Source organism: Camellia sinensis, chromosome 12 (genome assembly GCF_055761805.1).
Source record: "Camellia sinensis isolate YWXY chromosome 12, ASM5576180v1, whole genome shotgun sequence".
NCBI classification, from domain to species: Eukaryota; Viridiplantae; Streptophyta; class Magnoliopsida; order Ericales; family Theaceae; genus Camellia; species Camellia sinensis.
Window position 1 is genome coordinate 60,320,280 of NC_138972.1, and position 144,179 is coordinate 60,464,458.

Sequence of the window (144,179 nt, forward strand, 5' to 3'; positions counted from 1 at the left end):
AACGTTATAAACAATTTTGATAAGCTCCATTACCAAATAATGGATTTATTTGGTATAGTTTATTATAAGTTAAAAAATTAATAAATCAGAAAACAAAATCTCCCCATTAGTTTCTAGATAATATGTTTATTTAAGCAAAAGCTTATTATAAGATATAAGAAGAAGTTGCACTAATTAGTTTGACACAAAATCCTTAATTAAGGCTTGGTTTGGAGAAATTACAAAAATAAAAAATAAAAAAATCATGCAAGTTATCACATCACTTTTTTTATTTTTTTATACATTTTTTTAAATAAAAAGTCAAAAAAATTTATGAAAAAAAAAACAAACAAACAAACGACTTGTAGAGGGTTAGAAATTAAGCCCCAAAACTAAATATGGGTCTAAGCACCGAGGTCACCCCAAAGAGGCGACCAGGGATGAAAAAGAAACATGGGCCAAAGCCCAAAGGAAGTGGGTCAATAGTGGGCCGAAGCAGGTCCGACCCGCCAATGGTCCAAGCAGACTCCACGAAAGAAAATGTCCAAGTCAAGTTGTAGAAGCAACACCTGTAGCGGTGAAGTTGCAGAGAGAACATGTGCAACGGTAAAGTTGCGGAGGTACTTTGTCGGCGCCACCATCTCTAATATCTTCAGTCTTGTTGTCTGAACTTGCCGTGGGAAATGACTACCACAGCAACTAAGGTGCAGAGGGGATACCCTGCCAAGGTGATAGTAGCTTTTGAAAGAGGCTTCCCTCTGCAAGTAGAGGCTAATGTTTGGCGCTAATAGTAGGTCCCAAGGCATTACTAGCTTAGGGCTGCTAGCAGATCCTCCTCCCCAAAGTTCATTTAACTTGGCGCTAATGACAGGCCCCAAAATTTACTGGTTGGAGCTAATAACAGACCCAGAAATACCAGTTTACCGCGACAATTCCGCGAAGATGGAAGCAGGTAGCCCGAACATAATGTACTCCATTTCTATTACCCAAGTCATGGACCTGCCTTAGTTGCACAAGCAGGACTAAGGAAGCCCCCTTGGGCTAGGTACTAAGGCACAGCATGGCTGATAACAGGCTTGGCTGTGGCCTTCGCCCTGGGAAGCTGGAGAGTTTGTGGTTAGGTGGCTAAGGGTAGAGGCTTCGCTGAGGTGGGCACGAGCATAGTCAATAGCAGACTAATGGAGTCCTGAAAATGCATGTACTGGCCAAATAGAACTGAGAAGGTAAGTGTAGCAGCAAGGTTCACTGCTGCAAGCGCACTTGCTGAGGTTCAAGTTGAAACGGCAAGTGCAGAGACAAGCACGCCTACTGTAACTGCACTTGCTGAAGCTTAAAAGAAAGTTGCAGTACAAACACTCCCGTCGCAACTACACTTGCTGAGGCTCAAAGAGGTAGTTGCGGAGGCAAACAGATAGTACACAGTACATGCAGAGGGACACATAGCACTTTCAGTCTGGTGGCTCAAGGCAGAATATTCCATGTGATCCTCTGGGATACATGTCTTCTCTCTATTTGGTCACTTGGTATCTTCTTGGTGCTAAGGAAAAACCTATAATTATGGCCCATTTCCCAAGGTTCAACAAAAAGAATTTTGGAGATTTAGGAGAGATGCTGCACATTTTGACACTACCATTGTCTTCTTCTTGAGCTATTCGCTTCACCCTCACCTAGCTATACATTCTTCAACTCCTAGATAGTTGTTGCTACTCATTCTTCAGCCACTTCCACCATTAGTGGACCATTAGTATAGTTTTGTCTCTCTAATCACCTCTCTAACCTTGAACCCCTCTACAAGACTACTAAGGTCTCGTTTGGAAACATGCTATTTTAGTAATTATTTGCTTTTTTTGCTAAAATATGAGATAAAAAAAAGTAGTATAATTGTAATGACTTTTTAATATTTTATGAAAAATATGTAAAAAGTAGAGAGAAAATAAATTTTTTAATTTTTTTATATAATTTGTTAACTTATTAAATTTTTTAATATCTTTTTAATTTTTAAACTAAAAGGTAATGTTTCCAAGCGAGATTTATAGTAAATTATAGATTAAATTACAAATACATCCCTTAAGATTTGTTTAAAGTACAGATTGTTCTCTGTAGTTTGAAAAATTACAAACACCCATTTGTTAAAATTTTTTATTTAATAGAATTAACTAAAAAAAGTAAAATTCATAATTATTCTCCTTATAATAATAAAATTATCTAAATTGTTAATTTAAACATATTTATAATATTATTAAAAATTATTAATTGATTTGATAATTATTATAAAATTAAAAATCTTAAAAATGAAATATAATTTTTAAAATTTTAGAGAGAATTTATATTTTAATTAAATCTGAACGTAAATTATAAGACCATCTCTAACGTTGAATCAAACTTGACATCAAATTTAAATTTTGGTGAAAAAAATACTTTTTGGTACTCCAACCGTTTCACCAAATTGATATCAAAATGAGAATTCAACAAAAAAATATCAAACTGAGAAAAAGCTCCAGATTTCAGCAAATTACTATTTGTGACCGTTGGAGGAGAGGAACCGGTCAACCAGCCGGTTGCCCGGCCGGTTGACCACTAAAAGGTTCAAACAGTTCGAATGGATTGGTTCAAACAATTCAAAAAAAATATATATATATATATATATTTGCCTTACCAGTGACCACTAAAAAGTTTAAACAGTTCAAATAAGTAGGTTCAAACAATTTTAAAAAAAAAAAATTTGTCTTACCGGTCGACCAACCGATCAATTAATCAATTGTCTCTAGAGTAGATTTGATAAAAATTAATCATTGAAATATTCTATATCAAATTGAGAAAATAATTATTTTTTTATTTAAATTTAATAAAAATTTTAATTCATCCTTGGAAATGCTCTAATCTGTTCGATTAAACGGCAACAAACAGCTCCAATCTCTATAAATGCTGTGAGATGAGTGAGAGAGAGAGAGAGAGAGAGGGAGAGAGAGAGAGAACTGTTCTTTAACGTGAGGACTGTATGCATTTGACTGTCTGTCTTTTGACTTGTTGTTTTGTAATTTGTGTGGGGTAGTCATTGTCAAAAAAGTAATCTATAGTTTTTCAAAAGAGTTGAATGGGTGAATTTTGTCTTTATTATTAGAGCAACGATAACAAATCCAACACAGAAAAGGTGACCTCACGCTTGCGTATGCATCTCGTCATTATTATTAACCCCCAAAAAATCGAGTCTGGGGATACTGCTGCCCGCTCAGCAGCAACGGCTGCGAGTCAAAACGACGACGATTGGACGTTCTAGATGCATTACTCGTGTATTAAAATAATGATTGTTAAGAGGACTACTAAAAAAATGATTGTTAAGAGGACTAAACTCAAACCATGTGCGGAGAAGAAGTCTCGTAAATCACTATTTTTATTAAGGGATATTTTAAAAAGATGATTAAAAATTGATTAAAAGTTTTTTTTTTTTTTTTTTTTTTTTTTTTTTGTAAGAAAGGGAAATGGGTTATAATTTGAAAAGTGAATTATAACTCACTTTCGAAAAGATTCCTGAGAGGTGTTTTAGAAAGGTAATTAAAAGTTAATTTTTTTAATTTTTTAAAAAATATATAAAAAAAATGTGAGAGATGATGACTCAAAATGATTTAAAGGTTGAAAAACGACTTTTAAGCTTGTGTTTGGCAAGTGGGTTTGCAGGTTTTTTTGGTTATTTTAGCCACAAAAAATAAAATAGGCTATTTTAGCCATAACAAACAAACCATCACATCCAACCCATAATCATTACATTCTTCTCTCACAAAAAAACTCAAAAAAACCAAAAAGCTAAAAAGCCCTTCCCAAACCAAGCTTTTAAGCCCAGGCTAAAATAGCCAAAAAAGTCAAAAAGCCAAAAAGCCAACCCACTTTCCAAACGGAGGCTAAGTTACTCTCCAAAGAGGCCTAAGCCGTTCGAGAAGTGGATTGGCTTTTTGACTTTTTGACTTTTTGACTTTTTTAGCTATTTTAGTTTGGGCTAAAAAGTTTGGTTTGTGAAGGATTTTTTGGCCTTTTGATTTTTTTGACTTTTTTTGTGAGAGAAGAATGTAATGATTATGGGTTGGATGTGATATTTTATTTTTTGTGACTAAAATAACTTATTTTATATTTTGTGATTAAAATAGCCAAAAAAATCTCGTTTAACTCTTGCCAAACGAAGCCTAAGTCGACTTGTTAGCATTTGGGACATACGTTTTATTTATTACTTTATAAAAACATCTTTGAAACCAACATAATTGTATTCAACAATGATTTAGACCACTAAAAAATGCATCACTAATGGCACTAATACATTGGAAATGACAAAAAAAATAATAAAAAAATAAAAACAAGGCATAGAAAGTGGCGGGACCCACTATCAAATCATTAATGCTCCCTTTAGTGATCTCCTTTTAGTGCTCCCAAGCATTTTTCAATTATATTTTATGCGAACAACTTATGTACATTTTTATATACCTAAATTAAGAATAAATATTACGTATACCACTCCCAAAAGAGACCTAAAGTCTACCTGTTAGTATTTGGGACATATATTTTATTTATTACTTTATGATAATATATCTTTGAAACTAACATAATTGTATTTTTATGCAAACAATTTATATATATTTTTATATATCTAAATTAAGAATAAATATTACGTATATCAATTATTTTAAATGGTGTCATTAACCAAAAAAATATATGTATATAAATCAAATTAGGTGGATGTCATTTAATGTTACTTTACCATGTAGTTCTTAATTTTATAGTGAGAAAGAAAATAATGTCCACCTTATTCAGTTTTTTTTTTTTTTTTTTTTTTGATTTGAACCTATTCATCTAAACAATAAAAGAAATGAGAAAAAAAAAAAAGGTTTTTCATTTGAGAATAAACAATATAATTTGTCAAACCAATAATAAAAAATATAAAATAAAAAAAAAAATGTCTAACTTATGCCAAAAACTACAACATGTCCATCCAAAACAACAATAAAAAAATTCCAAGTTTTAAACAAAATTTTATGAAACTACTTTGAAATATATAAAATATGTCTTTAAAAATAAAGTACCATTATCTAAGAATTATGGTAAAAAATAGAAATAAAATAAATAAAAAGAACTACATTTCAAAGGAGTTTCATAGATTTTTGTTTGTTGTATACAGTTTCAAAGATTCAATAAGATAATAAACAATATATATATATGTCCCTAACCTTCACAAGTAGACTTGGTAGCGCAGTGGTTCAAGACATTTCTCTTTAGGTGGCCTTGGGTTTGAGCCCTCTTACTACCGCGCGGCCGTATCCCCAGACCCGCAAAGGAATACTAACAAATCAATTCTGAACATTTCGAAATGAATTTTGTTAACTATTTTCTCTAAATAGATTGGACTGTCTCCGGTCCACATTAGACAGGACTGTTTATGCTGTGTTTGGTTGAGGAATTTGAGGAGGGATTTGGAAAGAGAAATAGAAAAGATAGGTGAAATGTGAAAAAAAATATGCCTACATTTCACATAGTTTCACATACCTTTTCCTTTTCCCATTCCAAATTCCTTCACAAATCCCCCAACCAAACACACCGTTAGTGAATTGATTTGAATTTTGTTTCAATAATTCGAATTTTTTACATTTTAAGATTTGTCGAGTACGTTATTCTTGTAAAAAATAAGTCATTCAGATAACGAAAATCATATAATTTTCTCATTATCCAAAAAGTGAACGGTTGCCGAACACGCGTTTGTCATAATCCGATCAATTTAATTTAATTTTTTTTTGTAAGAATGATATATTTAAGAAATCCTAAAATATAAAGGATTCAAATCATCAAATTAAGACCTAACACTACCTCTCCAATCCGATGGAGGATTAGAGAGAAGCCTTACTCTTCTCTAAAAATATTGATAACAAATTTTAAATTATTTTATATTTTTCATAAAACAACATTTCCTATACAAACATTTCAAGTTTTTTGTTTCAAAATTTTATTAATCAATTTCTTTAAAGTATTCTCCCTTTTTTTGTTGTAAATATAAAGATGTAATCCAACTCACACATTAGAAAAATATTCAATAGAACTCACCACATAAATTCAAGAGGACTAGCTTAACATTTGCAAAGGCAAAAGGTTAATAATCATGAAGTAAAACTAAAAAATACAACTCCCAACTTGTAGATAATTATTTTTTTAATTTATTTAAATTATTTATACCTAATAAACTGTAAACAGAAATTACATCAAGCATTATAACACATGTTCCCAAATTAAAATAGGCAATAATCATCTCCTATAAACTGTTACAAACAACTCTGTTATTTACTCCACGAATATGTTTGATTGAAGATTTTAAAAAAAATAATTGGAATAGTAATTTGTAGACCTCACGGAAATCAAGTTTGTGAACAAATAGCATAATGAATCCCCACAATAATAGGTTGGTGTTCCCATTGAGAGGTTGGAATTGATAATCTAACCCTATACAATTTGCGATAAATTCTTTTTTATTATCCTCACTTTACAAAAAAGACAAAGTAACGTTTTATATAATGAATTTTGTACGTAATTTTATAAATTTAATATTTATCAACGAATGACACCACACTGTACACAAACAAACCACTTACGACCACATAATGCTTGTAGACTCCTATTAATTGTTGATTGGTTTGAAAATCAAACAAGGACCCAAATTCCTTACCACGTCGGTATGTAAAATTGGGAATCATGTTGCAGGGTCTCCAACATTACTTTATCATCACATTAGTAATTTTATCATTTCTTCTTAATGTACTTATACTTCTTAGTCAACTTAATTTAGAAATCAAACAAGTCTAATCGCGGCTAATTTTTTTAAAAAATTGAATAAGTGAAAATATACTTTTACTTAACAGGCGAATACTTAGGAGTCGTTTCATAATATGTTAAAATAGTCATACACACACAAAAAAAGAGAGTAAATTATAAATACATTCTTTGAGATTAGTTTTAAATACAAATGGTTCACTGTGATTCTCAAAATTACATCCCGTCTCCTGAAATTTTTAATTTCATAGTAAATAGTCTATTTTATTAATAAATCATCAAGTTAATTAATAATTTTTAATGATATCCTAAATTTATTTTAATTAATAATTTAATTAATTTTATTATTGTATAGGAGAGCAATTAGGAATTTTATTTTTTCTGTTAATTTTATTTAATAAAAAATTCTTACGATAAGGTATTTGTAATTTTTCAAATTATAGGAAGAAATTTGTATTTTAAGCCAACATCAAGGGTGAATTTGTAATCTACACAAAAATAAAAAAATAAAATAAAAAAAAAAAATCCAAAAAGCTAAAAAAAAATTAAAAATTAAAGATTATTTTTCATTCTCACCACCTTTTGCACTTTTTTTTGTAAAAAAATTAAAAAATTATTTCCAAACACTTCAAATTTGTTTACCTCATATTTTAATAAAAAAAAAAATAAAAAAATTACTTTCCAAACCAACTCTCAATAGAAGTTTGATAAAGGTCAACCCAATAACCCAACCAAAAAAAAAAAAAAAAAATTAGTCTAACATTTTTGAAATGTAATAATGTTCAATAGTGTTACATACAGGCCAATTAATATATTAATTAGTATATTAATATATGTTATGATATTGTCATTTTAAAATTATGAATCTCACATATTATATGAATTACAAAGATTAAAATTTTTTTAAATTATACCATATCATCTATTAATATACTAATTGATATATTAATTAGTACGTGTAGTTTTATTTAATAATGATTGTTGAATGCCCCTTAACTTTGGGGTTGGATATGGGCCCAACGGGCTGTAGAGTTTGTATTGTTGGATCCATAAATCACAAGGTTTGGGATTGTTAATGCGGGGCTAGTAAGATTACAGTGGTCTGAACATATTGGTTAATCCAATTCTACCGTGGACTGGGCTAAAGAGTGTTTGAGAGCCAACCCAGACAAGCCCACAAGTATTATATACATTTTCAAAAAGAATCAAACAAGCTGCTAATCAAAACCAACCCATTATAAAAATGAAAATAAATCTTACAATCTGCAGATTTTTATTGAGAATTAAGAAATTGTTTGCGCTTTAGAGGTTTTAATCTTGAGACGTTGGAATAAGTATACCCTTACCCCAAGTCTTGACCACCATGTTAACCCTTTAGCTAACCCTTTATTTAGAATTTAATAAATAATTTAAAGTTTTATAGTACGGATTGGAGTATTTCCAATGGGTTCCCAATGAGTACCATTAGAGTCGGGTTTAAATGGTTTGGTTTGTCAATATTAAGGAAAAATTTTGCATGAACCAAACATTTCGATTTTAATGGTTAAGGAAACGACACAAATCATATGTTATGGTTCAGTTTCACCGGTTTTGTCAATTTGGTTTAAATGATGGATTTACATGAGGTTTTGAAGGTGTCAAAAACATTGAAAATAGATGAAGAAAAAATATAAAAATTAGTCTATAAATGTCTTCCTCCCTAATTTTTATCACAAAAAATACATTAAAATATTTACTTACCTTATAATAATCTAAAAATTAAAATATAAAGGTACTAAAATATAGTTTTTTGATGGGTTCAATTTGTATCAATATAATAAATTTTAAAAACAAAACAGACTATAAGTTATGAAAAATCAACCGAAAATTAAAATTTCGGTTGATTTTGAGCTGTCGGTTTTGTTCTATCAATTTTTCTTACATTTGTAATCACACATTACTTACTTAGCTAACTTATTGTTTTGTTTTTGCCTCCGATACTTCAGTTCTAATGCTTGTTAACTTTGCTGAGTTTGTTGTTAACTGTAGCTACACAGTTAGCAACAGAGAGTGAGAAGGGCTAAGCTCAGTGGTACACCCAATGTATTTTCTTTTTAATCAAATTATTTTATGTAATATAAATATATATATTTAACTCACACATTGTTACATAACACACCTTCGATATATCATTAGAATACCCACTCATTCTTTAAACTAACAAATAATGAACGCACAAAATTAAATCTTACTTTGATCTCCTTTTAATATATAACACACTTTTTGATGCACATTTTTAATTATCACGTTGTAAATGCTCTTATATATGCAAGCCCCGCTTCAACCAACCTCAATTTGTGTGTGAGTTTTATGTTATTTAACATTACTTTTAATTAAAGAAAGGGATTGGATTATTTCCAATCCAAATCTGGACTCGATAGGCACTTTATAGATTTTTTTTTTTTTTGGTGACAAACTCATCTTTAAGTTTTAAACTTTGCAGATTTGCTTAAGAAAAATGATTGAGACCCCCAGCTGGGGGTGCTGGGGGTCAGCTCCCATTGGACAAAAAAAAACTGTTTTTTTTTTTTTTTTTTTTTTTGGATTTTCGGCCAACCCCAGTGCGACACGTCACTGGGGGTCGTCAGTGGGGGTCACCCCACTGGGGGTCTGTAGCATGGCCCATTTGCTTAATCCTCAGGGGGAATTTAAAGCAAACACACATGATCTTCTTCTCTCTTTTTTTTCAAAAAATACTACTATTTAGTACCAAAAAATTACTTTTCAATTGTTTTTTTTTGGAAAATTATTATATATAAAATGACTTTATGTTTAAAATTTTTTAATGAAGCAAGGTCATATGAATTTTAAGGAAATTGGCTTGTTTCTGAAAATTATTATATGACTTTATGTTTAAAATGTTTTAATGAAGCAAGGTCATATGATTTGTGAGGAAATGTTTTAATGAAGCCTTAGGTCATATGAATTTTGAGGATTCAACTATCATGTATGTGACGTATTGTTGAGCTCCACTGGTGCCTCGATAGTGGGTTCTTCCTATGAATTGGGTTAAATCAGGCTGGTAACCGACTTCCTCGGGAACTCGGCTCACGGATGCCGTGATGACACCTCAGAGTATCCTTTCTTTTTGCTCAAAAAAAAAAAAACTACCATGCATGTTGATGACTTGAATTATCCTCTAAAAATGTGTCTAAAAGTCTTGGCTAGGATTTTTTTTATTTTTTTTATTTTTATCTTTAACCAAAAATATATAGAGAGAGAATTCATTTTCCTTGTGGCCATGTCTATTCCCACTACCCCACTACTTAAAATTTTGTAGGATAATTAATATAAGAGTGATTCTACTTATACCACTATTTTATCTTTTTACACTTTCCATCTCATTATATTATTAAAAAAAAATATGATTCTCATTACACCTATTATATTATAAAAACTAATCCTAAAGTAAGACTTTTCAAAACCCTTTCATCTCTTTATACCAATAGTTTTTGGAAGGAAAATAAGGGAACAGAGAAAGGCGCAGGAAAGACAGTGAGTGGAGCCTACAACGAAGTGCCTGTTTGGTCACACAGTGCTAAATAATTTACCTTCCTTTGGTGTTATGTTGTCGGAAAAAATAGATTTCTCCAGCATTTTGTTGCTATAAATTCACAGAGCCACTTTCTTCTAAACAATGATTTTTAAATTTGTACCGAGTTTGTTCAGTAATACAATGTTAATGAAATTGAATTAATCCAGTGCCATGTTACCGAACAAATTTTTTTTTCCAGCAATATGTTACCGTTCGATTGGATGATAAGAAGAAATTAATTCGGGCCACTTGTGGAGTGCCTATTCGGTGACACATTGCTATACAAATTAGATTACTCTAGTGTCATGTTGCCAAACTATAATAGATTTGTCTAGCCACTTATCGCTGTACGTTGAAAGATTTACTTTTTCCTTTAAGGATCCATAAAAAACATCCATAAATTAAACACACATTCATAAAATCATACATAAAAAGTATCCATAAAAATATTCATAAAAAAATCAAGCGTACAAACATCCATAAAAGCATCCATAAAATCTATTATTGTTTACATCCATCAATCAAACATGTTATCACAATTCGTCTATATCGATAGTTTCGATAGTTACTATATCAGGGTTGACAAGCATACAAAATTGATGGATATAGGTAGTATATGCTTTCTTTCATCTACTAGTACACGGGTGATGTAAACGAATCCAATTATTTGCTATCAGAGGTACTAGATAACCAGGTTGCGGATAAACCTATAATAAAGATATCAATAAGTAGAATTACAAAATAAGACATGGTAATAATCTAAGTAGGCTTAGTAGTTTATACCTGCACGAAATGGTTTCCATTTACAAATTCTATGCAGATATCTCTTCGATCAAGTGTTGCAATCGGTACTGATCTAGGTGGTAGTAATGTCAAGCACTATTGCATGGATAAATGATAAAGAACGACTCGGTAGTATGATGCTATCAAATGACCCATGTCGGGCATAGTCATCCAATGATTAAATCCATGGCCAAGTTCGAAGTAGGATAAGATAGAGGTAATGTCATCAACCCCTTCCTCTGAACCAAATAGTTGCACGTAGTGCACTACATTCAAATGCAGTCAACAAGTTTCTTCTAACTTGTTGCCAATCATCTTCATGTAAACTAATTGATCTAGATAATAGTTGCACGTAGATTGTCTTCATTGTTGTCCCATTAAAGGCATCCATTTATTTCAATGTAACCAATATCTCTTTTGGTCGCACCATACTCTTTGACATATTACCTAACAAGGATGTTTCCTCCTTAGATAATCTGCCAGTAAATGAGTGCTCTTCAAGATGTTCAGCAAGCGGATGATTGTGCACTCCACATAAGACATGTAACATCCACTCATCATTTGTAGATAATTTTTCCCACTTAATAGAAATAGACATCCATACTTTTCAGAACCTGCCAACTTTAATCGTTCCCCCTTGATCTTCTTGTTGTCTCTATAGTAACCACTTATTTCACAAGCAAATGTAAGCCTTAGTTTTTTGCTATTACCTCCAACATCTGATGTCTTTATAAAAATGACAAATCCAATCTTCTTCCTAACGTCAGAAGCCCTTTTAATTAATGTTTGACGACTACTAAAAATCTAAAGATAATAAATACATTTATACGTCAAATACAAATTAAAAATAAGAAAAAAATCGTATAAAAAAATTTAACGAACATCGACTATAATGAATTTATGACTGGAGTTCACTAATAATGCAGTACTTGCATTGTTGCAATGAGTAGAAGCATAATCATTTCAAGCAAAAAAAAAAAAAAAAAGAAACTGAAAATACATGGTAATGAGTAACCGAACAAATTTTAAAAAAATCGGCCTTGGGTTATCGAAAATGTATAATTTATTCGGTAGTTGGTTACCAAACATATATTTTTTATTCGGCAATGTGATACTGGACTATTTTATTTTATTCGATTTCGAAACACTGAACAAAAGTTAAAGAATAGTCAAAGAAAACGAAACAAAAACTACCAAACAATTTTTTTTTAAAAAAACTCACAATTTCACTTTTTGATGGTTCTTCACCACCGTTTTTTCATCTATTGCTTTCTTCTATGTTCAAAATACTACGATTCTCACTTTTTGAAAATAGATGTGTAAGACAGAAGAAAAATTGAGAAAGAAAGATGATGAGTAGGGATTGAAGGCTAAAGAGTGTAAGGAGATAATAAAATATATTTAATTTTAGCGTTTTGTCCTTAAAGGTAATTTCACACATGGGTAAAATTGAAAAATATATATACATGAGAGGGAGATTTATGATCTGGAATTGGGCCGAAGTAACGGTCGAGCAAGTTGAGAGTCTAATGGTGCATGGGGCCGAGATGACCGGCGATCCGTCCGCTGACAGGCCGCCAGGAATTGGGCCGGGCAGAAATTGGGCCAAGCATGTGCCGACCAGACCGTAAAGAAGCTGCTCGGCAGGAAGTGCTCGGTTGGACCGAGCTCCTTGATCAGGCAAAGGTGGAGCCAGTCAAGCTGAATGACCGGCGCCCGGAAAGGCGTGGTTAGCCGAGGTAATTATTTGATCGGCAGTAAGGCCGACCACAGGAGGTGCCTCGGGCTAGGCTTTGTCGAGATGCAGCCTAGCCCGGTCCTCCTTGGGCTTAGCCAGTGAAGTGCTTGGGTATGAAGCACGGCACGGCAGTGGATAGAGCTGCTCGGCTACCGAGCTCCAGCTGTGAAGGCAGGCAGTTGAGATTAGGTGATGTTCAGCAAGGTTTATGCTGACAGATGGGATAGCGGAGCCACGTGTCAGGAGATGACTGGGAGTAGATATGGGGCGCAGAGGGTATATATGCATGTCGACGCCCCCCGTACGCGGACACACGAACATTTTGGTAAAGAAATTCTTACACTCAAACACTCCTCTCTCTCTCTCTATCCTAAGGTGTGTGCTAACTTGATCGTCGGAGGGTTTTTCCGGCCACACACCGCCGGGTAGCTCACCCTTATTGGCTCGCAGGTGATCGGACAGAGACGGAGCTCGGAAGAAAGGAGTACGGGCTTGCCGGAATATTTGCTCCCCGTACATACATATATACATCTCATATGGAGGATGTAAAGAGATAAAGTAATGGTATAAGTAAAATCACTCTTAATATAAAAGGCCAAAGTAAAATTTGAACTGTTGTGATAAAAGTAAAATCATTTTCCCTCTAAGACCACTTACATTCATTTTAATCGTGATAATGATCTATTATGTATGCTACAATGTCAAATGTTATATTTTGACAAACTCGTTCAACAATGCATATTATATTATTTGGCATGATTTATATATAATTAAGTTTTTATCACGTATAATTTATAGGAAGAATTATAGGCAGGTGAGAGAACGAAAAAATAATTACCAATACATGGGGGTGTAAGTGACACTTGCACCCGTACAGCCTTTCATTTGTACCCCACCACAGACACATTTACACCCCTATATGTTTGTAATTTTTTTTTGTCTATTTTCCACCTTTCCACTAACTTATAAGCTCATGTTACTTAAATTATATATTGATCATCCTAAATTCAAAATTATAAATGAAACATAATTTTATTAATTTAATTCAAAGTAACCATTGTATTTTTTTAAAATTTTATTTTATAATGAACACTTCATAAACATAAGATGCTAAATAAGGTTGAAAGCCCTTTCAAAAATAAAATAACAAAATAATAATAATAATTAGGCCATGCGTAACACTTCAAAAATATGATACTCGAACTACCCATTAAGTCCATTAGACATGCGGAAGCTTAAAAGTAATTCCAAACATTCGATATGTACAAACATTTCCAAGATAGTATATCATAAATAGATGTCCCTTAAAGTTTTACAAAATCATATCATATGCATTAATACATTCATTGATCTTAAAACATGAATCTATAACATAAGATTGATCCGAAATCACAGTTAAACTAAACACAAGTTCATGCCTTGTAGGTTGCAAATTTCCAAGACGTTGCCTGGTTATAACAAAAGTGGGTCATAAGCTCAATTCATCAAAGCCCTGGGTTATACAAAAGAAAACAAACAAAACGAGCCTTAAGTTTCAAGATCCTTCCAAGAAATTACCTTGGCGGAGCTATGCCGTCAAACCTAGAAGTTGTTTTCATATAGGGTGAGTAAAAAGTCCAGTAGAGATAAACTTATTAACATGTATGATGTTTGACAATATCATATATTGAATGCATATGAAATGACATAACAAAACAAAAGTTTTTTCCTTTTTGAAAACAATGTTATGCAAAAGTTCCAAAACCATGTTCCAAACACTTTTTTTTAAATAGAAAATAGGGTAGTAAATACAACCCTGATAATTCCCAAGTTGGTGTCTACAAGTAGACTCTTAAGCACTACCCAATAACCACTTTATTGGCTCCTAACCACAAGGAACTTGGTACCAACACTGCACATGTTTTCGAACTTTCACCATGAATATAAAGCCAAATTAATTATCCATAATCACACCCCCTAACTGGATTCAGCACGGTATTCACTCATTTTTCTCAAAACAAAATTATTTCCAAGATACAAATAAGTTCACAAATCTATGATATGATCAATGAGATGCATGATTTGTAAATTGTTCGATTGACTAAATCCCATACAATTTCTATCACACGGCAATCATATCCTCCACTGATAACCAAAACAGTTATCTATAATACGATAATTAAAAGACAACCATAGTATAAAACTCAAGTCTTTCTCAAACTTCTGAAATCGATATGATTTTTCCAACAATCTCAACATTACAAAAAGAATATTTAGCCTTCATTTGAGATGTGGGTTAGTTTTTTGTCTTTTTTAGCCTGGGGCTAAAAAGCCTCTTTTGGGATAGAATTTTTGGCTTTTTTTGACTTTTGTGAAGAAAAAAAATGAAATAATTATGGTATGAATATAACATTTTGTCCTATTTGGCTAAAATAGCCAATTTTGTCCTATGTGACCATTTTAGCCCAAATGGGCATGTGAAACATATCTTTTCCAAGGATTTCATGAATATCTCCAATCAAATCATTTTTTCAATAATTTTCACACCTCTTAGGTTTTATGAAAAATTTGAAGATTTTCTTTCAAAACCCAATTTTTTTCCAAAAACCAAGTCACAAAGTAACCATGTAAGATTTGAGTGAACAATAAGCAAAGCTAAAAAGATAACCCCATTTTATGTACTAACATATACATAAAATCAAACCCTAACCTTCACAAACCCTTTAGCCATCAAAAATAACAAATAACAACGCTAAATAACATGCACACCATTAAGAAAAATCCATACCTCAAAGCAAAGAGGAACAAAGGAGAAACCCCAAAAAGTTGATGGTAGTGAAATAGTGATTTGCTCCGATTAAAACAAAATCCTCTACGAGCTTTACAAACTATATCAAAGGAGCAAAGAGAGAAGATGATCTGAAATAGTTAGATCTGAAGATTTTGTGTGAAAAAACTAGAGTTTAGAGAGAGAAATGGTGGGTACAAACTAGAGAAGGAAAAGAGAAAGAAAGAGATAACGAAAAAATGAGAAAATAGAGTGTTGAGGGTCTATTTATAGTACTAGGACAATTGTGTGAAATATTAATCACAAAGTCAACTAAAAAAATAAGTCAAATATCCCAAAAAGTAAGGGCCAAAAAGCAAAAAGAAAATCTAAATTTTCTGTCAAGTGTCAACACCTCCAGAGTGTTGACACTTAGCAACTATAGTGCTTCACTAAGGATGGCAACAGGTAAGGTATGGGTCGGGGGGCCCCTACCTCACCGCCACTCTCATTTTTGCCACTTGTCTCCACCCTCTCCCCTCCCCTTCCCTTCCCTTCCCTTCCCTTCCCTTATGGAACTCTCCCCTACCTCCACCAAAACCTGCAAATATAACCCCTACCCTCAACCCTACCCAATCCGGAATATAAAAAGAAATTTAACAATAATATTAAAATTCAATAATTAAAACTAGAAAATAATTAAAAATATATTTATATTGTACATATATTAAAATTATATTATATATACAACATAATAAAAACTCAACAGATATTATATATATATGTATTCCATAAAAATTCAACAATATATTATGCACATATTATATATGTATGTAACATTATTATCTATTTATTACTATATTTGCAGGTTGGGAAGGGTTCGGGTAAAAAAATACTCTCTATTGCCTTTGACCTAAAGCTAGTCGAGTTTTTCAAAAGTTTCCCTAAATTCGACCCTACCCTATTCAACCACCCCCAAACCTATCCCATTAGGGTTGGGGGGGAGCCGAGGACCCGGTGGTTTGGGGTATTTTGCTATCCATATGCTTCATGCTTGTTTACACCAGACAAGGTTTCGATACTAGAAACTCGTATTCTACCAATGACAAACAGGTTAGGTGGTGTCGGCACCCATAAGAGGTGGTGTCGACACTAGAAACCAAAAACAAAAGAGAGAAAAAGAAATGAAGGCGGGTGTCGACCCCAGAAACCTGAATGTCAACACCGTGGCAAGATTTTCAAGATTCAAAACACCTATTTTGACAAAGCCAAATGCAAAAGAACAATCCAATCAAGTTTAGATAAGATTTTTCTCTCCCGATACAATGGTACACTAACCCAAAGATCCCAAAACAAAAGTAATAAAATTAATTACACCTTACAATAACTTATAGAATGCAAGTGTTACACCATGTGTTGGATGCACATTTACCTCAATGAAAATGACTTTCAAAATAGCCACGTGTCAAAAAAAAAAAAAAAGGATTAAAAATAGAAAAGAGAGATAAAGAACTTGAAATTTGATTACAATGAAATAAAAAAAAAAGGTACTCGGTCCAAAAGTCCAATTCTGAATTTTCTTTGGTCAAAGATCCACACTCTAAATTACTTTGCCCATAAAGACAAATCCATACAAAATGACCAAACTACCCCCAGGTATATATATTCAATTATATGTGGTAAGCGTCAAACACTCTTCAATACACACACACATACACTCTTTCTCTTTCTTTTCATTGCGATCGCTTTTTGCTCGCGCCGTCACGCCGTTGTGGCCGTTGTGCCGTCACTAACGCTATCTTGCTGTCACCATGTGGTCAAATCTGGTTTCTTTCTCTCTCATCATCTTATCTCTCTACGTCTCTCTCTCTTTTTATTTTTTATTATTTTTATTTTAAGTTCTTTTTATTGATCTAGATTTGGAACTAGATTTTCTTCTCTTTCTCTCTTAAGATCTTGTTGATCCAGAACTGGAACCTTTGTTCAAAAAAAAAAAAAAAAAGATCTAGAACAAGATCTTGATCGGTGATTGATGCAATGTTACTTGTATAATTGGTATTTTTTTTTTCTTTTACTTTTTTTTGTTGTTGATGTTGATGTTTATGAAGTTGTTGTTGATGATGGTGTTGATGTTGATGTTGATGAAAATGAAAGAGATTGCATCATTTTTTATTGTTTGTGTGTTGAACAGATGAGAGAGAGATATTTGAACAGATAGGAAAAATAATAATTTTTTAATAGATAGGTTTAGTTTGGCTTGGTATTGCAACAGATAATTCTCTCATCTTTTCAAATTAAGAACTTTTTTTTTTTTTTTTTATACTTATTTTTGTTGTATGATTGGTATTTTTTTTTATTATTATTACTTATTGTAGAAGATCTTGATGAGTTTTATTGTTGTTGTTGATAAATAGATTGCAATGAACAGATAAAAAAAGCAGATCTCATTGGAGCTTTGTTGTTATTGTTGTTGTTGAGAAATTGATTGTAAATGAATAAATAAAAAAACAGATCTCATCGCCTGGAAGAGAAAGATAGTGAGAAAGATTTTAACAGATAGAACAACTGTACAGATAAAATTTCAATAGATAAGATTTGGTTTGCTTGGTATTTCAACAAATAGAAAAAAAACTAAATAAAATTTGAACAGATAATAAAATTTAAACACATATTGGAACGGATAAAGGGAAAAAATTGAATAGATAGTCAAAAATTTGAACAGATAGATAAAAAATATGAACATATAGGTACAAATTTGAACAGATAGTCAGTGAAAAGTCAACAGATAAAAAAAAGTCAAGAGGTAAAATTAGAAACAAAATATCTTACAGGACTTCTCATCAAACTATTTCACAAAACGTATATTTTTACCAATAAAAAATATCTCTAACATCTTAGACACTCTTTAAATTGGATGTATCACTAATTTTCTCATAAGCCTTACAAAATGTATAATTTTCTAATTTTTGAAGCCACTCTTAGAAACTACTTCTAATCCCTATAAAGGCACATCTAAGTTAACCTAAAAGAATACAGAATTTGATGAAGTTACCTCTTTGATGTTAGGTTTACAATGTAATAATCCCTATAAACGCACATCTAAGTTAACCTAAAAGAATACAGAATTTGATGAAGTTACTCTTTGATGTTAGGTTTACAATGTAATTATTGAAGACTTTTTATATAAGAAATTGACTTCTCTCCAATTTAGCACAAAACTAGACTGTCTAATTTATATAATGAGATTGTGCCACATCATTATTTTGTCAAATCAATGATCCCTACAACAGCTCCTCCACCTCCATCTTTCTCTTCCACCATTTGTATTATTATTATTTTGTGTGTGTTCTTCCAGTGTGCACTCCATTTTCTACCATCTAAAATCACTTATTTTATAAATTATTATAACTTCTGATTTATAAAGAGAGTGTCAACTGTTTTTCAATAATAATAATTTATGGTGCAAACACCTCAAAAAAAAAAAAAAATTATTTTTTTTTATTGAAAGTTACGGTCCTAACTTTTTCTTTAAAGTACTTTAGTATTACTACTAAATATTGTAAACTAATGTACCCCTAAATTCTAATTTTAACATTTTTTGTTTCACATCTTCAAGATAGATATTAGACCTATAATTTGGTTTTGATGATAGCTATTATTCATTGGTTAGTCATACTTTATTATGATTTATGTTTCACATTCTATAACATAAGATTAGTGTTTTGCATATGATAAACTTGTATTTTGAGTTGTAAATGTTTTTTGATTTTAACTAAAAAATAATGTTATGATGTGTAAAGATTTAATAAATATTTATCATTTGTATTTCATGAATATTTCATTAGAGGTAGTTGCCTACCTTGAGAGTTGATAGTCAAAGGAGGTGTTTGCTGGCGGTGGATGGCGGTGGTTTAAGATAGAGAGTGGCCAAATGTGATGACTGCTGGTGGTGATGATGGGTGTTTAATGATAATTGGAGAAAATGTGAGATGAAATAAAGAATTAAATTTGGTAATCCAAAATAAACAAACAACAACTATCTTTTAGTTATACAAATTTAGTTAATTTTTATGAATTATTTACAAATAGCGATGGGCGCACACGATGTGTGTGTAATTTTAGATTTAAATTTTTAACTAATTAAATATAAATTTTTAACCAATTTGCTTGATGAGAAATATGGATTGACGTTAAAACTGATTAACAATATGCACTTGATATGGATGTACTTCTATAGGCATTTTGGAAGATAAAAAATTGTATGTCATAGCTTTAAAAAGTGAGTTGTGTAATAATATACTTTTTTAGAAATGACAATAGACATATGAATTTGTGTTTATAATATTCAAAATTTTACATTGATAGAGAAAAAAAAATAAAAAAATTCTAAACATAAACTTAGCAAATAGACCCTTGGCTCATTTGATTAAAAAGAAAATTTGGTAGAAAGTGAATGTAAAAGAAAATGAAGTGAAAGAAAAGAAATAAAAAAGAAAATATATTTTCTTGCAAGCATTTAATTAAGATAAAAATTTTGTAAGAAAAAGATAAAAAAATTTAGAAGTTTAGTTATAGATAACTCATAAATTCAAATTTTCTTGTGTTTTCTTGCAAGAAATAAAAAATTAGTTACATTGCTAATATAAGTTGTACAATAAAATTAATTTTCTTATACTTTTCACAACTTTCAATGTCCCTTTATCACCCCGAAGAGGTACATATAAGACTTCCTTTTAAAAGTTATAGTGCTTTAATCATTTAAGAAACTACTGAGGTATAAATGAAAAGATTATAAGTAAAATGTTTGTGGCTGGTATATAGGAAAGGAGATTTGTTAATTTAGTGAACCAAATTAATTCCTTGAAGATTTGTTGAGATATTTGGAATTAATTTTGTATGAAATGAATTTAGTGCATAAGTTTCTACCTTCAAACTTAATGTTGGTATGATGGAGCTTTCTACCATCATGATAGTGGAATGGCTCAGTTTATTTCCCATAGGCCTTCATAGACAATCTAGTTCACATTTCGGCTTGCAAATCCATGTGAAATGTCCAGTTAGAATTAATAGTCTACAAGAATTTTCCAAAAAAGTAAACTGCTGTTAATTGTGGATGATGTTTAAAATCAAGTCATTTGCTTCTTTTTTTTTTTTTTTTCTTTTACATAATAAGAAAACTGGGTTCATTATGCTTATGATTATATTGAGGTGAGCTAAATTAGTGTTGCTTCTCTTTTTTCTTATGATATTTATAACATAGTAGAAATTCATAGAGTGTAATTGCCACAATTAAAGAAATACATAATTAATTGTAATCAAAAGACCAACAGCTAATCAATAAACTAATTATTTTATTCATAATTTTTTTTTTTTAATAAAAAGAGACTTTGTAAACAAACAAGTGGATTTCTGTGTATTCTATATTTAATTTTCGTTTTGAGACTGAATAGTTATTGTTTGTCTTTTATTTGTAAATATTTTAGATTCATCATGATATGACAGCTCATTTATCTCACTATTTTGTATATACGGGCCATAATTTGTATCTAACGGGAAATCAACTAAGGAGTGACTGCAGTGATGTCCCGATCATACAAGCATTGCAGAGAGGTGTTAGAGTATTTGAACTGGATATCTAGCCGAGTTCCACAAAAGATAATGTCAATGTTCTTCATGGAAGGTAATGGTGCTAATTTGCAAATGGTAGTCAATTCTAATATGGGAATTTTGAACCCCCCAAGTTATACTTTAGGATTATATCTCTATGTGACTTTGTATATGATGGTATCTAGAACATTTTTTTACAAATGTGCAATTACTAGTATGTGTATACCCAAGGAGCTGAGTTTTTTTTCTTCTTTCTAAGGAAACTCTGGCCAACCTCCCAAGCGTTTAGAAGAGTTTCTAGGAGCTCAAATGGAGAAGATGATGAAGAATGGTCGCTGATATTTGAAATGCACTCAAGGTATTTGCACAATTAACATTCAATTGCATTTCTTTTGTAGAACATTAAATATTTGAGATTGGTAGAGCCTCTTAAACTAAGTCGTTGGTTATAGTAAAATTTCTGTTGAATTTGCAATTTATGTGGGTAAAGTGACATTTTATTTTTACACGCTTCATGTCATGCTAGAGGTATTTAATGTTAAGACATTTGAAGGGGTGTGATCAGTCGGACTTTATCTTTTGTGAGACTAGAACAATCTCTACAAGTAGTTAGTTTATTCATATGTTTCTAGCGGTTTCTGAATTAATTTGTGTTTTCATTTTTCAGGTTAGAAATTTCTTGGAGAGATGCAAAATATGGTCAAAGAATTCAAGAACTTAATTTTTCAAGTTTTTTCATTTTTTAATATATGTAAGCACAATGTAAAACTTTTTATTTAATCCCTCTGTATATAATTTTGAACATATTTAACTTTCATTTATGAAATATATGACGTTATTCCATTCAATATGTGATTGTGATTCAAAGTTTAGTATATAGTGTGTATTACATTCTTGAAATGCGCATATAAAAATAATATTGATTATTCTTCAAATATGTCAATTTCTTTTTTTTATTGCAGATTTTATTAGTTATTAATCACACTTAAAAGATGTGATCTAAATATTATTAATCACACTTAAAAGATGTGATGAAATCATTTTTAATGACACTTAAAAAGTGTGATTAAAAATGACCCCCTTTTAATCACACTCCCAAAGACCACACTTAAAAGATGTGATTTAAATGTTTTTAATCACACTTAAAAGGTGTGATCTAAATATTTTTAATCACACTTAAAAGATGTGATCTAAATGTTTTTAATCACACTTAAAAAATGTGATGTAAATATTATTAATCACACTTAAAAGATGTGATGTAAATATTATTAATCACACTTAAAAGATGTGATGAAATCATTTTTAATGACACTTAAAAAGTGTGATTAAAAATGATCCCTTTTAATCACACTCCCAAAGACCACACTTTAATAAAACTTAAAAGGTGTGATTAAAACACATTCATCACACAAAAAAAGTGTGATCTTTATCTGTATTTGTAGTAGTGGCACTTGATATGGATGTACTTCTATAGGCATTTTGGAAGATAAAAAATTGTATGTCATAGCTTTAAAAAGTGAGTTGTGTAATAATATACTTTTTTAGAAATGACAATAGACATATGAATTTGTGTTTATAATATTCAAAATTTTACATTGATAGAGAAAAAAAAATAAAAAAATTCTAAACATAAACTTAGCAAATAGACCCTTGGCTCATTTGATTAAAAAGAAAATTTGGTAGGAAGTGAATGTAAAAGAAAATGAAGTGAAAGAAAAGAAATAAAAAAGAAAATATATTTTCTTGCAAGCATTTAATTAAGATAAAAATTTTGTAAGAAAAAGATAAAAAAATTTAGAAGTTTAGTTATAGATAACTCATAAATTCAATTTTTCTTGTGTTTTCTTGCAAGAAATAAAAAATTAGTTACATTGCTAATATAAGTTGTACAATAAAATTAATTTTCTTATACTTTTCACAACTTTCAAGCTAAACAAACTTATAGAAGTTAAATTTTTTCTATTTCTTTCACTTTCTACCTATTTCATTATAAACAAATGGTGCCCAAAGTAATGTTTAGTTGATTGGAATGACCATTCCATTAGAACATCCATTCTTACATTTGATTTTACTAAAAATAAGGGTAAATTACAAACACATCCCTGAGATTTACTTAAATTATAAATTATTCCCTGTGGTTTTAGAAATTACATTGTGTCTCTTAAGATTTCTAATTTTATAATAAATAGGTTCTTTTATTAATAAATCATCAGGTTAATTAACAGTTTTTAATAATGTTAAAATTTTATTTCAATTAATAATTTAGATAATTTTGTTATTGTATATGTGAACAGTTAGAAATTTTATTTTTTCAATTAATTATGTTAAATAAAAAATTCTGAAATGGAGGTATTTGTAATTTTTCAAACCACAGGGGACACAATTCGTATTTTAAGCAAATCTCAAAGGGTGTATTTATAATTTATCCTTAAAAAATGATTTAAAATACATTATAAATAAAATTATTATTCATATGATAAATAATCATTTTATAAGAAAAATTTTCATTCTAACCACTAACCTTCTTCACCATACTTTATTTTATGGGTCTCATTTTAGGCCCACAACAATAATTTAAACCGTTCATCTTATAATAAAATTCGTCTATATAAAAAAATCACTTTCATCATATCGATAAATACATAAACAAATGACATTTTGCTTTATAAAACGAGTGGTTTAAGTTTAAGCTCATAATTATTGTTAATTTTAAAAAATAAAATATATTTTGTTCATGTATCTAGTGATATTTGATGAAACTGATTTTTTTGTACAAATGATTTTTTATTCTGAGATTTATCATATAAATGATTTGAATTATCATTGTGAGTTCGGAGTAAGATCATAAAATAAAATACGGTGAAATATAAACCATAATGGTATGGAAAGGATTCGTTTATTAGACCATCTCTAATGGTTACTCAAATCTTTCATCAAATTTAAATTTGATGAAAAATGAGTCCTTTTTCTGCTCTAACGGTTGTATCAAATAGGTATCACATTGAGAATTTAACTTTTTCTTTCATCAAACTGAGGATTAATGTGTCTTTCATCAAATCACTATTCATTGTCGTTGTCGGATGTCCTCCAGATGTCCTTCCAGTCGTCTTTCGAATGACGATCTCAAGGCAAAAATTTGTAAAAACATTACCTTGACCGGTTGATCGGTGATTTGATGAAAAACTAAATCCCTCACTTGGAATACTTGATATCAAAAGAAACTTTTACTTAAATTTGATAAAAAAATTAATACGCCATTGAAAATGCACTTACCAAACATAGCATAAGAGTGGAAATTTTCTAACAGACCGGAATGAGTCGACTCCGGTCCACGTATTGGTTTTCAAGAACCCGTTAGCCGTTCTGGATCAGATATAAATTAAGAGCAATATTTTGAACCGGAGGCTGGTGCGAGGCAGTACGGTTTAGTGGTGAACCGGATTGCTCATCCCTGTATATATACGCATGCACAGTGCTAGGGATTGGAAATCCAGTTGAAAAATTCCTGAATTAAGAATACCAGTTTCAATTGCTCGAAAGATTACTCTCCTCTTCATCAGGTCTCCTCTCTCTCTCTCTCTCTCTCTCTCTCTAAAAATATATGTAGATATCCTTCTGTACTGTACTGATAATCCCAATGTTGGCTCAGATTCAATGTTTTATCGTTTTTTGCTGGCATTTCTATTTTGAATCTGTGTCTATATGTATGTATATGTGTATAAATATGTTTGATGTGAGAGATAATAGGTTTAGATTTTCAATTTAATTTGTTGTTGTGGAAGAATTACACATCATTGCTTGCTTGTGATTTCTGGCTTTTGTAATATTGAAGGAGAGAGAGAGAGTAGCAATTGTGGATTAATTTTGAGTGTAGGGTTCTAGCCTTTGTTAATTTTAGGGACATTCTTTTTTTGGTATATGTTGCACTAGAGATGAGCTCAACTGTTGAGCTTTGGTGGTGGGATGGAGGGTGGTTTGGACTGGGAGCAAAAAAAAGATTGCATATGCTGGTTTGGCACCTTTATATGGTGATGAATTAGGTATTGGTGCGATTTGGAGAGAGAGAGAGAGAGAGAGAGAGAGAGAGAGAGAGAGAGAGAGAGAGAGATTTGGTGGCAGTTGCCCTGTTAATTTTGTGATTGTTTGGGCTATTACATAGGTTGTATGATGTGATTAAGGTGGTGTTGTTAGAATCTTATGGTTTGCTGTTCGATTCATGACTCAATACGAGTTTCAAGCAAAATGATTTGATTCACTATGCGGGTGTTTGGGAAGTGAGTTTTTATGTAGGTTTTTTTAGTTGTACGATATTATTGGATAAAATTTTTTTGGTGTTTGGGAAGATAGTTGGGTTTTTTTGTGGTTGGATGTGATGTTTGTGAGAGAAAAAGTGAAATGATTATGGGGTTGGATGTGATATTTTGTTTGGATTTGTTTTTTTTTGGTTTTGCAAAAAGTTTGTCTTTTGTCTTTTAGTATAAAAAATAAAAAAAAAACCCAACACACAAACTTCCCAAACACCACCACAAGTGATTCAGTTCTGTTTGCATAATGTATGAAACAACATTGTTTTTGTAAAATAAAAAAGAGATCAACTAATTGTATTGATATACGTAATTTTATATGTATATATATACAATTTTGTTGTATTGATATTTATTTCATTTTAAACGTTGATGTTTATTTTTTATATGTATATACATATATAAAATTATATTGTACTGTAGAAAGTGAATCTTATTATTCATGATTTGACAACAATGGTGAGTGAGTGAGTGAGAAGAAGCTTTGAACTGTAAGCTTTTTCATTTTTGGTATTTTGCGATCTTTGTAAAATCTTATATTAGGAAGTGTGGTTCTTGGTGAAAAAGCATCAGATTGAGAAATAATAAAGGAAGTTGCTAGTTGGGAATATTTTTCAAAAATAAGATTATTTTGGCAAATATTCTTGTTGCTTAGTTATAAGTTATGATAGTTGTCAAGCATACGTGTAAATGTATATTGGCATGTATTATGAACTAATTTCTTTTAATTTGTTATTATTTTAATAGACATCATTGTAATACTGGATTACTGACTGGTTGTTGAAAAGTTTTAGTTAATATATAGTTAAACATGTTGTGTGCTGCTGAGCTGCACTGCACTAATAGTGCGTCTCCGGCTACAGTCCTCTCCTACACAGTTCTTAAAAGCATAAAAAACAATTTGTAATAGACTTATGAATGAACATTGTTATAATAACGGCTAAATATTTAACAATTATTGCTTCTCTATGCTTATTGTTGTATTTCTATGTTCCCCTCATACTACAACTATCTTGCATGTATGTATGTATGTATACTGATAGATATCAGTCTCTGAGTGTCTTGTATGCATCATATTTACAGGACTTGAAACTACCCACACTGGTTTTATTAATGTCTATTGCAATATCATCAATAATGTTTACATTTTCTTATAATATTCTACGCTTCTTTTTCCTAAATGATATTGATGTTGTGAAAATTTACTGATACCTCCATATTTTGGGGAACCTTGTAATGGTAGTCGATATTAATAATTTATTACTTGTGCTATTTTTATCATAATCTGTTGATAAACTATGATTATTGGAAAGAGAAGTGAACTGACTAGTGAAGGTGCAAATACATAGTGCCAACTTCATTAAATTTGTTTGGTAGGCCAGAATTGACTAATTGAAGCCTAATGCATTAATAGGCAATATGGTACTTCAGCTAGAGTTGTTGAATTTCCTATTGTATTTTTAGTTTTTAGTTTAGATGTTTTTCATGTCTCATTTGCATGAACAACACTATTTATCGAAAAAAAAAAAGGTGCATGAACAGCACTCATGGTTTTATGATTGTTTTATTTATTTATTTATAAATTGTCACACTTAATGGTAGTATCCTTTTTATCTGTATCTTTGTAGTGTACTGGCCCTTATGCTCGTCTATTTCCTTGTATGAGTGTTAGCATTTTATTTTATTTGTAACTATTATTTACATGGAAGTTTTATTTCTGCTCTTTTGGTAAACTTTTTTAGTTAAAAAATCTGTAGTACATGAATATCAATTTCCTTTGTTATTTTGTTCTGATTTATTGCATCTATATGTGCTATTACAATTTCAATGGATTTCCTTCCAAACACTTGAAGACAGATATTTATTCTGATGGTATTTTTTGCTGCATGTCTGATTCTATATGTGATACTGGCATGCCAATAAGTTGTTGGCAAGATTATTCTTATGCATGCCTATCTGTGTACTGTTTAACCATTGATATGCTTTCACCTTTCCTTTTTGGGTTTCAGGACTGATGCCAAGCTGGACCAGAGATATTGTGGCTGAGATCTGCTGATTACAAGTTTCAGACTTTTATATCAAGTTTACATTTTGACTTTTGAGCATAGTTTGTAACAAGATACAATTCCAGATTGAAAAATTGTCCTGTAATTTTGTAAATAACGCAACATTCTGGTATTAGTATATTGATTTCATCAACTTTGGCTGCCATTTGATGTTCTGAATTGAATTGAGACTTGTTTTGCATTTCTCCTCTTGTTTCCTCCTTTAAATATATAATTGCACTTTGTGGGGAATTTGTAGATTTCAGTCGGTTATATTTGGGGAAAGAGAAAGACTTGAACTTTTTGATTCTGGTTGCTTGATCACCTGAATTCTGGGAAACTCTGCCTGCGCTGTCAACATGGAGAGCTTAGCACAACTGGAAGCGTTGTGCGAAAGGCTTTACAATTCACAGGACTCTGCTGAACGAGCTAGTGCAGAAAATACTTTGAAATGCTTTTCAGTGAACACTGATTACATTTCGCAATGTCAATACATTCTGGACAATGCTTTGACTCCATATGCTTTGATGCTGGCTAGTTCAAGCTTGTTGAAGCAAGTGACAGAGCAGCGCCTCCCTTTGCAGCTACGACTTGATATTCGTAATATTCTTGTTTGCTTGCAGATAATTATGGCTATGAATGTTATAGGTGGAACTTTGTATGATTGCCTTTAATCCTCTGACAAACTCACTTTTTTTGTTGTTGTTGTGCTGTGTTGTTTGCTTCACTGACAATCTGCTTCAAATTTCTGTATCATTTTGTGCACAACCAGCTATGTACTCATATTTGTCTACAGGTTGATATTCATAATATTCTTGTTTGCTTAAATTTTGAGTGATTGCCTATGATCCTCTGACGGTTTTTTTTTTTTTAATTTTTAATTTTTGCTTTCTTTATGTTTTTCTGCGCTTCATTGACAATCTACTTTACATTTCTGTATCTTTTTGTGCGCAACTACCTATGTACTTGTATTTGTTTTCAGTTTGTCAATATTCAGAGTCATATCTCGTCCTCACTTATTTTCATCTAGCTTCCGTGGTTTATGAGATGGTATCATTGTTAAATTTTTGTTAATCAAGGGATGGGAAATCCCTAAAGCTTATATCATAAACATTTTTAGGATGGACAATTAGTGAAACCTCAAGTCACCTTTTCATTGCTTTAGTGTGTCTGATAGGTCATTTATTATATATGAATAGATGCAATTTACATTGTGTTTGACAATTTCCAAATTGATTTATATGCACTTTTTCTGAAGGAAACTATCTCACAAACTATCTGGCCACCAGAGGACCTGACTTGGAGCCTTTTGTAATTGGATCCTTAATTCAACTCTTTTGTCGAGTTATAAAGTTTGGGTGGTTTGATGATGACAGCTTCAGGGAGGTGGTCAAAGAGTCAATGAACTTCTTGAATCAGGTAAGAACTTGTGTATGCTTGGGTAGGTTTAGATTTCATTATATCCAATATAATTTTTTATTGTCCTAGATATCAAATTTGAGTTTTAATGATGCTTTTCTAACATCAATTTAGTGACATGTTGAATTGGCTAGCTTTGCTATGTGTCTTTGTGTCATAATTAGGGCTGCAAATGAACCGAGTTATTTATGAACAACTCGAGGTTGGCTCGTTTATTAAATGAACGAGCTCGAGCTCGATTTTTAGGCTCGTTTATTAATCGAGCCGATATCAAATAGTCCCAAGCTTGACTCGATGAGGCTTGCGAACATAAAGAAAATAAATTAATGTTGCCTTTAATAATATATCAAATAATTTTTCAATAATTATTTTATTTTTCTATGTGTGCTTGTTTTTGTGTAAATTTACATATTTGATTGATGGAATTTATTATTAATATAAGCATTTTTGTATATTTTGCCCATAATTTTCTATTTTTTTAAAAATATTATCTTAATAAATAAATTAATTTAAGTTTAATCTTTTTTTCAAGCTCGAGCTTGGCTCGTATATGCAATCAAGCGAGCTTGAGTTTATCAAATATTTGACGAGCCGAGCTCGATTATTTAAGCTCGACTTGAGCTCAGCTCGAGCTCGAGCTTGACTAATTCTTAATGAACAAATCTGAACACTCAAAAGCTCAGTTCCGCTCAGTTCGTTTGCAGCCTTATTCATAATAATATAATGCATGATTGTTGCATCTTCCCTTTCTTTCCCTCCATTCTTGTGGCAAGTCACTGTGATTCAAAGTGTTTTTTAGATTCTGAACTATTGATGGGTATTGATGTCTTTCTATTATCTTTGTTAGATTCATCCATCTTGGGAGAAGTCTTTCCTCTTTTAGTTTTTTTCTATGGAAGTGTCAAAAGAAACTTATGCCTTCATGCTTGTGTCAAAAGAAGTCTTGCTTCAATTTTGCAGTTTTATGGCACGCCATTCTTATGAATTTTCTCAACTCTAAATGATTGCCCATTTTTATGTTTGTCCAAGTAAGTCAAAATTTGAGTGGAAAGTGTGAAGCTTATGCGATATGCATATAAAGGATAGTGTATTAGTGACAAAATGACAATAGTGCGCTTGGGTACTTAGCCGACCGACAAGTATGTTATTAGGAAACTAATACAGCAACATCATGCTTAAAACTTGGCCAATAAAAGCTTTCTCCCATCACAATAGTCATCTTTTGTTTGAAAAGTGATATTTTATGCAATTCTTTTACAACTTTGAGGCAATGAAAGAACACAAATAGGGATGATGCCCCTTAAAAAAGAAGTCACTTGTGAAGAGAAATGAAGGTAATTCTTGAAGCAAGCAAATGGGCAGATGTGAAACTGAAATACTTAAATGGAGGATCCAATTATTCAAGTTTTTAATCCCACAACCTTCATGGACATTAATAAGTACATGTAAGACTAAGTTGAGAGCATGTTCGGCTTTGTTCTCAACACCGTGTTTGTGTTCGATGATGGAAATGGAGGTTTAAAGCAATTATATCGATATTGCATGCCTCAGGTTCATCTTATTCCGAATCTGAATACTGAAAATGTGTGAGAGTCTTTAAATAGAGGGACTCACCGATCAAAAAATAAATAGAGGACATACTTTTGTGATTAACATGATGTCTCCAGAAAACTGCTTGCACCACCACATGAAATCCTTGTCATAAGTTGGGGTGTTTTATTTTGTGTGAAGTTATTTGCTAAAGAGTGCTACTGGATGTCCTTCTTAACTATGAACCTGCTGATATTGATGCGGGCAGCATGGAAAACGAATGACACTTTTGAGAAATCTGGTAATTGTAGTGCTGGTGCCTCTATTCCGTTTCTTTACTTAAAGGTTTTAGGAGCTTCCAGTATTCATATGAATTGCACATTCTGCATGCAGTTGATGGGAGCCATAATGGTAGGTGTCACAGGGTTTATTTTTACCACAAAGTACAGCCTGTGATGGCATGCAGCAGCACTTAGGCCTCGTTTGGGAACAGGCTAATTTAGTAACTTTTTGGCTATTTGGCTAAAAAGGTAGGTAAAAAAAACTTGTATGTTTGGGATGACTTTTTGGCTAATTACGAAAAGATGTGCAAAAAGTAGAGAGAAAAGAGAATCTTTGACTTTTTGGTATGGGTTGTTGGCTTTTTGGCTAATTTAGTAACTTTTTGGCTAATTGGCTAAAATAGCCTCTTGCCAAACGAGGCCTTAGTCTCAGCCAACTTATGCATGAATTTCACAAGGTGAGGTTTGACAATAAAGTAAGTACACACACAGATTACAGGACAAAATCCCAACCTTTATTATGACCAAGTAATATAAGGAATACAAGAGAATTCATACATAATTCACTCCCTCTGCAAGACCCCTGCAATGCCTACATATTTATAGGCATGTATACAATTTGACATGTGCAGTTGACACCTCCCAACTGCTAGGGTTTGCTGGACCAATCAAAATGCTGCAAGCAGAACTACCACTAACTGCCTTGGACTGGATACCGAGTTATCAAAAAAAAAAAGAAAAAAAAGGAACTGTCATGTACAAGTGTCCCTACATCCCTGCATGCTGTCTTTGTCCCATGCCAGCACAATTTCCCCTTGACATGCATAACAGTCGATAACTGTTATCCTTGTCAGCATTGCAGCCACCAGAGTCAAGCCGCAAATTCGCATGTCTTTGACTGCCTAGCCCGTGCTAGTGCCAGCCCTTAGTCTGCAACTAAGTGTCAAGCCACACTGATTGTCTTGCCCCCACAAGCCCACGCTGCACGTGGCATTCAGGCCAAGCCCAGCCTAGCATTTTCCCACATGAAGCTTCACTTATCTTTGGGTCCTGTGGCATTGCCATTGCCACACTTCAACATGTCACCTTGCCTTGGGCATGCCTCCCTCATGCCTGGTTTCCATGGTTGGCATGGGTGCAAGGTGCCACTGCATAGAAACCTGAGTGTAAGGGTCTAAGGGGCTAAAAGTAGGCTAGTATGCTGCTGGTACAAATTTTGCATTTGTTCTACAATTTCATGACCAGGGGATATTGAGGTGTTCTCTAAATTTTGTGTGCATGGGCAATGCTACTGATCTATTGGTCATGCCTTAAATTTAGTAAGTCCTTGCATTGTTTTGTTAGTTTAGAATAGTATTACAGCCAATTTACGGAGTCCTCGTTTTAGAAGCTGGAGCAGTCCAACAGCTCGTAATTTTCGATGTAATCTATTAACCTTGGTGTTTTTTTCTTAATGTTTTCTGGATAACAAGATATGTCAAAGTGCCAACGGGAACTAACCGTATGTAATGTGTTTGGTTTTAATGAATTTGAGATTCTATAATGTCTGATGATCCAAAATTGAATAATTTATGACTTAAATTTACCACACATTTCTTCATGGGTCAAAATAAATGCTTGATTGTGTAGTAGCCCATAGTGTTAGTTTTACATTCCCAAAGAAGGTGGGTCTTTTCTAACCAAGCAATAGCTAATTTATCACCTAATGTGGTACACCAGAGCAACTTTAAATTACTGTCTCTGAATCATGTGTTTGTGCTTCTAATGCTTAATTATATCTTGTGAAAACAAGGTGAGATGTCAACTGAATGACAGTGATGATAATTGTTGGATCCTCAGGACTGGAAAGGAGAACCTTGTCTGAAAATGCTTCAGGAGCATTGCAGAGTCCTTCATAAAAGGCAAACTCCATCTTTTAATACTGGTTGATAGAGGGAGTGCTTGCCTGTAGTGGATAAAGAGTTTTGTATCATTATTTTATTTTAACTAGATATTAACTGCTACACTGAAACTTTGGGCATTGAGCTCGAATGGCTATGGGGAAAGAACTAAGAGTGTAATTGGAATCCTCCATGTTCATTCCTCATGAGTTGCAGTTCTTTTAAGGTGAATTTCAATTGCAGGGAAAGAAATTAAGATACATGAAGAAAAACAGTGAGACAAGTTGTTCTATTTGTTTTTAGTTTGACGTGAGTTATATAATCCTACAAAAGCTAGGATGGTGTATTTGACGAATCTTTTTGAACGTAGAAACTCTTACAAGTATACAATTTCAAGCAAAAGGTCCCCTAGGTGACACCCCAGCGGCTTAGGTCACATTTCTCCAATAAAGCGACTCAATTTTGTGTGTCCTTAACTTGCGCATAAAAAATAAGTTTTTAAACACGAGGATAAGGGAATTACAGTCATTATTTGACAGGTGCATCATTCATATCCTCAGTTTGTCCTCTGGCATTATATCTTCTGGGCTGCGTACTATGGATGCCAGCTATATTACAGAAACATGAGCCTTTTTTTTTGTTTTTTTTTGGTGGTTTAAGGTCAGATCTTTAGCTTTACATTAATCTTTGAGCTTTGTGTTGATGAGTGATGTATTAGAGTTTGGGTAGTTGAAAAGTAATACATTTCTTCTGAGACTCGGTAAATTGTCTGCTTTTTGGGGTAGTTACTCCACAAGGGTGTCACCTTGTATTTATAATGCCCTCACTCCATGTTGCCTTAAATATTCTGCAGTAAAGTACATTATGATTTGTTGAAAACTTTGAAAAAACAAGTAACAAAGAGCCCACTTTTTTCTGTCTGCTTTGGGTTTCTATAATTGAATTACTTGTGTAGGCAGTTTAATATTGTACTTATGATTTTCTATGATTTTAGCATCAGCTCCAGTAGTAAAATTTTGTACATATGAACTCCCTCACATATTTATTTATTTTTGTTTTTGCTTCCAGCAGGCAACATTTCACTATGCCATTGGCTTGAAGATTTTAAATCAGCTCATTAGTGAAATGAATCAGGTTAGTCTTGTTGAGATTGGTTGGTTCAGAGGTTTTGTGGAGTTTATGGTAGAATATCTGCTTTAGAAGATTTTGGAGGACGTCTTTTTTTTATTTTTTTTTAAAAGTTTTTGGAAACGGTTCAGTAAACAAGTTTATAGTTTTCATCTTGTGTATCTTATTTTTTCTCCTTCGCTACAGTTCTGATTGAGCTGTATGATTTCAATGGTTTGTTAATTAAAACTAACATAAGTTAATGATGCATATTATATGTGTGTCCAATCAATTCATTATTTGCCATTCAAGGCAAGAAGGGCATAGGAAAAGAGCAGGGATAGCACAAACCCAAAATTGAGGATTCTACTGGGAATTTGATTTCTAAGAAGCAAACAAGTATGCAATCTCAAGCATGAAATGATCTAGATGCAATAGCCAACAGATAGGGATTTTGTCCATCCACAACTTAAAGTCTCCCTCCATCAAGCAAATAATCTGGTTTTCATGAGTGCCTTCTAGGATAGCTTGGAGCTCCAGTTTAATTGCAAATCTTACATCTGTGTTGAGGAAGATGAGATGATATTACAATGTTGATCATGGTTAATATTTCCAGTGCCAAGGTGGCCTGGATTGCCAAATGTACAATCCTTGAAGTTAAATTTAAATTTCCCCCACAGAGGATGGCTCCACACCCCTCAATTGTAATCCATATTAGAAGGTTCGCCTGTTTCTCACTAATCCCTCTGTGTTTCTTTTGCCTCTTGTTGCTGCTACCATAAATGTTCTATTCCATGTCAGTGGATCAGCGTGGATGGTTTTTTATTTTTCCATTCCCTTCTTTATAACTGCAAATTATGGAATCTCCTAGTCAGTAAGAACTGCATGGAAGTCATTTTTCCTCTCCCTAAGCCAAAATTCCATCGCCCAAGTAAGAAGACAATTTCCTTGGTCTGCTGATTCAAGAGGAGAAGGAAAATTGAGTTCAGGCAAGTACTAATAGTTGTACATTATTTTCTCAAGTATGGTGTCAAAATCAGTTGTGAAGCGTGGAAATAGCTCTGGTTAATAGACTTTCATTTGTTCAGCTTGTAGCCTGACCTATGATATGTTACTAAGTGACATCCACAAATTTGTCTTGAACAAAAACTCTTTTCTAATTCTGCTCAAGTAGGCCGCACATTTCATGATGGGAAAAACCTTATTTACAATCTTGTATTGGATTATGAAAAATGTGATCTGACTTTGGTGAGATACTATGGAAGGGAATTGTAGAAACTGGGTCATTTAAAATTGCTTCTGCACTACAGGGTGCTTCATGTCTGCACAGTTGAATGCATTGACAATGCAAATTGACTTACTGCTGTCTTGTTTTTTTTTGTTTTTTGTTTTTTTTTTAAATTTAATTTTTAAAATTTTTGTTGTTGTAGAAGTAGCTTTCACTTCTCCTGAATCAGCAGTGCAATCATTTTGTTGTAGTTCAGTATCGCATTTACATTTATTACTGGCTGATGCGATGACACTGATTTGTTTTCATTTTGCCTATAACATATTTGTAGAACTTTTTCCTACTTATGCTTTTTCTTTGCTATGAACAGCCAAATCCAGGATTACCTTCTACCCATCATCGCAGGGTGGCTTGCTCCTTCAGGGATCAATCACTTCTCCAAATATTCCGAATATCTCTGACTTCACTGTGTCAACTTAAAAATGATGGTAAAATGCTTACTCTGTGATTAGAATATTAGTTGTGGCCTTTTCCCTATTAACTTTCTTGGGTAACTAGAATAGTTTTTTTCAAATGCAGTTGGAAGCAAGTTACAAGAACTGGCTCTTTCATTATCCCTCAAATGTTTATCATTTGATTTTGTGGGGACATCATTTGATGAAAGTTCAGATGATTTTGGCTCTGTTCAGGTGCAGTTGGCATTTTCTGTGGCAAATGTGTTGCTTATATAAATCACTTTTAGATAAATTTGCTTATATAAATCACTTTTTCACTGTGAAATATTCTTGCCTTGAACTGTATAGATTCCATCTTCCTGGAAGCCAGTTATTGAAGATCCGTCGACACTGCAGATCTTTTTCGATTACTATGCTATCACTAAACCCCTTCTATCTAGGGAGGTTAGTATTCATTCATCTGTTTTATGTGACAATTGGTTATTGACTACACAGATACTTACTCATTGATTAGTGTGTTGGGTGGAATGTCTTGTGTCTGAATCACTGTTAATGTTCCTTTTTCAATGACCAACTATTTGTTGATTATTTTGGTTAGTGGTGATTGGCTCTTTTAAGTTGCATCTCTCACATTGTTGCATAAAATATCATGAATTCTTATTCTGCTCCTGGGGCTACATTGTCAGAATCAATAGATTGATCTTATTTAATGATGTCCCATGGATACAGTTCTCTGGTCATGTTGACATAAGTTAACTCCAAGCTTATGACATCACATATTATGCCTTTAGTTAACCATTGTAACAAATTACTATTTTCTATATTACTAATTTTTAGTGATATTTTAGTCATGTAACCCTATTTGGTTAAAGGTTTCATACATCAAACGCATCTAACTAACAACTTTTTGCTCTATGTTTCTAAATATCGAGAATGCCCTTCTTTCTTGTCAAAATTTCATGTTAGTATCCTGTGTGCTTGTGGTTGCTCTATGTGGAGTTCAATTGTTGCATCCTATTTCGAGATTGCAATACCTATCGAGTCGGGAAGGAATGAGTAATGGGCTTGACTGCTCTACCACTGAGCTCCTGAGGAACAATGGACTTTCATTGTTATTTGTTCTCCCACTATGCTAGCACTTAAGAGACTATCTGAGCCCATAGTGTGGGATCACATAAGGTGTCTCCAAAGCTGTCTGAGATTCAAAAGGTGAAATACTTGACTTCATCAGTTCCAGGCTTTGGCTTGAAAGTGAAAATGCTAGCTCTCCATCTTTCTACCTTTGTCATTCCTCCTTCAGGAAGAGCGATGATCTATGCTGTAATATTCTTTCATCTTCCTCCACCGTTCTTAGGGTTTCTTTGGTGAATACTTGCTTGATCCCTCAACTCAGACTCATTGTTTATTTAAAGTGCTGGTACTTCTGGTGTCTAGGTGTAGTTGTAGGTTGGGAACTATGTAATCCTTGAATTTTGTGATTTGAGAATATATTTAGTCTTCCACTTTGTACCTGTTGTCATCCTCAAATCTTAACTATTCCTCCCATGGTGACACATGATTTGTTCTCAATTGCAGCTGGCATGACTTCCCTACGACTCTTTCGTTATATTTTGATAATACAAATAGAGTAATGAAGAAATTCACATACGTATACACAAGTGCATATGTAGGAGTATGCAAGTGTGTATGCGACCATGCAAAATTGAACTGAACCTATGATGCAGCCCACAAGAAGAGTTAGGAAAATCAAAATTATGAAAACATTCAAGTTTGAAAATTCATTAGTTTCATGCCAAACTCAATTGGGGTCAGTTAGGAACATGTGCAATAAAGTTTTTAGGCTTAATGGAGTAATATATTATGATTATTTAGGCTAAGTATTAATTCAGTTGGTTTTCTATATGATTTATTAAATTTTATAGCATCTGGGTATTTTGGTAATTTGCAAATTTTTTGGACATGGGTTTTCCCATGGGTCAAGTTATGTGATTGGGCTTTTCTTTTATGGGTCTTATCTAGTTTTGGATAGATTTTAGAAGTCGAAGTTTAGTTGTTTCTTTTTTTAGAAATCCTAGTCCTTGTTGGTGTTGGAAGTCTCCAAAATTCATGTTGAGCTATGCATGGCTTCTAATTCAATGGAGAACAATTTTGAAAGAATTATTTCCAGCAAATATGCTCCTGTTTAGATTATGTGATGTTTCTTCTTCTCCTTCTTCCATGTTCAATTCTATGTACTTTAACAGCCCAACTAGATTTATTCCTTTCAATCTTTACATACTATTCTCTGAGCCTAAATTTTTTTATCCTAATACAAAAATACTGTTCACGTGTACTGTTCACAACACCCAAAAAAGCCCTAAATTTCATTCCCTTCCCCTATTTTATTAACCCAAAACACTACCTTTATGTTACTCCATACAAACCTTTAAAAAGTCCAATATGTTTACTAAGCAGTCAGCCCTAAAACCCTCGAGTGTATAGAGGTTTGTTCTGGCATACAATCTATTTACAAGGGCAGCACCCCCCCTAGTGCCTACTTTTTAATAAACTAAACTTAAAAAAACCATGATTATAACTTGTGATCTTTGCTCCTCTCCTCCTCCTCCTCCATTCTATATCTCTAGCCTTAGTCCTTTTTTTTTTGGCTTACATATTTGACAAATGCTATTGCTAGAGCTAGTTGGTTATTTTGAGAGTATTTTGAATGAATCCATGTTGCTCATAAAAAAGAGCATTTTGAATGAACCTGAAAGCAGCCAAAACTGCTGCTGTTCTTATACTCCCCACAATATTTAGCTAAATTGGGCCTTTCATAAACTAGTAGTTGGCATATTTTTTATTTATCAACTTCTACAGATTAGCCAACTTAACGGATCTTTATGATCAACTTATCATTTGACCACTTCTGATCCATCTTATGTTTGATGTAACTTCAAATTTGTTAATTTTTTTCTAGTATGGATTGTTGGATTCTCTACTCAAAGTTATACCTACGTTGCATCATACATTTGGGGGATGTGGAGGGGGCTGCAGCTCAGACCCGGACACATGAGCATGGTTTGAAGTCTCTAGGCTCTTAACACTGGGGCGTAGGGGCCGCATCATGTTGGTCGTGTTTGTATCGTGTCATTTCAGGTTCTTGTCAAAATTACCTCAACACTAACCCAACCTGTTTATTTTTTCGTGTTCCCGTGTTGTGTCATTTTCAGTTCGTGTTTGGTTCGTATCATGTTATGTAAAAAATTTACACCCTTAATTAAGAATACCAAGTGTGTGATAGAATTAAAACTTTTCTCCCATAAGTTAAATTTTATGGAACTAATCTCTACTTGATGAAATTATTCATAGAAATATTTAATGTCAAATCAATTCCATTTCTCCAACTTAAGAAAACTATACCCTATTATCATATTTTTTTAGCTAGATCGACTCTAAAATAATAGGAAAAAAAAAAAAAATCTTATATGGAAAACAAAAAAAGACTATTAGCCTTAAAATGCTATTTTACGTATTTTTTTATTTAGCTTGATGGAATTACATAAGGGATTCAAAATTGTTACGGAACCCCTTGGTGGAAATAACGTTAAAATGTGGAACTAATTTTTTATTAAACGGGTTGTCTGTGTCAACTCCATGCTATGCAGGCTTGACATTGACCCGACCTGATCTGTTCAATATTCGTGTTATCGGATTGTGTCATGTCGTGTTCATGTCAGAAAATGCCAACCCTAATCCACTAAATTCATGTATGGTTTGACTTGCGTTGAAAATTCCCACCCTTACTAGGCATCCCCGCAGTTCACCTGTGACCTAATGGTAGCTCTTGTTCTTTTATGTTTCTTCTAGGATGCACTTCACTTGTCCATTGCATTCATCTTTGAATTCTTGTTGGTTTTTTTCATTGAGTTACTGAATTTTACATTATAATCGTGTTTGTTTATTAGTTATTCACCAATTTTTGTCTCAGCAATGATTTCGGGTCATATATTTGTATTTTTCTTATTGCCGTGATTTGTTAATGTCAGTACCATGATTCACTGTGGTTCATTCCTGCCAAGGTGAAATTCTATTAGTTGAGCCATTGAAACTTCTACCTACTGAAAGATGTCATTGAAATTAATATTTTGTACAGTTGTGTTTATATTGTTTGGGTGGTTTTGTGTATAAGTTTGTATAAATATATGCATACATATGTATTATGTATGTCTGAATGTGGTTGTTATTTCACCTTTCTATTAGATGTCTGTAATTTCCCAAGTTTTTACTTCCAGGCTTTGGAGTGCTTGGTACGGCTGGCTTCTGTGAGAAGATCCCTGTTCACAAATGATACAACGCGCCTTAAATATTTAGCTCACTTAATGACAGGAACTAAAGAAATTATGGAAACGGGGAAAGGTAAACAGCAGTTTGCATAGCTTTTATACTCATTGCTTGTTTACTTTAATATATTAAACTAACAAAATTTTTTGTCTGACTAATGTCTTTCTTAAAATTTTTTTTTGTGTGCCGACGTGAGATTTTTTTTTTTTTTGAAGTGGATTTAATGTAAAAAATAGTATAAAATAACCACCAATAAAGAAAACTACACAGCATAATAAGGAGCACGAGCATCGTGTGTGTTTCCCTTCTAGTTTGCACTAGTATTCAACAATTTTTTGATCTTTATGCAAAGTTAGTTGTCATTGTTTGTACACTATATATATTATCTGTTTGTTATAACTTCTAGTTATTTTCTTTTAAATAGTCTGATTAATCAATATTGGTTCCATCTCAGTGTAGTAAAGTTCTCATTTTCATGTAGACATGGGTTTTTTTGTTGATATCTCCGCTGGATCAAAGTTCCTTTCATGTGGTGGAATTGTGTGTGGAAAATTTGGAATATGCTAACGCTTTTGTCATGTAGATCTCATTTGGAATTGTCACAAAATCAGAAGTCTGATTTTTTTTTTTTTGTGTGTGTGTGTGTGTGTGTGTGTACCCTAAATATATAACTAGATGTAAAATGTAAATATAAAAGTAAATATATAAGTGCTAATGAATTATAAATAACATGTTTCGTTGGATTTGCATCAATATTTCTTTATCCACTATCAATATGCCATTTGACACAAGCCAAAGTTGTAGTTTATTGTTCCTGAATTCGGAAGATGCTTCCCCTTAAAGTTAACTTTTCTATCCCTTAGCCTCTAGCAGGAACAATAAGGGGTACTTCACATGTTCATATCACAAAAATAAAATGTCATGTTGTGCGTTGATACCAGAAACAAACTGACAGTCTTAACTACTGCTTTGGTGTGACACATAATGTTTCCACTCTGTGCCCTTCTATAATGTTGGTGTCCTGGGTTTTCAACACAAGTAGATCAACTTTGATCACATTGTACTTTGGCTGTGAATCTGCATTGCCTTGTAAAACTATACCCGAACTGAAAAGTCCAATATAATAAATGATCATTTAATCTATTTTTAGTTTTAAAAAGTAACAAACACATTGGAAAGTAGGGTTTGCATTTCCAACTCCTATGGAAAGAGATGTTGCTCTGTGTTACTGTGCATCCCTCTGTCGTTTGAAGGCTGTATTGCAAATCATGGCATCATCAAGGAACAGAAGGGAAAACACTTCTGCTCAGACTGATTCTATATAGCATGAATGATTTCTCTCAGATTGGTTTAATGTCCTGTAGAAATTTTGTTTTGTGTCTAGTCCTTGCATGCTTTGAGGAATAAGCACCATATTCCTGTTCACCAGAACTTTCTTATGATACTTTCTTAATCTTTTCATTTTTGAAATTTGTATTTTAACATGAGTGTTGTATTGAAGTTGACATAAGATAATAATCACTTTTATCTGAATCCCTGCTCCTTGAAGATTACCCTCTTCATTAAGAAAGTACCAGTATTTTGGAACACACATAAAGGGAAGTGGTTGAGTGTTTCTAAGAAGAATAGAGTAAGACACTAGCATTTTAATCATAGCCGTATGTCCCAAGGTTTTTGAAGGTTGATTGAATCCAAAACGTAGAGGCATGGCTGCAGTGACATGTATGACTAAGCCAGTTGAACATAGGCAGTCAATGAACAATAGCTATTGAAAGCAGCTGATCCAGTTGGGTAGAGGGAACTTGAAGAAATATTCATTTGAGCTGTTAAAGGGAATTGTAACTTTTAATTTGTATGTTTCTTTGGATTACTATCCTGGTCTGCATATATGGGCAGGTGGTCATGACTTAGCTGTAAATTTCAAATCACACCAAAGCAAAACTCCCTGTGACTGCAAAGCCGATAAGATGTCGCAGAATGTATAAAGAATTCGAAAAGTAGGTGAGAGTGGCAAAAAGAAATTTGATAGTTGGGTCATCTGAAATGATGATGTAGAAAAAATCTTTCTTAGGTGAAAATTGGAGTCGCAAAAATTTGTTGAAATTTTAGCATGATTGCTTTTCAGGGTGTAATCTGGCATACACAACCAGCGGAGGCTGGATAGAAAATTCAGGAGACATGAAGAAAATGCATTCTGATAATTAGGAAATATCCTAGAGGAGCTCAAATTAATGAGGAAGGAATGAATTGGTGAGGCTTGACTCTTGAGTAACGAAGTGATGAAAGCACTGGGTTGAAAGCAGTGAATGTTCCTTAGATCTTATAATGTTATCCTTTGGCACCAAATGTAATAGTGATTTGCATAAGCCTAACATGATTTTAAAAAGTTTTTAATTAAGGGTAACACATAATATAAAGAAAATTTAAAATCTATTTTCAAAGAGATCCAAAATTTTAAACAAGCCAATCAATTCATTGCTAACTACAGTTGAATAATACTGTAGACAGTTCTACACGTATATGAGTAAGATCAACCACTAATAAATATATTTTTTTTGATAAACAAACTAGCTTTATTCAGAAAGCATCAAGATGATGCAAGGAATGCAAAACACCCCCAATTTGGGGAAACATCCACTAATAAATATTTATTTTCAACATGTTATATTTTCAGATTTAAGGCCATTGTATATGTCGGTTTCATATTGAGAAAAACTTAATGTACACCTTGAAATGGGAGAGGATTATAGCAAGTTCAGTTGTGGAATTAAAGTCGAAGGGAAACAGAAAAAAGAAAATTACACCGTTAAGGATTGAAAACTTTGAAAGTAGTAAAAAGTCCAGTCATTTTACCTTGTTTCACTACTGGATATTTCATGTTTTTTTGTTCCCATGCTGAGAAATGACTCCAATGTTTTGGGCCAGGTCTTGCTGATCATGATAATTATCACGAGTTTTGCCGTCTTCTTGGGCGCTTTAAAGTGAATTACCAGGTCTCTCTCTCTCTCTCTCTCTCTCTCTCTCTCTCTCTCTCTCTCTCTGTATGTGTGTGTGTGGTCACATGCCTGTGTACATATCAGCTAATACATGTGTGCATGCCACTGATGTTTATGTTGAACTTATGTAATGCGCTGTTGTCATTGGAACTTTCTGCAATTGATTTCTTGTGTAGTTACTGGAGTTTGGTATTGAGTTTTCTTAACAGTGAAATTCTATTTAACATATTTACTTGATTAAGATTAACCATAGTAGCAAAATGTCAAAAAAACATAGTGAATTTCATGTTTTGTTTGAAGTAGCATGTTGTTTTCAACAGTGGTATTTTGAATATTAACTCAATCATTACATAATGTAGAAATGTGATAATATTACATAGTTCTTTGAAATATATAGATTTTGTGCCTTTAATCATACATAATGTAGAAACGTGATAATATTATATAGTAATTTGAAATATATAGATTTTGTGCCTTTATGTAACATCCAGTGGTGCACTGATCTGATTGCTCACTTATATCTGTCATTGTTAGAGAATGTGCTTTTATAAAGAACCTAAACAACAATGTGTACAGTGTCTCCTAGCTTGTGCAGTTGTCAAATTTCATTGGACAGAGTTAAATGCTATCATTTGTTTTTTGGATCAACAATGAAGAGAGCTTTATTTATTAGAGAGAGAAAAAAGAAGCATAAGAGATGGCAAGGTGGGCAAGAAGTCCACCGCCTACAAGACAAAAGGAAAATAAAACTGAAGAATTACATATCACGCATGACTTTCCAATCTCTAGAGATTAAAAATGAAGGGGTTCCTTTGAAAAAGGGTGCCAATAAAGGCCAACTAGATGAAAAATAGCAGTTTTTATTCCATAATTCCCTTAAATCCTTTAATTTTTTCTTACTCTTGAATTCCTTTCCAACCATATCAACTACAACTGCAAAGACAATACATCTTGCCAAGGAGTTCAAGTCTTGGGATTAAGACTGAATACCTCAAAATCAAATCAACGCAAAACATTTCAACACAAGAAGAAGGAATAACTCAATCATCTCTGCCATAAAGAATACTTTTCACCATATGGTCAAAGCCACATGACAAAGCAAAAATAAATGAATAATACTTTCCTCCTCCCTCTTACAAATGACTAAGGTGAGTAAAATGAGAGAAATGTGAAAGATTTTTAGAAATGAATTTCCATTTAGATCAATAAATACCCCAATCAACCACTCAAGAGTCGCAACCATTATCATATAACCAACACTTACTTCTGATCATAACACGCCATAAATGATTTTATTTCGTAGGGAATCTCCATAACCATCTAGTGAGCGATGAATGGAATGAAAAGAATTATTTGGCTTTCCTATGAATGAGGTAAGGGTCATGTATATATAACAGATTCATGATACAATTTAGGAAACGGTATAAATAAGGAAACAATACTAAATCAGTGATTGACACAATCATAGATTATATACAAAATACTAAAAATAAAAAGATTCTATATACTCTAATTTTTATATTCAATTCTCTCCCTTAAGCTGGTGTGAAGATATTCAACAATCGCAACTTGCCAATGGATGATTGGAAGAAGTCGAAAAAAACTCAACGGCTAGTCCAAATAAATGCTATCGAATAAATCTGGAAGTTCACTAAATAAAAAAGGCCAAAAAAGTGCTTAATACATCAGCACCACACCCTAGAAAGGGAAAAAACAAGGACTGAACTGCTCTAGAAGAAACTGACCGGAATCAATGTTGGGACAGTTTACGGGGTCATGCCGGACCGTTGTAGAAATTGGCCGGAATCAATGTCGGGATAGTTTACGGGGTTATGCCGGACTGTTGTAGGAACTAACCGGAATCAATGTTTGGATAGTTTAAGGGGTCATGTCAGATCGTTGTAGAGACTAACCGGAATCAATGTCAAGACAGTTTAAAGAGGTCATGCCAGACCAATGTAAAGAACTGGATGTTGAACCAGCAAGCGTAACACATACGTAATTTATGACGTCGTGCCGAACGATGATGGTAACAAATGACTGAGTGCGCCAAGGGACGGCTTATTGATACCAAAAAGGATGAAAAAAATTATTTGGGATAGGAATAACTTAGTGGATAGAGGAAGAGATCACCACGAAGTGATACTGAAAGAAAATATAGCAGTGGAATGGGTTGAAGTTCGGCGGGCAGCGAAGGCAAGGCTGTCGCCGGCCGGTGAAGTAAAATTACTAAGTACTTAACCTAGCTCTGATACCAAATGGAATGAAAATAATTATTTGGCTTTTCCATGAATGAGGTAGAGGCCATGCATATATAATAGATTCATGATTCAATTTAGGAAATGATATAAATAAGGAAACGATATAAATTAGGAAACAATACTAAATCAGTGTTTGACACAATCACAGATTATATACATAATACTAAAAATAAAAAGATTCTATATACTCTAATTTTTATATTCAACATGATGCAACATTATTTTTCACAATGTGTCCTATACCATACCAAGTTCTCTTTGATTCTTAGGGACATAGATCACATGCCAACCAATCAAATGATCTTTTTACTTCACCACTAACGGTTCACAAAAAATCTTCATTTGTTTGAGATAATCCTAGATATAGAAAGATGACATCTATCAACAAGTTATTTACTTGTATTTATTTATTTTGTTTTTGGGTAAGTATGCATTTGAATGAAAGAAAAGAAAGAGAAAATTCATGTTTACAAGGGGCATGCCCTAGGCATTACAAACAATTGGAAATACACTCTTAAGGTCTAAACCAAACATAGACTAACTAAACTAAAGTTTCATACTCCATATCCAACATAGATTTGCAAAAGGACCAACAGACTTACCAGGAAGTTACCCCACAACTATTTTTATGTAGCTGATTATAGAACCCACCCGAAACAGGGAAACCTGGACATTGCACACTCTTGATAAGTTGATAGCAATGCCCAAAGTAACAACAAAAAACATAAAAGCAGCTACAACTACTGTTGACAGGTCTTGAAAAGACACCAAATGTGTGCGCACCAATGTTTTGTCACCTTCCTGAGTCTCAAAGAGTTTGTACCCACTTTGTTCATCAACTAAGAGTAGACTTCAAGAATCTAATGGTGGAACATGATTATTGCATTACTGGTTTTATATTTGATGTGAAATTCTCTCTAGAAATTTGGTAAAAGAACTTTGTTTATGAGATGCTATTCAAATTTTCTTGGATGGATGTACATCTTATTTCATGGTGTAACTATGTACTTTTTCCCTATTTGATATGGACTCTTCTAAATGTGTGAAGTATCCTTGTCGGACACTTGACACTTGAATAGGAGTGTCACATAATATGTCAGACGACCTACTCTACTTGAGGTAAAGATCTAATTAAAATAAAATAGGATCCTAGTCCCTGCTAAGAAGCACGGACATGGACATGTGACTTCACAGTGGGACACATGGGGCACACACACTATACAATTTTATATATTTATTATGTCATATATATGAATACTTCATTCAAAGATATGTTGGATCTCAAGTTATTTTGTTCATTTTATGTTTATCTAAGCTACAGATGTGTGTGTCTTCCAAGTGTCCGAAGAGTGTCTGGGTCTAATTTTAAAAAAGAAAAAGAAAAGAAAAGAAAAGAAAAGAAAAAAGTAGTGTAACAAGTTTGGATGTGTGCAACATGTGTTGGGAAGTGACCAACTAGTGGCAGTGTCCAACACGGACATGCCACCTTCTTAGAAGTTTTTGTGCTTTTTTTGTTGTACTGGAGGAGGTTTTCTTGAAAGCAGCCTTTATTTGAAAATAATTTTTTTTAAAAAAGGACTCATATCATGGTTTTCTCGATTGTCTCCACATTTGTTCTCACATTCTTATCACTTTTATATTGTCACTAAGACGTTATTTTATTTTCGTGTAAAATATGTGTTCATTTGTTTGATCCAGTCATATCAAAATGAAATCAAATGGAATTTCGTATATTGTTGTCCAGTTTACTTTGGCTTGATGATCTTCTTGTTGCTCGTGGTTCTTGTGATTATGAAATACAGTTGTCAGAGCTTGTCAACATGGAGGGCTACAGTAGTTGGATAAGCTTAGTAACGGAGTTCACATTGAAGTCTCTACAGTCATGGCAGGTTGTTTTGTTTTCTTAACTTTTTAGTTGATCAGAAAGCCATTGAAGCAATTCAATCTTTTCTATACATTAAGGATTTTCTCTTATATGAATCTTGTTGAATTGTTGCCTTTGACCAGTGGGCAAGCAGTAGTGTCTACTACCTTCTTGGGCTATGGTCTAGATTGGTGACTTCTGTACCATATTTGAAGGGCAATGCACCAAACCTACTAAACGAATTTGTGCCTAAGATCATAGAACATTTTATCTCATCAAAATTTGATTCTATTCAGGTTAGATTACATTTGCTTTTTCAGCTGATGATGGAATGAGACTTTACTCCACCAAATAGAAGGTTCTACATTATTCTTTTTTTTTTTTTCTCCCTTTCATTTGTTTTTGTTTCAGGCTGGATTATCGGATGATCTCTCAGAGGACCCACTTGACAATGTTGAACTTCTTCAGGATCAGCTTGAATGCATTCCTTACCTTTGCAGATTTCAGGTCAGTCATTGTTGTTTCAACTAAATGAATGATTCTGAGATTGTGGTTTATTTTTATCTAGTTCACATGCTTTCATTCATTAAATCTGTTAAGATTGAAACTGTATCTTTTAATCTTGCATGTCTTCTTTTGTTTCTCACTGTTGACTTAAAATCTTTCATTTGATTGCAGTATGAGATCTGTAGCACATATATAATGCAGATTACTGATCCTATTTTGCAAATGTATATGGTAAGGCTTAGTAGCATTTTGTGCAATTCCATCATTGTTCTTGATCTTTGTGAAATTCTCCATGTGAAGATTATGATTCTTCTGTTATTTTAATTTCATTTGTATAGGAGGCAGTCAACCTCCCAGCCCTCTCAGATAATAGTGAACTTCTTGTTATTGAAGCCAAACTTTCTTGGATAGTGCATATAATTGCAGCTATTCTTAAGACAAAGCAATTTAGTGGTGTAAGGTAATTATACTCCTGTTAATTGTAGTCAGACATTTCCGGAGTGCATTGTGTTTCTTATCATGTTTTACATCTCTTCTTTTTTAGTGCGGAATCATATGAAATACGTGATGCAGAACTTTCAGCACGTGTGTTGCGCTTGATAAATGTGACTGATAGTGGATTACATAGTCAGGTAATCAATAGAAAGAATGCCCATCTGATTTCTTTTATTTTCTTAGCGCAACATAAAATCTAAGCTTTATAACAAAACGCAACTTATGACTTTTTTGTTCAAGGTGCTTCATGGAAATTAACATACATATGCATGATATTTTTAGGTGAAATAGACACATTTAATTGACACAAATCTGTCATATAAAATTATAAATCTATCTTATTGTGCATGTGCTAACTAGATGAAATCATTATGCATGTATTAGTCATACTGACGCATTTTTTTGGTGCTGGGTTACTGATACATGTGTATTTATGGAACATTGTTACTTTAATGAATTTGTGATTTAACACTGCACCAGCGTGCTTACTTGCTTTTAAGTTCAGCATAACAAAATTCAACGTGAGGGTAAAAGTATTAGCTCTAATTAAATGCATCAGATGCTGGGCATTTAAATTGTAGTGTGGGACTTTTGGGTGGTCTGCTTGTTTGACCTACAGATAAACATGAAACTGATGGGGCGAAGCACACTCTTATAAACTCTGATCTAAAAATTTGATTTTGATGTCTCAAAGAGGGTCTTTGAGAGTGACTATTGTGGAATTTTAAGGTCTGAAATTGCTGTAACAAAGGGTTTGGTTTTGGAGTTATGCAGCGAGGTTTACTTGGTTAGAAGGGGCAAGGAAAGGGTTTTTTAAATTTATTCAAAATAAAACCTGCCTTTCTTTCTTTCATCTAGTCCTTGTCTTTTATCATTATGCTATGTATATCATCCTTTGTATTCTCTTGCATTTGTCAGAGATATGGCGAAGTAACCAAGCAAAGACTTGATCTTGCTGTTCTGGTCTTCTTTCAACATTTTAGAAAGTCTTATGTGGGAGATCAAGCAATGCATTCTTCTAAGGTAAACCATTTTAAAGTTTGACCTTCCACTTGGAAAGTGGGAGAAGAAGCAAGAATCACAAGCTCCATAGTCAGTAAGTTTAAGCGTACCCTCGTTAATCGCTACTTGTCACATTTCTTGCAGCAGTTATATACCCGATTATCTGAGCTTCTTGGACTTCATGATCATCTGCTCATATTGAATGTTATTGTTGGAAAGATTGCTACAAACCTGAAGTGCTATGCGGAGGTGACTGTTCCTAGTGTTTTTCCAGTTAAATAGTTCTTTGATTTATAAAATGCATGCATAATTTGACCCTATTTGCAGAGTGAAGAGGTAATCAATCACACGTTAAGTCTCTTTTCGGAAATGGCAACTGGGTAAGTTGTATTTCGACGTAGTTTTATGGGTAGAATTGGACTTGTTCCATGTCTACAATTTTATATGAACTTGCGAAATTCGTGCAGATACATGACGGGAAAGCTGCTTTTGAAGTTGGATACTATTCAGTACATTATTTCACATCATAATGTAATTGTAACTTGAGTATTTTCCTATGTCTTTTTCTCTTCCTAGATGTTTGTATATTTGGGAAGCTTAATTCAGGAATTAATTCATGAAATTTGCATTTTCAGAGGGAGCACTTCCATTTTTTAGAGAATTACAGTTGTTCTCGTTGCAGAACAACCTTCTATTACACTATTGGCTTGTTAATCTTCATGGAAGATAACCTCTTGAAATTTAAATCTTCAATGGATCCTCTTCTGCAGGTATGCTGTTCATTTTCTACTACAGTTTGCTTTTCTTTCACTGCAGTTTTGTAACTGTCTATATTTATTAATTTTTTATAATTGCAATGGTTTTCCCTAAACTTTTATAACAAGTTTTTTGAATGTGCTGGACTAAATTATCTTTAATTCATTTCTTGTAAGTTCTGTTCTGGAAATCATATCCATGCTTATGATGAACTGATGGCTTAGCTCTCAAACTGCTTTGGATTGTCATTTGCTTCTTTGTTCTTGGTTGACGTTTTAATCTGTTGACTGGTTTTCCCACCTAAGGTTTTTGTCAGTTTGGAATCAATGCCTGATGCAATATTTCGCACGGACGCTGTTAAATATGCATTAATAGGATTGATGCGGGATCTCAGAGGAATCACAATGGCCACAAATAGGTTGGTCTCCTTGCTATTTCTGAAATTGCATTTTATTTACAGGCACTCCCTAATTTGTGCATGCTTCTTCTATTTCCTTTTTTTTTTTTTTCCTCGTTCCCTATTTTGTAGTCGCCGAACATATGGTTTCCTCTTCGATTGGCTGTATCCAGCTCGCATGCCGCTTCTTCTGAAAGCAATCACACATTGGACTGATACACCAGAGGTGAGCTGCAGCTACAATTCTAATATATTTAAAGTTCTTTCTCAATATTTCATGGTCAATTAAGATTTATGGCTGTGTGGTTTTTTGTTTCCAATATAGGTCTTGTGATGCTTGCTTTCTCAATTGTAACATGATTGTTTGGAATTGAAACAAAGTAACATAATCTGTGCACTATAATGTAGTCATACAAAAATAAACATAAAAATCTGTACAACCCATTGCTATAACATCCTAATATCTGAAATCTATAAAATCCAAAAGCTCATACTGGTGTTTGGTTCGAGATGATTTTATGGTTATATTTGGAAACCTACCAAACTGAAAGCTTGGATATAGTATGGTTTCCCATGTCAGAGTTTTAACCTTCCTTCTCACTGTCGAGTGGTTTGAAACCCACATTTTAACCTCTACCAAAAAGTTTGTGATAGTGTGTTATTTACAACTAGTTTTACGTAGTCTTACTCTTATTGTACACAGAAAAGTTTTTACAAGAGGTGGGCCCCATTGTGTTGTTGACATGTAAATTGTTGGCATGTTTCTGTGGTTTAATTCTGTGTATGTAGACGTGCTCTTATTGTACATAGAAAAGTTGTACTCTTGTAATGCACAGTAGCTATTTTTCTTCTCAGTCCTCTTCATCTTATTTTTTCAACCCTTTATCAGAACCCTACACATCAAAGTAAATATTTGAGAGGGTTTTGCCAAGTGGTGGAATCAGAGAAATGCAGGTGCTTTAAGAAAAGACAATAACACTGTCAAACAAAGGTTGGCATCCATAAAGATGATTTTTATGTGCATTATTTTTGTTCTTGGAAGTTTTCACTACATTCAGATGGTCTGTCAGCTAAATGTTATTTGATTGGAAATCTGGTGAGGAGAATCTGAAAAGTTAAAAAGTGTTTCTCATGTTCAAAGGTAGTACAATACTGAGTGTCTTTACTAGATGGGAATCTTTAGAGTTGCGGGTTTAATAATTCGAGTAAGAATGTGAAGGGCATACTTTATTCTTTGAAGATATGGTGCGTCCTGTCTATTTTGGCTACTGTTTTAATATGAAAGTCTGTATAGCTCTTCAAAGAGGTTTTTCACTAGCTGCCGATCAAAGAAACAAAAAAAGAAGAGGAGGTTTTCACTAGTACAATAGAAGGATCTTTTTTCCCCCTAGCATGAGGGGGCTGAAGCAAGGGATCCTCTTTCCTTTCTTTATTAACTATTTTGATTGAGGTTTGAGCGAAACGATCATTGGAATTGGGCAAGAGGGGTCCGGTGTGTAGGTGGAGACTCACTGCCTATTTTTTATCTTCTTTATGCGGAGGATACAATTAATTTTTGTTTAGAAGAGCAATTGAGGTACCTACACTACACCCTTATTTTCTACGAGGCAGTGCTAGATTTGAAAGTGAATTTGGGAATGAGTGAGGTTATTCTCTTTGGCAAGGTATAGTGTGTTCAAAGGTTGTATTGTATCAGCATATGGAAAGGGATTAGGAAAGGGTGGTAGGATATTCTTTGGTCATGTTAGGATTTGTGGTTGGAGAGTGATTCTAGTGTGATGTGTGGTAGGTGGATAGTGGGAGCTTCTATTTGCACACCACAAAACTTCTCAGGTCACACCATTCTTTCGTTCAGATGTCAACTACCAAACAAAAATCCATAGTTTGGATATCAACTACCGAACTAGAATAGTGGGAGCTCTATTTGCTCACCACATCACAAAATTTATCAGTTCACACCATTTCCCATTCGGATATTAGCTACCAAACAAAAGTCAATTGTTTAGATTTCAACTACCGAACAGTAGTTGATATCCGAACAATTGATTTTTGTTTAGTAGTTGATATCCACGAGGACAAAATGGTGTGAACTGAGAAAAAAGGTGGTGTGCAAATAGAAACTCCCACGGATAGTCCTTTGTAGGAGCCATTTTCGGAGTTATACAATATGATTGTACATAAAAATGCTTGGGTTTCTAAGTATGTGAGGTAAAAGCTGATTATTGTCCTTCACTCCTTTTTAGTTTATTTTCATGTTTTACCTAATTGGTGTTTTATAATAAAGATATACCGTCTGTGTAACAATTATTTAATGTGCAAATATTTATGTAATGTGCTGTCATTTAGAAAATGTGTCAGTCCATCTTTGTTGTTATTCATAGAATCAAATGCGATTATGATTCTTACTTAAAAAATTCTGTTAATGTTCTAACTTAGTCATCTCCACCAGCATCCACCCACTTTCAGAAACTATTTATTTGCAATTTTTTATGCTTGAAGTAGTACGGGCACTTATTGATTGGATACAACAAATTTGTGCAGGTAACAACTCCACTTTTGAAATTCATGGCAGAGTTCGTTTTGAACAAGTCCCAACGATTGACTTTTGATTCGTCATCTCCTAATGGCATATTGCTTTTCCGAGAAGTCAGCAAATTAATAGTAGCATATGGGTCAAGAATTTTGTCTCTTCCCAATCGGGCAGATATGTACACATTCAAGTACAAGGGAATATGGATTTTGTTGTCTATCCTTTCAAGAGGTACTTACTTTATTTGCATAACTTCCTATCTTTTTTACTTTGCATGCGGTAACAACCCCACTATTGAAATTCATGGCAGAGTTCGTTCTCAACAAGTCCCATAATGGTGACTACTGTACCTTATATTTTATCTTTTTATCTATTACTCTTTATTTACTTTTCTTTCCATATATATATATATCGTGAGTTCCTTTTCTAGTGACCCAAAAGAGAGAAATTGTCTCATAGATGTGTAACAAGTAACCAATCTATTTATTTATTTAATTCCATGGCACTAGCAATTAAACTAACATTTTATGAGTTACATCTCCACTTAAAGTAGACAAAATCTTCAACTAAGTCGTTCCAATTCCATAATCATATAATATAATTCACATATGATACCCCACAAATTCAAATATTGTTTAAACTCGTCTACCATTAACATTAGCCATAACCATACATTCTCTATTTTCGAGGTTCAATTATTGTATATAGTGACTTAATTAACAGCTGATATGAAAGGACATAACTACCTTAATTTAGCGGAGTATGTGACCTCGAATAGTATTATTTGAGGGAAATGGATCTTTGTAGGCGATCCCAAGTAATTGTGACAGGTTTTTTAAGTTGAGTCAGATATTTTTTGTTTCTCAAATTCTGTCTTTTCTATATTAACTTTTCAATGTGAAATCGAAACTTGGGAACAATACTTTGATCACTGCAAAACTAAGGGTAAGGACATTTTATTTTAGGGTAATTCTATTTGCATCCGACACTTTATCTCAGTACGCATGATTTTTGCCATTTAGATATTAATTTCCGAACAAATAACAAATGTTCAGATATAACTTCCGAACAAAAATCAATTGTTCGGATATCAACTATTGAACAATATTTTTGTTCGAACATTTGGTTTTTGTTCAATAGTTACAATTGAATTATGTTTGGAAGTTAATATCCAAATAGCACAAATGGTATGTACTGAGATAACATGTGAGATAACATGTGGTGTGCAAATAGAATTATTAGGGGTTCTTCTTCATCTTCTTTGTCTTCTTCTTCTTGAAGTACTGTGGCTTCTTTTGAATTGATTTACTTAATCATTTAGCACCAACTTTCTCTTTGTTATCAGATACAAAATTTACTAAAGATTAATCATTTACTGGCATCTGTTGGCTGTTTATAATTTACTTTACTCTCACATGACAGCACTTGCCGGTAATTATGTCAACTTTGGTGTGTTTGAGCTGTATGGTGATAGAGCACTTTCAGATGCTCTTGATATTGCCTTGAAGCTGATATTATCAATTCCTTTGGTGGATATACTGGCATATCGGAAGGTACAATTTTGGGGTGCAAGTGTATGTGTAAAACTGTTGATTTTGGAATTCTAGTTGGATATGTTTCTAATAACTTACCTTAATTAAATATCAGCAGGACAAACCCCCACAAACCCCGCCCCCCCCCCCCCCCCCCCCCCCCCCCTTTTTCAAAGGAAAAAAAAGAAAAACTGTATTTGGTCTTTTCTCTTTGCAACTATTTGTGGGACCCAAATTTTACCAAACTTCCCACTGTACTCTTTTCAGAGTCACGCTGTCATGCTTGTCATGTGTTTCAAGTCAGTCAGATATTAATGGTAATCTGATTAATATGCCTAATTTTTTGGTAGTGTAACTCTAATTTGGTGTATTTAAGTTGATCTGTGTGCCCTTGAATACAAATATCAATGGATTTTTCTTATGATGAATAATCCCAAAATCAGTTTTGCTTGTTAAATTAATTTGTAATGCTATTTCTTCAGTCTTTATATTTATATGGATACACTACATTCTCGTGGTTTCTCTCAGTTTGAAAATAAATAAATAAAGTTTTTAAGAACTGTATTGATAAAAACCAAACCAAATCAAGCATTAAGTCCCATCAAATGGGGTCGGCTACATGAATCCTTCTTCTTCACGCGGCCTTATCAATGGCCATTTTGTTAGTCAAATTAAGTAGATCCATATCTCTATTTACAACGCTAGCCAACATTAATCTAGGCCTATCCTGTCCCCTAACACTCTCATCTACCATTACAATATCGTATCTCTTCACGATTGTCTCTGTTGGTCTCCGTTGAATGTGATCAAACCATCTCAATCGATTCTCTCTCAACTTATCTTCTATCGGTGCTACTCCTACCTATTCCGGAATACACTCATTCCTAATTCTGTCTTGTCTAGTCTTGCCACACATCCACCTTAGCATCCTCATCTCAGCCACACTCATCTTATTTATATGTTGTTTTTTGATTGCCCAACACTCCGTCTTATACAACATCACTGGTCTAATAGTCGTTCTATAGAACTTATCTTTTAGTCTAGTGGGTATTCGTTTATCGCACAGTATCCCAGACGCACTTCTCCACTTACACCATCCTGCCTTAATCTTATGGGCCACATCTGCATCAATCTCCCTCCGTTGTTGTGATAATCGACCCTAAATAACGAAAATGTTCACTATTAGGCAGTTATTGGTTCTCAATCTTCACTTCTCTTCTACTTTCATTGTTGTTGTTACTGATACTAAACTTACACTCCATGTACTCTGTCTTAGTTCTGCTTACCCGAAATCCTTTAGATATAAGAGCTTTTTTCCAAATCTCCAACTTTGTGTTAACTCCTTCTCTAGTCTCATTTACTAGTACAATATCGTCTGCAAAAAGCATACACCATGGCACATCATCCTGAATATTTTTAGTCGACTCATCCATAACTAAAGCAAAAAGATAAGGACTTAAGGTAGATCTTTGGTATAACCCTACAGTGATAGAAAATTCATTTATCTCTCCAGTAGGCGATCCAATAGTGGTCACCACCTCTTCATACATGTTCCTAATTACATCAATGTAAACCTTTTGTCACTCCTTTCTTCTCTAACACCCACCATATTATATCTCGGCACACTCTATCATATGCTTTCTCAAGGTCAATAAACACCATCTGAATGTCTTTTTTCTTTTCTCTATACTTTTCTATTACTCTCTTCAAAAGATAAATCGCTTCCATTGTTGACCTGCCAGGCATAAATCCAAATTGATTCTCTGACACCTCTGTTATATCTCGCAATTGGCGTTCCATCACCCTTTCCCACACTTTCATTAGATGACACATTAGCTTGATTCCTCTATAGTAGTTGCAGTTCTGGACATCTCCTTTATTCTTATAGATTGACACTAAAATACTCTTCCTCCACTCATTTAGCATGTTTCTAGTCAACAAAATTTTGCTAAACAACCTAGTCAACCAAGCAACCCCTTTTTTACCCAAACACTTCTAAGCTTCAATAGGAATACCATCGGGTCTTAAAGCTTTATTTGATTTCATCTTCTGGAGTGCAATCTCCACTTCAAAGTTCCTAATCCTGCGATAGAACTTATAGTCTTGGTTTATCGTATTGCTAGCTATTTCTTCCCCTATTGCCGTACCTCCATGTTCCTCATTTAATAGTTTCTCAAAATAGATCTTCCATCTTTCCTTAATCACATCATCCTTCACCAATACCTTAGAATCCTCACTCTTGATGCACTTAACTTGGTTAAAATCTCTTGTTTTCTGCTCCCGTATCTTGACAAGTTTGTATATTCTCTTCTCTCACTCTTTACTATTTAGTCTAGTGTATAAGTCATCATAAGCTTTCAACTTAGCCTCTCACTACTTTTTTAACCTCCTTATTAGCCAATCTATAGCTCTTCAGGTTTTCTTCAGTTTTATCCTTCTGCCACTTTTCAAAGCACTATTTTTTTGCCTTAATTACCGCTTGAACCTTTTCCCTCCACCACCAAGTTTCCCTAGAGTTGAGTCCCGTCCCTTTCGACTCTCCAATCACTTCCCTTGAGATTCTCCTCATACAATTGGCCATCAAGTTCCACATAGTGTTAGCATCATCTTCCAAGTCCCATGTATCTTCCTTATCCATTCTATTTTTAAATATTTCTAGTTTATTCCCTTTTAGGTCCTACCATCTCGTCCTATGACGCCCACCATCCTTCCTAGCTTAGTATTGCCCTCTAAAACGTAAATCTAGTACCAAAATCCTTTGTTGAGAGGCTAGGCTCTCTCCAGGAATCATCTTACAATCATTGCATTTTAGGCGGTCCACTTTTCTCACTAAAAAATAATCTATTTGGCTCTTAACTGACCCACTCTTAAAGGTTATCAAATGCTAATTCCTCTTCTTATACATAGTATTGGCCACTACCAGGTCAGAAGCTAACGCAAAATCTAAGATACTCTCTCCAGCCTTATTTTTGTCACCAAAACTGTATCCACCATGTATCCTTTCATAGCCTAGTTTATCTATGCCTACATGGCCGTTAAAATCTCCACCAGGTTCTCTCCTACGGGTATCTCCTGTAAGATCTCATCCATTTGCTTCAAAAATCTCTCTTAGTTTGATCATCTAATCCTGCTTGAGGGGCGTATGCACTAATGACGTTCACTATATTCTCTCCAATAACTAGTTTAACTAACACAATCCTATCTCCTTTCCTAATGACCACCACTACATTCTCCACAAGACCCTTGGCAATTATGATTCCTACCCTATTCATGCTTCTATCATTACCACTATAATACAGTTTAAAACCGGTATCTTCAATTTTCTTAACTTTCTCACCCGTCCACTTAGTTTTTTGTACGCAAGCCATATTAACTCTCCTCCTAATCATAACATCTACCAATTCCATTGTCTTACCAGTTAAGGTTTTTATATTCCAAGTGGCTACCCTAAACTTGTAGTCTTGGACTAGCTTCTTTACCCGCGCTCGTCTAGAAAAACGCGAGAACCTTTGCTCATTTTTCACCGCATCCAGGCATTGATGCGGCGTCCCTTACTCACTTTTCGAAACACCCGGAGGTAGGCGTAGCGCGTCACTTGAGGGGAACGACCTAGCATTTAAACGATTCAAAGTAGAATTTATTGTCATAAGGGATTTGAGCGGCTTTTTTACGTATTGGTTGTCGGTTACCTAACACACAACCCTTATTTTATTGGATTTATTTGTAGCAGTTGTTGTTATTTTTGAGAAGAGAAAAGTTAGAAGTATGAGTGGTATCTCATCCCTTTTTATATTAAATCATCACCATAATAATCGCAGGAGTGCCATAAGGCATAAAATAAGAATACTAAATATTCATCAGAATAAAATAGGAAATATTCTAACATATTCTAACACTCCTTTAAGTTGATGCAAAGATATCTCTCGTGCCCAGCTTATTAAGAATGTCACAGAATGGTTTATTCCCTAATCCTTGGGTGAGAACATCAGCCAGTTGGTCCCCAGACCTCACGAATGGCGTACATATAGTGCTACTAGTGAGTTTTTCCTTGATAACATGCCTATCAATCTCCACATGCTTGGTCCTGTCATTCTGGATTGGATTGGATTGTGAACTATATTGATGGTTGCCGTATTGTCACAGTATAGCCGCATAGAATCTGTCTGATGAATCTCCAAATCCCTCAAAAGTAGTCTAATCCATTATAGCTCACACACCCTGAGCCATAGCCCTGAATTCAGCTTCTGCACTGGACCTCGCAACTACATTCTGTTTCTTGCTTCTCCATGTAACTAGATTTCCTCCAACAAAGGTACAATAGCCAGAGGTTGACCTTCTATCAGTGACTGACCTAGCCCAATCAGCATCTATATATGCCTTTGTACTAAGATGACCATGTTTAGAGAAATAGAGACCCTTTCTTGGAGAAGACTTCAAGTACCTCAGAATCTGCATAACTGCCTCTAAGTGAATTGCACGTGGAGCATGCATAAACTGACTAACCATACTCACTGCGATAGCAATGTCAGGACGTGAATGGGATAAGTAGATAAGCTTATCCACTAGTCACTGATATCTTCCCCTGTCTACATGCTCGCTTGCTTGATCCTCACTAAACTTCAGTGCAGGCTCTAGTGGTGTATCACAGGCTTTGCCTCTAAGCATTCTAGTTTCTTTTAGCAAATCAAGCACATACTTTTTTTGACATATGAAGATGCCCTATCTGGACTGAGCAACTTTAATACCTAGAAAGTACTTCAAGCTACCTAAGTCTTTGATTTCAAACTCATTGGCAAAATACTTCTTTAACCGAGGAATCTCCTCAACATCATCCCCTGTGAGTACAATATCATTCACATAAAAAATATAAGAGCTGTCGTTTTACCATGTGAGTAGTGTTTCACGAACAAAGTATGATCAAGTCTCTTCCATCCATTGCTAAGGAAAGTAAAATACTGGAGGATAGTCATCTCACCCTGGACAGACCGGTCAATTGAGCGTCGCAACTCAAAAGTCTGGAAAAAATTGTCTTTGTGGGAATATGTAGTGGCCACAGCCTCCCAAATGTCCTGTGTTGTGTCCATAGACAGGTATCCCTCACCAATCTCCAGAACCATGGAATATATCAACCAGCCCATGATAAGAGACTTGGCAATCTCCCACTGATCATAACCCGGATCGGTGGGACTGGGGGCCTGAACGCGCCCATCAACATATCCCAGCTTCCCTTTACTCTTCAAAAATATAGTCAAACTCTACGACCACGCTAGATAATTTTGACCATTAAAGAGAGAAGTGGTGATTTTTTGGCTAGAGTTAAGAGAATTAGTCATAGTAGTAGGCAAACCAGGACACCCGTCCTGAGAAGCATGTGAAGTAGTAGACTCACTAGTCAATTCTGCTATGAATACGCTACTAAGGAACCCTCACAACAAACACTGGTCTAATCACAAACCCGGAAGATGGAAAAACATACCAAACAGAACAAAAACAAAAGAATTTAAGAGAGCATTTTTTTTTTTTTTTTTTTTTTTTTTTTTTTTTTTTGAAGAAGACAGAAAAGAAAAAAAACAAAGCTGAAAGAAGACAAATTACATGAGATCACTGAATAAGGACTTTAACCCAGACCCAAGACAGAGCCGACACGATCGACTGACGAGAGAGAGTCAACTGAACCAAAGAGAAGAAAGAATCGACTTGAACTAGAGAGCCGACTGAACTAGAGAGGTTCTGAGTGGCGGTCGGTAGCCTGAGGAGGGAGGAAAACCCACCCGACTGAACCTCCAAGCCTACTGACAGACCTGGGTTGGAAAGAGGGGGGCTCCGACGAGCCTTAGGGTGCTAGCGAAGCCCTAGGAGGCTGCGGCTAGGTCTGCCGAAGTCCTAGAAGGATGCGGCAAGGCCTGTCGAGGCCCTAGGAGACTGTGACTGGTCCTGCCGAAACCCTAAGGGAATGGCGTTTGGTGTGGTGGTGCAGTGGTGGTGTGAAGGTGGCTATAGGGTTGTGATTTCTAGGGTTTTAGAGTGGCTTTGATACCATGTTATTTTTTAGAAGAGAAAAGTTAGAGGTATGAGTGGTATTTCATCCCCTTTTATATTAAATCATCACCATAATTACAAGAGTGCCATAAGGCATAAAATAAGAATACTAAATATTCATCAGAATAAAATAGGAAATATTCTAACACATTCTAACAGTTGTATGGTAAAGGACATAAAATGTATATGATATTATTTAGGGGCGGAAACAAATATCAGAGTTTTTATAAGGGTGTGGCAGCCTTTTCCATTTGGGATAGAGATTACTTAGACTACCAAGAAAGTATGAATCAATCTTTGTAAACGATTCTAATTGTTATATATTGCAACATTTTAGTAAATATAATTATAACATCTCTCTTTAATCTTTTAAATAGCCAAATAGAATTGTTTACGATTGAGGTTCAGTGTCAGATTGGTTTAGAGAGTGCTTGATGGTCGGGATGTCTGAGCTTTTACATTGAAAGGTATTTGGTTTACAAAGCTCCTCTTAAGGAAGCTTTTCTCACCAAGTGACTGACTAGTGTTGCGTGTTTAGGAAGCCTGAAGATAATATGGTACCCATTTGCTGTTGCATTGTCAGGTAGCAAATATGTGGTGCCTCTTGTTATATCTGTTTGGTGTACCTTGGTTCATATTGAGTTCGGTTGGTGATTTGTTGTGTTGCCAGGGTGAATGTGTGTGGAAGATTGCTAATATGTTGTAGTATTTTGTCACATCATATGTTATGTGGAGCGTCTAAGGTTAATGTGGTCCTTTGATGGTGTGGAGCTTCCATCTCATGAATTGAAGTTGGTGTGCTCTTTGCTTTATTGGTCTCTGAAGTTGTCTTTAATGTCTATTAGATTCTCTTGTGGAGTTTTTGGGTCGTGTGTTTTTGTCCTGTTGAGTTTTGCAGGCTTTCTTTTATACTAGTGCAAATGATTATGGGTTGTACCGTATTTGGGAAAAAAAAGAAAAGACAGTAAAAGCGGCTAGTTATCAAAAAGAAAAAGGAAAAAGCAAAGAAAAGAGGCAAATGAAGTTCTTAAATGGGGTACTACCTGCTTAGAATTATTTAGATAGTTTTATTTTTCCCTTTTTTCAACTTTTTATTAAAGAATCTTTGTTGTTGCATTTTGTGATTTTAAAAATTCTATTTGAATGGAATACTCCTCGCATTGTTTGAGGAAATATTAAGCATCAAATATGTCTACTCAAGTCAAAATCCCAATTTCTTAGGTTGGCTACATGGATCCAGTTCTTATTTCTCAACCCGTGTTCTCCTCAGCCTTCCGCTATATCTTTTACCTTTCTCCACGTGGATCAAATCACTCTTTACAAACGTGTTAAGTGGTCTACAATGTACATAATCATACCATCTCAAATGAATTTTTCTCGCACACAAGCAGAGCCAGAAAGGGAGATATCAACTGGCTAGGGATCCAATTCGAGATATTTCTAGGAGTTATTGAGTCGGGATTGGATTACACTCCACTCTTGCAAGAATGGATTAAAATGGTTTTATCTTCAATTGGAGCCACTAATACCTTCTTTCTAATGAATTCCTTTCCCATTATATCGCTTCTTGTAACATTACTCATCCATCTCAACATTCTCATTTAAGCTACCTTGATTTTCAGAACATGTTCATTTTTAACCACCCAAAATTTAGCACCATACCCCTCATATGAATAAAAAATTCACCTAGTGAGATATGTGAAGGTATGTCAGCGTCTCAGTGAGGGAGGATTGGGTCTTTTGCATTTTCACCACCTCAATATAGCCTGGATGGGAAGATGGCTATGGAGGTACTCCTTGGAGAACAACCAAGTGTGGAGAAAAGTGTTTCATTACAAATTTGGTGAGGATAGCAGTGACTGAATTTCAAAAGAGGGTTGTGATCTATATGGAGTTTGGATGTAGAGAGCTATTAGAAAAGGATGTGTAGACTACAAAATTTGGGAAATTTGAAATTGGAGATGTCATGACCCTATCCCATCCCAAACTAAGAGTAGTGACCAACTATAGTCTCTAGACTGCTGAAGGCCTAATTGAACAAATATGTAGTATTCTTATAAATTTTGGGGTATAATTTTCTGAATAGGGAAAGCTTACAATCCTTTTATAAGTTTATCCTACAACCATCCATTCAGAACAAATGCATAATTTAAAGAAATGAAACTGTAATATTTTTTTTATCACAATGCTGACTCAGGGATTTATTTTATTTTAACTTTTATTATTATTATTACAGGAGGACTACAATTTTACATGAAAAATAAATTTTACCCAAACTATTCTGCCAAATATGAATAATGGTTTTTCACAATGCTAAGACTTTTCGTTCCAAAGGCTAGAGTGCAGAAGTCATTTTCACATATTCACAAAGCTTGAATCATAAAACCTTCAAGCACCATTATCTGCTACACATATAGGGAAAAGGGGTGAGACAAAACCCAATGAATAAACCCAATGAATAGTGATATATCAAAGCTATTTTATGACAAATTATACCTCCGTTTTAGATATATATAAACAAACAAAAAGCTTAGAAACTTGACTTACATTTGAAGCATAACATATCTTTTGCATTTTCATTTCTAAATATGGTGATAATGTCCATCCGTGGGGTGCTAAACAAAACATAACCGGGGCAACTCTAATTACGTCAAAATCACAATCTAGTGGCAAGAGCTCTTGAAATCTAAGCAAAACTATTAGCATGTTTAACGTCCTCTAATAATGCTTGGGACCGAATTCATAGATGGCATCTTTGTAGTATAAAATATACTGAACGTAAGATCTCCTTGAATAGCTATCACTTTCTATATGAAGTATCATAGATTTGAGTTCTAAAAAGCTTTAATAAAAGTAGAACCAAGATATATCACCACTTATCTCTAACCCCACAAAAGTGTGTTAATCCACAAGTAAATCAACACTACATAAGCATAACAAACAATGTATATTGGTATACAAATCAAAACATAAGAAATTAGGACAACTCTTCTTCATGGGTTATAGGTCTTATATAAGTGTGAGTTGATTCTTTAATTGATTCTCGCTTGTTCGAATAAAGATCTTAGTTAGAATTGATTTCATACCGATTAATGAGTCGTGTGACACTAACTTTTTCACTTGTACACGTCCCCCTTCCACCCTCCCATAGATAGTGGTGGCCCTTTTCATGCAAAACTCTAACCAATTCTTCTATATGTGAAACAGGGACATAATGGTCTGGAATCGATTATTAATCTATTTTTAGACAATGGAATAGTATGGTATGGAATCGATTCCCTAATCAATTCTCTTGTTTTTGAATTAGGGACAAAATGATTCGGAATCGATTCCCTAATCTATTAGGCACTTGAATGTTAAATTTTTTGGTTTATTCAACTTTAATCTTGTTCTAAGGTCACAAAATCCTCAATACATGAGATTCATGATTCAAGGAAGGGTGTGATGAGGGTAAAAAGAATCACTTAGTTAAGTGGTTTCTCTCCCTAAGGAGAAAGGGGGTCTTGCTATCGGGAATATTGTTACTAGGAACATTGCACTCTTGAGCAAATGGTTGTGAAAATTCTCTAGTGAAAGTGAGTCACTATGGTGTTCCATCATTAAAAGTAAGTATGGAGTTCAGGACAATGGTAGAGATTCTAATGTGGTTAGTAGAGGCAATTTTCGGTCTCCTTGGAAGTCCATCTCTCGTTTATATCTTATAGTGTCTCCTTTCTTGTCTTTGAGAGTGGGTAATGGGGTTTGTATTCGGTTTTGGGAAGATATGTGGTTGGGGGTTACCTCTTTTGATAGAGTTTTTCCATTGATTTACAGATTGGTCAGTTACCGGAATGTGTCAATTGCGTTGGTGGCATGCTCTAATGTGGCACCAACCTCTTGGAACTTCAACTTTCTTAGGAATTTAAGCGATATGGAGTCTCATGAGTTGGCTTCTTTGTTGTAATTGATTGAGGGGATTTCTTTATCTTCATTTTGTGATAGAAGGGTTTGGAGTATCACTCCCTCAGGGGTATTCTCGTGTAAGTCTTTGTTTGATACACTCATTGATAAATCTTCTGTCCAGTTGTTTCCTCGTCACAAGAAAATCTGGACAGTGGTTGTTTCCCATAAATTGAAGTTTTTCATGTGATCCTTAGCTCAAGGAGGTGTCATGACCTATGATCTCTTCCAAAGGAGAAGGCCTAATCATTTTCTTTGTTCTCAATGGTGCGTGATGTGCACGAGTAGTCTGGAATCGGCGGATCATTTATTTCTCCATTGTCTGGTGGCTCTTTAACTATGGCAGCGTCTTTTCAATTTGTGTGATGATCAGTGGATTTCTCTGAAGGAATGTACACTTATGCTTCTTGTTAGGTTTGCAGGATTTGGAAGCAGCTAGAGTATTGTTTGTGCCACTTTTTGGTCCTTATGGCTGGAGAGGAATTCAAGGATCTTTGAAGGAAAGGAGTCGAGTGATGAATCTTATGGGACAAGGGGAGATATTTAGCTTTGCTTTGGGCTTTTGTGTCTAGACCTTTTAAAGGAGTTCCCTTTTTCTTGATTTTTAGGGATTGGGCTGCTGTTTGCCATTCCTAGTTTTTGGTTTTCCTATTTATTTTTGGTTTTTGTTGTTGTTTAGGAACTTATTTGAGTACTCCTTGTCCTCTTTCTCTTTTCTTGCTTGTGCTTAATAATATTCTTTGCCGGTTTAAAAAAAAAAAAAAAAATGATTCAAGGATCTCAAAAGGTAGGAGGACACCATAGTACTCACCAAATGTTTCAAAATTTGAAATTTCTCCCAAAAGAGTAAATCAACCTAAGCACTGTCTCTAATTCTGTTTCTTTTAATTAGTGATCTAAATTCATTCCAGTGATGAGATTAACAGATTAAAGAGGTGTAGTGAGGTCTACAGTGGTGATTCTTACTTCAGTTGTGAGTTTGAGGGCTTCCACTATGATTTCCCTTTTGCTTTTCCTTTTTCCCCCCCTCACTTTTCCTTCAATTTCTTATCTCTCTCCCCCTTTTTAGAATTCTTATGCATCTTATAGGTGCTAGGTTGTCTCTACACCTCTTTTGTATTTTTGTGTTAATTAAATATATATATGTAATATGCACCTCAATTAGGAGAACAGATGTGCAAGCATTTTTTTTTTGTGTGATAGTACTGTACTTACTGTTTTGGATTTTCACTATTAAAAACTCAGACTTTTCCCAAGAGTTCCTTTTAGGTTGGATTTCTTTGCTTGGGTAGCATGATGAACCGTGGTTACAGGGTGTCTAGTAGATGTTTGTGTTAACTTATAAGTCAATCATTTGCTTCCTTCATTGCTAAGTGGCAACGGAGCTTCAGGATTTGCTTTTCTCCACCTTTGGGGTTGAGTGGGTGATGTCAAGATCGGTCAAGGTTGTTGGGGGCACTGTTATAGGAGGAAGACAAAGAAGAAGGCATGGATGGTGGCTCACTTATGTTTGATGTGGATCTTGTGGAGGGAGACTGGGAGACAAATAAGTGCACTTTTGAAATGGAATTGATGACTTATAAGCTGAAAATGGATCTCCTGCATACTTTCGGTGTAAAGGATCTTTTTGTGAATCCTCTTTTCTTCTTGTTGATTTTATAGCCTAACTACATTTCTCTGTAGAGCTCTTTTGATGCTTTTTGTGTATGTTCGCACCCTTGGGGTGTTTTTGATATAGTCATACCACCCATTTTGAATTTATTTATCGGAAAGAAGAAATCTTTTATAAGATTGGAAACGAAACTCAAAACAGATAATTTTATAGTTCTTGTCTTACTATACAGAAGAATAATAGTTATTTTTATTGATTATCTGATTAATTATATTTCCTTTCATTCTTGCAGCTCACAGGAGCGTATTTTGCATTCCTGGAGGTTCTTCTGAATAGCCATGTCACTTTTGTTTTGAATCTGGATACAAGCACTTTTAGGTATATTGTAGGATCTCTTGAATCAGGCCTCAGAGGACTGGATGCAAATATCATATCACAGGTTTGTTTGTTATCTCTCTTGACATTTTGTCCCTTTTTTCTTCTTTTTTTTTTTTTTTTTTTTTTTTTTTTTTTTTTTTTTTTTTTCGTGCTGGACAAAACTAAAATATTATATATATATATATATATATTTTTTTTCCTTCTCTCTAGGTTCTTGAAACCCTTCTCACATTGCTTTTACCCTTCCATTGTGTTATGAGAGTGTTTACTTAGGCACTTCATTCTTAATTTTCTTAACATACACAATCATTCTTGTAATGGTATGATACAAGAGTACTGCAGCTCCCTTGAGATGTTTTTCCATTAAATAATCCTTTGAATTTGTTATGTCAGTGTGCATCTGCAGTTGATAATTTGGCTACTTATTATTTCAATCACATAACGGTTGGAGAGTCCCTCACTACACCAGCTGCTCTTAATCTTGCTCGGCATGTTGCAGATTGCCCTGGTGTGTTTCCTGAAGTAAGTTGCTTCTTGTAACGCCCTCAAGATAACAACATTAAACCCATCAGATAAGACATGCATTTACATATAAACTAACCACATTCCTTTATTCATTAGAGATCCATTACATAAGTATTACATGTTAACATCATAACAAAATGCCCTACAGGCTTACAGCTTTCCAAGTTAACACTTGGTTACAACAAAAGAGTACTAACTCGTTTACACATAAAGCCCTTGGCTTGAAGTTACATGTAATACATCAAAAGTTAACCGACAAAAGTATGTCCGCCACTAGTCTCCCAGCTATGTCCTTCGAGGTGGCATGCTTCCTGCACCTGAAAATGATATTCCCATATAGGGTGAGCCACAGCCCAGTAGAAATACACTAAACCAACCATGGACAATGACTAAAATATTAGCAATTGATAGATGGTCAACACTGATACAATCACATAAATCACATATTTATGTCTTTCAACTTATGAGTCCAAGTTACCTTTCATTTTCCCTTTTTCAACAGATAAGCATGCTAGCTCTATCATCATTTCCACAGATATGTATAAAAACTATATCTCACATTCAGATAAGCATAAAAGCTATATCCACATTCTCAACAGATATGTATAACAACAATATCCCACATTCACAGATAAGCATATAAGCTATATCCACATTCTCAACAGATATGTATAACAACAATATCCCACATTCACAGATAAGCATATAAGCTGTATCCACACTTCACAAAGATAAGCATATGAGCTCTATCTTCACTTCTCTAGACAAGCATATGAGCTGTGTCTACGGAGTTCATCCCCTATCTCCTCCCAATTCCTATCCGGTTTAGAGGTACATCCCCTATCTTCCCCTAAACCGCGGAGTACATCCCCTATCTCCTCCTCTACACATAACGTATACAAACACAATGGTTCTATATACAATCACCCAATACATACAATTAATGTATTCTATCAACCGTCAAGTTCCATGACACATTTCATTGATTAGTTTCATCATGCATTGTCTACAACAATCACGACTATCCCCCACCGATAGCCCAAAGCAGTTATTTCTAAACAGAAAATAAATGCACAATGGATATTCAATCAACATTTCATTTCTTCATTCTTCTCAATTAATTATCCAAATTAATTAAACAATGTAATTAGGTCAATTCCCATAATTAACATTTCAACCCTTAGGTCCCATTTTCATCAATGATTCAACAATCCTTCCATTTTTTTCATGCCAAACATGCATCTAGGTTTATTATGAATAAAACCCCAACTTTTGTAAAATTACACAAAAGCCCCAAACTTTCATAAAATTACCAAACCAAGCCCAACATCTCAAAATGCCAAAATTTAAAGACAAAACCCATAGAGAGGAGTAGGATATCCCTACCTCAAATTCGGAGTCCCAAAGGAGAAGACGACAAAACCCAACGTGCTCCAAAACCCGAGATTTTCAGATTAAAATGAAGCCCTCGACGATCAACAACTTTTTTGTAAAGGCCAAAGGTGAGTAAATCACTCCTACTAGATCAAAACCTAGAGAGAAGGTAGAGTCTAGAGTGAGAGGCTCAACAATGGTGATTTTGGAAAAGTAAGAGAGAGAAGAGAAAGTGAAAAAGTGATTTGAAGAGTCACAAATTCGGGACTTTAACCCAGGTCTCCGCTCGAGCGTAAAACACCCCGCTCGAGCGGTCACTCACAGACTTCCGCTCGAGCGGCCAACCGCCCGCTCGAGCGCAGAATGCACTAGCCCAGCACTTTTGCAGAACCAGGCCTCCGCTCGAGCTCCCAACCCTACGCTCGAGCGTACAACACTGCACAACAAAATACTGGATGGGTGTATTACCCGCTCGAGCGCCAACACCTCCGCTCGAGCGCACAGGCCAAAAATCTGGGCAACTAGTTTTGGTTTCTAAACACAACCAACCTAAAACAAATCCGCCCAACACATCCTATAACTCAAATACGAAGTAAAAGGATGTAAACAAAATAATAAACAACTACCAACATCCACGGACACATGTCCGGATCACGGTATAACAAGGGTAAATCCGGGATCGCTATAACCTCCCCCCCTTAAAGAATTTCGCCCCCGAAATTAAGCACAAGTTCTCAAAACAAGTTTTCCTTTATTTTAGACAATGTTACAATTTAACTTTCAACAATTCGACCCATTACCGGTCATCCCATCCCTTTAACAAGAGACATATCACAATATGTAAACAACATATGTATTTTCAACATGCATCAACATTATGCACTATCTTTCCAATTTCAACAATATATTCAACACATATAGTGTCACATTCAACTTCCATATGAGGCAAGTTCCAAACATACTTCCAATAATCAAAACATTCTCAATGTTTCACAACTTAAGACATATATAGAAGCTCTTAAGTTCAACAAAATGTAAAAATTTAAATACAAGATTACATATCAACAAACAAGTCCGGATATTTCTCACGGACTCCCAACTCACGTTCCCAAGTGGCTTCCTCCACTCCGTGATGTTTCCACAAGACTTTCACCAAAGGAATGGTCTTGCCACGCAGGACCTGGTCCCGCCTATCCAAGACCCGTACCGGTCTCTCCTCATACGAGGCATCCTCATCTACCTCTAAATCAGTCCAATCCAACACATGTGATGGATCTGGCTCATACTTCCGAAGCATACTCACATGAAACACGTCATGCACTCCGGACAACTGCGGCGGTAAGGCTAATCGATAAGCAACCTCACCAATCCTCTCAAGGATCTCAAAAGGACCAATAAACCGAGGGGATAACTTCCCACTCTTCCCAAACCTCATCAGGTCTCGTCTAGGTGATATCTTCAGAAAGACATGATCACCTACCTCAAACGCCAAAGGCCTCCTCCTACGGTCGGCATAACTCTTTTGTCGACTCTGGGCTGTAACAAGCCTCCTACGGATAAGCTCAACTTTCTCCGTCGTCTCCCTAACTAACTCTGGACCCAACAAAGGTGCATCACCCACCTCGGCCCAACACACTGGAGACCTACATGGTCGGCCATACAAGGCCTCAAACGGTGCCATACCGATGCTAGACTGAAAACTGTTGTTGTAGGCAAACTCTACCAATGGCAAGTGCCTCTCCCACGTCCCACTGAAGTCCAGGACACAACCCCGAAGCATATCCTCGAGGATCTGAATAGTACGCTCGGACTGCCCGTCAGTCTGAGGATGATAAGCCGTACTAAAGGTCAACTTAGTGCCCAGGGCACTCTGCAAACTCTGCCACAACCTAGCAGTAAAACGAGGATCTCTATCTGAGACGATCGTCACTGGGACCCCGTGCAATCTCACTATGTCCCGAATATACAAATCGGCAAGATGATCTACCGAATCTTTCACGCGCATAGGAATAAAGTGCGCCGACTTAGTCAACCGGTCTACAACCACCCAAATAGCATCACTACCCCGCTGAATCCTCGGAAGACCTACAACGAAGTCCATAGTGACATGCTCCCACTTCCACTCGGCAATAGGCAAGGGTTGCAACAAACCTGCTGGCCTCTGATGCTCGGCCTTCACTTGCTGGCAAGTAAGGCACTTCGATACGAAAACAGCCACATCTCTCTTCATACCCCGCCACCAAAACTGGCGACCCAAATCCTGATACATCTTAGTACCTCCCGGATGCACCGCAAGGCACGAATGATGAAACTCTCGGAGTACTTCCTCACGGCAAAACTCTGGTACAAACAAACGGTCTCGGTATCTCACACTCAGGTCGGGATACACCGTCAAACCCTTCTCAACTGTCCCACTAGAGATCTTCTCTCGGAGGGATTCTACCTCAAGGTCACCTCTCTGTGCCTCTAACACTCTAATCACAAGTGTAGGCTGCGCAACAACAGAAAACAAGGCCGCAGCCTCAACAGATTCGCCCAGTCGCAAATCAAACTCGCCAAGTGCTCCCAACATCTCCCATTCCCGGATGGCTATACTAGTTACATCACTAATGGTCTTCCTACTAAGGGCATCGGCCACAACATTGGCCTTTCCCGGATGATAATGCAACTCAAAATCATAATCCTCGATGAACTCCATCCACTTCCTCTGCCTCAAATTCAAGTCTCTCTGTGTAAACAGGTACTTCAAACTCTTATGATCCGAGAATACCTCGAACTTCTCACCATAAAGGTAGTGCCTCCAGATTTTCAAGGCAAAGATCACTGCTGCTAACTCTAGGTCGTGTGTGGGGTAATTTTTCTCATGTGTTTTCAACTGACGTGAGCCATAAGCTACCACTTTTCCCTCTTGCATCAACACACAACCCAAACCCTCTCGTGAGGCATCACAATAAACCGCATAACCCAACCCTCTCTCCGGAATAATCAACACCGGAGCGGTGGTCAATCTAACTTTCAGCTCTTGGAACGACTTTTCACAAGTCTCACTCCACACAAACTTGACTCCCTTCCGAGTCAGTCTAGTCAACGGTGACGCTAACCTGGAGAAATCTTTCACAAACCGACGGTAATACCCTGCTAATCCCAGAAAACTGCGGATCTCAAACACACTCTTAGGCTGTGCCCAATCCTGCACTGCCTCAACCTTGGATGTATCAACAGACACCCCTTCCCCGGATACCACGTGGCCTAAGAATTTGACTTCCCTCAGCCAGAACTCACACTTCCCAAACTTGGCATACAGCCTATGGACTCTAAGTAACTCAAGCACCACTCTCAAGTGTGCCTCGTGCTCCTCCTCAGAAGGCGAATAGATAAGAATGTCGTCCACGAAGACGACCACAAATCGGTCTAAGAACTCCCGGAAAACCCGGTTCATCAAGTCCATAAAGACTGCCGGTGCATTGGTAAGCCCAAATGGCATCACCAGAAACTCATAGTGGCCATACCGCGTACGGAATGCCGTCTTTGGAATATCCTCATCCCTGACCCTCAACTGGTGGTAACCCGATCTCAAGTCTATCTTAGAGAAACAACGGGAACCCTTCAATTGGTCAAACAAATCATCTATACGGGGCATAGGATACTTATTCTTAACCGTAGCCCGATTCAACTTCCGATAGTCAATACACAATCTCAAGGCACCATCTTTCTTTTTAACAAAGAGTGCCGGTGCTCCCCACGGTGAAACACTAGGGCGAACAAAACCCTTATCTAGCAATTCCTGGAGCTGAACTTTCAACTCAACCAACTCTGCTGGAGCAAAACGGTAAGGTGCCATAGAAATCGGCGCCGTGCCGGGCACTAAATCGATAGAGAACTCTATCTCTCGATGAGGTGGCAAACTAACAAGATCTTCGGGAAAGACATCCGAATACTCACAAACCACCCTCGGCAATACATGCTGGGTCTCACCACTCTCACCACTCCCAAAGCTAGCAAGTAGACTACTAAGTTCACTTCGCCCTCGCGAATCATACCCCGGTGGCAAAACACTACCAACCCGGTCTCCCAAGAAATGGAACCACTCCTCGCTCAAGGTACATAACGTGACCCTCTGGCGGTAGCAATCAATAACAGCCCGGTATGACGATAGCCAGTCCATATCCAAAATAACATTAAAACCCTTCATGGGCATGACAACAAACGGAAAAGGAAGCCTATAGTCGGCGACCTCTATATCACATCCGCTAACACCCTGTTTCAGGATCAACTCACCACCCAAAGGCGATACCACACAAATAGGAGATGCTAACTGTGCTAACTCCAATTCCAAAACTGATGCAAATGCAGCAGATACAAAAGAATGAGATGCACCCGTGTCTATCAACACACTAGCAACTGAGTTGCAAAACAGAAAAGTACCTCTCACTACTGATGGAGCCGGTACTAAATCCTGCGCGGTAACAGCATACACGCGCCTCGTAGGCCCCTGGTCCACCTGCTCACCTCTCGGAGCAAAAGACTGCTGCACAGACTGGGATGACGAAGCTCCCGGATTGGCCCTCGAGGCCTGCACAGACTGAGCTGGCTGAAAACCCTGCGTCTGCCTAGAACCAGACGCTCCCGAAGTGGCACTCAACTGTGGGCAAAACCTCTTCATGTGCCCAGGTTGTCCACACTGATAACAAGTCAAGAGCTGCCCCCTGCCCAAACTCTGACTCTGCGGTCTAGCTGAAGAAGAAGCAGCTTTCTGACCCCCACCCTTCTGCGGGCAAACCGAAACCTTGTGACCCAGCTGGCCACACTTGTAACAAGTAAATTCCCCCTGACTGCCTCTCCTCGAGCCTACACTCGGCACTGGAAAGGTCGATCTAGAGACTGCACCCTGAGACTGCTGAGGGTTATAACCCTTCTGTCTCCTGCCATCACTCTGACTATCCTGGCTCCTCTTGGAGCCCCTCTGTTCTTCCTCCTCCTCCTGCATCATAATCTCCATATGAGCAGCAGCATCAACTAGGTGTCTATACTCTCGAATGTAAGACCCACCAACTCTCAACTTGAGGCCCCGCCTCAACTTCCGCTCAAACTCATAGCAACGGCGTTCCTCAGACGCCACCAGTTCCGGTGCAAACCTGGACAGACTGGTAAAAGTAGCCTCAAACTCGGCCACTGACAAGCCCTGCTGTTTAAGCCGGCTAAACTGATCCCTCAGCTTCTCCCTAGCTGCTGCAGACAAAAACCTCTCCTGAAAAGCATTTATAAACGCCTCCCAAGTACTGCCCACACGAGCCTTCTCGTACTTCCACCATTGACCCGCATCTCCCTTCAGCTGGAAGGATGCCAAGGTCACTTTCAGTGCTCCGTCCTCAATGCCAAGCATCTCGAACGTCTTACTCATCTGTTCTAACCACTCATCAGCCTTCAGTGGCTCCTTCGGATCCCCGATAAACTCATCCGGATTAGACCGGAAGAACTCTCTTTTCAAGAAAGAAGGCCCTGTCTCAGCTGCCTGATTCCCAGCTCTAAGAATACCCAAAGCTCCTGCTATCTCCCTGGCCAAGGCACCCATAGCCTGTTGACCCACTGGCTCGGCCACAGTGGCCTGCCCAACCCCCTCCTGTACTGCCGGAATCTCACCAGGTAATGGTACTTCCTGCCTCGCAGGTCTACCACGCCTAGCACCTCTTCCTCGTCCTGACATCCTAATAAAGGCAACACAGAACGTTAGCACATTCACAAATGTGCCGAAACTAAACACTCACGTCCTAATACATGGACAACTGTAATTCACTCCACATAAGCACATAAACACATAAGCACTTACGAATTTCATTTCCGGATAATGATAGTCCCGAGACGTTACTAGAGTTCCGGTTAGAAACAGCATTGATCAAGTGCTTTTCCAACAAGACTCCCAGAAACTCAAGGATCCAATCAACATCCTAGAAATTAAATCCCATACCCACATAGTCACATAAGCATGTTAGCATTTAAGCACATAGCATATGATACTACATCTAAGTCTCTATCAAGCGAGACAAACCCATTGTGATACTAATCACTTCCCACGTACCCAAAGTATTCGAACCCGGTACGCTCTGATACCAAGTTGTAACGCCCTCAAGATAACAACATTAAACCCATCAGATAAGACATGCATTTACATATAAACTAACCACATTCCTTTATTCATTAGAGATCCATTACATAAGTATTACATTTTAACATCATAACAAAATGCCCTACAGGCTTACAGCTTTCCAAGTTAACACTTGGTTACAACAAAAGAGTACTAACTCGTTTACACATAAAGCCCTTGGCTTGAAGTTACATGTAATACATCAAAAGTTAACCGACAAAAGTATGTCCGCCACTAGCCTCCCAGCTATGTCCTTGGAGGTGGCATGCTTCTTGCACCTGAAAATGATATTCCCATATAGGGTGAGCCACAGCCCAGTAGAAATACACTAAACCAACCATGGACAATGACTAAAATATTAGCAATTGATAGATGGTCAACACTGATACAATCACATAAATCACATATTTATGTCTTTCAACTTATGAGTCCAAGTTACCTTTCATTTTCCCTTTTTCAACAGATAAGCATGCTAGCTCTATCATCATTTCCACAGATATGTATAAAAACTATATCTCACATTCAGATAAGCATAAAAGCTATATCCACATTCTCAACAGATATGTATAACAACAATATCCCACATTCACAGATAAGCATATAAGCTGTATCCACACTTCACAAAGATAAGCATATGAGCTCTATCTTCACTTCTCTAGACAAGCATATGAGCTGTGTCTACGGAGTTCATCCCCTATCTCCTCCCAATTCCTATCCGGTTTAGAGGTACATCCCCTATCTTCCCCTAAACCGCGGAGTACATCCCCTATCTCCTCCTCTACACATAACGTATACAAACACAATGGTTCTATATACAATCACCCAATACATACAATTAATGTATTCTATCAACCGTCAAGTTCCATGACACATTTCATTGATTAGTTTCATCATGCATTGTCTACAACAATCACGACTATCCCCCACCGATAGCCCAAAGCAGTTATTTCTAAACAGAAAATAAATGCACAATGGATATTCAATCAACATTTCATTTCTTCATTCTTCTCAATTAATTATCCAAATTAATTAAACAATGTAATTAGGTCAATTCCCATAATTAACATTTCAACCCTTAGGTCCCATTTTCATCAATGATTCAACAATCCTTCCATTTTTTTCATGCCAAACATGCATCTAGGTTTATTATGAATAAAACCCCAACTTTTGTAAAATTACACAAAAGCCCCAAACTTTCATAAAATTACCAAACCAAGCCCAACATCTCAAAATGCCAAAATTTAAAGACAAAACCCATAGAGAGGAGTAGGATATCCCTACCTCAAATTCGGAGTCCCAAAGGAGAAGACGACAAAACCCAACGTGCTCCAAAACCCGAGATTTTCAGATTAAAATGAAGCCCTCGACGATCAACAACTTTTTTGTAAAGGCCAAAGGTGAGTAAATCACTCCTACTAGATCAAAACCTAGAGAGAAGGTAGAGTCTAGAGTGAGAGGCTCAACAATGGTGATTTTGGAAAAGTAAGAGAGAGAAGAGAAAGTGAAAAAGTGATTTGAAGAGTCACAAATTCGGGACTTTAACCCAGGTCTCCGCTCGAGCGTAAAACACCCTGCTCGAGCGGTCACTCACAGACTTCCGCTCGAGCGGCCAACCGCCCGCTCGAGCGCAGAATGCACTCGCCCAGCACTTTTGCAGAACCAGGCCTCCGCTCGAGCTCCCAACCCTACGCTCGAGCGTACAACACTGCACAACAAAATACTGGATGGGTGTATTACCCGCTTGAGCGCCAACACCTCCGCTCGAGCGCACAGGCCAAAAATCTGGGCAACTAGTTTTGGTTTCTAAACACAACCAACCTAAAACAAATCCGCCCAACACATCCTATAACTCAAATACGAAGTAAAAGGATGTAAACAAAATAATAAACAACTACCAACATCCACGGACACATGTCCGGATCACGGTATAACAAGGGTAAACCCGGGATCGCTATACTTCTTCTTTTTCTTCTTTTTTTTTATAAGTAGTTAACTTATTTCTCTTCATTTGAAATGCATATTATCACCTTAAATATTGTAATGACAATTGAGAACCATAGGATTTGGTTTCTCATAATGCCGACAGTGAATGGTGTCATATCAAATATAATTATGATAAATGATAATAAATTGGAGGTGATGCAATATTGTTTGCATTGGTGACATTTTATTTATAATTTTCAATACCTTTGTATAATGTGCTTGGCTCACTTTATGCGAGATGATCCTTTGTGATATGAGAAATTGTTCTTATTTTTTTTTTCTCTTTTTCTTGGCACAATAATTTTCAGAACAATATCATGAGGGATTACACGCATCATTTTGACCTTTGGTAGAATGCATTAGATGGGCATTCTTTATGGAGGAACGATATTTTATGGTTTTTAAATGTAACAAAAAACCATTGATTCATCTCATCTGATCACACAAATTTCTTTCATAAATGTGTGATTTGGATCCAAATTTCCTTTGATACATCTCATCTGATCTTACAAAAATTTAGAAGCACTTCATTTTGTTCAATGATGAGTGAAAAATTGTATGTGTCTTGCTTTTAATATTTTTTGTTCTTCTTTGTTAATATTCATGCCATATTTATCTAAATTCTTGATATACTTGCCATCTCTCTCTCTCTCTCTCCTTTTTGTTATTGCTGATTATTTATTTTGTTACTTAACTAGATATTGAAAACCCTCTTTGAGATTGTCCTATTTGAGGACTGTGGCAACCAGTGGAGCCTTAGCAGACCAATGTTGAGCTTGATACTTATAAGTGAAGAGGTAATAGTTGAAACTGCAAATTTTCAATTCCGTTCTTGTTTTGTAGTCTTCCTGTTTCGCAGTTCTTTTGTATGGCAAGTACAAACTAAACAGTAGTCTTAAAAGGGGTTGGAATCTAAAACAGATGTTTTGAATTATATTTACAACTTGAGAATGTAAACATGTCTTTTTTAGTAACACAGTCAACCAATAGGAACATAAAGAATTATAGGAATAACCAATAGAACTTTGAATGGACTACATTAGTTCCATCTTAAGAGGAACACGAAGTGCATGCTACTTTGCTTTAGTTCCTTCATGTGTATGGCTTAGCAATAAATATAAATAAATAAATAAAACAAAATTCCTACTATAATGAGTGTGGCTATCAAAGTTCCCAGAAGTTTTTCCCTATTATAGAGTTGAGTTCAAGATGCCATATCCTTTTTGGGATCTGTTGATTGGTTGGATTATCCAGTGCCTAAAAATTGATGTCTGACTTGTATTTAAGCTGCGAACCAGCTGAGCTGTATGACCCAGGATTGAATCCTGGCTTTGTGGGCAGGGATACAACCAAATAAATGAGACTTCTATTTAGTTGGAGAGCAAATACTATGTTGAGAGCGAGTCATTTCATACAGTAATTGAAATTTGTACTTTGTCTCATATGAAGAACCCTATCTGTGAATTGAAACTTCCGTTCTGTTTGTGCTTTTCAAATTAACTTGTATGACCATGATATCTTGCAGATGTTCACAAATTTGAAAGCGCAGATTTTGGCTTCACAAGTAAGTTTGATGTCCTCTATTTGATTGCTATCGATTAACATTTGTTGCATGTTGTCTAGGAATTTGTTTATAAAGTGTTTTTCTTTCTTCCATTGGGCTGTGCGACTGTAAGGTGTTAGGTGCTCACGTTGTAGGTGAAACCAATTAGGTCTCGCTTATGAACTAAAGACTACTAGCCAAGCAGTCATCTTGTTTCTCCAGCATGCTACTTTCTAAATTTAAACAGTGCTTCTCTGCTAGATGGTTTTATAGAATAAAGCATAAACAAAGTAAGGATTTTATTTAAAATATTTGTTGGATAGCTTATAAAAGATGATAGGATTTACCAATGCTTTAATTGTGTATTTTATGATTTTGTCCTTAGTTGTAGTTTGATTTGGCTAACAGCTTATTTGGGACAATTGGTGATCTAACATGGTGTCGGAGCTCTAGGGTTCCAAGAGATCCTAGGTTCAAGTCTTGTCGCCACCATTATCTCTGTCATTGTGCTCTTTGTTTTGTCTGTCTCCATGCACGTTTTTTCTCCGCCTGTTTGTCTCTCTATGTGTGAGACGGGTTCGCATGTGAAGAGCTGTTAGCTTGATACGCATTGTTAGGCCTATTTCGTAAGAACTTAAACTTTTGGAATAATTGGTGACTTAAACATGTTATCAGATTAAACTAACATCATGCAATGTAGGTAACCGTATAATTTCCTAGAACTGAATCTGGTGAGAACTTTGAAAATCTATTGAAACTTACTTGGGGTTAAAAAAAAAAAAATCTGTAGTGAAACTTGTGTCTAAAACATTCCACTATGACATACCCACAATTATTGGGTTTTAAATATTTCTTTGTTGGGAATTTTTGACTTGTGAAAAAGATGTAAATTGTAAAGCTGAAGTCACTCCTTTGGATAATTATTAACAGCAGATGTAACTTAGACTTCTCTATCTATAATTATTGCAAGATGATTATTGTATCTATCATTGTTACAGCCAGTGGATCAACAACAGCGACTTTCATTGTGCTTTGACCAACTTATGGCAGACATCTCTCGAAGCTTGGAAACGAAGAACAGGGACAAATTCACCCAGAACCTGACCAGATTCAGGAACGACTTCCGTACTAGATAATATTCAACTCTGCTCACTGCATTCAAGTACTTTAAAAATAATATTAAAAAAAAAAACCTATGTATATAACACCTTCCCCCTACCCCTACCTATCCAACCAAAAGAGAAGAGAAGGAACGAGTAGAAAATTCTGTATTGCAAAGGTTTATTTTGAGAATTGAGTTGTCTGCTCACGTGGGGGTTTTAACATGGAAGTTTTGGGGATGTTTTGATATATTTTTACATGACAGTCGTTGGGGTAGGAAGATAGAAATTGGTTGTGGAATGGTTTTCCATTTCAAATGATTGTAGTTTTTGCTGCATATGTTATGCTTGACATGATCGATCTTTTTCAGAAGAAACACCGAAAAAAATTGTAAATGAGATGCCATAGTTTTTGGTTGCAGAGTTGAAATCTCTCTCTCTCTCTCTCTCTCTCTCTATCTCTGTTTTCGTTTCTTTTGTTAAAGTTTTAGGTTTCTTAAATTTGGTTGAGGTGGCAGCGGTGGTGGTGTTTGGTGGTGGTGCAGTGGTGATAGTTGCAGCGGTGTTTTGTGGTTCTGGTGGTGAAATTTCTTTCTTCAAAACTTTTAATGTGCACAACTTTGTATACATATATTTGTTTTGGACCTCCCACCGAAAAAATTTATTTTATGTATTTTTTTTTTTTTTCGTGATACAGACATTGCAAACTGTCTTAGGTGATTTGGGCATATGGTTTTTTTACTCTTTAACAGTGAAGTTTCTTCGCTAGGAATTAGCGTGGTGGCATATGGCTGTTTGGGTTCTCTTCGGCGGCTTTTATTTTAGCACATTACTTTCTATTAGTTAATTCAAATTTTTTAGTTTGGATACCAACTTTTGAACAAAATTATAGGGTTTGGAAATTGACTTTTAAATAAAAATTAGTAGTTCAGAAATTAACTTTTGAACCAAAGATAAGTTGAAGTATAAAAGTCTTCATTTGAAAATGGATTTTGGACCTTACAGTTTTGTTCAACAGTCGATTTTCGAAGTAAAACAAAGGATGAAAACTAAGAGAAAGTGGTGTTTAAAAATAGAAATTGGGAAAGTTAATATAGATTCAAATGTGAAGAATCAAAATTCAAACCAATGGATATCTGAATGGCATAAATGATGTGTATTGTAATTTTCTAAATCAAAGATCCTAATGTGGCAAAACCCATCCCACATTTGAAACCTCACATGTAAAATCTCACCTTACGTAAATTTCGTTTTTTAAGTATCTATGTTTGAGCAGGAGGTTTTTGAAGTTTTATTGTTTGATAACATGATATTCTTTTCAGATTTTTATATTGTCATAAATTTCATGTTATCATATACTCTTGAAGCATTAATATTTGTTTTGCAGATCATGATCTTTGTTGGTTGAAATGGATTGGGGTGATTAAGATTTTCTTTGTCGTGTGTATGGTCACAGAATTGCTAAAGGGGGAGATTGTTAAGTTTTTGTAATTGGCAATCATGTTGGAAAAAACTCCATTTAGTTGTATTTTTATTCACTCTACTGTATTTGTGAGTTATGAGAGTTTAAATGCGAATCTAACCTGAGGTGTGCCTGTGTGGACGAGTTTGTGTTGACATTCGGTATCTTGACTTGAGTATTCCTTATTTGCTACTTCACTGACTAAGTACGAGGATTGAGCTGCCTAGTCAGCTTAGTGGGGTCCAAGAGTCAGTGACCCTGGCGAGTCTGGGGCAGCGCCCCTAAAGCCAAGAAAGAAATCAAAGTTGATTAACGGCGCGAGTGGTATTTCTTGTGCTCGAGAGGTGAAGGTCTAACTAGTATCTCTCTGCTTGAATTTTAAACTTTTAGGAAACATATTTTACCACTAGAGCGGTAGATGTTGCACTTGAGTGGTCTTTGTGGCTGTGTTTAATATAAAGTGCGCTGTTTGTTATTTTTATGATTTAACCCTTCTAGATTCTCAAAGAGGAATAAAACACAAAGTATTCTATATTGGAGGGTATTTATATTTGAGTTTCCTTGATGCATAAAAGGTGATCGATTGATCAACGAATTATATATTGACAAACATCAAGGGTTGATTTTATTTTTTCATTCACAAAAAGAGAGAGGTGTTCATCCGTGGATTCTGGGAATCTTGGGCCTGAAGCTTTGGTTTTTCTAGATTGGCTCATTGTCGTGGATTCGACATCGGCGTTGTGGATTCAATGTTGGGCAAAACAATTCCGAGGTGAAGACAGTGGTAGAAGAGACACATTGGGTTCGGTTCAATTTGGACATGAGTTTGCTAGGTAATTGAGGGTTCTCGTATGTAATTCATTTTTGTCTTCTTAGTAGATTCTTTTGTGGTTTTGACCAGAGATTTTTTTTTATCACAATTAGAGGAGTCCAATTGTGATTTTTTTTTTTACATTAAATCTAGAGATGTAAGAAAAATTGTAAAAACTGACTAAACCGATTGAATTGGACCAAACTGGCTATATTTGGTCTGTTTTTTTTAACAATAATCAGTTTGTACGGTTTTTAAATTTGATTTTTTTAAATTTTCGGTTTGGTATCGGTTTAAGCATCTTATGCATCGATCTAAACTGAAACTGACCGTTTCAAAATATATTGTATTTATAATATATATATATATATATATAGTCTAATAATATAATGATATTAATAAGTATGATAAATTATTAACCTTAATTAATTAACCTTATCATCTTTACAACCTAAATTTGTAAACTTTTATTATATATAATCTTAACTCCAACTCATTATTTTTGAAACCTTAGTATTTTTAAACTTTTTCTTGTTTTATTTTTGTTAATTTAGGAATTGAAAAGTATGTATTAAATGGATGGATTGGATATATTTGAAATGGTAGACAAATAGTTAATTTAATGTTTTTATATAGATTAATGATTATATTTAAAAGTGGCTCAAGTTTGAAAAATCTTAAACCGATTAAACCGTATCAAACCGAACCATTTCAATCGGTTCGGTTCGGTGCAGTTTGGTGGGAGAAGCGGTCGTATCAGTGTTCAAAATAATAAAACCAACATTATCGGTTCGGTGTAATTTTTTACCTAAATACCAACCATACCGAACCGATTACATCCCTAGTTAAATCGTTGTGCCGATTTATTATTGATTGTATGATTGGGATTGTTGTTCACTATTTAAAATTGAATTATAATCACAAATCAATAAATCTTGAGGTGGGGTTAGATTTTTCAGATATAAAGACAAAAGCCACATAAACAAGTATAGAATGGTGTAGTAACCAATAGTATGCGATGAATAAGTAACACATAACATGTGACAACCCTCACCACTGATTATTGCTAAACTGTGACTGAACATGATAAGTAACTGATTAGGATGAAATCCTAAACTGATTGCATGAATGTGTTATGTTAAATGCATTTCTATCTGTTTGACTGGTAATCAATCTGTTCATGTTTTATGTTTTAAACTGCAAATTGAAGGCCTTATCGGCGGCCGAATCTGGAACTGATTAGTGTTCTGTGTTAATTAGAATTAATGTGATTTTATGGTAAATTTAGTTGAAATTTGATTTGGTATGATTAAATTGGATTAAATAAGCTAAATCACATTAGTTGTTTTAATTACCCTTTTGCCATTAGTGGGCCACTACCTACAATATTGTCTTGGAGCCTTTGTTCCATCATTCTTGTTCATTCCTGTTCATTCCTGGAGACAAAACCGACTAGAGAGAAAGAGAGATAGGAGAAAATAGAGTTCTTCAAGATTTGCTTGGAAAATTAGAAGAATTGAAGAGTAGATTGCATAATTGAGCTTCTAGACTTGAAATTGAGGACCTAAGGTAGGAGAATCATCTTCTTGAACTTGTATTTAAGATGTATCTTGCATGTTTCATGGAAGTTTGGTGATTAGAGTCTAGAATTGGTTCAAAATGTTGAATTGAAGCTTAAATCATGCATGCATGTACACATTGTTGAGTTTTGAGGTTGATTTCATGGAAATCCTCACATGCATGTCTTTATTCTAAACTTGGTCCATGAATTTATCATGTTTGACTCATTTGATTATGTATTGGAAGCTTTGAAGTTGATTAAATTCATGCATGTTGCATGTTCATCATGTTCTTGAAGTTTTGTTTGGAAATGGGTTCAATTGAACTTCCTTTGGGCTTTGATTTTGAAAATTAATCTTTGAAACATGTTATATTATGAGTTTTAAAGTGTTTTCCAGAAAATTAGCCCAAAAGGATTGAATTTGATGCTTTAAATGTTGAGTTTCATGCTTGGAGACAAATATGGAAATTCCAGATTTTGGATTCACGCTCGAGCGATGAACTTCACGCTCGAGCGTACACTCTGAGTTCATGCAGTCTGCTCGAGCGAGTAAAGTAACGCTCGAGCGTGAAATGCGTGTATCTAGCACTTTGCATGTGTTTGCAGTCCGCTTGAGCGAGGGAATGCACGCTCGAGCGAGGACTTGTGTCTCACGCTCGAGCGGGGGTCGAGGGCCCGTCGAGCGTGAATTTCATGCATCCAGTACTTTTGCAGTCTGCTCGAGCGAGGAAAGTCACGCTCGAGCGGAGATCCTTTGTCTGCATGTCCGCTCGAGCGTAGAAAGCCACGCTCGAGCGAGACTCCTGTTTTCTGAAAATTTTGAAAAGTGTTTTAAAGTACATCTTTGCATCCTCATTTCATTCTAGGCATTCATAGACCTTGTTTAAGGCATCTTAATGAGGATATTGATGTAGAACCACACCGAGTCAAGATAGAAACTAAGTCATTGATTCCCAAGTGTGTAACTTAGCGTGTGTTCGTTCTGTAACTGTGTAGGGTTGGCATCCGAGGACGCTCACTAGCCTATCTGTAACCCAGAACTCTGTGAGTAACAATGTTGTAAAGATATATTCAATCATGAATAATTTCTGAATGATCAACTGTACTGCTTTCTGAAATGATATTTCTTACTGAATGAATGCTTGTCCTATTTGCGAACTGTATTCGTGGCATCCATAGCAATTTACTGTTACTGTACTGTACTGTACTGCTACTGTTATAGAGATCTCTATCGGTTCCCATGTTTGGAACCACTACTGTTTATTGATATGATGGCTATCAACTGACTGTTCGGTCTGTTAAGACCTACTGTACTGTTTTGCTATGGGATGTACCACATATGATTGCTATGACTGAATGACTGATATACTGTTATAACTGACTGTTTTAAATACTGAAAGGACATTCATTCCTAACCTTTTTACGCATATGTTATTCACTGGGCTTTAGCTTACTATTTATATATATATGTAGGTGTCCAAGCACCGGATCGGAGTTAGGAGCATTGGGTTAAACTCCCTTTTTGTCAAGCCAACCAACGTGCCTCACTGCGAGGTCCCAAGTGTGTCCAAGCCAAAACTGCTTCGGGGTGTTTTAGATTCCCCCTTTCTGTTTCTATTTTGTATAGACTGTTTAGACTTGTACTGTACTGTTATGGTAGGGATTTGGTCCCTAACCTGAATGCCTGTTTATGATGTATGTACATACTGCTTTTGTTCTGAATGTGAATATGTATGAAAAGTCTTTTTTTGCATACAGATTGTCACAGTTCATTGGACATCTTTTATTACTGTTTTGACTTTCGCCAGCCCCTATACTCTGTATTACTGTTATTACTGTTAAGCAGGCCTTCGGTAATCATGGATTACTGGCCGGTTACGGTGCTAGACCCATAGGGGCGAGTTTGGGTCGTGACATAACAATATGCAAACCAACAGAATCTAGCTCCCTCTCAACGTAAGTCCATGCTCAACAAGATTCTCCTCAACAAATAACCTCCTTATCAAAGGACAACAAGATCCAAAAAATAAATAAATAAATAAATGAAAGACAAAAATTCAATATGGTGGAGCAAGTAAGGAATTTCAGATTTGTACCTCAAAACACATAAGGATATCCAAGAAACACAATTACTTGACTACACAATGTGCACAATCTCCAGAAGATTCATTGTGTAAGAATGTGATGCAACATGTGAAAAGCATAGATCTCACGAGAAAAGTGTGTGTGTGTCTCTTGAAGTTCGACAAACACTAGATTCAAATCCTAGCAGTGATCTGATGGCTAGACCTCCGGTAAGAGAATCTACAAATGACTGAGAAAAGTCAAGCCTCTAGTGATCAAGGGGTATTTGTTGAGTAAAAGAGAATGTTTTCCCTTAAACAATGCAACATATTCTTGCGCACTTACCGATGACTTTCACGCTCAAGAGTATGAAAACCAAACCAAAGAAGGATGTAAAAGATAGTGAAGCCTGGTTAGTGACTTAGAGGTAGTCTTTTCCTCATGCCATGGTAAGTAGTGGAGGTGTAAAAAGATGGTAAAGGGTTAAGAGACTCAATATTACCCAAGATATGCTAGCACTGGTCAATTTCTCAAGAAAAACACAAGAAACACCGCTAGAAGTACATAGAGAACTTTGATCACTTATGCGGAAGATGCTGATATTTGCTAATCCAAGGGTGTGTACAAAATGAAACATATTAATCAAAGTACACACAATCTTAAATGAGTAATAACCACATATAGCACACACTCATTAACAAGTAATGGCTATTCTCATTAATTCCAATATGTACCAAAAAGTTCTCAAAATTTTCAAGCTTGCAAAACCATATAAAGAAAATCTTTTTGGATTTTTTATAAACAAAGCAAGAAAGCAACGAACAAACACACACAAATTATCCAAAAATAAGGAAGACAAACAAAAACTCAAACCAAAAAGAAAAAAAAATAAATGAACAAATTAACCCAAGTCAAACTTTCTTACCCAAACTGCTTTAGTATGAACATGTTGGGTGAATTACAATTCTTGGGTGGTGTCTTGATGTTGTGGTTTCCTTCCCCTTCGATGGGAACTTGTCTCGACTGAGTTTCCAATCTCCTATTCCTAGGTCTAGGCAAACACAAGCTTGTTTCATGTTTGATCTCAAGCAATTCAAAACAATGAGGTCTAATGTGACCTTTAAGCTAGTAATGATGACAAATAGAAATGAATTTACTCTTGGCTACAGAGTTATGAGACAAAGAAGAAGATGAAATGATATTACCCCTAGCCATGAACTCTTGAGTGCTCTCATCCTCAGAAGTTGAGGCTTTGGATAGTGAGACATGTTTTTTGATGATGCCAACTCCTCATTTATCATTAGCCATGTATTGAGTACAATGAGCCGTATCCATACTTTGTGCACTTGAAGCTTTGACATTTTTAAGCTTCAACTTTAGGGAGATAATTTTCGTTTCAAGCTCTTTCCTAAACTTTGAACAAGTCTCGAACTCTCTTTCAAGATCACCGTTCTTCTCTTTCAAAGCATCATGAGCATGAAGCAATTGATTTCTCTATATTCCACATATGGAAAGTTTGGCAATCAAAGACTCATTTGAAAGAACACTAACATCCATTTGAATTTTCATGAGCTCTTGCTCTACTTTCTCTTTTCCTTTTACTTAGCCTGAGCCTAGTAGATAACTTGATTTTCATATTTGTCAAGGTGAAACTTCGCTTAACATCTCATATGTTTCCCAAAGAGTTGCATAATCTATTTCTTCTTCTGCACTTGAAGACTCACTACCACCATTTGAAGACCTTGAATTGAAGCTTTCATTCTCACCCTTGTCCAAAGATGATTTTTTATTTGAAGAATCAACATTCGATACATGAGGGATGGAGGTACCATGAGATTTACCATTAGAACTTGCATCCTCATAGATAAACTTCAACAAATCCCCTTGCTTCTTTGGTTGTCTCACATTGAGAAATATGGGTTCGCTTACCTTCTGAGATAGTATCACGTATTGCCTTTAATGCTCTTGAGTTGTATCCAAAGTGTTGCAACTCAAGTTCACTCCATTGCTGTTGTGGCTTCGAATTTCTCAAGCTTGTTGCCAAGTCAAGTTCATATCGCATCTCAAACCCTTTCTCTACGATCCTCCATAGGCTTGCATTAAATACCAATAAATACACCCTCATTCGAGCACTCTAGTACGGGTATTCAGCTTCGTCAAAGTAAGGAATGATGGAACCATTCTGCCCATGAGCATACTCAACTTGCCCCTCGGCATAAACCACCCGTCCCTCAACTATGGAAACCGCCATGAAAGCAAGAAATTGTTCATACCCCTATTTGCCTTGAACCTCGTTGTCACTTTCATCCTTATCTGATTCTGACTCATCTTCCCAAGTGATAGCGTAGGCTTTCTTCTTCCTCAACCAGTTAGGGCATTCTTGAGCAAAGTGGCTAAAACCTTGGCATTCATAGTATTGGACTCTTCGAGGATTCCCTTATATTTTTCCTTTCTTCTTCTCCAATGTGGGAACAATTTTGAGTTTCTCTTTTTCTTTGTATTTGTGAGTTGATTCTATAAGATTAACTTCTTGAACTGTTTTACAAAAGCATCTGTATTCTTGGAATCAAACTCACAATCCTCATCGGAATGCTTTCCAACACTATGAGTACTATTAAAAGCCAAAACATCATTTTCTTTCTTTTTGAAATTCAAATGAGCCTCATAGATATAGAGATTTCCAACCAATTGATCCAGCTTGAGGTTATCAACATGTTGAGCCTCCTCAATAGCCATAACTTTTGGTTGGAACCGATCAGGTAAGGATCTCAAAATTTTTCAACAATCTTGGATTCTGTTTTTTTTTGTGCCTAAATTGAAGTTGTAATTCATAATGTCACTCAACTTCGCATGAAATTCATTAAAGGTCTCACTATTTTTCATGGAAGGGTTTTCAAAACTAGAAGTGAGCCTTTGAAATTTTGAGCATTTAACCAAAGGAGTGCCCTAGTGAATAGTTTCTAAGATATCCCATGCCTTTTCTGCGACTTTATAATTACAAATATGACTAAACTCTTCGGGTGTGATGGCGCAAAACAAGGAATTGATAGCGTTACTATTCTAGGTACTATTTTGGTAATAAGTTGTGTTCCATTTGTCAATTGATTTAGGGAATATTACTCCATCAATGGTAATCGTAGGTTCGGTCCACTCTGCCATGGCGGATTGCCAAAATTTTTCATCAATAGCTTTTAAAAATGCTCTCATCTGAGCTTTCCAAAAGAATAATTGGATCCGTCAAGTATGGGTGGTCGCACTGTAGAATTTCTGTCACGAATTGAATCTATTATCTTAAATCAAACAAGATCTTGCTCCTTATAGCTTTGAAAAACAAAGTTTGAGTGATCAGCTCTGATACTAACTGAAAAATCTAAACCCCCCCTCCCCCTCCGAGATATTGATTTGTGATTATGATTTAATTTTAAACAATGAATAACAATCCCAATAAACAAATCAACAACAAATCGGCACAACGATTTAATTTGGACAAAACCACAATTGGACTTCTCCAATTATGATAAAAAGCCACGGGTCAAAGCTATAAAATGATCTACTAAGAAGACAAAAAAAGAATTACACATGAGAACCCTCAATTACCTATCGAATCCACACCTAAATTGAACCGAACCTGATGTGCCTCTTCCATCACTATTTTCACCTTAGAATTGTTTTTCTCAACATTGAATCTTTAACAATTTTGGTTTAGACCCGATCTATTTTCTTGCTTTTGAATCTGAGGACCTAGTGTACCTAAATGTTGTTTATCTTATTTCTATCTTATTGCTTATTGAGATTGGCTATTTGGAGTTTTGGTTGCATTTGAAATAGGTTGAAAAGTTGGTTTTTCCAGGGGTTGATTGCCCAGATTTTTGCTTCTTTACTCGAGCGGTCTTTTACAGTCTATAAAATTACTGGGAGTTGGGAATCTATGCTCGAGTGGTCTTTCTTGAGCTTGAATGGTATTTTACAGGTTTGCAAAACTACTGGGAGGGGGTCATTGTGCACTTAAGCAGTGGTTTTGGTTGCTCGAGTGGTGTCACTTATTGTGTTTGTTCACTCGAGCGGTGTTTTGGTCGTTCAAGCGGTTTACACATATATCAGTCCGAGAAAAGTCCATTTTGAGTCACTTTTTCATATCTTTCTCTCTAAAAACTTCAAAACCCTAAAACCTTTACCTTCTCTCTCTCTAGTTCTTGGACTCTAGCTCTAAATAGTCTCAATTCATTGATGTCTTCACCCTAGTCCTTTGGAGTAAAAGATAGAGCACGTCAAAGGCTTTATTCTAATCAGAGAAGTTAGTGTTTTTGGCTACGTCAAGTTCTATCCATCGTTTCTTCTTGTTTTCTACTTTGAGGTATGGATTTCTTTAACTCTTTTATATGATTTTTAGCTTAGTTATTTGCTCTTTGAAAATGGTTATTGATATGGAATTTTTTTAGAAAACCTAGGGTTTGAGTTTGAAATCAAAATAGGGGTTTTTCAAATGGGCTATTGAAAATGGTTATGGGGATATGGTTATGGTTATGGTTGAGATGAGTTAAAATGGTGGACTTAAAATTAATTTTATAAGAAAAGGGGGTTTTGTCCTAAATTTTGGATATTTAGATTTGTGAAAGGAAATAGAAAATGATGTTTATTATTGTGAAATTGGAACAATGTATATGTTGATGATGATGGTTGAGTTGAATATGTAGTATTACTCTTATTGTAATTGATGAAATTGTATCTTTTGATACAAAATTATCGATTGAATAGAAATATCTGTTTTGGGCTATCGGTGGAGGATAATCTTGATTGTTATAGACATGGCATGAGGATTAAGTTGAATTGAAATTAATTTCTCATATATTGTGCATTGAGCATCATTTCATATTGGTTTTGAGAAAAATGGGTAAATATGTTGGTGAATCTGGTTAGGAGGTGTGGTTGTGGTTATAATGTTGACATGTGTGTCTTTAGTGAAAGTCCAAAAACCCACATAGTTAGGTGCCAATTCTTCCAATTAGTACTGGTAAAATGGCTTTGGTAGTACTTGTATAGCCCACTGGCCGACACGTACCTAGAGATTCCCAATATGTTTTCTCCACTGCCCTGTTTTTTGTTATAAAAGGATTATTTTCATGAATTGATTTATAATCTGGAATTGCATTGTTTTGAGATGGAAAAAGAGAAATGTTTGACAAAAGGCATGCATGTGCATTTCACCTTATAATTTTGCTAAGATTCATATACTGTGTTAGAGTATCTCTACTGGGCCTTGGCTCACCCTATGTGGAAAACAACTTTTAGGTGTTGATGATATGTCTCCACCAAGGATGTAGCTTGGGAGGACTTGGAGCTTAAGGCTTCATTTTTAGTTTCTTGATGTAATTATTTTTGTTTAAGCCCACGACTTTAGTTGTATTGAGTTTAAACTTATTTTGTTGTAACCAAGTATTGTCTTGGAAAGTTATAGCCATTAAGGCATTTCATTACTTAGTTCTACTTCTCTTTTTACTCTTGTATCCATGCCATATGCTATAGATTTAGAATTTAGGATTGGTGAATGTATATCGCATATGTCATCTTTGGTAATGATTAAAGATATAATGAATAGAAGTTATGGGATTGTTAATCAATTGTAGCAATGTTATGAGATGGGTTAATGCTAATTATTTTGGGGCGTTACAGAATCTACAACGCCAATGTCGAATCTACGATGATGAGCCACTTCGGAATCCACCAAAGCTTCAGGCCCAAGTTCCTTGAAATCCACTGATGAACACCTCTCTTTTTGTGAATGAAAGAACAAAATCAACCCTTGATATTTTGTCAATATATAGTTCGTTGATCAATCCATCACCTTATATACATTAAGGAAATTCAAATAGAAACACCCTCCAATATAGAACACATGTATTTTACTCCTTTATAAGAATTTGGATGGGTTAAACCCTAAATATAACAAATAACGCACTTTATACTAAATAGAGCAATGAAGACTACTCGAGTGCATACTATACCATTCGAGCAATGTGACTAAAGATGATACTCACATATGGGCCAACCACTCGAACGCAACATCTACTGCTCGAACAGTAAAATATGTTTCCTAGAAGTTCAGAATGCAGGCAGAAATACTGAATTTTCCACTTCACCACTTGAGAGCAAGAAAGACCGCTCGAGCAGTTAATCAACTTTGACTTCTTCCTTGGCTTTAATGGCGTTGCCCCTCGACCCTACTTGGGCATTGTCCCGAACTTACCAGGGGCACTACCCCTTGGACGCTGACCAGCTGACTAGGCAGCTTGATCTCTATACGTAGTCAACGAAATGGAAAACAAGAAATGCTCAAGTCAAGATATCGAATGTTAGCATAAACTCTTCTGCGCAGGCACACTTCAGGTTAGATTTGTATCTAAACTCTTATAACTCACAGACACAATTGAGTGAATAAAAATACAACTAAATGGAGTTTTATCCAACAAGATTGCCAATTACAAAACCTAACAACCTAGAACCTTTACCCATCTGAAGCATGCAATCTAATGCAACAAGATATAAGCTCTCACTACAAAAGAGTGATATTTGTTCTATTTTTGAACTCTATAGTAAAATTGAGGCTTATATATATATATATATATATAGGGAATTACAGTATAATGGGACAGAGAAAAAAATTACAAAAATATGTTTGTGTATTTTTGTTTTTTTATTCCACTATATAGTGATTTTCCTTACATATATAAATATATTATTTCTAAAGTTTCTTTCCTCTACATATGCAATGTTTCGTCACCCATAGTGCGTCAATCACAATCAATGTTTGGAGAAGTCTTTGGTGGTAAGGAATAATTTTTTGAAGTTGAGGGCAATGAATGCGTTTCAAGGATAGAAGTTCTACAAAGATTAATAATCTTATTTGTAGTTATCACCCAGCAGAGAGGTGTTGGGTTTCGCTTTGGTGATTTCGGTGCTTCTCTGACAACTTTCTGGCGACCTTTTGACAAGATGGAAAAATACTTTCGAAGTGTAGATTTGAGTTTTTTATGCCTAGGAAGAGGGGTTTTAAAGCTTTTATCCCGATTTTTAGCATTGATCTTTGAATTTTCAACACCCACAATGGTCTCCTATTCTTTCAATATTCCTCTCTTATTGTTTTGTTGTGGGTGTTCTTCTTCTTTTTCAACTTTGGCTTCTGGCAATGACTGATGTACAATGTGCCAGTGGTGGAGTTGAGCAGCAGCGACAGAGACAACAATGACGAATACAACGAGGCTAAGCTTTATTTAGATGTAGACCTTGTTTTCCAAACCACATATATGAGAAGATTAGCGATTTTCCCAGACCACTACTAGTTTTTTTGATAGATTTTGTAATTTGTTGTTGTAGTTTTAGTAGGGTTTCTTGTGTGGTCCCTTGTTGTTTTATTTTTTATTATTATGTATGATGTTAACTTTTATTTTAATATAACTACTTTATAACTTTTCTCAAAAAAAAAAAAAAAAAAATCTTATTTGTACTTAGTTTGTTCAATTCATTATTTTCTTTCATTGCTTTGTCCATATGTGATCAACTAATCCTGAATTTTGATGCATATGGTACCTTTGTTGTAATGTATGTTATAGCTCTATCATATTTGGTCCATATATTCAAGCCATTATTGGTTTGATTGTGTATGTGTTTGCACAAAAATGGCTAACTATAGACCTCCTGAACTCTATTCGCGCGGCCCCCCTTTCTGAGAGGGCGCGAATTGGGTTCTAGCTACTACAGTTCAGACTCCTGTCACGGTTCTAAATCTAATCTCACAAAGTGCAATGTAAGACTGATAAATCACCAAAGAGTCCAAATTCGGCAAATCGTTTTGAAAAATTGATTTTAAAAAAGCGCCAAATATGGACTGCTTTGCCAGATTTCAGAGTCGCCACCTAAATATTTTGTTTTAGGGAACTTTAGGAAACCCTGACTCATGCCTAAGGCCACGTGTCCGTCATCACCAAAGTTGTTTCGGCTCGGGAACTTGGGTACGAGGGGGGAAGGTCATGAAATGAGTACCCCCGCTTGGCCGATCAAAGGACTGGCCTCTACTAATCATGATATGTTTTTTGAAAACACATGTGTTCTTATTCCGGTTATTTAGCTAACTTACTATGTGATGCGCACAGCAAACAAGTATAGACTAAGTCGCGAGAATTGGAACGAATTCGACTCATGTTTGTTTTCGAAAATGGTTTGAAAGTGCTACTCGCAAGTAGGCTAAAGCGCAGATTTGCCACTCTCAAGTGGGCTTAAAACATATATTCAATGAATTGTCCCAATTCAAGCAATGAAGCCTTCATCCACAGGCATTCATGCAGTTAATCGCATAAGCAAATAGCCTCGTGGCAAGCATGCTATCATGGCAGTCACTTACACATATGCAAGGATGCTAAAGCGAAAACACTCACAGTGTACTCCGAGCCAAAACAGAAGCTAATTAGAAATCATGCATGATCCTAACTATGCTAAAATGCCTAATGCAACACACGCAAAACTACAACTAAGTAGGCTCGGCTATCTAAGATGGCATATGAATGCAACACTCAATAACATGTTGTGAAACACGTATTCAAGTAAGTATATTGAAATACAATGCAGTTTGAATAATGTGCCGAGCCCGGTGCATGCAAGACGAATGAATGATGCACGCATGCAAAGCATAAGTATGCTAATTAAAATATGCCCTAAACTAACCATCAAAAGCTGATAAGTAAAAAGGAGAAAGAAATGGGGGTTGAAAGACATGCACACATATACGCACCCTTATTACAACATTTGCCTTCTCGACGGAGGGTCCGAATGAAATGAAAGCTGACTAGCTACGCTAATTAAGCTAACTATTACAAACTAATTAATTAACTAACTAGTTAACTAATTACAACGCCAATGAATAGCTAAACGCATTAACTATTTAAGTACAGTATCAAAGAGTTAACCATCTAAGCGAAGCAGTTAAAAGGAGCCTCGGGGCGAGGAATACATGCATGCTCGGTTGCTTCTTCCTGAAATCCCGTCGCCTTGCCGCCGGTTGCCTCTGTTTGCATTCGCTTTGATTCCTGAACACTAAACCAATTCTCAGACAGCTTCTGCTCCAGAACCAGAATCACTTTGAACCATCTTCAAGCTGGTGGACTGTCAGCCACTAGAGGAGGCTGTAGGCCACTTGTCGGCCACTTATTTTATGCTGTAGGCCACTTCCTTTGGCCGGTCGGCCAGTTGCTTTTGCACACTTCCATTTTGCTGCAAACAGAGTTCAACAAGGGCAAAGCAAGGCATTTGCAGGGTATGTGTGTACAACCACCCTCCTTATCATTTCTCAAGCTCAAAGGAGTGCGGTACTCGACTCTCGGGCCACCAACCGAGCATCACGATGCACGATGGCCGAGAAGCCAAGTTTGTACAAGTTAATGAATGCACAAGTAACACACAAGACTCAAGAGGCCTCTACCCTATCATGCACAATCAAGGGGGACGGTGACCAAGAAATGAGGCTCATTTCATCACTTCAAGTATGAAACGCCCCTCGTTTCTCGTGTTTAGATTAATGTCCGATCCAAACACAATATAATGCAATACACATGCAAACAACATGCTTATCTATCAATGCTAGAGTGGCATGCACAAGGCTCTATTATGTAAGCAATGCATGCATGGCATGTTTAGAAGCTAAGGCATCAAGGCTAGTGAAGTATATTACACATGAGGCATGCATTACAATGCTCAAATGGTCAAACCTACCTCACGCCACAACAATGGTACAATCATTCTAGAAATGAAGCACCAAAAGCTACAACAACATGCTCATGCATTGGCTCGCAAGCCAGACATTAAACACAACTCTCAAACACAATGAAGAAGTGATAAATAAGAGAGTGTGGCAGAGATGTAGGCATTGAAATCACATGCCAAATGATGACATATCAGGCGAACAACACAAGTATGGCATGCTAGAGGACTCAAGCATTAAAGCTAGTGAGGTACACAACACTAGGACTATGCAATACTATGCACAAACAACCAAACCAGCCCAAAACAGAGCTATATCATGGCAAATCAGTAGCAAAAACATGCTCAAACTAAGGCTCAAAGGAGTAGAAAATCATGCTCCTTTGGTAGCTCACAAATAAGTCACAAAGGCACAACTCTCAAAAGCTCTCAAGGATTGAAAGAAGTGAGAACATGACACATGTATATGCTTTGAAATTACATGCTAAATGATGCCAAAACATGCAACCATGACAAATATAGCATGTTAAGGTGCTCAAAACTCAAGACTAGCTAAGACACTTGCACCATAGCCATATCAAGCAAGCCCCAAAGGACCAAGATCACTCAAAATAGTCCTAAGGCAGGTCAAAACAATGCTAGAAACATGATGGAGTGTAGCGAAAACAAGCAAGAATGGTAAGCCAAAACACTAAGCATGCAAGGCTAATAAGTGAGATTACACTACAAGTACCAAAACCAAGCAAGAGGTGACTCCATCAACCAAAATCAGAGTTAAAGCATGCCAAAATAACACCAAAAACATGCTGGAGTGAAGCCAATACATGCTAGAATAACAAGCTAACTTGTGAAGCATGTTAGGCTAGTAAACAAGTTTACACTACGAGTGCAAAAAGCAAACGACATGAGGCCAAACCAACCCAAAACAGAGTTATAACATAAAAAAAATAAGGCCTAAAACATGCTAAGATAGAGCCTCAAGAGGGTAGAAAAACATGCTAAAGTGTTAAGCCAATAACACATGCAAACAAAGCATAAAAGGGGGGAACCACCCCCATCCATTTTGGGTCTCAAAACCCACTTTCCACCACTGAAATTCCTCTAGAATTCAGTGGTGAAAAGGGTAAACAAAGGTGATCTCAAAGGCCTTAAAGGATAGCTTAAAGCAAGGCAAAATAAGGCACAAAAGGGGGTAGACCACCCCTAACTCAAACAAGGCCTAAAACAAACATCTTAAACACTTAAAAATAAATTTTTTTGCAGTTGAGAGTAAGGCCTAAAAGTGCATGCAAGGATGGCCAAATATTTAAGCAAAACAAAGCTTAAAGAGGGTAACTACTCACCCTTGAAGAACCACAGCAAAACAGCAACTTCTAAGGTAAAAAAACTAGCTTTTTAGAACCCAAGTATGACCTCTAAGAACCTCAACTCAATGATGGTGGTGTTTTACTAGGTGTTTGTGTGCAAAAGTATGAAGAAACAACACTTTTGAGTCAATATAGCACAAATATAGAGAGAGAGAGAGGGAGAATTCTAGTGAGAGAGGGATATCTTAGCTCTCTAAAAAAAAATCTGAACCCTTGAAAGGGAGAGAGAGCTCCCCTCTTATAGAATTCCAAGCCTCAAGTTTGTTTGACAAGCTAGAAGCTTGGTGCAATCCCTCCATATGTATGGAGGATGCCTTTTGTGCCGCACAGCTGGCACAACTAGCAATAAAAATATCTAAAAAAAGTAAGAAAATGGCTGTCGGCCACCTCAAGTGGCCTATAGGAAGAAAAAGTGGCCTACAACCACCAAAAGTGGCCGACAGCCTCTCCCCTCCCTCTAAGCAAGTGGTAACAAGGTATGGTCCAAAAACAAGCCAAAATGAAGGGATCCAAGAGACCCCAAGACAAGGCACTCAGCCGAAAGCTCCCGAAACTAGCCTACGGGCCACCGCAAGTGGCTTACAAGAGAGAAAAGTAGCCTACAGCTATAAAAAGTGGCCTACAGGCCTCTCTCTCCCTCCAGGCAAAGGCACCAAGGCATGGTCCAAAAACAAACCAAGAAGAAGATAGTTAAGAGGTCCCGAGACAAGGCACTCAACCGAAAGCCTCGGAAACTCGAAACGAACACAAATATGCGCAATCATCGCGTGCACAAATGATGATGTCTGAGTCTTAAACGAGCACAAATTTATTTATTTTATTAAAATCTGATAATAAGAGGGAGGAAGGGAGGCAGGGAGAGAGATAGAGAGAGAGATGAGACTTATTGTGTGAGAGAGAGAGTGAGTTGTAGCCGTTGATAATTTCCAATCAATTTCTGCCGCTGCTCAGTGCTCTATTTATGCTTGGTATGCTTCATTTCCTTCGTCACTTTGTGTGTGTGTGTGAGAGAGAGAGAGAGAGAGAGAGAGAGAGAGAGAGAGAGAGAGATTGAGAGCATGTATGTATTAATCTTCTTCCTGGGCCATCAACACTTTTTGTAGATATTTTAATTTTAATTTTAATTGGGCAAAATCACACTTATAAATAAATATGGTTCAGCAGAATATTTTTGGGCTCTTTGAATTGGCTTAGCAAAAATAATTTGGACCAATTGAAATTTGTAATATACTATAATACTTTACTAAATTTGGAACCCCTATTTTGGGCCTAAGACACAGGCCTCAGTGGCCTTAGCCTAGGGCTGATATTGCCCTTGATTGAGGAGTGGAAAGCAATCCCTCATCCTAGTTAAATCCCTAACTTTCAACCTCTAGGTACAAATTTTCCCTAACCCTATTTGTTGGGATGATAACGTGATTGGGGAGTAGTATTAAACATAACACCTCACAATTAATTTGAAGAACAAATATGTTGATACTAGAGTTGTAGTTTCGAATATGCTGAAATAGCATAACATATATATATAAATGAAAAAAAAAATATGTTGCCATAAAAAAATGGGCCTAAAATATTAATTTTTTCTTAATTTCTAAACATTTTATTATCAAAACATACAATAAATGTTTTAAAACTTACTTAAGAATTTTTTTTTTTAAAATGTGAGTCAAAGTACATTACATAGATGCCAACAATGGTTTTATGTCTGTTGGGCTTGTAACGAATCAGGTCACCAAGCAAAAATTTGCAAGATAGATTTAAAAAAGAATTTTGCTAGCAAAGCCTGTATGGATGAATCATGATAACAAAAGGAAACATTATGAATTTTGAAATAAAAAATTGACACAGAGAATGAAATAATTAACCTCCGCATATCAAAAAAAGAGTGTAGAAACCTCTTCTATAATTGAAAAATCATTTTATAATCCTAAATTAGGACTAGAAAGCAAAAAAACTTTTAAAATATTTTTTTATTTGTATTGCAAAATGAAAAAGAAAAAGTCTATGTAAAATTATCAGTATGATTACTGATTATGCTAGGTTTCTAGAAAAAAGAACTTAATATAAAACATAATGATGACGAAATAATGGGGGAAAGGAAGAAAAGAATGGACACTTGGTCCATAAATTAACATTAAAATTTTTTTTGTCCATAGGTCTAGCGTTGAAATATTATGTTCCTCGGGATAAGTTTCTACAAAATGACCAGAATACCCACTCTACATATATAAAACATATAGTTAATCTGCTCAGAAACAAATCTCTCTCTCTCTCTCTTCTTATCTACGGTTTTTACAACCTTCTAAACCCTCTCTCTCGTCAGACCAAACCCTAACACTATGTTTGGATTGAGTGATTTGGAGAGAAAAAAAAAGAAATGGAGATATATGTATTCCTCTTACTTGAGAGAAACGAAGAGAAATCCATTTCTTTTATAACCCTCATTTTCAATCTTTCCAAAAGTGGAGAGATTGGGAGAGAAAAGAAACCAAAAGATTATTATATTTTCATAATACCAATTTTGTCATTGTAAAAATAAAAAAAATAAAATAATTGACAAAATATAAAAATGTTATTTTAGTAATATAACATAAAATAATTTCTTTTATTTTCTCTTATAAAATCTAACCAAGCAATAAAAAGAGAAATCACAATCATTTCTTTTATTTTATTTATTACTTATCTAAACAAAAAAGAGAGAAATCACAATTATTTATTTATTTTATTTTCTTTTCTTTTATAATTTAAGGAATCATTTTTTTCCTTTTTTTTCCTAGGTTGCCAAACATAGTGTCAGTTCCCCTAGGCACCTCTCCTCCACTGCCTCCATCTCATCCCTCAAGTCTGGCGATGATGACAACGACCAGTTCTACTTCGATCATGATCACTCGACGGTTCGATGAGTGTCTTAGTCCTTCATCCTCAGCCTTTCGTCGGCCAAATATCCTCGTCATTACACTCCTTCACCAGATCTGAACCACATCGCACCTCCGTCACCGAGTCAGATTTGCAATGCAGAGAGAGAGAGAGAGAGCGGGGAAGTTTGTCCCGCCGTCGTCATCGACGAACTCCAACATCCAATGAGCATTCTTGGAGGAGTCGTTGTGGTCTTGAGTGACAGAGTCTTCGTCGCCGTCGTCTCATGGTGGCTGCGGAGGCGCACTGCCTTGGCATTCTAGAAGAGATTTGTGTTCTCATTCATGTTCGAACAGATCGAACGCCGATTTCTTCACCGCAATACAGATCGGAGGCCGTTGATGTAGATCTAAGACCGTGAGAAAGAAAAATAAGCTTATTGGCTCAGGAACCCTAAGCTTGCGCCGAACTCCTCGAGATCGGGATCGTCTTCTTCAAGTTGTTCGTGGAGGAGATGGAACCCTTTTATCTGTTCAAATTTTCAATTTTTTTTGTTTGTTTGGAAGTCCAGAAATTCATTCACATTTTGAAGAAAAACAGACTCTTGGGAAATTTGGTATTTTATGGGATTTCGATGAGAGAGTGATAGCTATGGGGTCCTCTTCTAGCTTGCAAACCACACCAAGCAAAGCATCTATGAGGAGTCATAAAATCTTTTGATAAAGTTGTCGTTCCCCAGTTTGGTGTTTTCTCCGTTACCTCTAAACTTTAAGCCTTTGCTAGTGAAAATTTCCCACTTGGAGAAATGGGGGTTGTTAATGATTGTTTCTCTCTCTATTTAATTATAATTTGGGGCTAGAGAACATAATTTTGTTATTACTTAACAAAGGAGTTCAGATTGGGTGATTCTATTACAGTGATGTACTTATTTTGTATTTCGTTTTTGCTTTTTTTTTGGTATGTCATTCATACTTTGGGCATGTTATGACCTAAGGAGGGCGTGCCATTGCAAGAGAGAATTCAACATGTTAACTCAACAGATAATTTTCTTTGTTGTTAACAACTATTTTTTTTTGGGACATACGTTTATACATATGAGTGTGTGTATGAGAGCTTCATACAGATAGACAGCATTTTGAATGGACAAAATTATAGGACCTTTCTCTCTCCCCATCTCTCTCTCTCTCTCTCTCTCTCTCTCACTATATATATGTATGTGTGTGTATGTATGAAAATTTGAATAGATAAGGTAAAAAAAAAAATTGAACAGATAGAAAGGATTGAACAGATAAATTTTTTGAACAAATAGATTTAAACAAATAAGTGAAAAAATTGAACATATAATTTGATCTAGACAGATATTTGAACAGATAAGGAATTTTAACGGATAGATATTCCAACATATTGATACAAATTTGACAGATAGTTAAAAAAATTAAAACAGATTGCCAAAAAAAATTAAACAAATAAAATATTTGAACAAATAGTTAAAAGTGATATTTATTCATAAATCTCTCTTCACCTACTTATGTTCTAATAAGTCCTATGGGTGACATAATTGTCAAAATACCCCTAATAATATTCACATTGACAGTATGAATGTCACGTGATGTGAACATTCATATTGTTAATGTGAATGTTCACACTATCAATATAAACATTCACACGTCAATGTGAATATTCACACTGTCAAATATGAATGTTCACATCACCAAGTTGCTAAGTATTTAAAAAATATTGGGTAAATTACACTGACACCCCCTGAGGTTTAGGTTTATTACAATTCCCCCCCTCACCTTTTGAAAATTACATCTCCCCCCTGAGGTTTAAAGTTTCATTACAGATTCCCCCTTCAGCAATTTATTTTTTTTAAATACCAAATTTGCCCACATTGAGGAAATTACATTGACACCCCTCACATTTTAGAAATTACAATCCCCTCCCTAAGGTTTAAAGTAGCATTACCAATTGCCCCTCGGTTAGTATTAGTTGGAAAAGAAATTCATTGAAAAAAAAATTCATTGGAAAAAAAATTATTTGAAAAAAAAAATTAATTGAAAAAAAAAATTAATTGGTAAAATTTTTAAATTTATGTTTAAAAACTAATGTAAGCTCATTTTTTAAATTTACGTTTTTTTTCTCAAATTTACAAACTGAGACAACCATTTATAAACCAAAAAAATTATCAAACAAGTTTTTATGACATTTTTTAAAATTTTTGTAAATATAAATTGAAAATTGAAAATTGAAAACTGAAAACGAAATGGTTACCAAACAGGCTTCAGATGGTAAAAATGTCGTAAAATTTATAAATAATTAAATAAGTTACCAACGTAAGAAATTACTTATCAAAAGATTATTAGGCTATGTATGGTTTGATTTTTAGAATTTTTTTAAAAAAATTAAAAATTAAAAATTATTTTGGTTAAGAAATAAAAAATAAAAAATAATTATCATTTTTATATAATTTTTATCTTTCGAGTGGTTAGATATAATTTTTTACAATTTAAATTGAAACAACCATATGTATGTATATAACCTACCCAAAAGTTGAAATGATAATTATTTTTTACCCTTAAATGATAATTATTTTTTATTTTTTATTTCTTGACAAAATTAATTTTAAATTTTTTTTAAAAAAATTCTAAAAATCAAATCATACATAACCTAAGAATATTTTGATAAGTCATTTCTTACGTTGATAACTTATTTAATTATTTGTTAATTTTATCACATTTTTATCATCTGAGGCCTGTGTGGTAACCATTTCGTTTTTAATTTTTAATTTATATTTACAAAAATTTTAAAAACTGTCATAAAAACTGATAATTTTTTTATTTTATAAATGGTTGTCTTAGTTTGTAAATTTGAGAAAAAAACATAAATTCAAAAAATGAGTTTATGTTGATTTTTAAACAAAATTTAAAAATTTTACTAACAAATTTTTTTTCAAATAATTTTTTTTTTCAAATAATTTTTTTTCCAATTAATTTTTTTAATGAATTTTTTCACTCGTTGAAAATAAATTTACAAATAAAAATTAATGGGAAATAAAAAACTAAAAATAATTTATTTTCTTACCTTGGTAACTTATTTAATTATTTGTAAATTTTACGACATTTTTACCATCTGAAGCTTGTTTGGTAACCATTTCGTTTTCAGTTTTCAATTTTCAATTTGTATTTACAAAAATTTAAAAAAATGTCATAAAAACTTGTTTGATAATTTTTTTGGTTTATAAATGGTTGTCTCAGTTTGTAAATTTGAGGAAAAAACGTAAATTCAAAAAATGAGCTTACGTTAGTTTTTAAACAAAAATTTAAAAATTTTACTAGCAAAATTTTTTTTCAATTAATTTTTTTTTTCAAATAATTTTTTTTCCAATGAATTTTTTTTTCGATGAATTTTTTTTCCAACTAATACTAACCGAGGGGCAATTGGTAATGCTACTTTAAACCTTAGGGAGGGGATTGTAATTTCTAAAATGTGAGGGGTGTCAATGTAATTTACTCAATGAGGGCAAATTTGGTATTTAAAAAAAATAAATTACTGAAGGGGGGAATCTGTAATGAAACTTTAAACATCAGGGGGGAGATGTAATTTCTAAAAAGTGAGGGAGGAATTGTAATAAACCGAAACCTCAGGGGGTGTCAGTGTAATTTATCCAAAAATTATTTGTAAGGTTAAAATTGTCTATAATATACCTTAAATATGCGAATTATGATTTGGTGGTCAAACATTCAAATAATAGGATTTATTGGGATACAAAAATATGTTATGGACTAATTGGGATAAAAGTACTTGAAAAAAGGTTTCCTAATAAATCCCCTATTAAAAAATTAAACAAATAATTAAAAATTAAACAGATATATTAAGGATAAAATTGAAAACAAAATGTTCTCCAAAATAATAAATGGACTTCTCATCAAACTATTTTACAAAGAGTGAACTCCTCACCAACAAAAAATATCCACTAAATCTAATGTCTTAGACAATTGTTAGATTTGACTTTTCAAAAATTTTTTCAAAAAGAATTTCTATAATTAAAAATATATATATTTTTTTCCAAACGATCTTATTGAAAATTTTAAGAAGATTGTAAACTTTGTATGTCGTTTTTAGTCAATTCCCTAAATTGGGGTCATCAATGGCCAAGTCATATGGTATTAGTGAATAAATTAATATATAATGGATTGAATTGAAATTGTTGAAACTGTGAAAATTGACAAAGATGAATTTCGAAGCTTAAATAAATTTCTAGCAATACTTAAATATGCTATTGCAGCTACGAGAGCAAGTCCAAGAATTATTACAACACAATTGTGTCTATTATAGCTGAAAAAATTATATTCAATTTTATCAACCTAATTAAAATTAATTACTCTATCCTTCATCTTGTCCAAATTTAATCTCCAAGAAAAATGAAAAATAGTGAAATTTTTTTGACCCAATCGTTGAAAAAATTGATAGGCTCAAATTTTTCATAACATGTTAGACAGTACAAAAATGTTTGGGACCCTCTTTTTTGAGGGTTCCATGACCTCCAATTTGATCTTGGCCCTTAATGTATGCGTGGGGTCCACTCATGTATGTGTGGACCCCGCATTATGAGTAGTTGGTATGAGCATGAGGGTTGTGGAGGCCATGTATGTATGAAGGTCTCTATTACAATTGTAAACAGTATTCTTTGACATGATAAACAAATATGTTACCAAAATGATATAATTGTAATCGTAAATTATGAAAACCTCCAAATTGGCATATGGCATAGTACAGGAAATGCTCCAAATGCTTGAAGAATAAATAATTAAAGTGCTATATTTCTCTTCTACTTTTTGGGAACGGTATGAGATCAAGCGAGAGGCCCAAATTCATTAAAATTCAATAAAAAAATGGACATTTGTATCTCTAAAAAATAGGATAGGAATCTTGCAAGTTGAAGACACAACAATGTGATTTACATTATAACTAAATCCAAAGTGATTGGAATACCCACTAACAATGGATCATACTTAGTAGAGATACCACTATATGTTTGTCTGTTGTATTTTAATTTCAATAATTCAAATTTATAAAAGATTTATCATCTTGTTGCAAGAACCTTAATTCATCTTTCATTTTTGTATATTTCAAATTCTAAGTTAAATCCTGCTATATGTCTATAAAAGAGTGTGAATTGCATTTGGTAAATGTAGTCTTATAGAGCAAAAGTACCTTGCAAGTATTTTGTAACTTTTAAAGTATTCGACAAAAATGTGTGTGGGTTTTTTTAATATTTTTATTTTCGTAAACTTTTATTTTTGTTGTTTTTAATATTCTAGAAGTTTGAGAGCAATGATTGAATTATTATTATTTGTTTACTATTTGCACGTTGAATTAATGTATTGATAATTTGTTTATTGATAGATTAGTGTGAGGGGTTATGTTTACTGTTTACACTTTGAAAGACTTGAAAATTATTCGTAGAAGACAAAGAAGTTAGGTATGAAAAATAATTCGACTTTAAAGATAAGCTTCCTTATAAGTAAATTATAATTTTTGTAGTTTTATAAATATGCGATATTGGAAGTCCTTATTTGCAAATCGACAATGCTACGTAGCTCAAATTTTGTGGCTCAAAAGTGGCTCAAATGGCCAAAACGACGTCGTTTTGAGTATAGAACAACATAAAAATGGCCAAAACGACGTCGTTTTGGCCATTTGAGCCACTTTTGAGCCACAAAATTTGAGTTACGAGACATTTTCCTTTCCCAATATAATACTTGTGGTCCAACAAGTAGATTGCCCAATAGTGTAATAATTATTTCAAGTAAACATTTACCTACATGCGTAAAATAGTAGAAAATGACGGTGATAATAATGGAATCACTTTAGGTCCGTTCGGGGACTTTTCCCAAATTAAGTCCCTATATTAATTTATTTATCAAATGGAATCACTTTAGGTTTGTTCGGGGACTTTTTCCAAATTAAGTCCCTATATTAATTTATTTATCAAATGAAGGCCTTGTTTGGAAAGCGGTCAGTTTAGTAAAAAAGTCAAAAAGTTATTAAAAAAGTCAAAAAGTCAACAATCCATACAAAAAAGTCAAAGATTCTCTTTACTCTTTACTTTTTGTACATCTTTTTGTGAAAAGTCAAAAAGTCATCCAAAACATACTAGTTTTTTTTATCTCATATTTTAGCCAAATAGTCAAAAGTTACTTCCCAAACTAAGCCTAGTTTGGCCGTATTTCCCAAACTAAGCTAAAGCATATTTTGTAAACACGCTTTCAGCATTTTTGTGGTCTAGGCATGCAAAATAAATAAAATCATGAAAATGAGTTTAGAAAACGCACTTTTAATTAAGATTTTACTATTTATCGCGTCAATTAATAAAACGTGGTTGAGAAACACACTTATGAAAACGTGATTTGCAAATACGTTTTTAACTTTTTCTTTTTCTTTTTAACCCTATGGTACAATCACAGAAAGGGATTGTATCTATACCTAGATGGTTCCATTTGTTGTCTTATAATATAGGTTCTGTACTAGTTAAGAATTTTATAGAACTAAACAAGAAAAGTTAAGGGTAAATTACACTGACACTTCCTGAGACTTATGCTTATCACAGTTTCCCCTCACCTTTTAAAAATTACATCTTCCCCACTGAAGTTTAAAGTTTCATTACAAATTCCTCCCTCAACAATTTAATTTTTTTAAATACCAATTTTACCCTCATTGGGTAAATTACATTAACACCCCTCACATTTGAGAAATTACAATCTCCTCCCTAAGGTTTAAAGTAGCATTACCAATTTCCCCCTCGGTTAGTATTAGTTGGAAAAAAAATAAATTGGAAAAAAAATTATTTGAAAAAAATAAAATAAAAAAAAATTGAAAAAAGATTTTGTTAGTAAAATTTTTAAATTTCTGTTTAAAAACCAACGTAAACTCATTTTTTGAATTTATGTTTTTTTCTCAAATTTACAAACTGAGACAACAATTTATAAACCAAAAAAATTATCAAACAAATTTTTATGGCAGTTTTTACAATTTTTGTAAATATAAATTGAAAATTGAAAACGAAATAGTTACCAAACAGATCTCAGATGGTAAAAATTTCATAAAATTAACAAATAATTAAATAAGTTACCAATGTAAGAATCTTAGGCTATATTGTTAGACTTATTTATTTTGATGATTTATTTAATTATGTTTTAATTTATTTGGAAGAGAAAAATAGAATTAAAATTTATTTTAATGATTTATTTGAAAGAGAAAAATAGAATCAAAATATTTCGATGATTTATTTGAATGAGAAAAATAGAATCAAAATTTATTTTGATGATTTATTTGAAAGAGAAAAATAGAATCAACATTTATTTTGATGATTTTATGTTTTAATTTATTTGAAAGAGAAAAATAGAATCAAAATTTATTTTGTCACATTATTTCTCACCTAAACCTTTATCCTAAATGTTGTTAGAATGTATTTAATATTTGATTAAACCAGGAGTTCAAACAACCCAAAAGCAGAGGTTCAAACAGCCCAGCACAACAACAGTTTAAAGAGTTCAAGTGGAAGATATTCAAATTTGTAATGATGGAGTGAAAGATATTCAAATTAGTAATGATGGAGTACAACGGCTATAAACGGCTATAAATTCAAATGAATACAACAGCTATAAACGGCTTTAAGTTTCATTATATATACCAAAGCTTCTATTGTAAACAAGTGACAAAAAAAAAAAAAAAAATCAGAAAATATTCTTTGATCTATAATCACTCACATCTATTCTTTGAAAAATTCTCTGAGGTTTTTTCTTCAATTTTTGTTCACATCCTTTTTCAGAAATTATACATTGAGACGTATAACTTTAAGCCTATCTTTCCTGTGACAGGTTTACAGAAAAACCAGAGCTTCATTTTGTATATCCATCTGGGAGAGATATTTATTGTAAGCTTTCTTTGAAAGCAAAAATATCATTTCATCTTGTAAAAGTGTTGCAAACAATGTGTTCTTGAAATCTTGAGAGTGATTGTGAATCACCTAAGATTTGCAAGGGTTTGGGATTGTGAAGTTTGTGTAAAATCTATGGAGGATTGCTCCATGTTTATGAAGTTGCTAGTACCCCTGTGAAGCTAGAAGATAGTGGAAAATCTCAAGTGAAACTTAAGGAGTGGATGTAGGCTGGGTTGAAACCGAACCACTATAAATCTGTTTGTCTCCTTTTCCCTAATCTAATATTCATGTGTTAATCAATTGATTTACCCTATATGTTAGTTATACTTCATTATTATTTTGCTTGATCATTTAATGCTAAGTTTATCATTGTACTTGTTAATAATTTGTTGTACTAGTAATTAATTTTATTGGGGTATTATTAATTTTAATTTGTAAAAACCTAATTTGCCCCTCCTCTTATGTTGCTTTTTGGGTAACAATTGGTATCAGAGCCTGGGGCTCTTGCTTAGATTTAACAATCTTGAGTTTTTGATCCATAGCAACCATGTATTCTACTTACTCTGCGTAGGATAAGCTAGCAATAGGCCACCTCTCTTTGATGGTACTAATTACATTCATTGGAAAGAAAAAATGACTTTATATCTTTAAGCTACCAATTATGCTTTGTGGCTCATTATCACTAAAGGTCCTAAAATCCCTACCAAGGTAGTAGACCATATCAGTGTGCCTAAACTTGAGGATGAATTTGATGAGCGTGATTATAAACTCCTTCAAGCTAATGCTAAAGCCAAGCTTATTTTTGTGTGTGGACTAGATGCAAATGAGTACAATAGAATTTCTGGGTGTATTACTGCAAAACAGATTTGGGATAAACTTGAAATCACCTATGAAGAACTAGCCAAATAAAAGAGTCTCTGATTGACTTGCTTATTCATGATTATGAACTCTTTACTATGGAATCATTTGAATCTATTTCTGAGATGTTTTATAAATTTATCAATATTATTAATGTTATAAAATCTCTTGGTAAATCTTATACTAATGGTGAGCTTATGAGAAAAATACTTAGATCTTTGCCAAATGAATGTGAAGCTAAGGTTACAGCTATCCAAGAAGCAAAAGAACTAACAAAATTAGGCATTGAAGAACTCCTAGACTCACTCATGGCTCATGAATTTTCAATGATGGATGGCAGCAAAAAGGAAGCCATTTGGGAAGAAAATGATGGAGTAGCCAACCTGTGTCTCATGGCTCTTGGAGAAGAAGAATTCACTCAAGATGAGGTAATTTCTAATTATGTAGAACTTGAAAGTGCTTTCAATGAATTACACGACATATTTAGAAATGTTTGTGTTGAGAATTCTAAATTAAAGAAATTAGTTACTTCTTTTTCAAATGATGTAGATGTTTTAAAAATGAAAAATGTTACTTTGAAAAATGATTTTACGTCTATTGCCAATGAGAAAAACATTTTGAAAAACAATGTTGAGGATTTAAACAAAACTCTTGAAAATTTTGTAAAAGGAAAAGAAAACCTCAACAAATTTCTTGGAAATAAAAGATGTGTTTTTGACAAAGTAGGCATTGGTTTTGATCCTCCTAAACCTTTTATGAGATTAAATGTTCTTGAGACTAATCCCCATGGACCCAAGAAAGTATGGATAGCAAGAAAGAAATCAAGATATTTTGTAGGTGGAACCTCAAAGAACACCAAGGACTTCGAGAGAAAATGCACAACAAGAGTGTTCAATCTAAAGAGCAAAATCAGCTCCTACAAAAAGAAGAATGATGAAATGAAAATCACCAAGATGAACAATAAAGGTAATGTATGGGTGAAGATTCCAAAGAGGTAAATGAAGGTATAACTCCTAACACACCTTTAAGCTTAAAGTTCTATATTCTTTAAGGTGTGATTTGTGTACAATAGGTTGTGTCTAATCATTGCTTCCATGTAACCTAATTGTATTAAGTTTGCTAAGTCATGTTCTGCTAGTTTCTTTTAAACATTCATTGAACTCAAAAATAAGAATTATATTATTTTGATGAATGCCTATTAGAATATGAATGATTCATGTATTCATTAACATTTTATATCATGTCATCCATTGCTATGAAAAAGAGATAAGAAGTGATAAATTTTTTTGTGAGCATACTTTTCATATCTTATATATGACTTCATACTAATATGTTAATTCCTTTTTGAGTCATATCCTTGTAGAATCAATTTTGATGTCATAGCATGTTTTTGAGATGTATACTATCTATATTTTGAATTCTACATTTGTGATCTAAAGAATATGCTCAATATGAAAATTTAATGCTTATATACTTTACATTAAAATATTTGAATGAGTTACGAAATTCGTTGATTATGATCCATCAACAATATCTAAATGAAAAGAAGTATCATACGTTTGCAGAGACATTGCATCTATCCTATTGAATATCTTTTGAATATGGATTATATTGGCATACATCTCATGAAATGCTTTTGATTGATAAATGGTTGAATTAATTATTTATAACATTCATATTATGTTCTATATTGAGTAAAATGTTTTATCACACTTGAGCATGTGGATTGAATTGATGAAAATACGTCTTGATAATGTTATGTGATTAAATGTGATTGTTGCATCATTTCTTAATAAAACAAAGAGCATAAAACTATTTTTTAATGCATATTATGTTATGCGTTACAACTTGAAAATTCTGAAAAATAGCATTCCAAACTCTTGTTTGATCATTAAATTATTTTTCACTTTTTTAGTTTGTGATAAGAAGTGAGTTGTGTTGTATTTTTATTGAGTAATAGTGATTGTTCTATGAATGATATATTTACACAAAATAGAAAATGGTAGCACTAGCTTAGGAGGAGAAATCATTTTGCTAACATACTTGTTAAACCCTTTTGAGATAAACTCTTCATGAAAGAAAATTAAAGATTGAAAAGCTTCCATCTCTTGAACCTAACGTATGCCTCATATACTCTTTTAAGCTTTTGAGGTAAAAATTCTATCTTATATCCCTTGAGCTAATATTGTTATTACTTTGATATGAAAAAGATTGATTATGCTTCATATGATTTGCAATGTATACTCTTTGATGATGCTCTTACCTAAATATCATGCCCATGCTTAAATGTGTGGTACATATTGAAATTCATGATTTTTTCTTAGCATATGATTGTTATACCTTGAACATGCTTCATTTTTTTGGAATTACATTAGTGCCATGAGATTATATTGAGTTTAACATATTATGAGCAATATTTGGTATTCTACATAATGCTTGAGTTATGATTGTTAAATCTTTTAGATTGCATATTGGTATCCTTGGTAGATTGCATGTTGGTATCATTTTGTTATCCTTATTGGTAACATTTGACATTCTATTTGATATTATTGAGGAGAACATTTCAGTTATGAGCTTTTATTGTTCATATCTCCAATTGATTTTGCCAAATGAAACAAGGGGAATAATTTAAACTTGATTAGTTTTTTTTTTTTAAAAAAAATCCCCTCAGATTCTATTCTATATTTGATATCACATTTATGAGCTTGCACCTCACATATTATTATTATTTAATTAGCTTGTATAAAATCTATATGCTCTTGCCAGAAATTGAATGTTAGATCATGCTCAACTGCTTCACATATACTTTTAACAATTTGGTATCTCCTTTGCTCTTACTTGAAAATAGATTGAAATGGCATGAATTCTTCATATGGATAAGCTCATTGATTCATTGTTGCCATATTATCTTGCTACAATAGCATGTGTGTCTCATTCTTGACCTTTGGAACTTCTCCTTATTGCACCCATGACATTTATCTAAACTTGATGCTACATTGATATGGAAACATTTATATCAGTTGAATGCTCTCAAGTCCTTCATACATTTATTCTCCTTAACAGTTTGCTATTCTCAACCGTGTAATTTTTTTGGGTTCTACATCTTGAGGTAAAATTAACTTTGCATACATGATTTTTTTTAAACCTTCACGGTATTTGTTTTGCATTACCATTCCAGCAACACCAACGTCCCATTAAGTTTAATTTCTGCTGATATTATTTTATTTTAATTTAATTTATTTACTTTGCTATTAGGCTTAATTTCTTTTATTTAATTATTTTTTTCATTATTAGTTTTTGTTTGGGCTTACTTTTTTTTTTTTTTCTGCTTTTTAATTTCATTTTTCAGTACTTCAACACAAAAACAAAAACATATCAAAATACAAATATTAACATAAAAAAAAACACCCTTCAAATTTTTTTTTACGGCCATACGCTAATCAAAATAAACATAAAAAAAAACAAACCCTTCATTTTTTTTTTGGCCCTACATCGATCTTACTTACTCGCCTCTTCCACCGCTCTCTTCTTCTTTTTATCACCTTGGACAACCCTTGACACCCCTGCCCCCGTGCTTTCGTCGAGAGCGACGACTCCCCGCTGACTATCAAAGGCCAAGAACGACGTTGCTCCAAATTGGGCCATGGAGGTAGTCTTCCGTTTAAGTTCTTTATTTTCGGCCTTCAGTGTGTCTATTTCTACTCGCGCATCCTTATACATGCGCTGGAGCAGAGCGAGTTGGGCGTTGACCTGATGGAGCTCACTCGTTCTATTCTGCAATCAGTGAGCCAATTTTGTGACTGAAGTCACCGTCTTCATATAGGGCGTCGGTGTGAAATGATTAACTTCAATGTCTGATTGAGCTGCTATTATTTGCTCAATCGACGTCATAGGAAGGTTGGGAAGAGTGGGAGCCGGGGCACTCGGCCCAGCAGCGCTTACGGGATCATTCAGGTCTGGAATGAGAGTAAGGGGACGGGACGAGGCCATGTTGTGACACCCCTGTTCCGTAAGTATGTTAATTAGTCCTTAACATGATGTGATTATGTATTTTGATATGATTTTTGTGTTCCACTATGTGAAAATATGTGGTTTGAAATTTTATCTGTTCATCGTAGGAATATCTGTTTGAGTAGTCTGTTTTGGAAATTTAATTGAGGGCCTTATCGGCCACGGAACCCGAAATTGATTACGCCATTGTGGTTGGCATAATTTTTAGGGCCTACGGTGAAATTTAATTGAAATTCGATTCTGGTCAATTTAAACTGATTAAATTGAGAAATTAAGTACCCCATTATTTTATATTAAAATATTTGTTAGTGGGGCTTGTTGTATATTTGTATTGCACTCTCCTTTAGCTCTCTTAAAACTCAAAATCTGAGTTAGACAATTGAGAGTGAGAGAGAGGCCGGCCATGGAGAGAAAAAGGGAGAGATTTGTGTAATTTGGGCTCAAGACTTGGGAATTTGAAGATCTAGCTCAAGATTTGGCTAGGGCTTGAGTGTTGAAGCTCTTAGGTAAGTGATTTCATGAAATCTTACTTGTAATTTGTAAGTTCAAGGGTTGTTTGTGATCAAGAACATGTAATGAGTTGATTTTTGTTGAGATTGAAGTCTTAGAACTCATGCATGTAAGAAATTACTTTGAATTTGCATGTTTGAGCTTGAAACACATGATTCATGTGGAGTTTTGGGTAAAGCTCATATTGTAGTCACCATTTGTACCATCTAAGTTGAGAATGATGAGCATCTCCCACATGCATGTACAAATCATGGGAGTATAAGTCTTGAATGTTGAATTTGAGCATGTTGATGATGGGTTTGAGACAATTTGGGACATGCATGTAGATAATTCATGTAATTGAGCTTCCTAATGTTGTAATCTGCATTAGTAGCATATTAGCATGTGTAAATGTGTAATTTGAACCATTGCATGCAAGAAATGTAGATGGAAAACTGATTTGGAGCTCAAGAACACGATCTGGGAAACCCAGATTTTTGAGGTCCGCTCGAGCGGGGTAATGGCCGCTCGAGCGGGAAAATCGTGCTCCCAGCATTTTTGCAGAGTTGGATGCCCGCTCGAGCGGGACATTTCACGCTCGAGCGTGGATTTTTGTAGACGGACCTTCAGCTCGAGCGCATCTTTTGTGCAACCAGTACCTTGCAGGCCTTAAGGGTCCGCTCGAGCGGAGAATCTTACGCTCGAGCGGGGACCCTGTTTCCTGGAGTTTTGTTCATGCATTCTGTGATTCGTTTTCCGTTCTCTTTCACTTATAAGCACTCTTAGGCATGTGTTAAGCATTGTAAATGAGTTAATGAGATAAGAACAAAGCCTAAAGAGGAATATGTGAATTAAAGAACGGATTGAACTGTTAGTGACCCTTTTGTATTCATGAAATGTGTAGGGTCAAGCTCCCGGGCGCATCCACAAGCCGATCACTGTGAGTAATATCAATATTTGAAAACTTGACAATGTCCAATTGCTATTCCCCTATAAATACTATGAGTTGTTAATTGGGATTGTGGACAAAAATCTGACAAGAATAAATGAATGAGTGGGCCAAAGGCCGTTTGACATGAATGAATGGGCCAGAGGCCGTTTGACATGAATAAATGGGCCAAAGGCCGTTTGACATGAATAAATGGGCCAAAGGCCGTTTGACATGAATGAATGGGCCAAAGGCCGTTTGACATGAATGAATGGGCCAAAGGCCGTTTGACATGAATAAATGGGCCAAAGGCCGTTTGACATGAATGAAAGGGGCCAAAGGTCGTTTGACATGAATGAATGGGCCAAAGGTCGTTTGACATGAATGAATGGGCCAAAGGCCGTTTGACATGAATGAATGGGCCAAAGGCCGTTTGACATGAATGAATGGGCCGAAGGCCGTCTTGTCATGAATGGAAACCCGGATGGGCCAAAGGCCAGAATGTTTGGAACTACAGTTACTTGACTTGCATTTCGTATAGTTATATATATATGTTGCTGTTAGACAGAAGTATGAATTGGGCCCAAGGCCGTTTGGAGCATGTTGATCTACATATTGTTATGTAACTGTTATATTTGATATTATTCACTGGGCTATCGCTCACGCTCATTCATGTATTTGTAGGTGAGCCAAGGGAAGTCCAAACCCAGCCCCAGTGAAGTTTGCTAGGAACAACAGGAGTTTTGGGAGAGTCAGCCTTGTGCCTCGCGCATGAGACCATCCTTGCCCTTTTACTATGTACCTATGTTTTGTCTTGTTGGCAAGGACCCAGTGCATGTCTGTACATAGTCTGTTATAGGTTGACTCGTTTTGGATGATCCTGTCTGTAATGAATTTTGTGAAGCTGTACTTTTGACGTGAGTTATTAACGTATCTGAGTATGGTTTGTTTGTTGTGCATATAAGCACGGCTCTATGGACAAAGTTTTTAATTTTGCTTCCGTTTGGCCCCCATTAACTCTGTTAAAATACGTTTAGTTGAGTTTGAGGCCGTAGGTAATCTCATGATTACTGGCCGGTTACGTCCTTAACCCACGGGGGCGGGTTCGGGTTGTGACAGAGTGGTATCAGAGCACGAGTTAATAACTCACACACTTGTCCAAAAAGAGCAATAAGCGTCTAGATAAGATCTAGGATGCATTCATGTGATAAATACGAGTTTGGAAGCATTGATTATATGCTTAAATGTGTTGTTATGAATAATTATATGTGTAAGTTGTGAACTACTTGCATTACGAATTATCTGGAAATATGTGCTCCTTAGTGTATGTGTACTTGTGTACCTTTGGTATGGAATATAATGCAAGTTTAATTAGATGGCGAGAACCAGAGGTGATGAGTTAGAGGAATCCTCTGCTGCCAGACTGGACAGAATGGAAAGACTGATTCAGGAAATGGCAGAAGCTTTGAGACAGCAACAGGAGTGGCAACAACAGTGGCAGCAACCACATCCGCCACCTCCACCTCCGGCACCACCTGTGCCAGATAATCAAAATGATGATCGGATAATCGCTCTCACCAAGGAATTCAAGAAAATGAAACCACCACAGTTCCATGGTGGACTAGATCCCTTAAAAGCCGAAGCTTGGGTACTTGGGATTGAAAAACTGTTTGAGGTGTTTCCGTGCTCGGATACACAGAAAGTGCTTCTAGCCACCTTTATGCTAGAAGATGAAGCGAGAAGATGGTGGATGTTGATGAGGGAAAACCACAGAGATATTGATTGGGCGAAATTTTTGGAAATCTTCTATGACAAGTACTTCCCGCAGTGTGTCCGGGACAGGAAAGTGGCGGAGTTCATGGAACTCAAACAAGACAGTATGACTGTAGCTGAGTATGAGGCCAAATTTACTGAGTTGGCCAGGTTTGCACCACACGTAATTGACACTGATTATAAGAAGGCAAGGCATTTTGAAGGTGGGCTCCGAAGTGACATCCTAGAGCGGGTGAATGTCCTGAAATTGGAGACCTACATTGGGGTGCTTGACCGGGCCATCATATCAGAGGCTAATATAGCTAGATAAGCTAAGCCAACAACCGAATGGAGAGGCAACAAAAGACAAGGCTTCTTTTTGAAGAAGAAATTTCTGAAAAAGCAAAACACGGGCTCCTCAACTACCTCAAGTTCTTCCCGAGACACGACTCCCATGTGCAACACTTGTAGCAAAAGGCACCGTGGAGTTTGTTACCGTGCATCGGGAGCCTGTTTTAAGTGTGGGAAACAAGGGCATATAGCCCGAGATTGTAATCAGAATAGTGGGAAGATAGCTGCTAGCTCCACTGCATCGATCCCGAAGCCGGGAAACACTTTGAGATCTGCTACTACTGGGGATACAGTGAGACAAGGGAGAGTCTTTGCACTCGTTCCGGGTGATACACGGAATGCCAATGCCGTTGTCTCAGGTACTATCTCGATATGTAATCAGGATGCTTTTGTGTTAATTGATTCTGGATCAACGCATTCATTTGTGACATATGCATTTGCATCTAGACTGAAAAGACCCCTAGAATTGTTGCCATATTTGTTATGTGTGTCTGCTCCATCGGGGGAATCTGTGTTATGTGACTATATATATCGGTTTTGTGACATGCATATTGAGGATGCTACCCTGTATGTAGATTTGTTGCCCTTAAACTTTAGACACTTTGATGTAATTTTGGGCATGGATTGGTTGACCAAATACTGTGCCACTATAGATTGTGTGACAAAGAGGGTTGTATTTAAACCACCAGAACAGAAAGAAATTGTGTTTGTGGGAAATGGGGTAGTACCTCCACCATATTTGATATCTGCAATGAAAGCATGTAAATTGATCAGGAAGGGATGCCAGGGTTATTTGTGTTATGTATTGACTGAACAATCCGTGAATGTTGAATTGAATGATATTCCCATCGTTAGAGAATTCCCAGATGTGTTTCCAAATGAATTACCAGGGGAATTGGTAGACAGGGAGATAGAGTTTACTATTGAAACTGTGCCAGACACCCAACCTATTTCTAAAACTCCCTACAGGATGGCTACAGCCGAAATGAAAGAATTAAAAGAACAGTTGCAAGACCTTCTTGATAAAGGGTTTATCCGGCCCAGTACTTCGCCTTGGGGCGCACCAGTGTTATTTGTAAAGAAAAAGGATGGTCCCTTACGCCTATGTATTGATTACCGGGAATTGAACAAGGTAACGATAAAGAATAAATATCCCTTACCCCGTATTGATGACTTATTTGACCAGTTGCAGGGATCACAGGTGTTTTCTAAGATTGATTTGAGATCTGGGTATCATCAGCTGAAGGTTAAGGCAGAAGATGTTGAGAAAACCGCATTCAGAACGAGGTATGGTCATTTTGAGTTTCTTGTTATGCCATTTGGAGTGACTAATGCTCCGGCAGCATTTATGGACTTAATGAATAGAATTTTTAAAACCTACCTTGATGAGTTTGTTGTTGTCTTCATCGATGATATTTTAATATACTCTAAAGATAGACTTGAACACGAACATCATTTGAGGACTGTTTTACAAATACTTCGGGAAAGAAAACTATTTGCTAAGTTAAAGAAATGTGAGTTTTGGTTGGATGAGGTTATTTTCTTAGGGCACGTGGTCAACAAGGAAGGAATTTCAGTGGACCCGCAGAAAATAGAAGCAATTGTGAATTGGCCTACACCAACTAATGTGACAGAAGTTCGCAGTTTCATGGGCTTAGCTGGGTACTACAGAAGGTTTGTAAAGGACTTTTCGAAATTAGCTGTGCCTCTTACCCAATTGACACGTAAAGGACAACCATTTGAGTGGAATAGTGAAAGAGAATCAGCCTTTCATGAATTGAAGACAAGATTGACCACTGCACCAATTTTGACACTACCTTCAGGTACGGAAAATTTTGTGATTTTCAGTGACGCATCTTATAAGGGTTTGGGTTGTGTGTTAATGCAGAACGGAAAGGTTATTGCTTACGCCTCCCGACAGTTGAGGCCACATGAGAAGAATTATCCAACACATGACCTAGAATTGGCCGCAGTTGTTTTTGCTTTGAAAATCTGGCGGCATTATTTGTATGGGGCAAAGTGTGAAGTTTACACAGATCATAAAAGCCTAAAATACTTCTTCACGCAGAAAGAGTTGAATATGCGTCAGAGAAGATGGCTGGAATTGATAAAAGATTACGACCTAGAAATTCAGTATCACCCCGGAAAAGCTAATACAGTGGCTGATGCCTTGAGCAGGAAATCAACAGGGAGTATGGCTTGCTTGCTTACTGAACAAAGGGAGATTTTGCAAGACTTTGAAAAGTCTGAAATTGAAGTGGTAGTGTGCGAACAGGGCGGATTGATAGCCGCTATTACAGCCGAGCCGGCAATTGTTGATGAAATCAAGCAAAAACAGAAAGAGGATGAGTTCCTCAGAAAGGTAATTGATGAATTTGAAGTCAGCCCAAAAGCAGAGTTCAGTATCGAGAATGGAATGTTGAAATTTCGAAACCGAATATGTGTTCCAGTTATTCCGGAGCTAAAGAAGAGGGTCTTAGATGAAGCCCACAGATCCGTATTTGCCATGCATCCGGGTAACAATAAAATGTATCGGGATTTGAAACAAACCTATTGGTGGCCTAAAATGAAGAAAGAGATTGCAGAACATGTGTCCAAGTGCCTTCAGTGTCAGCAAGTTAAGGCTGAACATCAGAAACCAGGCGGTCTACTTCAACCTCTCCCCATTCCTGAGTGGAAGTGGGAACATGTGACCATGGATTTCGTTGTTGGCCTACCTCGGACTTCCCGCGGTATGGATTCTGTTTGGGTTGTAGTTGATAGACTGACTAAATCTGCACATTTTCTGCCTGTCAAAACTACATTTACTGCTCACAGGTTGGCTACTATTTATGTTGATGAAATTGTCCGCTTACATGGAGTTCCAGTATCCATTGTGTCGGATAGAGATCCGAAGTTTGTATCTAGATTGTGGAAGAGTTTGCAGGAAGCTATGGGAACAGAACTAAGGTTCAGCACTGCATTCCACCCACAGACAGATGGGCAGTCAGAACGAACAATACAGACTTTGGAAGATATGCTTCGCATGTGTGCTTTGGATTTTCAGGGGAGTTGGGAAGATTACCTGCCACTTGCAGAATTTGCCTATAATAATAGCTTCCACTCCAGCATCGGTATGGCACCATACGAGGCTTTGTATGGTAGGAGGTGTAGATCACCTATTTGTTGGACAGAGGTCGGGGACAGAGCTTTGCTCGGGCCTGAAATTGTACAAGACACCTCTGAAAAGATCAAAACTATTCGGCAAAGGCTCAAAACAGCTCAAGACCGACAGAAGAGTTATGCAGATGTCCGGAGAAGACCTCTTGAGTATGAGGTCGGCGACCATGTGTTCATCCGTGTTTCTCCAATGAAAGGCCAAGTCAGGTTTGGGAAAAAGGGCAAGTTGACGCCCCGTTATATTGGGCCGTTTCAAATTTTGGAGAAACTTGGTCCAGTTGCTTATAGAGTTGCTTTGCCACCGGGATTTGAGCAAATCCACAATGTGTTTCATGTGTCAATGTTGAGGGGTTACCTCCGAGACCCGTTGCATGTGATTGATTATCACCGGATTGCTATTGATGAAAATATGGAATATGCTGAATGGCCGGAAAGAATTGTTGACCGACAAGTGAAAGAATTGAGAAACAAATCCATTCCAATGGTGAAAGTGGAATGGAAGGAACACTATGGGACAGATGCTACATGGGAAAAAGAGGAGGAAATGCGTTTACGCTATCCACATTTGTTTCCCGACGAAGGTAAGTTAAGTTTGGAGGACCAAACTTCCTAAAGGGGGGAAGACTGTGACACCCCTGTTCCGTAAGTATGTTAATTAGTCCTTAACATGATGTGATTATGTATTTTGATATGATTTTTGTGTTCCACTATGTGAAAATATGTGGTTTGAAATTTTATCTGTTCATCGTAGGAATATCTGTTTGAGTAGTCTGTTTTGGAAATTTAATTGAGGGCCTTATCGGCCACGGAACCCGAAATTGATTACGCCATTGTGGTTGGCATAATTTTTAGGGCCTACGGTGAAATTTAATTGAAATTCGATTCTGGTCAATTTAAACTGATTAAATTGAGAAATTAAGTACCCCATTATTTTATATTAAAATATTTGTTAGTGGGGCTTGTTGTATATTTGTATTGCACTCTCCTTTAGCTCTCTTAAAACTCAAAATCTGAGTTAGACAATTGAGAGTGAGAGAGAGGCCGGCCATGGAGAGAAAAAGGGAGAGATTTGTGTAATTTGGGCTCAAGACTTGGGAATTTGAAGATCTAGCTCAAGATTTGGCTAGGGCTTGAGTGTTGAAGCTCTTAGGTAAGTGATTTCATGAAATCTTACTTGTAATTTGTAAGTTCAAGGGTTGTTTGTGATCAAGAACATGTAATGAGTTGATTTTTGTTGAGATTGAAGTCTTAGAACTCATGCATGTAAGAAATTACTTTGAATTTGCATGTTTGAGCTTGAAACACATGATTCATGTGGAGTTTTGGGTAAAGCTCATATTGTAGTCACCATTTGTACCATCTAAGTTGAGAATGATGAGCATCTCCCACATGCATGTACAAATCATGGGAGTATAAGTCTTGAATGTTGAATTTGAGCATGTTGATGATGGGTTTGAGACAATTTGGGACATGCATGTAGATAATTCATGTAATTGAGCTTCCTAATGTTGTAATCTGCATTAGTAGCATATTAGCATGTGTAAATGTGTAATTTGAACCATTGCATGCAAGAAATGTAGATGGAAAACTGATTTGGAGCTCAAGAACACGATCTGGGAAACCCAGATTTTTGAGGTCCGCTCGAGCGGGGTAATGGCCGCTCGAGCGGGAAAATCGTGCTCCCAGCATTTTTGCAGAGTTGGATGCCCGCTCGAGCGGGACATTTCACGCTCGAGCGTGGATTTTTGTAGACGGACCTTCAGCTCGAGCGCATCTTTTGTGCAACCAGTACCTTGCAGGCCTTAAGGGTCCGCTCGAGCGGAGAATCTTACGCTCGAGCGGGGACCCTGTTTCCTGGAGTTTTGTTCATGCATTCTGTGATTCGTTTTCCGTTCTCTTTCACTTATAAGCACTCTTAGGCATGTGTTAAGCATTGTAAATGAGTTAATGAGATAAGAACAAAGCCTAAAGAGGAATATGTGAATTAAAGAACGGATTGAACTGTTAGTGACCCTTTTGTATTCATGAAATGTGTAGGGTCAAGCTCCCGGGCGCATCCACAAGCCGATCACTGTGAGTAATATCAATATTTGAAAACTTGACAATGTCCAATTGCTATTCCCCTATAAATACTATGAGTTGTTAATTGGGATTGTGGACAAAAATCTGACAAGAATAAATGAATGAGTGGGCCAAAGGCCGTTTGACATGAATGAATGGGCCAGAGGCCGTTTGACATGAATAAATGGGCCAAAGGCCGTTTGACATGAATAAATGGGCCAAAGGCCGTTTGACATGAATGAATGGGCCAAAGGCCGTTTGACATGAATGAATGGGCCAAAGGCCGTTTGACATGAATAAATGGGCCAAAGGCCGTTTGACATGAATGAAAGGGGCCAAAGGCCGTTTGACATGAATGAATGGGCCAAAGGCCGTTTGACATGAATGAATGGGCCAAAGGCCGTTTGACATGAATGAATGGGCCAAAGGCCGTCTTGTCATGAATGGAAACCCGGATGGGCCAAAGGCCAGAATGTTTGGAACTACAGTTACTTGACTTGCATTTCGTATAGTTATATATATATGTTGCTGTTAGACAGAAGTATGAATTGGGCCCAAGGCCGTTTGGAGCATGTTGATCTACATATTGTTATGTAACTGTTATATTTGATATTATTCACTGGGCTATCGCTCACGCTCATTCATGTATTTGTAGGTGAGCCAAGGGAAGTCCAAACCCAGCCCCAGTGAAGTTTGCTAGGAACAACAGGAGTTTTGGGAGAGTCAGCCTTGTGCCTCGCGCATGAGACCATCCTTGCCCTTTTACTATGTACCTATGTTTTGTCTTGTTGGCAAGGACCCAGTGCATGTCTGTACATAGTCTGTTATAGGTTGACTCGTTTTGGATGATCCTGTCTGTAATGAATTTTGTGAAGCTGTACTTTTGACGTGAGTTATTAACGTATCTGAGTATGGTTTGTTTGTTGTGCATATAAGCACGGCTCTATGGACAAAGTTTTTAATTTTGCTTCCGTTTGGCCCCCATTAACTCTGTTAAAATACGTTTAGTTGAGTTTGAGGCCGTAGGTAATCTCATGATTACTGGCCGGTTACGTCCTTAACCCACGGGGGCGGGTTCGGGTTGTGACAGATGTAGTAGGAGTGAGAGATGTAATCGAAAGGAGAGTTGTTTTTGCCAGCCTTTCTACTCTGCTCAATCTCTCTGTTCTATCTCTTTCATGAAGCGAATGTGGAAGAAGAAGGTGAAGAGAGTGATTAAGAAGAAGACGGGGGAGAAGACGACAAGAGGGAGAGAGAGCCGAGGCAGCTGATTGACTAATTGACTCGTCTCACTTTTGTCTGTCGACTGACGCAAAAGCGAGGACGCGTGTCTGATGCAATTTTCAACGAAAAAAAAGAGACGCGAGCGAATAGTATATATATATATATATATATATGTTTTGATTCTCTATTTTTTGATGCCATTTATCACTATCATTTTCCTCCTCTTCCTCCTCTAGATTCTGACCCATGATTTCCTTTTGATAATGTCACAGGGAGAAAAATTATATGATGTTATGTATTATGGTATTATTTTGTTATGATATTATGTATTATGGTATTATTTTCAAATTATGGTATTATTTGAAAACTAATTTGATAATTATGTATTTATAGTTTGATATCTTAGTCTCATATCATGTCTCTAATTAAAGCTTATTTATTACACATGTGCTAACCTATGTATTTAGAAATGAATTTAGGGAGCATGACTTGAGGGGGAGCTATTCTTACTCCCAAATCAAATCAAACATCATTGTGTGCCATCATCAAAAAGGGGAGATTGTTAGACATATTTATTTTGATGATTTGTTTAATTATGTTTTAATTTATTTGGAAGAGAAAAATAGAATCAAAATTTATTTAATGATTTATTTGAAAGAGAAAAATAGAATTAAAATTTATTTTGATGATTTATTTGAAAGAGAAAAATAGAATCAAAATATTTTGATGATTTATTTAAAAGAGAAAAACGAATCAACATTTATTTTGATAATTTTATGTTTTAATTTATTTGAAAGAGAAAAATAGAATCAAAATTTATTTTGTCCCATTATTTCTCACCTAAACCTTTATCCTAAATGTTGTTAGAATGTATTTAATATTTGATTAAATCAGGAGTTCAAACAGCCCAAAAACAGAGGCTCAAACAGCCCAACACAGCAATAGTTCAAAGGGTTTAAGTGGAAGATATTCAAATTTGTAATGATGGAGTACAACGGCTATAAATTCAAATGAATACAATGGCTATAAACGACTATAAATTCAAATGAATACAATGGCTATAAACGGCTATAATTTTCATTATATATACCAAAGCCTCTAATGTAAACAAGTAAAAAAAAAAAAAATCAGGAAATATTCTTTGATCTATAATCACTCACATCTATTTTCTGAAAAATTCTCTGAAGAGTGTTCTTCAATTTTTGTTTACATCCTTTTTCAAAAATTATACATTGAGACATATAACTTTAAGCCGATCTTTCCTGTGAGAGGTTTATAGAAAAACCAGAGCTTTATTTTGTATATCCATTTGGGAGAGATATTTATTGTAAACTTTCTTTGAAAGCAAAAATACCATTTTATCTTGTAAAAGTGTTGTAAACACTGTGTTCTTGAAATCTTGAGAGTGATTGTGAATCACCTAAGATTTGCAAGGGTTTGGGATTGTGAAGTTTGTGTAAAATCTATGGAGGATTGCTCCATGTTTATGAGGTTGCTAGCACTCCCGTGAAGCTAGAAGATAGTGAAAAATCTCAAGTGAAACTTGAGGAGTGGATGTAGGCTGGGTTGAAGCCGAACCACTATAAATCTGTTTGTCTCCTCTTTCCTAATCTCTTTACTTTCCAACTACTGCTATAGCTATCTAATATTCATGTGTTAATCAATTGATTTACCCTGTATGTTAGTTATACTTCATTGTTATTTTGCTTGATCATTTACTGCTAAATTCATCATTGTGCTTGTTAATAATTTGTTGTACTAGTAGTTAATTTTATTAGGGTATTATTAATTTTAATTTGTAAAAATCTAATTCACCCCCATTTTAGGTTATTTTTTAGGTAACATATGCATTAAATAAGTTACCAACATAAGAATCTTAAGCTATGTATTAAATAAGTTACCAACGTAAGAATCTTAGGCTATGTATTAAATAAGTTACCAACGGAGGAATCTTTTGATAACTCATTTCTTACGTTGATAACTTATTTAATTATTTGTTAATTTTACGACATTTTTATCATCTAAAACCTGTTTGGTAACCATTTCGTTTTCCGTTTTCAGTTTTCAGTTTTCAATTTATAATTACAAAAATTTTAAAAACTGTCATAAAAACTTGTTTGATAATTTTTTTTGTTTATAAATTATTGTCTCAGTTTATAAATTTGAAGAAAAAACGTAAATTCAAAAAATAAGTTTACGTTGGTTTTTAAACAGAAATTTAAAAATTTTACTAACAAATTTTTTTTTCAATTTTTTTTTTCAAATAATTTTTTTTCCAATTAATTTTTTTTTTCAATGAATTTTTTTTTCAACTAATATTAACTGATGGGGCAATTGGTAATGCTACTTTAAACCTTAGGAAGTGGATTGTAATTTCTAAAATATGAGGGGTGTCAATGTAATTTACCCAATGAGGGCAAAATTGGTATTTAAAAAAATTAAATTGCTGAGGGGGAATATGTAATGAAACTTTAAACCATAGGGAGGGTGATGTAATTTCAAAAAGGTGAGGAAAAAATTGTAATAAATATAAATCTCAGGAAGTGTCAGTGTAATTTACCCTTAACTTTTTCTTGTTTAGTTCTATAAAATTCTTGACTAGTACAGAACCTATATTATAAGACAACAAATAGAACCATCTAGGTATAGATACAATCCCTTTCTGTAATTGTACCAAAAGGTTAAAAAGAAAAACAAAAAGTTAAAAACGTGTTTGGAAATCATGTTTTCATAAGCATGTTTCATTTTATAAGCGTATTTGTCAACCACGTTTTATTAATTGATGCGATAATTAGTAAAATCTTAATTAAAAGTGTGTTTTCTAAACACGTTTTCATGATTTTGTTTATTTTGTCTACCTGAATCACAAAAATGCTAAAAGCGTGTTTACAAAACACGCTTCAGCTTAGTTTGGAAAATTCAGGCAAACCAAACTTAATTTGAGAAATAAATTAATATAAGGGTTTAGTTTGAAAAAAACCCCAATATTATTAGACTAAAGTGGGTCTATTATTATCACCATCATTTCTACTATTAGATTTTTTGGGATTTTCATAATAATAGTACCTTTTCACTTATAAACTATTATTAGGCTAAGGTGATTCCATTTTTATCACCATCATTTCTACTATTAGATTTTTTGGGATTTTCATAATAATAGTACCTTTTCTTTTGTTACTATTATACTGGTCCATTATTAGGCTGAGGTGATTTCATTATTATCACCATCATTTCTACTATTAGATTTTTTGAGATTTTCATAATAATAGTACCTTTTCACTTATAAACTATTATTATAATGGTCTATAAGCCCTGGTTTGAGACGAAAAAATTTAAAATTTTTTGATTAAAATAATTATAAAAAATAAAATTAATAAGATAAAATATTATATCTAAATTATAATTATTTTATTTTTTCTCTCACAAAAGTTAAAAAAACTAAAAAATCTATCATAAATAAGATTTTTTAATCCCAAACTAAAATAAACAAAAATTAAAAATCCAAAAAACCAACACATTCCAAACGAGGGGCTTTTCCCAAACTAAGCCTTTATATTAATTTATTTCCCAAAGTAAGCTTAGTTTGGCCGTATTTCCCAAACTAAGTTAAAGCATATTTTGTAAACATGTTTTCAACATTTTTGTAGTCCAGGCAGACAAAATAAATAAAATCATAAAAACATGTTTAGAAAACAAAATTTTAATTAAGATTTTACTAATTATCACGTCAATTAATAAAATAAGGTTGAGAAACACACTTATGAAAACGTTGCTTGGAAACACGCTTATGAAAACGTGATTTGCAAACATGTTTTTAACTTTTTCTTTTTCTTTTTAACCCTATGATACAGTCACAGAAGAGGATTGTATCTATACCTAGATGGTTCCATATGTTGTCTTATAATATAGGCTTTGTACTAGTCAAGAATTTTATAGAATTAAACAAGAAAAGTTAGGGTAAATTACACTAACATCCCTGAGGTTTATGTTTATTACAGTTCCTCCCTCACTTTTTGAAAATTACATCTCCTTCCCTGAGGTTTAAAGTTTCATTACAGATTCCCCCCTTAGCAATTTAATTTTTTTAAATACCAATTTTACCCTCATTGGGTAAATTACATCGACACCTCTTACATTTTAGAAATTACAATCCCCTCCCTAAGGTTTAAAGTAGCATTATCAATTGCCCCCTCGGTTAGTATTAGCTGGAAAAAAAATTCATTGGAAAAAAAATTAATTGGAAAAAAAATTATTTGAAAAAAAAATAAATAAAAAAAATTAATTGAAAAAAAAATTTAAAATTTTAAAATTTCTGTTTAAAAACCAACGTAAACTCATTTTTTGAATTTACATTTTTTTTCTCAAATTTACAAACTAAGACAATAATTTATAAACCAAAAAAATTATCAAACAATTTTTTATGATAATTTTTAAATTTTTTGTAAATATAAATTGAAAATTGAAAACGAAATAGTTACCAAACAGGTCTCAGATGGTAAAAATATCATAAAATTAACAAATAATTAAATAAGTTACTAACGTAAGCATCTTAGGCTATGTATTAAATAAGTTACCAACATAAGAATCTTAGGCTATGTATTAAATAAGTTACCAACGCAAGAATCTTTTGATAAGTCATTTCTTACGTTGGTAACTTATTTAATTATTTGTTAATTTTACGACATTTTTACCATTTGAAACCTATTTGGCAACTATTTCGTTTTCAGCTTTCAATTTTTATTTACAAAAATTTTAAAAATTGTCATAAAAACTTGTTTGATAATTTTTTTGGTTTATAAATTGTTGTCTCAGTTTATAAATTTGAGGAAAAAACGTAAATTCAAAAAATGAGTTTACGTTGATTTTTAAATAGAAATTTAAAAATTTTACTAACAATTTTTTTTTTCAATTAATTTTTTTTTCAAATAATTTTTTTCCAATTAATTTTTTTTTTCAATGAATTTTTTTTTTAACTAATACTAACCGATGGGACAATTGGTAATGCTACTTTAAACCTTAGGAAGGGGATTGTAATTTCTAAAATATGAGGGGTGTCAATATAATTTACCCAGTGGGGTAAAATTGGTATTTAAAAAAATTAAATTGCTGAGGGAGAATCTGTAATGAAACTTTAAACCTTAGGGAGGGTGATGTAATTTCCAAAAGGTAATAAATATAAACCTCAGGGGGTGTCAGTGTAATTTACCCTTAGCTTTTTCTTGTTTAGTTCTATAAAATTCTTGACTAGTACCGAACCTATATCATAAGACAACAAATGGAACCATCTAGGTATAGATACAATCCCTTTCTGTGACGGTACCAAAGGGTTAAAAAGAAAAAGAAAAAGTTAAAAACGTGCTTGGAAATCAAGTTTTCATAAGCGTGTTTGTCAACCACGTTTTATTAATTTATGTGATAATTAGTAAAATCTTAATTAAAAGTGTATTTTCTAAACACGTTTTCATGATTTTGTTTATTTTGTCTACCTGAATCACAAAAATGCTGAAAGTGTGTTTACAAAACACGCTTCAACTTAGTTTAGAAAATTCGGCTAAACAAAACTTAATTTGAGAAATAAATTAGTATAGGAGTTTAGTTTGGAAAAAAAACCCCGAATATTATTAGACTAAAAATGATTCTATTATTATCACGATCATGTCTACTGTACGAGCAAGAAATAATGTTCTCGTATAATCTTGTTGATCCTGAAAACACAAACGTGAGCTAGCTGGCGGGTGTGTGCCGGATACCTCTCCGATGCCTAAGTCAGCAAAATAGACAAATAGACAAAAGCTCTGTGTATTGAAGAATCAAAGTTGTGTTACCTCTCCATAGGTGATGTTATGAGCTTTTATAGGTTCCGCGTGGCACAATCCTAGTAGGACTCTTATTCCTCCATGTAGAGTCCTCCTAGGAATCACACTCCTGAAAGATAATGCTTATCTTTCAACACCCCCCTCACTGCTTAAACCAAGTGAGATGGTTTTACCTCGGTAGTATGACAAAACGACCGAGCTAACATGGCCATGCTAACCTGGCAAAATTGACTGAGCTCTTACTAGCTCGGTTCTTCCCTTCATAGCTTGTACCTCGGTTTCACCTGTTGAGACCGAGCTAACCATAGCAAGCTTGGACCGAGCTAATCAAGAGCAAGGTCCTGAGGAAGGCTCAAAATACCTTGGCTCAGATTGGTGTGATCTAGCTAATTGTTGCCACTTTGACCGTGGTGACCAAGCTAACTACAAGGCTCTTTCACACCGAGCTAGCTACCAGGCCCTTTTACTCAGCCCTTCTTACTGTGGCCCACAAGACGGCCCATTACCCAGGTCGGCCCAATTTACTCATAAATTACCCTTTCAATTGCCCCTTAATTAGGGATGGCAATGGGGATTAATGGGGTGGATATTAATTCCCCATCCCCATTCCCCTATAATAAATTTTCCCCATTCCCCATGGGTACCACCCTCCCCATTTTCTAATGGGTTTGGATTTTCCCCAACCCACTTTAATCCCCATTTTTATTAACTAGATTTTATGTTGTATAAATTGTGTGATAACATAAAACAAATAGATTCATACTCGTTAATTGAAATTTTAGAACAAGCAAACCATTCTAAAAATTACAATACATAACAAAATAAAATAACATAAAAAAGCAAACTGAAACATGCACTAGACAATATCCTTAATTTTTTTAAATAAATTAAAAAAATTCTAGATATGCATAAAATTTGACAAGAATAATGTGACAATATTAATTAAAGTGTATTTGATTTTATTGTTGAGCCAAATAAAATAAAATAAGATTGAATGTATATTTAGCTTTGGTTGTGAATCTTAAAAAAAAAAATGATTGTAAACCTTAAAAAATAAAAAATAACAATAAAAAAATAAAATAAAAAAAGATTGAATATATATTTAGTTTTGGTTATGAATCTTAAAAATTAAAAAAAAAATGGTTGTGAACCTTAAAAATAAAAAATAATAATAATAAAAAAGATTTGAGGTATATTTAGCTTTGGTTGTGGATTAAAAAAAAAAAAAAAAAAAAACATATGGGGAAATTAGTGGGTATCCATCCCCAACCCATCCCCTGTGGATATTCAAAGAATATCACCTACCCTACCCAATGGATAAGAAAAAAGGGGAAAACCCATGTATTTGGGTTGGGTCTCCATGGATACCCACAGGGTAGGTTATCCATTGCCATCCCTACCCTTAATTCTATCTGTGCAGCATGATCGGGATTACCTGTTACAAGCCGAGCTAAAAACTTTAGCCTTTAAACCGAACTAAATTCACACCGGGCTACTAATCTGTCCGGTAAAAACGTCTCTTCAGTTGCTGTAACTGAATCGCTTTCTATTCCATGGACATGTGGCAGACTTTCATTGGCCCAGCGTAGCTGTCACAGCCGCCCTCGTACCTCGCAACATTTGAACACATTTACATTTGCATTGGTGTGCTTAAAGTCACTGTGTTTGCTAACTGCTATTCCTAGACAGTTTGTCGGAGGCTCACCCGAAAGGCTTGCCAAAAGGCTGACCGACCATGGGCTTTGCCATGTTGGGAACACAACCCTTAGATCTGGACTACCGATGTATCATTTGATCCTCCTTTCACTTCTCAATGTTAGGTGAGAGAGGTATATTAGGTAATCTTGCCAAGGTATCTTTTTGACCATTCGACCTAGTCGCGTATAGTGAAGCTATAGTGACTGTGGAGAAGTGGTTTGGAAATACTCCAGGATCCAGTCAGACGTCCTTGATCCTCTGATTGCTACTTGAAAAATTGATGAACACTCCGGTCGGGGGTGTCGGAATTAGCACTGGGACGGAGAAGTTAGTATGCTCTCAAGTTTACTTCTCTCTCAAGTTATTTCTTGTTTTGTCTATTCTCATTTACCTCTCTTTGGTTGACGTTCCTCTTTTTATATTACCCTTTGGGCCCAAGGGTCGGGCCCACTCTTAATCTCGCGCTTGATTGCTTGCTCGGCCTTCTGGTTGCGTGTTGGTTCCCATTCGGCTCTACATATGGCCGATCTGTATATTCAGCTTCAAGGGCCCTTAGATTATAGCCGAATTGACTTCGGCCAGATGTCTTCAAATATCTTGGCCTTCCTCAGTATATAATTATTTCGCCCCCACAATTGCCCCCCAAACATCCGACTAACGCCAATTAGTCGGCATGTTTGGTTTTAATACATGGAAAGTCAAAAATACGGTGTTTGTATTCCTTTCAATATTGAAGTGTCAGAATGACCGTGGTTTAGAAATCATTACAATTTCTCGCCCATTCATACGCGTTGTTCATTTAATGCGATATGAAACCACGCTGTCCCTTCGATTTTTTTTGAATTTGCAAAGCTCTTTCAAATTCACGACCTCTGCAACTTCTATCTGCTCCCCATTGTTCTTTTCTCTCTACCCTGTAAGTTCTTCTCTTCTTTGCATTTCTTTCTCATTTCAACTCCTATTTTCTTGTTTGTTTTAGTTTAGCGTATTTTCCATTCTGATTCGGATAGCGAAACATTTGAAAGCTTTTCTTTCCGTAGACCGTGTTTTCACTTTTCGATGCCACTTGTCCATGCCAGATGACGTCCATTTGTCACTTGTGGCAGATAGCATACTCAACATGGAGAGAACTGATGAGAGTACAATCATCTTTCTTCTCCTGTCAATCGCTAAAGGCGGAGTCCATTTCCCCTTCATCTATTTTTGAGGGCCGTCCTTCGTTACTGTGGTCTACTCCCTTCATAACCTAACGTAAACTTTTACCGAATCATAATGGGAATAGTATAATTAAATCGCCGACTTAGGATTAATCTAGGAATCCCTGGTATTTGGCATTGTTATGCCTTGGCGAAATCATCTAGTCGGCAGGGATGCTACTTTTTCAGGGCCAAGGACACTGATCACCATCTAGTGACTATGTTTGCCAGCTTTGGTGAGCGTGTTGACGACATCATGGTCGTTGTCCGAGGCAATTAGGAATTTGGAGAAGGCAAAGATCGCCTAGATCCTGTGCCTAGACAAAAAGGCAACTAGGTGGCCGTATAATCCTATTTCTATGCGCATTTGTTATACGTTTATTCGGCTTAGATTCCATGTACTTACCGTTTTATTTTGTGCAAGTAACGATTTGAAAAAAATACTTATCTCGGCCGACGACAAGGTGCTTGAGCAAATCAAAACTGCGCTCCAATTCTTCGGCCATCCAAACCTCCAAAAACAAGGGAGGGCCGCCCACGTCCTATTGCGATACGAGCCAACGTACGTTACTTTTTCAGCCGCGGATCACATTTCGATTCCAAAGGGCGAACAACAGCTTATGGCACTCATTTTTCCAAATTTCAAGAACCTTAGGGAGATTGGTCTTGAAGTTTCAGATTCAGACCAGGTCGTTGAACAGTTGAATCAGTCCAACTTGGACAAATCTGAGAGTCCAGGGGAGGAGGTTGACGCGACTCTTAATTTGGCTTTTGAGGAAGCCGACTTTAACCTTTCATCCACTTTAGGCCGAGTTGACACATCGTTAGAAGATGAAATTTTTAGCAGTTTAGGAGACCTTCCCGACACAGATCCTGAGAACATGGCTGGGGAAGTCGATCGTACAGATGGCCAGAAGAAAGAATGCCGAGAATATGGAAACCCGAAGGAGGGCTGAAGCTACCAGATCTGAAGCCCCACTACCTGCTCCTGTTGGGGCTAAGTCTTCTCTGCTTGCTCTTGTTGAGGAAACAGAGCAAATTGTTATGGCCGAAATGGAGCAAATTGTTATTGAACAATTGGACGATTTGGTGGCTGAATAGAGGGAAGAGAAACACTCTGCCGAGCACGAGGCTGACTTTTCTAAAAACTTAATTGATAAACGACCACACATAGAAGAATCACAAGACTTGGCTGCACCGTTTATCATGAAACCTAAAATAAAGAACGTGTCGGTTGCTTCTGATGCGTCGACTTTGAAGGACGCCGCTGTGGCCCTAAGTGTGGCCTCATCGATTTCTCTGTCGACTGACAGGGCAACATTCCGTGCAAAGCCGGATGTGGTGTCGATAGCACTAGCCGCTTAATCAGCGATATTGGTACATAACTTGAAAAAATATTTCGTTCCTTTTTATGCCAGCTATCTTATTAATCTTTTGTTTCAGGTGGCAAACAAGATCACAGAAATCGGTCGCTGTCACTCTAACGTTATAGGAAATAGGCTTGCTCAAAGCCGATGTCGAAACTGAAAAAGGCAAGGCTAAAGAGGCGTTAGCCGAATTGGAGGAAGAGCAAGCGAGGGCGAGTGCCGAGGAAGAGAAGGCCAAATGCTTCGATCAACTCAGGCTGGCCGCCAAAGAGAGGGCGAATGCGAGTGATGATGCGCTCAAGTTGGCCAAGGAGGCGATTGCCAAACTGGAAGTCGATTTAGAGGAATCGAAGAAGGCAAAAGAAATCGCCGACTCCGAGATCTCCAAGGCGTTCGAAGCCAGAGAAACCGCGGCCTTGGAAAAATACATGGATGAAGTACCCAAGTCCAAAAATCAGGACTTCAAACACGGCTGGCTCAAAGCCCTAGTTGCCGCTAATGTGACATTGGAGCGGCCAATTCCATACGAGCAGCTAGAGGTTGAGTCGTTGGAGTCTGATCCTGAAGAATGAGTAGGATCAATGTAATTTTTCTTTTTGTTTGGTATTTTCTGTACGTAGTTTATGTAGATTTTTGCTTATTTATTTTGTTTAGAAGTCAAATATAGGGCAATTTTCATGTGTAAAATGACGACTCTGTACTTAATTTATTAATGAAAATTTCCTTTTTGTCTGTCTTTTGCATGTGATAATTAATAGCTAAGTAGGGTGATGTAACTTAATTCGGCGATAAAACTAATGGCCAAGACAATGAGAAGTAGCACAATTCGGCTATAACATAATCTGCCGAATTACATATATATTTTAATGCCAAACTAGACTGGCCAAGTGGGGTGATGTATTATAATTCGGCTATAACATCATATGCCGAGTATAATGGTATATTTGTCCCATTTGGACAAGTCATTTCAAAGCCGAATAATCATATGTCTTGTGCCAATTTGAACATTAAAAAGTCGAATAAAACATATGGCTTGCAACGTCACATTGAATAAAATCTCCCATTCAGATGGGGCATTATAGTTTGTCAATGTATTTATAAATAGAGGCCGAATATATTATTGAATCTGCCCTTGCCCCAACTGATTAATGAATCAAACCACCGAATATGTGTAGTTCATGGATTGGGTGGGGCACAGTAACTTGTCGGCGCAATGCATTACAAGTAGGCCGAATATATTAATGAGTCTGCCCTTGTAGTTAATAAATTTATAAATAGAGGCAAAATAGATTACTGAATCTTCCCTTGCCCCAACTGATTAATGAACCTAACTGCCGAATATGTGTAGTTCATGGATTGGGTGGGGCACAGTAACTTGTCGGCGCAATGCATTGCAAGTAGGCCGAATATATTAATGAATCTACCCTTATAGTTAATATATTTATAAATAGAGGCCGAATAGATTACTGAATCTGCCCATGCCCCAACTGATTAATGAACCGAACCGCCGAATATGTGTAGTTCATGGATTGGGTGGGGCATAGTGATTATTCGGCGAAATGCATTGAAGCGTTCATTTTAGGAATGCTCCACCCGTAATTAATATGCAGGGTGGGGGCTAGGCACACGTGGGTTATGTGCTGTCAATAGATATATGGTGTTCAAATTCAATAGACTGCGAAAGGGAAAAGAGCCTTGTGTCGAACTGACGAAATTTGGATGTCAAGAAGAATATTCTTCAACAACAGAGGGGAGGGTAGGACACTAGCTGAACTGGACTTAGAGATGAATCGAGGTGGTGAACCTGCGTGAATGGAAAATAGGACGTCGGAGGAGCATGAGAGGTGTCGCTCCCCCCGTCGTCGAAGTAGGTCTCCAAGAGGGGGCAGGGTAGAAAAGTCTCCCAAGAAGGAGAGGCAGTAGCGAGGGAGCTCCCCCCGTTCGTGAAGTGAAACCAACAGGCAACCACGCTCGTTGAGTTTTTCAATTTTCGTCAGGAATAAACCGATGACTGAAGCGAATTCGATTATCCGCGATCCAAATGTGGCAGTCGAGTTTGTTCGACAGATTTTTTTTTCCTGAAGTCCAGCAATCAATGGTCGGTCGGCCTGATTACGAGTTTTTTCGAGAACGCGTCTATGGAACGGTAAAGGGACTATACACCTCTTATGAAATCAGCATACATCTTCGTGCCACGTGAAGAGAGATAGAGCAAAAAGACGGCCATATTCAGAGCTTAGAACAACACGCAGAGAAAGCCGAGAACGAGTTGAAAAAAGCTAAGGCTTTTGAAACGCAGTCGGCGAGTCAAATGAACTTGATTGTGGCAGAAAGAGTAAATCAACATCGTTTGGATCATATGATTACCGACCGAGATACGGCGAGCATGTTTGCAAGAAAAGCAATAAGAGCGAAGGCCTATGAACAAGGTTTTCATGACGGCCGAAAATTTGGAATTGAAAAGACGAAGGAAAGTTAGTTGAGGACGTCTGTCGGCGCGAAAATCGTGGATTTAAGCATGGATGGATTAAGGCTCTGCAGGCCGCGGGTATCGATTCGGCGTCACCTCTATATCAAAATTACAAATTTTCCTTCAAAGCTTATGAGGCCGAGAAAACCGGCGATGAAGAGGGTGCCGAATAGATTTAGATATCAATTCACATTATTGTACATTTTTAATTCGCCAAAAACCATGTATTTGTGCTTATTTAATGAAATAAATATTGAGAAATTGTTTCGATTAATGTTTGTATATGCTTGTGATAATCGTATATTGATCCATGCCATTCTGTTACCAAATTTGGTCCTTCTGAATTTGGAGGATCACTCGACCGTTCGTGGTTATAAACGAAGGGTGCCAAACGTGACATCCACGAAGGACGCTCCGAATTCGAAGGCTTATTCGACCTAAACGTGATATTCACAAAGGGCGCTTCAAATTTGGAGTCTTTTTGTGTTGGCCAATCGTGATATCCACAAAGGGCGCTCCGAATTTGGAGGCTTATTCGACCCAAACGTGACATCCATGAAGGGCGCTCCGAATTCTGAGTCTTTTTCAGCCCTAACGTGACATCCACAAATGGGGCCCCGAATTCAGAGTCTTATTGTGTTGGCCAATCGTGATATCCTCGAAGGGCGCTCCGAATTTGAAGGCTTATTCGACCCAAACATGACATCCACGAATGGGGCTCCGAATTCAAAGTCTTATTATGTTGGCCAATCGTGATATCCACGAAGGGTGCTCCGAATTCGAAGCCTTTTTTGGCCCAAACGTGACATCCACGAATGGGGCTCTGAATTCGGAGTCTTATTATGTTGGCCAATCCATGAAGGGTGTTTCGAATTCGGAGTCTTTTTCGGCCCAAATGTGACATCCACAAAGGTCGCTCCGAATTCGAAGGCTTACTCGGCCCAAACGTGACATCCATGAATGGGGCTCCGAATTCGGAGTCTTATTGGGTTGGCCAATTGTGATATCCACAAAGGACGCTCTGAATTCGGAGGCTTATTCGGCCCAAACGTGACATCCACGAATGGGGCTCCAAATTCGAAGTCTTATTGCGTTGGCCAATCATGATATCCACGAAGGGCGCTCCGAATTCAGAGGCTTATTCGGCCCAAACATGGCATCCACGAATGGGGCTCCAAATTTGGAGTCTTATTGTGTTGGCCAATCGGGATATCCACGAAGGGCGTTTCGAATTCGGAAGCTTATTTGGCCCAAACGTGACATCCATGAATGGGGCTCTGAATTCGGAGTCTTATTGGGTTGGCCAATCGTGATATCCACGAAGGGCGCTCTGAATTCGGAGGCTTATTCGGCCCAAACATGACATCTACGAATGGGGCTCCGAATTTGGAGTCTTATTGTATTGGCCAATCGTGATATCCACAAAGGGCGATCCGAAGTCGGAGGCTTATTTGGCCCAAACGTGACATCCACGAATGGGGCTCCAAATTCGGAGTTTTATTATGTTGGCCAATCGTGATATCCACGAAGGGCGCTCTGAATTCGGAGGGTTTTTCGGCCCAAACGTGACATCTACGAAGGGCGCTCCGAATTCGGAGGCTTTTTCAGCCCAAACGTGACATCCACGAAGGGCGCTCCGAATTCGGAGGCTTATTTGGCCCAAACGTGACATCCACGAATGGGGCTCCGAATTCAGAGTCTTATTGCGTTGGCCAACGCAATAAGACTCTGAATTCGGAGCCCCATTCGTGGATGTCACGTTTAGGCCGAAAAAGACTCCGAATTCGAAGTCTTTTATTCGTTATTAAACCATTATTAACAAGACTGCGATAAGAAAGGGCATTGCATTGGGGGATTAAAAGATGTATACATAACATATCAAGAAAAATTTGAAACAAACTGGCATGCCGTACAAGTTGGCTTAGTAATAAATTTACGCAAATGTATGGAATTCTAGGGGCGTGGCAAACTTCTCCCAGCCATGTCTTTAAGCCGATACGTCCCTGTTCCGGCGATTGAATCAACCTGATAAGGGCTGTCCCAGTTGGGGCCTAATTTTTCTTCTATCGAATTCTTAGTAACAGGAAGCACTTTCTTGAGGACCAATTCTCTAGGTGTATAATGATGCAACTGTACGCACTGATTATATGATTTAGCGAGCTGTTGCTGATATCGCATCATGCGCTCAAGGGCATGATCTCGGCGTTCTTCAATCAGAGTCAAGTCTAAGGCCAACATCATGTCATTATGGCCCATGTCAAAAACCTTGGATTTCAGCATAGGTAGGCCAATCTCTAGGGGGATAATTGCCTGGGTTCCAAAGCACAAAGTGAACGGCATTTCCCCAGTGGATCGCCTTGGAGTAGTGCATTGAGCCCACAACACACTAGGCAACTCTTCGACCCATCTACCTTTAGCTTTTTCCAACCTTTTCTTGATCCCCGTCCAAGATGACTTTATTGGATGCTTCCGCCTGACCATTGCTTTGTGGATATGCCAGTGAGGAAAATTAAGGCCGGATACCATACGTGTGATATCCATGTTCCGTAACATGTTAATTGGTCCTTAATATGAGTATGATTATGTGTTTAATATGATTTTGTGTGCCGTTATGAGAAAATATGTGGTTTTGAATTTCTATCTGTTCACCGTAGGAATATCTATTTGATTATCTGCTTTGGGAATTAAATTGAAGGCCTTATCGGCCACAGAACTTGAAATTGATTATGCCATTATGATTGTCATAATTTTTAGAGCCTACGGTGAAATTTTATTGAAAATTGATTCAGATCAGAGTAAATTGATTAAATTGATGAATTAGTGCCCACTTACTTTATTATTATTATATTGGTTGTAACCTCCACTTCTTTCTCCTTTTTACTTAACCGCTTACAATGGTTAGTTCTAGGGCACGTTTCAATTAGCATCCTTATGCTATGCATGTTTGCATCATTCATCTGTATTGCATGCACCGGGCTTGGCGCATCATACTAACTGCATTATATTTCAATTCTAAGTTGAATACATGTATCGAATTGTCGCATCTCACATGCCATTTTAGACTAGCCGAGCCTATTCTAGTTGCATTTTGTATGTGATGCATTAGCCATCTTAACATGGACTTGGATCATACATTGATTACTAACATGTTCTTTATTTTGGCTCGGAGTACACTGTGAGTGTTTATGCTTTAGCATCTCGCATGTATGTGCCATGAGGCTAATTGCTTATGTTATATAACTGCCTGAATGCCTGTGGATGAAGGTTGGATTGCTTGAATTGGGATAATTCTTTGAAATCCGCATTTTTAGCCTACTTGAGAGTAGCAAACTTCAAACCATTTCCAAACAAACATGAGATGTTTTGTTCCAACTTAGGTGATCTAGTCTATACTTGTATGCTGTGCGCATCACATAGTAAGCTAGCTAATAACCGAAATAAGAACACATGTGTTTTCAAAAATAAAATATCATGCTTAGTACAGGCCGATCTTCGGATCGGGCGAGCGGGGGTGCTCATAGATGACCTTCCCCAATCGTACCCAAGTTCCCGAGCCGAAGCAACTTTGGTGATGACGGACACGTGGCCTTAGGCAACGAGTCAGGGTTTCCTAAATTCCCCCAAAAAAAAAATATTTAGGTGGGGACTCTGTATCTGGCAAAGTAGTCCATGTTTGGCACTTCTTTCTTAAAAATCAGTTTTCCAAAATTATTTGCCGGATTTGGACTCTTTGGTGATTTATCAGTCTGACATTGCACTTTGCGGGATTAGATTCAGAACCGTGACATTTGAGTCCAAACTGTAGAAGCATGAGACCCTCGGGGCGCGTCTACGGTTTCTGGCGACTCTGCTGGGGATTTAGAGAACTTGATTCGAACACATGATATCTTGTTTTGACTACACTTATGTGTCTCCTTGCATTGCATTTGCATTGGTGCGCCTAGGACACCGCGTTTGCTGCATGCTATTCTTGAACGGTTTGTCGGAGGCTTGCTTTGAGAAGCGTGCCATAAGGCTGACCGGTTGCGAGCTCTGCCATGACGGGAACACAAACCCCGATTTTTACCGAGACACCCCTTTTGACCATTCGACCTAGTGCATATTCGGAATCCATAGTGACTATTCCAAACTAGGATAGGTCGCTACCCGATTATAGGTTGTTTGAAACCGCTGTGTGCGTAGCGAAACCCTAGTTCCTGACCAAATAGGACAGAGAAACCCTGCCCCAACATACGGGTGTTTTGACTCTCGTTTGCTTGCTATGTGCTTTTAGAGTGTGCCTCTATAGGAATACGCGTATCAGTTTGCAAGTCCGGGTATCAGGCCTACGGGCATCAGTATTTTGAGAATCAATTATATCTGCAGGTATCAGATTCAGTTTTGGGGCAGTAATGTGGGGAACAGTGATCAGTGGTCGAATACAGTTATTCAACTATGCTTGTGTCTATTCTGGTGTAATTGGGCTGAGATGCTACCTATTTTCTCTTTCAGTTCAGAGATTCGATTCTGAGCAACCAGTGTTCTCCTCCGTTGAGGCAAGGCAGAAAAGGGCCAATCAAGGCTTACCGATTCATCACATCCGTCAGCCACCAGCCACATCACCTCTGTTCAGCAGACTAGTGATGACACAGAATTCAGAAGAAATTGTGGTCATGGCAGTGGCACTAAACCAAGGGATCACCATACAGGGTGAGACTGATGTTGAAGTACAACACCCACCCAAGTCACCGGCCGCACGTCCAATCTGGGAACCCCAGTTATTTCAAACCCGTGAGCCCACCACTTTTGAGTTTATGGGAATGATTGGCGATCTCCAGAGATCTGTGGCTGATTTAGCCTACGGAATGTCGGCTCTACCACCGACTACATCGTATGCCGAAAATTTCATGCCGGAAGAGCCCCCGCTATTAGGGCAAATTGTGATTGAGCTCAGCCAACCTGAAGCCATCCCAAGTTCCGGTAATGGCATGTCGACAACAACAGGGCTCTGCTCTGATATAGAGACCCAAACCTTCCACCAAGCTGAGGCGAGTGGTAAGGACAAGGTGAAGGTGGACACCAATCCCTATGAACGACTCATGTGGGCTGTTAAGGCTTTGAAAGCCGGAGGACTGAATAGACAGCAGGTGCTCGCTATTGTTGTAAAAACTATGGATGACTCTTTCCCCACTTAGAGTGAGAGTAGTTCAAGCCAAGGGGAAAATCGGGACAAGGACCATCGTGCCAGAACCGTTCCTTCCAACCCTAACCCTGCACCTAGAAAAGATCAGAAAACCAAGTCAGCACCTGCCAACCCTTTTCCCAGTGCATCCGGCAAAAGTCCGCAAACCTCGAAGTATCTACCCCGAGGTCGCAGGGTCTTCCATGCCCTCTACATGCCTTTGTCCAAGGCGCTTCAAATTCTTGCTGAAAAGGGGCATCTCAAATCCCTCGAGCCTCAGCCTCTCCCTAGTCGCCTTCCATCTAGTCATGACGCTACCCAGTACTGTGCGTACCATCAACAAACCGGCCATAGCACTGACAAATGCTTCCATCTTCGCCACGAAGTACATGATTTGTTTGATAACGGGGTTGTCCTCCCACCCAGCTCAGTAAAGTCCATCATCACTAGGTCAGTGAACTTCGAGAATAATACAAGTATATGATCAGGGGGTGAACCACCTGCGGGCGACACTCAGTTTATTCCAGATGTGGCGTATGGCACGCACTATTTTGAGCATTTGCGAATGCTAGCTTTTGTACTGTCTAACTTGGGTATTCAATCAGTTTTGTTGTCTTGTATATAGTCAGTCTTTTTGTACTATGTCAGTCGGGTCTGTCTTGTTGTATCGAGTCAGTCCTGTTGTACAGGTGTCGAGTGATTCCGGGGGTGTTATCTCGGATATCACTGTTTTGTTTTGTATTTGTCTTTTTGCTTTCTTTTGGGTCTGTTTCTGCCATGGAGCCAGTTACACCAGAAAATCTGAATGAAATAGCAGTAAATTTTTATGCTCTTGTGTTTGCTTCTATCTTGCGCTGGTTGTGCCAGAAAGTTTGAATGAAACGGCAGTGCATTTCACTTACTTTTATGTGCCTTGAAATCATTGCATTGACCTAAGTTTTTCAAGACTCTTTTTGAACATCGTGATGAAAACGAAGAGGAAGAATTCCTCAAGATTTGTAAAATTTGATCAATTGAGAGATAGAGAGGCACGCTAAGCCCTTAATGAATGAAATCATGTTTGTTAATGTGAGTACTGAAAAGGATCCTGGCTTGATCCAGATTGGTTCCACACTATCTTCAGCGCAAGCGATTAGTCACTTTCTTAAAAGATTTCAAAAAATATTTTGCGCCATCCTGTGAAGACCTGTGTGGAATCGCTCTTGAGATTATGTAGCTTAGGATCGCTCTCAGCCTCTAGACTCGACCCCCTTACTTTCAAACCTTGAACCTGGATTCAGATTGTTCAACAGTCAACCACAATGTGAGACTTGTGTGGCCAGATTCGAAGCAGCCCTCGAACAAGAGGCAAGGAAGTCAGATCAAGAAGGTCAGACGCCGTCAGAAGAAAGCTTGCAAAGCTAGATCAGAAGCACCCCTCAAATTAGGGGCAAAAGAACTATAGATGTGCTCGAAGAGCGAAAAGTTGGGACATTTCTCAAGCTAACGAAGATTGGCAAGAATGCCAAATCCCAGAAGGGAGGAAAGAAGAAACTATTGCTGAAGGACAATTGAGCTCCTCTCCATAACACTAGGGGCAAATTCAACCCCCCCCATTGGAAGGACTTCTACATCATCGGCGAATATCAGCCATTCTTTTGGATACAGATGGCCTCGAGATCTTAAAACCATTTGACATGGACAAAGCTACACTTTTACCCTTGAGAGGCTCGCTATGCCGAAAACTGAAAGGGCGACCCAGGCAAAAGTTAGAGCAACAAAAGAGAAAAAAAAATGCAAAGTTTGAAAAACAAGAAAAAGAACAAAAAGAAGAAATGAAAAGAAAAGAAAAACAAAGCTCGCAAGGTTGAAAGCCCGGAAGGGCGGCCTTGGCAAAAGTCAGAGCGTAAAAGGTGTGGGTTAATACACGAGTGTACCTTAACCCGGAACTACGTAAGGCTTGATTCCCATGTTTGGGATACATAAGGCAACTTCATTCTGAAGTCCAGCTATAAACACTTCCAAATCGATTATGTCCATATAATAGTTCTGATCATCTTTGTCTTCTCTGTATCCAAGAGTTTGGTTGTGACCTTCATTATGAGAACCGGTTACGGTGTGCTGCGGTACTATTCAAACAAGGGGCAACTTTCCGTTGTCGTTCAGTGTGCTGCGGTGCTATTCAAACAAGGGGCAATTTTTCGTTGCCATGCAGTGCCATTTAGGCGAGGGGCAATTTTCCCTTATTGTGAATCCGAGGTTGTGCATCTCAGTGGCCATTTGCAAAAACAGTTTTTGGGAATTTTTACTAAAGTTGACTGATTCTCTCAAAAATTATTCCATTGTTTTTCAAAACTGGACCATTTATTGGACCCAAAAAAGGAAAATTTTCAATGCTCACAAACTGACTTGCATGATTTCAAATCAAAAAGTTGAACAAGTATGTTAATCTAACTCCCATATTGATCAAAATTGTTTTCATAGAAAGCCGAACAAAAAAAGATGGTCAAAATGATGAACTAGGGGCACAGTTGAGTTAGGTGTTCCTTCCCTTTTCACAAAACCAAACCTAATGCTTTGAACCATTCACTTGCACTATTCATCTTCTCTCTTTCTCTTGCTTGAGCCTCCATTTCTGCAACCTTAGTACCTGCGAAGCTTGCATTCCCAACATCATCTTCGTGGTTTCAGATCTGTATCCTTCCTTCTCCAATCTGTAAGTAACTCAATCCTTTTCTGCTTTCCATTTGACTAGCAACATGTACCATTTGTATATATGTGTTTTTTCACAACACTTTTCAAATAGTTTTCTCTGCAATGAGTAAGAACTTCTTGAATAGTACTCATACCTACTGGATTTGCAAACAAACTGAAATGGGACGTCTTAGATCCAAAATCTCACTTCAACCGAACTAGCAAATTGTTTGTATTAGGTGCAAACCTAGCCAAACTAAACAACCAAACTAAAACTTCAAGACATTCTTGTAGTTTCAATAGGTCTAAGTATCCTTTGCCTTATTTCGCCGAGCTAGCGAACTGTATTAGGATTGCACAATGACGCACTAGAAGGCTTCAACCATCGACCGAGTTATAACCGAACTAAGAATGCTGTACCATAAGTTTCAACCGGGCTAAAGTCCCTCGCTCAAACTGAGCTAAAAATGACATACCCCACGTAGCCGAGCTAGGACTTCATTTATTCAGCCTTTGTTTCTAAAACGCAGTCCAACGATCTGTGCTTAACACCTTTCTTTTTTACTTTGCAGACTTAGGTTGGCCAGGCACTCCCTTGAACGCTCAATCGAGCTACTCAGCACCATCTCACCATCGAGCCAATACTACAGCTAATTTATACATAATTTAAGACCACATGGGTAAATATAGGTTTTTAGTAAACTCACCAAGGGCTATGGCCGAGTTCCAAAGGGACTACCACATCCCTGATGACGTCCATCTTAGTTTAGCCGAACTAGACACCACTCCTTGGGAAAAATAGGGTTTTGTTCCCTTCACCCTCCTCTCTATTGTAGAAATCGGATTGCGATTCCTGATATAGTCCATTCTCTGTGAATTCCTCAGACAAACCAATCTCTGCCCTACCCAGTTTTCCACAACCTCATACCGAATAATAAATGGCATTGCCGAGCTAAACCGCCAGCTTGGCCTTAACCTCGGTTTAGCCGAGCTATTTCATCAATACTCTTTAGGTTCAAACGAAGATGGCTGGGTATATTATTTAAGAATAAGATGCCGCCGAGAAAAAATAGTCAAAGATACCCCGGATAAAGATGTAAACGATGATGATTTTTTTTGGGTTTCTGGAAATTTCGAAGATCAAGAAGCCCAAATCCCGAGCGACCAAATAAACTGGAACAAGGGAGTAGCCGGTATGAAAACCTTGGCTCAGTTCTGTCCTTTCTTTTACTTCGGTTTTCTTATTTTCAACCGCACTAACCGTCTACTTTTTCCTTCATGCAGACATGAACCATTTAAAGTCGCTGTACAGTTACCCCAACCTTGACGTCCTCCGCGCCGCACTAAGACATCCAAATCGAAGTTGGGCCGAGCTACTCAACTTTGAGCCGACCTACAGATACAGCAGCAGGAGGAAGACTAGAGTAATGGACTTCCTCTTAGAGCCATCGCCAGAACCTGATCCTTCATTTCCACAAGTCAATTTGGTCCCATTAACAGCGGAGCAAGAGATGGCCAAGAAGAGAGTAGTAATGGCCCTTCTCACCGAAACAAATCAGGTCGAGGTACCGCAAGCCGGCTAATCACAGGAAGCCGTGGTAGTCCTTCCAACCAATTAACCTTTATCATCTCGGGCAAGCAAGTGTGCTCGGACTTCCACAATCGAGCCACGCCTTATTGACGAGGATGAGACCGTGTTTCCCCAAACCACGCCACCGAGCCCCCAGCCCGAGCACTCAGACCGAGCTAGCTCCTCTAAGTGGGCACCAAAGATCACGTTTCAAAACCATGCTATCAAAGATTCTGACTTAGTGGTCGCAGAAAAAGACCATTTGTTGGCGTTTAACCTTGCCAAGAGCGTTTGCCTTCCAGCCGATATGGAGCACCATGACCATCTTACCAAGCTGAAGGCTATTTGCTCGGCCAAAAAATCAATAGTGCTGGTAAGTTGCCCCTTTGCTTGTCTTTCCAATTTGTTCATCTTTTTGCTTGGTTTTACTAAAAGTTTCTTACCACCCTTTTGCAGGCCATGCAGAAAAACCACATCGCTCACAAGCGTGTGTTAAAGCTTCGAAAAACCACAAGGCAGGCCATGACAGAGGCCAATGCTAAATCGGCCGAGCTAGACGAGGCCACGAAGAGAATGGCCGAGCTGCAGACCGAGATGGCCCGCCTAACCGGTCTTGTTAACTCAGCCGAAGCAGATAAGCAGAAGGTTACGGCCGTGCTGAAAGACAAATATCTACGCGAGCTGGCCAAGCTCGAAGGAAAGAAGAACGCCGAGATAACCGAGTTGGAGAAAAAAGTAGAAGATGCAGAAGACCGGGGTTACAAGGAGGGGGAGGCCACTTATATCAAACAATGCGAAGCTGTAAAAGATCTATTC

At 35.9% G+C, this 144,179-nt stretch overlaps 2 protein-coding genes and 1 long non-coding RNA gene across 6 annotated transcripts; 2 read left to right on the top strand and 1 right to left on the bottom strand.

Annotated features, from left to right (window-relative positions):
* Positions 1 to 21,041: 21,041 nt before the first annotated feature.
* LOC114322379 (uncharacterized) lies at positions 21,042 to 22,086 on the top strand. The gene is made up of 3 exons (XR_014345786.1): positions 21,042 to 21,298; positions 21,485 to 21,583; positions 21,893 to 22,086. It is a non-coding gene; the product is annotated as an uncharacterized LOC114322379 (long non-coding RNA).
* Positions 22,087 to 24,648: 2,562 nt separating this feature from the next.
* On the top strand, positions 24,649 to 79,199 carry LOC114300912 (ARM repeat superfamily protein). Of its 4 annotated transcripts, none has more exons than XM_082898739.1 (30): positions 24,649 to 24,785; positions 27,539 to 27,704; positions 27,834 to 28,174; positions 28,833 to 28,993; positions 33,753 to 33,818; positions 35,390 to 35,507; positions 35,599 to 35,708; positions 35,823 to 35,918; positions 39,746 to 39,869; positions 42,720 to 42,787; positions 46,854 to 46,940; positions 47,059 to 47,211; positions 47,327 to 47,422; positions 47,594 to 47,653; positions 47,761 to 47,882; positions 47,967 to 48,054; positions 48,836 to 48,940; positions 49,064 to 49,168; positions 49,247 to 49,299; positions 49,387 to 49,450; positions 49,555 to 49,689; positions 49,981 to 50,093; positions 50,205 to 50,298; positions 52,614 to 52,833; positions 54,025 to 54,155; positions 66,017 to 66,163; positions 66,496 to 66,624; positions 76,825 to 76,923; positions 77,652 to 77,690; positions 78,668 to 79,199. In XM_082898739.1, the coding sequence occupies exons 3-30, from the start codon at positions 27,934 to 27,936 to the stop codon at positions 78,803 to 78,805; spliced, it is 3,162 nt and encodes a 1,053-aa protein (XP_082754865.1). In that variant the 5' UTR covers positions 24,649 to 24,785; positions 27,539 to 27,704; positions 27,834 to 27,933; the 3' UTR covers positions 78,806 to 79,199. The 4 variants fall into 4 exon arrangements, with proteins under 4 accessions (XP_082754865.1, XP_082754866.1, XP_082754867.1 ...); XM_082898740.1 differs by having other exon boundaries at positions 49,067 to 49,168; XM_082898741.1 differs by having other exon boundaries at positions 33,756 to 33,818.
* A 56,713-nt stretch (positions 79,200 to 135,912) lies between these two features.
* LOC145803601 (uncharacterized) lies at positions 135,913 to 136,500 on the bottom strand. Its single transcript, XM_082896916.1, has one exon. It carries the CDS (start codon positions 136,498 to 136,500, stop codon positions 135,913 to 135,915), a length of 588 nt encoding a protein of 195 aa, XP_082753042.1.
* Between the last annotated feature and the right edge of the window lie 7,679 nt (positions 136,501 to 144,179).

Bases quoted from the DNA above. Each gene is read 5' to 3' on its own strand.
- LOC114300912 (XM_082898739.1), top strand. From the start codon at position 27,934: ATGGAGAGCTTAGCACAACTGGAAGCGTTGTGCGAAAGGCTTTACAAT. The intron at 54,156-66,016 runs GTACAATTTTGG...TCATTCTTGCAG, and splicing joins ATATACTGGCATATCGGAAG to CTCACAGGAGCGTATTTTGC. The intron at 76,924-77,651 runs GTAATAGTTGAA...GATATCTTGCAG, and splicing joins TGATACTTATAAGTGAAGAG to ATGTTCACAAATTTGAAAGC.
- LOC145803601 (XM_082896916.1), bottom strand. From the start codon at position 136,500: ATGGATATCACACGTATGGTATCCGGCCTTAATTTTCCTCACTGGCAT.